General features: G+C 41.9%; 8 protein-coding genes across 17 annotated transcripts in view; 7 read left to right on the top strand and 1 right to left on the bottom strand.

The window, feature by feature from the left end:
- Window positions 1–8034: 8034 nt before the first annotated feature.
- epha2b (eph receptor A2 b) lies at window positions 8035–30630 on the top strand. 2 transcript variants are annotated; one of them, XM_026153822.1, is made up of 17 exons: window positions 8035–8291; window positions 8955–9034; window positions 10521–11169; window positions 21624–21779; window positions 22138–22482; window positions 22665–22792; window positions 23078–23249; window positions 23326–23422; window positions 24140–24195; window positions 24315–24440; window positions 25160–25345; window positions 25458–25519; window positions 25683–25892; window positions 26000–26149; window positions 26274–26467; window positions 27342–27497; window positions 28866–30630. In XM_026153822.1, the coding sequence occupies exons 1-17, from the start codon at window positions 8126–8128 to the stop codon at window positions 28972–28974; spliced, it is 3042 nt and encodes a 1013-aa protein (XP_026009607.1). In that variant the 5' UTR covers window positions 8035–8125; the 3' UTR covers window positions 28975–30630. The 2 variants fall into 2 exon arrangements, with proteins under 2 accessions (XP_026009607.1, XP_026009606.1); XM_026153821.1 differs by having other exon boundaries at window positions 25160–25357.
- Window positions 30631–42492: 11862 nt separating this feature from the next.
- On the top strand, window positions 42493–60775 carry fam131c (family with sequence similarity 131 member C). 5 transcript variants are annotated; one of them, XM_026155314.1, is made up of 7 exons: window positions 42493–42858; window positions 43786–44033; window positions 45531–45592; window positions 47212–47296; window positions 57577–57822; window positions 58114–58203; window positions 60223–60775. In XM_026155314.1, exons 2-7 carry the CDS (start codon window positions 44003–44005, stop codon window positions 60492–60494), a joined length of 786 nt encoding a protein of 261 aa, XP_026011099.1. In that variant the 5' UTR covers window positions 42493–42858; window positions 43786–44002; the 3' UTR covers window positions 60495–60775. The 5 variants fall into 5 exon arrangements, with proteins under 5 accessions (XP_026011099.1, XP_026011098.1, XP_026011097.1 ...); XM_026155313.1 differs by having other exon boundaries at window positions 42495–42664; window positions 43942–44033; window positions 60220–60775; XM_026155312.1 differs by having other exon boundaries at window positions 42495–42858; window positions 43942–44033; window positions 60220–60775.
- Window positions 60776–63886: 3111 nt separating this feature from the next.
- Window positions 63887–87476, bottom strand: clcnk (chloride channel K). 3 transcript variants are annotated; one of them, XM_026154235.1, is made up of 20 exons: window positions 87415–87476; window positions 83352–83507; window positions 81347–81478; window positions 81105–81233; window positions 79440–79579; window positions 79241–79318; window positions 77374–77449; window positions 76723–76848; window positions 74632–74716; window positions 74233–74334; window positions 73934–74018; window positions 72347–72499; window positions 71692–71761; window positions 71431–71541; window positions 70927–71143; window positions 67048–67178; window positions 66577–66647; window positions 65885–65965; window positions 64244–64330; window positions 63887–64005 (listed from the first exon to the last, which is right to left on the bottom strand). In XM_026154235.1, exons 1-20 carry the CDS (start codon window positions 87467–87469, stop codon window positions 63967–63969), a joined length of 2124 nt encoding a protein of 707 aa, XP_026010020.1. In that variant the 5' UTR covers window positions 87470–87476; the 3' UTR covers window positions 63887–63966. The 3 variants fall into 3 exon arrangements, with proteins under 3 accessions (XP_026010020.1, XP_026010021.1, XP_026010022.1); XM_026154236.1 differs by lacking the exon at window positions 87415–87476 and adding an exon at window positions 83602–83992; XM_026154237.1 differs by lacking the exons at window positions 83352–83507; window positions 87415–87476 and adding an exon at window positions 82822–83330.
- Window positions 87477–94860: 7384 nt separating this feature from the next.
- On the top strand, window positions 94861–98570 carry hspb7 (heat shock protein family, member 7 (cardiovascular)). The gene is made up of 3 exons (XM_026155222.1): window positions 94861–95255; window positions 97545–97669; window positions 97782–98570. The coding sequence occupies exons 1-3, from the start codon at window positions 95090–95092 to the stop codon at window positions 97959–97961; spliced, it is 471 nt and encodes a 156-aa protein (XP_026011007.1). The 5' UTR covers window positions 94861–95089; the 3' UTR covers window positions 97962–98570.
- Window positions 98571–99176: 606 nt separating this feature from the next.
- On the top strand, window positions 99177–109247 carry zbtb17 (zinc finger and BTB domain containing 17). The gene is made up of 15 exons (XM_026154575.1): window positions 99177–99375; window positions 100800–101022; window positions 101114–101293; window positions 101737–102069; window positions 102361–102450; window positions 103012–103295; window positions 103496–103638; window positions 103736–104036; window positions 104625–104712; window positions 105241–105357; window positions 105463–105583; window positions 105940–106070; window positions 106227–106490; window positions 106590–106679; window positions 108078–109247. Exons 2-15 carry the CDS (start codon window positions 100815–100817, stop codon window positions 108494–108496), a joined length of 2769 nt encoding a protein of 922 aa, XP_026010360.1. The 5' UTR covers window positions 99177–99375; window positions 100800–100814; the 3' UTR covers window positions 108497–109247.
- Window positions 109248–109539: 292 nt separating this feature from the next.
- Window positions 109540–114128, top strand: ddost (dolichyl-diphosphooligosaccharide--protein glycosyltransferase subunit (non-catalytic)). The gene is made up of 11 exons (XM_026155029.1): window positions 109540–109818; window positions 110457–110567; window positions 110655–110741; window positions 110839–110942; window positions 111022–111116; window positions 111293–111386; window positions 112087–112235; window positions 112506–112653; window positions 112745–112865; window positions 113021–113127; window positions 113353–114128. Exons 1-11 carry the CDS (start codon window positions 109584–109586, stop codon window positions 113500–113502), a joined length of 1401 nt encoding a protein of 466 aa, XP_026010814.1. The 5' UTR covers window positions 109540–109583; the 3' UTR covers window positions 113503–114128.
- A 359-nt stretch (window positions 114129–114487) lies between these two features.
- On the top strand, window positions 114488–130379 carry plekhm2 (pleckstrin homology domain containing, family M (with RUN domain) member 2). Of its 2 annotated transcripts, XM_026153978.1 has the most exons (20): window positions 114488–115100; window positions 116795–116901; window positions 117739–117848; window positions 117937–118036; window positions 118176–118263; window positions 118358–118532; window positions 119285–119344; window positions 124457–124730; window positions 124812–125597; window positions 125681–125750; window positions 126099–126189; window positions 126713–126777; window positions 127114–127202; window positions 127561–127693; window positions 128108–128298; window positions 128580–128645; window positions 128769–128928; window positions 129111–129290; window positions 129880–129996; window positions 130116–130379. In XM_026153978.1, the coding sequence occupies exons 1-20, from the start codon at window positions 115041–115043 to the stop codon at window positions 130251–130253; spliced, it is 3060 nt and encodes a 1019-aa protein (XP_026009763.1). In that variant the 5' UTR covers window positions 114488–115040; the 3' UTR covers window positions 130254–130379. The 2 variants fall into 2 exon arrangements, with proteins under 2 accessions (XP_026009763.1, XP_026009765.1); XM_026153980.1 differs by lacking the exon at window positions 119285–119344.
- Window positions 130380–135562: 5183 nt separating this feature from the next.
- Window positions 135563–141054, top strand: part of ano11 (anoctamin 11) — a 29768-nt gene continuing 24276 nt past the window's right edge. For both annotated transcript variants that reach the window (XM_026153843.1, XM_026153844.1), the window contains exons 1-11: window positions 135563–135986; window positions 136444–136570; window positions 136669–136862; window positions 136975–137082; window positions 137391–137527; window positions 137600–137657; window positions 137742–137852; window positions 137932–138097; window positions 138952–139042; window positions 140538–140634; window positions 140718–140861. In XM_026153843.1, the coding sequence (XP_026009628.1) occupies window positions 135855–135986; window positions 136444–136570; window positions 136669–136862; window positions 136975–137082; window positions 137391–137527; window positions 137600–137657; window positions 137742–137852; window positions 137932–138097; window positions 138952–139042; window positions 140538–140634; window positions 140718–140861 (1365 nt within the window). In that variant the 5' untranslated portion in view covers window positions 135563–135854. The remainder of the gene's footprint in view (window positions 135987–136443; window positions 136571–136668; window positions 136863–136974; window positions 137083–137390; window positions 137528–137599; window positions 137658–137741; window positions 137853–137931; window positions 138098–138951; window positions 139043–140537; window positions 140635–140717; window positions 140862–141054) is intronic.

The following is a 141054-nucleotide window of genomic DNA, read 5'->3' as shown; positions in this document are numbered from 1 at the left end:
GAACCAGTCGAATCATCGGCTAATTCCTGGGTGAAAGAATGAGATTATGTTACAAATTAGTCTCCTTCATAGCGGTGGCATGCACAGACATATTACTGTAGCTCAAACTACTCAGAAATATATAAGCAAATAAAACAATCATACATAAAACAGGGGCTGCGAGAGAGTTTGGGGAATGGCTGTAGCAATGTATTTCACATAGGGGACGTTGTGAAGATAGCAATATGAGATGAGTTGCACTGTTTGTGCATGTTTCCTAATATGAGGACTGTTTTCAAAATGAAGTTGGTTTGTTAAAAAGTTCAAATGAAATGCTTTGTTCTTTGAAAGCACAATATGTTAGAAAAGACACAGAAAATAAAGGTATCGATCCACTAACTTTACACAGTGACAAAACTGATCAAGACTAATTTGCTGCACAAACACTGTTACTTCCTGGTAAAACCAGTGATGATCAGATAACAAGCTTCTCATGAATTACACAAACACTTATCAAGTGGCTCTGCGCTGGCTCTTAAGAAAACCACATTCACAAAATATCTTTAAGATCAGAACATATTCACAAGCAAAGCAAAGGCTTTACGTCATCAACTAAAAACACTAACACGTGTGTGTTAGTGTTTTTTTAATGCTCTGTATGATGGCAGAGCATTAAAAACTTTTTTTCAGTGCTGAAAAAAAAGTATGTTGTTTTCAGGATTTACTCTTAGATGTTTGATTAATAATAGTTGCTGGTTTAAAACACATTAGCCTTCTGCTGCCTTATCAGCAAAGAAATGGTAACATACTCAGGCCATCATTAATACTAGTCTAATGTATGAACAACTTGTTGAGTTGCCATGTTTGGCCATTTTCAAGGATTCGTAAAAATAAAAAAAATCCAAAGTTCAGATTTACGTTGCCATTTTTATTCAAATTTTCATGTTGCTCACCTGTTTGCAACTTTGTGACCACTCTTTAGAAATGGACACTTCAGTTAGCTAAGATCTACTACAGCCACTATTAAAATCCTTCTGTCAGTTTCAGTCAAAACAAGAAACCTCTGCATGACTGTATTTTTTCTCCCATTCGTACGGTGGCCCTGAGAGATCAAATGCACTGCAGCTCAAAAGCACACAAAACACAACAGAAGTTGGAAAAAACACCACAAAAGTTCACAAGAAATTCAAATAAATGAATGAATTCTCAAAAACACAATGGAAGAGACAATAAAGTAAGCTAACAGTAAACAGCTAACAGCAAACATGTATCTGCACCATTACATGAAGCTAACAGACTTTACCTTACAGCCTTTCCTTCCCTGCAACACCTACGAATCCTCTGTTTCTCTTAAGTGTGTTTCAGTGCAAATCCTTTGCATGCTTTTGTTTCTGACACTTCCGCAGCTCTTCTGTCACATTATCATCTCCCCAAAAACACTTCTGTTGTGTTTTGTGAGATTTTTTTTTAATAGCTCCATAATGTTTTCTTTTGCAGCATTTTTCTACTGGCTGATGTTTTCTTAAGTTGCTGTGCATTTGACCTCTGAGAGCCACCATACATTTGCACCCATTTTGCCTTTTATTTCAACCAATGGTAAAGGGTACGTGACCCGGACCAAACATGCATGGATAAACACATTTCCACACACTTCCAATCACTTCCTGCCTCTTTTCATTCCATCTGATATCACTTATACCTACTTACCCAGTAGGTTCATCTGGAACCAGATCAACAGATGCATTTCAATGGAGGCTCTCAGCAGCCCAGGGGCCTCTTGTCAGAGCCCACGGGACATCCCTCCTTCCCTGACCCTCCAGGAATCCCCCTCAACTATTCTAAGCACTGTCTCCTTTTGCTCTTTCCTCTGTGCCTCCTTAAACGTCCACAAAGGCCTTCAGGTTAGCAGTCACTCGATATGGCAGCAGGAAGGAGGCGCCTGAAGGAGCAGGTCATTCTACTTGGGTGAGCAAATGGGAACATCTGCCACTTCATTTTGGTCCGTGTCTCTAATAAAAAAACACAGGAGGCGTCGTCTGAGAAAATGAGCATGTTCCAGCTCAGGGCATCGGAATGCTGAGTTAATGTTGTGATAAGGAGTTCAATGAATTATATGGTATAACTATTCTGCCGTTCCACCCGCAGGCTAGGCCAATATTTTCCAAGGACAGTTAGCTGGAATGGGTAGAACGGGAGGGAGAAGAAGTTTGTCAGGATAGCTGTTTGAATGATTCATGACTTGATTCACAGGTTATGTAAGCTGCTAAACCAGGGAGATGATACTGTAAATTAAATAAGTTTTGAATTTGAATGAAAAGGACATGGAAAAGTTTTATGTAAATAATGCTCTAATAAAGTCTTTAGTTAATGCTTAATCTGACAAATTCCTTCAAAGATAATGACTAACAGAAACATTTGTATGTAAATACATTAGCATTTCAGTGTGAACAAAAACCACTTCCAGACTTTAATGAGCTTTTGTAAGGCCTGAGTTCTCTTTACTTAAAGTTACTTGAAGGAAGATTTGGTAAAATCGTTGAATAATTGTGATTTTGTTATCATGTCGGTTTATTTTCTCACACGTTAGAGTTCAAGCTTTACATTTAAACTCGGGTACTGTGGTCAAGAAAAACATTTAATAAATAAATGGATCAACTTCAGTCATAAATCACATTCAACAGCCCACTGTGGACAAAAACTGTAGGGGACCTTGTTGGAGATGGAGTATATTTTGTCTTGGGATACAAGAATTTCAAGTCTTTCAAGTCATAAAAGCCTGCTGCAATTGCATATTTTGTCATTTCCCTTGGATGACTCAGTGGTCTGATGCTGGGTTCATGCCATGTATTTGGAGAACTGTGTGGTTTGATTCCATGTCGGCTTGAGAACATTCCTGCATTATTTCAAGACTGATACCCCGGTTCCTGGCTGTGTATCACACCATATAAAGATAAATTACGCTCAAATAATTGTGTTTCACATTTGAGGTATAGTCATCTAAAAAAATAAAATAGTTTTCACACGGCTCTATGAAGTCTGTTAAAAACTAAGTACGTCCTTGGTGCTTTCACAGGAATTTAGAGCACCAGGTGTTGCTAATCAAATGCACTCGACTAACTGACTATAGAAGAGTGTGACCACCTCTAGAAAAGCAGAGAATTCAGGTGTGTGTTTACACAATGCAACAATCTTCACAGGAGTGGACGTCCCAGCAAATTCACCCCTAGGTCAGAGAAACTGGAAAAATAAATAAATAAATTTTAAAAATCCAAAATATTTAAGCTCATCCCAGTGGGAAAAAATGACTGAAAAAGCATGGCTTGTGTGGAAGGGCAGCATAGTTTCCAAACATGCATCCTTTGAAAGAACTTTTTCCTTTGGACAGACAAGTAGAGATATTTGGTTATAACGCACAGCGACTTGTTTGACAAAGAAACTCTAACACCCTGTATCAACTCTCAGGCATGGTGGTGGAGGAGTAATGATTTAGATGTTGTTTGGACACCTTGCAGGCATTTAATCAACCATGAACTCCCGAGGCCTGACCAACAACTAAAGCTTGTACCAAACTGGGTCATGCAACAGGACAACTATCAAAGCATAGGAACAAATCTACAACCAGATGAATGAAAAAAAATTATTTTACAAATCAAGGAGTTACAGTGACCCAGTCAAAATGCAGGTTTAAACCCAACTAAAAGGTGTGTCCAAAAGCTATCGAATCATCCGGTATACTTGGTTTTTTAGAGGACTGTAGATGCCAGCCTAGATGTAAGCCAGTTATAAAACTGTGCTGCTCCTTTAATATCAGAGTTGACATCAATGCAGTGACTTTGCAGCTATTTTTGTACTGAACTTTATTTTTTGCAAAGCAAGCAATTAGAGTCTTGTCATTATGGTCTCTATGATGTGAATTCAGTACAAGAGGAAGATGCTACTGGATGCACTGTGGCACTGTAATAATGTGTGTGTGTTTAAAATTAACCCATACTAAAGAGCAGTATCGGGATGCCTGGCTTTGACTTCTTTATTTTGAAGGAATCTCTTGTAAGTTCCTCCACCTTTAAGAAACTCAGCAGAGGGCCCCTTTAATCAGCAACATTCAATCTGAGTAGTTTTAGCACATGACTAGCAAACATACACAAACCCAAAATAGAAAACAAAATGGGAAAAGTAGACGATAAAAGCAATCACAGACTAAACTCTGAAAGAACCGGAGATTAATCTGAGCATCAGCTGTCCCTGAACGTTTCCCCGCAGCAGTGGCCTCTTTAGCTGTTTGAAATACAAATGACCACAGTGAAACCAGCCACACATGGGTGGTTTACATTACACATCAACACATATCGGTCACACATGCCCCCGGGCCTCCCAGCTTCTCACCTCAATACACGCATCAAGTGGACATTACCACCAACATTTACCCATTACTGCATACTCACATTTGTATATGTAATATATACAGCTCTTACAGATGTCTGCCTTGTATGTTGATGTGTAAAAATCCAGCTGCCATGTGTTTGGCATTTACAGTGACTGATGACAGCTATTAGTGCTGAGTGCTTTCGGGTTGTTGCGCATTGTTTGGGGTTGTATAGCTAAAAATTGGTAGTGATCATTGTCTTTCCTTAACATCCAAACTATCCACGCAAAGCCCAGGTACAAACGGCTTGACGTTTCTTCTTCGCTCGTTTTTTCTTTCCCACTGTCGCCAAGTGCTTGCTCATAACGAGTCGTCTAATAGTTGGGGTTTGCTGTGTTATTGTACGTTCTTTGCCTTACACAATAAAGCACCTTGAGGTGATTCGGTTCCATTTGATGCTTTATAAATACAATTGAATAAAATCAAAAGTAGCCATAAATGTGACAAGTTACATGGAACTATTTCTCAAGCCAGCTCCTGAATATAGAGAAAACCAAAGGGATCGGGTGCTGAGGCTGAGGTGGGTGGGGGAGGGCACTATTTGGAGGAGATGGAAGTTCTGGGCTGTGCAGCTTATAAGACAAACAGACGAGCCAATGTCGTGTTTTCACATACGCTGTTTCCCTGTATGTGTGTATATGGAAACAATGCCCCTGCTGTTTGCCCCCCACCACCTCTGTCACTGCTGCTGTAGTTGCTCTACACCTGTGCTTGGCAGAGCTCCCAGCATTTCCACCCCCTCCAGGAACAGACGTTACCTCAATCTAATCTACCCGCCACCCCCGCCTCCACAGACCTCAACCGCACACCCCAAATCCACTTTAGTTCTCAGTTTACACCCTGCACTAACTTTAAGCGCTGCAGTACAAAGAACAATACATATTCAAGAGCTGCACCATGGTCAGATAGTGCACATGTGGCCCCTTTGGGATGTCTTATCATTTCAAGATGGAAAAGAGGACAAAATCAAAGGTTTCTTTTAGCTACTTGCATCCCATCATGAGCCTCAAACCATAACCTCCCCCGTGCTCGCAGCTTGAGGATGAGGCGTGAGCAAGGGGTGCGTGAAGGCAGCTGTGGAGGAGAGCAGCCGGGCAAGTGGCACGTTTTTTAGGGGGTTCATAAGCTCACGAGAGCCATGGTGTTCTTGTGGTTTTGGAGTGGGGGAGCTTTGTGAAACCGGAGTCCCCTGAAGGCATAAAGAGGAGGGTGAGGGGAGGGTGATTGGGACACAGCCTTGACCAGCAGAAGCCCACCTCTTTTCCCGCAGTGTCAGCGTCACAGGTGTGTGAACAACAATGCATGTGTGTGTTTGTAGGAGGCCCATGTCTAATCAATGACACACTGTATTGTAATCGTCTATTGTGGGGACACAACTGGCGCGCAAATGTAAACACAATTAGGAATAAACTCTTGGGAATCAGGTACAGCCCTCGGGCTGGACTGGGATATGCAAGATGGAGTGGGAAGCAAGATGTAAAGCGCGGCAGCGACTTATCGTTTCTATAGCCGGTTCTCAACATTTTGTCACAGAAACAGTGCGCAACAAACAATGAAAGCAGGTCAGATAAAGCTCAACAGTGAATTCCACTCTGCAGCAGTTGCTAGGTAAAGGACTTTTCCTAATTCCCCATATTCATACTGGACTCCCTCACTCCCACTCCCACATACCCTCCTGAGACTGAAAACAAAGATTAAACCTTTTTTTTCCTTCATAACTTGACCACTGTCTATCTCCAGGGTTGGCAGGGTGCTGCATTTTTGGGATATTTCCCATAAATTATGATGGGTATCAGTAGGCCAGCTGTACTTTTGAATTCTGGTATTCTGAGTTGCTATTATGCTGATATGAATACATCTCTCTCCGCCTGTCACAATGATTCTGCTGCTGTATGTGGCAATGCACAGAACAAAGGTCGCCAAGTAAAGCGGCTCCCACTCCTCCTTGCGCCCATTCAGTGTGGCAAATAATTCTAAATCAATATTTCCATGCAAATGGTGCCATGCAGGCTGCTTGATAGCCAGGTAGGTAAAACTATAACCAACCCAATGATGCCTTCAAGTGGCCCCGGTAAAATGAGCTTCTTTTCCATGAAAACTGGATGGCTGATGGTTCATAATTTACTACAAGGCAAACAGAGCATGAAGAATTCTTTGGTCTACAAATGAGGAGATTTAAAGTTTAAAGTGTTTGTGTGTGTGTGTGTGTGTGTGTGTGTGTGTGTGTGTGTGTGTGTGTGTGTGTGTGTGTGTGTGTGTGTGTGTGTGTTTTAACAGAGCAAAAAAGTTTCAACACAGCATTTCTTAACACTACCTAAAGAATTGTTGATGCTCACAAAGCAGGAGATGAATATACAAAGTAGTCAAAGCTTTCCAGAGTGTCAAGAACTGGAGAACAAAAGTATAATTTAGAAATTTAAAGAGAGCCACACAGCAAAGAACAAGCCTGGCTGAGGTAGGAAGGGAAAGATTTCAAAAACTAGTGAGATGTTTCTCAAGACCAGCAACTAAAGAACAGCTGCAGAGACACGAGTGAATGACTTTGCCAAGTCAGGCAAAGTAATACTCTCAAAGAAGATGATCACTAGAACCCTGCACAGGAATGGACTTTGAGGTTGTAGACCAAGAAGAACTGAAGTATGACTGAAGTATGCTGAGGTCTATTAGGATTATGTATACTGGAAGTGCCTCGTTTGTTGAGATGAGATGAAACTAGAGCTCTTGGGCCACAGAGATGCTGTTCATGCTTGGAGAAAGAAGGAAGAGGTGTACAACACCACCCTCACAGTGAAACACGGTGGTGGGAGTATTATGTTGTGGGGATGCGTCAGTGCATCTGGAACTGGGAATCTTGGTCATGACTGGTAAGGACTGGTCAGGAATCTTGGTGAAGACTCACTGAGATTTTGAATTTAAAAGAAAACCTCCAGCAGGCAGCAGCAATCCTGGGTCTGGGTCATCACTTTGTTTTCACTTACAAAACATACATCGCTCCTTGTGAAAAACTACATCCAGAAGACCAAAGTAAACGTTGCTGACTGGCCTGCACAAAGCCCTGACTCGAATCCCTTTGGAAATCTGTGAGATGAACTGAAGATCAAGATCCGTGCCTGAAGACCATCAAATCTGGAGAAGCTTGAGAGATTCGTCAAAGAACAAGGAGCTGGAATTGCTCAGCAGACATGTGTTTTTTTTTTTTTTTTTTTTTTTTAAAAAAAGCTGACTATTAGCATCTATTTTGACCCTGATAGGTTTGAGGAGTTTTGTGATTTATTTTTTTGTGTGTGTGCAAAGTAAAATAATGTAACTTTCAATAATGCAAACCTGGATGCTCTGTTTTTTTTTAACAGCATTAGGAAATCTTAAAAAAATTATTACTAATGTAATTTTCATTGGAGGGTAATAGTTCTGTCCTCTAACCCTCCTCTCTCCCAGAGGCTAACAGTGCTTTGCCCTTTTAGTGCAATTTGAGGTTGATTGCACACAGAAATATTTCAGGTTTTCTCTGGAAACTTGCACCAGGCTGTACTAACTGTGATAAGCTCTTCGAGATGTTCGTGATGGTTTGTTTGTAATTATGAAATGTCCAACAGTCCCTAAGTGCCTCACCACCCCACTGCCATTCACTCCCACCTCTGGAAACGCTAAACACACCATGCACGCACACTCACACAAACACACATTCCATCGGGCGGAGTCCGTGACGTGTCGTGCTGTTTGTGAATGAGCTGCAGCGAGCTGTGCTCACCTCTCAGAGTCCCAGCCAAGCCCAGCAGCGGAGAGAGGAAGGAAAAGTTTTTCCAAATGGATTTCTTTGGTGGAATCAAACGTTATTTGTTTTCATACGTACTTCTCAGTGGCATATTTATTACAATACAAACTAAAGAAGGTGAGTGACTTTTTTTTTTTAAGCAAATCATTTAAAAACCTGGTTGCATTAAATCTGTCTGTGAGATTTTGCTTAAGGAAAGCACGCGTGCCATGCGGGACACCAACTTAAAAGTTGTTGTTTTAACAACCAGGAAATATTCTTCAAGCTTTATGACAGTCCTGCACTGCTCTGTCTCTTTCTTTATTTCAATGTTTTATTTGGATAAAAAAAAGAACTTCGCGGAGTTTGGTTTGATTATTAACCATCAGCAATGCTGAGACTTCGTGTGCGCTGCAGTAAACCACGTCGCACCAGCAGGTGAAATCTGCCACAATTTGAGTGATTTTTTCCCCCCCTCCCACTCCTCTATATTAAAAGAGGAATAATAGATTTCAACACGCTGACTCGAGTATATCAAAGTTTGCTGGCATGTGGCAAATGAAACGTCTAATATTCATGCAGCAAGCTGCCGCTCTTATTTAACTAAAATCTGATCGCTTCTTTAGTCTAAGAGCAAAACTCCAACTTATTCATGGCTTCTTATTTACAGATATCTCTTCTGAGGAATCAAAAGTCTAATATTTTTACTTATTTCAAACCAAACAAAATGTTTTCTGGATAAATATATATTTTAAAATAGGTGCATTCTCACTTACTGAAATTGTTCTCGTGTCTCCACAGAAATGCTTTTGGACATGAGGGCGTCAGGAGATGAACTGGGCTGGCTGACTTGGCCCTTAGATCAGGGAGAGAAGACCGGGGTGAGTAAAGCTCTGCTTCTGGTTTCTCCTCCAGCTCCCACGTTTCCTGTTGGAATTTGCCTTAAAGACAAATCAGCGTGGAGAAAATGCACGGAAAGGCTCCAGCTGAATGTAGACCCTCCAATTTGATGACATTTGACTATTTGACTCCTGTGGTTAGATGTGGAGCGGCTGCTGTGTGTGTATGTTTAGTTTTTTTTTTTTTTTTTAATGAAAATCAGTTAACCTTATATGCGATAGAGTAGCAGGATCCTATCAGGAACTGCATCCAAGCATGTCTGGACTATACCAAAAGCTTAGGCAGACAGAATAGCTGCTAGCGCTCAACTGGGAATACTTGCGGCTTCTTGTGGTTTGAAGGCTTCAGCTCCAGAATTGTATGTCAGAGAGCAATTAACTTTTAAAGTTTGCAGCATGTGGTGCCTCTCTATTTTTTATTTTTTATTTTTTATTTTTTTTGGAGAGGATGGGTTTAGGATGGAGGGGAAAACGTAAACGTCTACATTTAGTGCAGTGCCCGGCACATTATTACACCAGTGTACTAGAAACATATAATGCCTTCCGATTGGGCTGCAGTTTCACAGTAATTGACCAGTCAGGCTCATGCAAATTCACAGCAAATGGCTTCATTTCATGTACTGATGAGTCAAAGGTATGTGCAAGCGTGTTTGTGATGGCTCACCCAAATTTCTTGAAGAGAAAAAAGAAGAAGAAAAGAAATAAAACCTTTACATAAGTTTCACTTTTTCATTAATCAGCCTCAGGTGTTTTAAGGGCCCCTTGTAAAAATTGTGAAAAATGTTCACCAGCTGTTTTATAGATGTGTGGGTTCTGCTGCTGCACATTTAGTTTATATGCACAGTCACACAATCGGCCAGCTAAGCACATTTTTTTTATTTTTTAATTAATAGGACAGGGGCTACATGCAGAGACTAAACCACAGCCTCTGTCTCCGTGGGGCCAGTTGTTTCTCAGGAGCCAAGGTTTTGTTAAAACTTGCTGTGACTTTTTTTTCCACCAGAAATATTTGTGGCACCATTTAATATGCAAGCAGCAAAGCTATTTGGGGAACATGCCAACAAGTAGCCAGAGGGGGGAGGAAAAAAAAAAGAAAGAATTGGAAATAATTTGGTATCTTTGCAATGTCAGAAATGCTCATGCTCATCAGCCCCTGAGGTTTGCTGTATTGTTATGCTGCTCGTAAAGTGCAGTTTTCCATGTCCCAGAAATGTGTTATTGCTGTGAAGCTGTAAAAATATTCACAGGGAGTAATTAGCAATTTGTGGAGCATGGCTTCCCTGACACACACTCATACCGTTCATACAGTAGTACAATAGCTGAACCCTTATGAGGAGTGCAATAGAGCCTTTTTCCTTTGCTGTCTTGGTAGTTTTGGTTTGCACATGCTTATGGGCTGCCCAGGGCTCGGTGTTCGTACCTCTTAACCTTTTTCGCTTGTTTGTGTGTGTGTGCTCTTATTCTTTAGTGGGAGGTTGTCCAGAGGACTCTAAATGGCTCTCAGTTCTACACGTACTCCATCTGCAACGTGGAGGAGCGTGAGCAGGACAACTGGCTGCGCACCACCTTCATCCAGCGGCATCCATTGGCCTCGCGGGTTTTTGTGGAACTTAAGTTTATCGTACGCGACTGCAACTCTTTCGACGGAGCCTCGTTAGTATGCAAGGAAACCTTCAACCTCTATACGTCTGAATCGGATGCAGATGTGGGCACCACCTTCCGCAAGAGCCAGTTTAAGAAGGTGGCCACCATAGCTCCGGATGAGATCACCGGCAAAAATGAAATGCACATCAACACAGAGACGCGAGTGGTGGACGGGCTGTCTCGAAAAGGTTTCTACTTGGCCTTTCAAGACATCGGAGCCTGCATCGCTCTTCTCTCCGTCAGGGTCTTCTACAAAACCTGCCCGGGCACCGTACAGAATCTCGCCACGTTCCCTGAGACGGTGGCCGGAGGTGAGAACCAGCCACTTACGAAAGTGAGCGGGGTATGCGTGGATAACGCAGCCAGTGAGGAGTCACCTCGCATCTACTGCACCGAGGAAGGGAAGTGGGCGGTGCAGGTCGGACAGTGCCAGTGCAAACCGGGCTACGAAGAGGTTAAAGACGCATGTCAAGGTGAGCACATGCGATTGAGTCTCTGGAATTCTCAAAGTCTTTCTGTCTACAGGCGCTTCGTCTGGGTGTAAACCAGGATTTGCTTCCCAGGAGAGTGTGCTTTTTAAAGCACCCATCCAGCATTAGTCACTATTTACCTTTATTTTAATTGCCACGGGGTGTAAAACAGGCCTGGATGGCAGAGTGTGGATCTTCATGATGGGTATTATTATTGTAACTCAGTGGAATTCTGCCTTTGGCTAACATGGTTCTTTTTTTGCAATGGAAGGAATGTTGAGGCCTACTTGTACATGCCCTGGCATTATCCCTGACCTTGAACTGATACCTGTAAAATTAGGAAAAGTGTTTTTGGGTTTCACTATGACTAACATGTGCAGTTCTAAGGAAAGAGTCATGTGAAGCACTTTAAAGCCTTTGTGATATGGAGGCTTAAGTTGGGAGAAGAGGTTTCGAGTCAGGTTGTACTTGACGTATTCATTTTTCATCGCTGGTGAATCTCATTTGGTAACAAAAAATATTTGAAAACATATCTTTTAAATAAAGAAACCTTTGGGTTGGAGTCACGCTCAGCTTTCAAATCACATATTTTAAAGTCTTGCTCAAGCACATGGCCCTTTCATGGTTCAGGGCTTACAGCATGTTGCATCAGGTTGATTTCCTGCCACCTCATTATCACCTGCTCTTGTTATCTTTTGAGTGTGATATGTCGTCCAGTGATACATCTGTCCCTTTGCCTTTGTAGTTGTGGTGCAGTTGTGCCTAAAGTCCTGCAAAAGAAGGGTTTTATTATTGCGGTGAGGGCTGTCAGAGTGACTGAAAGTGATCAAAGAAGCTGGGAGGCTACTGTACTGTGATGGATTAGCATCTTTAAAGATGGTTTGGGGAGGGGGGGGGGAGTGGGAGGCGGCAGGAGGAAGCTTTTTGAGCCTCACTCACTTTGTTCATATAGAGCGTCACAGAGTGCTGAAGCCCTCCTCTTATGTGTGAACGGGCAAGTTGGCTGCATGTCGCCCTGTCTGCATCCATGTCTTGATCCTCCTCCCTCTGTTGTCACAGATTTACTGAGCTTCCACTGTGGGGTGTGTGTGTGTGTCTGACTTGAGCAGTGTATATGAACATATTGCACAGCCCGGCATGCAAGGACCTGTTCAGATCCGTTTCCATAACTGAACACCTGAAGACTCGGGAGCCTCATTCTCTGCTGCTCGTGACACTTGCTCGTACCCACCCACATGCCTGACCTGAATCACTCGTATACGGGTATGAATACCTCTAATAGACATCTGAAAGACATTTTGGGGGGCAGCGGTTGTAAATCCACCTGTGGCTCTGTAACAGATCTACTTTCCCATTTAGTTCCCCCACCAGTGGCAAAGAGCTGTTTTAAAAGCGATTACGTTTTCTGTCAGTAGATCATTTTTAGCTGCAGGAAAGTGGCAGGTAAGATGATTAGGGAGGAGAAGCAGGAAGGAATGAGCGAGAGAGAGGGGTCATGCAAAAGCGAGAAGCTGTGTTTAGAGGAGGGGGCGTGATTTTTTTTTTTTTTTTTTTTTTTTTTTTTAAATGGAGAGAGGAGAGGAATGTAAAGGTAGGAGAACAATGGAGTGCTGTGTTTCCCACTGCATGGCCGGTGGAGCACACCTCCACCTCCTCTCCCTCGTGGTTGATACATTCCTGATCGGTTTGCTGAGGAGGAGCCTTCCAGCATTACTCCAGACCTGTGGAATTCCCAGGAGGGGGAAGAGCAGCTCCGGGTCGAGCCCTCACATAAAGATGACTAAACAAAGAACCCCCCCCCCTCCCCTCCCCCCCAAGGGGGAAAAAAACTACCAGGATGAAGTTAAATGAGAGGCCTAAGATGCATGAGGGCAGTTGCAGATGAAGGTGGAAATGAATCACAGAGCTGCAGTGTGGGCCAAGATGAATGGTTCAGAGAGCTTAAAGTGGAATATCCTACCGACGCACAGTTAATCATTCTCCCCGCTTCTTTCCTGTGTGGAGCGCTGTTACGGGAGAAACCACAAAACTTCAATTGTGGCGCTTTTTCGTACTTGGGTTGAAAGTTTCCATGTTCGGCGATGTGTTCACTCACTTTTATGACTCCTCGCTCTTCCCGTGGGACCTATTAAATAGAAACCTGTGACTTCATCTGGTTTTTGTCTCCCGTCTCTTCATCACAGCTCCTCACTGTGGTACTTTTTTGGCTTGGAGATCACTCTCTGTCAAACTGTACCGCAGGGATCTTTTTCCCCCTTTTCTTTTCTCTCCCCCCCCCCCCCCCTTTTTTTTAAACCTCTGAGTTTTTGTTGTTGTTGTTTTTTCTTTTTTCTATTTGGTGTGTGGCGCTGTTCTCTTGGTGGCCGTCGATGCTCATCGTAACGACAGAACCGAGCAAACAGACCCTGAAGATAAAACGCATCGCTTCCTGCACTGCACTGAGTGTTTAGAGCAGTTATTGTAAACGTTTTTATGAACTGGTTGTAAATCATATGAGTCAGCAAGGCTGACAAGACGGGTTTTTTTGGGGGGGTGGTTTTTAAAATTGGGACACTTTTAGATACTTTACAAGTGTATATTTTGTAAAAAAAAAAAAAAAAAAAAATCTTTTTACATTTTTTTTAAATTAATCTTTTTATTTAATACTTAAAAATTTTCAAAAAAATTGTATTTAAAAACCCACTTAATCTAAACTGTAAATAGAGCACCGAGGAAGCTTTCTTTGATTGTTTCCCTTCACCATCTGCTATGGATCAGGATGCTGTGGAAATAAACTTTGCTTTTTTTTTATTCTGTGGGGGGGAAAAAAATCACAACTTTCTTTCAATTACCTGGTCAGTCTTTTAAACCTCAACACTTTCCCCTTGTGACTCACTTTTGACACTGACAGTTTTCCTCTGCAGCCGATCACGCCCTTCCTTACCCACAGTCCTCCCTGGCACAATGCAATGGCATACCCGTTGCACCTCCTCAAAGGATCACAGCTGGTCCTCTGGTTTTTGTGTCTAAGTGCCCTGGTCCACACCTCCTCGGTCGCTCTAAAGCCTCAACAAATAAGGCCTAATCCCATATTATGGTTTACAGAAGACGCTATAGAAAAAGACACGCAGTGTGGAATATTTGGACTGCTGAGGGCACTTTCGGTGGAACAACTGTTTCCCCGAGTTCCAGTAAAGTTCCGACTCCTCTCTCCACAAAGGTTCCAGTAAACCATTTTCTCCCCCCTCCTGATGTCTGTGTCCGTGTTTCCGAGCTCGTCCTCAGCTGATGTAACAAACAGTTGGTGACTGTTGTAATTGTGACTGCATGCTGTGGTGAGTGATTTGTATGGGTAGTAATTGACTTGGGTGTGTTTAGTCTTTTTAAGCAGAGTAACTACTGGTTCTGCTTGCTTTTTTGCCTTTGTGCAATCTCTCTTTTTGCCGTCCTCTGCCCCCTCTCTCCCAAAATCCTCCCTGTCCCTGAAGAGTCTTTCTATTTTAGCCTCAATTTTCCGCCCTCTCATCTCGTATTTATTTAATAGTTTCTTATCTCAGCGGATTATTTGCATCGTCATTTTATCGCAATTTACTCCCGAAACGCGCTCTGTTGCAGAAGCTGCCCCAAGTACAATAAACTTACAGACAAACAAAAAGTCTTTCCTCCACGTCTTGTGTTCATGTCTCCTGTGAAATCACTGAGTGGCTGTTATTACTGGCCGGGGTTCAGGTCATGAATATGACACCAATAGAGTTTAAACATCCCGTTTCACACGGCTATGATGGGACTATTTAGACTGTGTACAATTCTCATCTCAGCCCTTGATAAATACATTTCTCCGCAAGTGGCTCGTAAAGATAAATAGAAGCTAAATTAGAACAAGTCTGCCAATGGGAGAGTTTTTAGTGGACGGGGAGAGGAAAAAACAACTGGCTTCATGTAATGGTTAAGCCATAAACATTTGATGGAAGTAAATTATTTAAAAACAAAATACTTGATCTAGCATTTGCAATCTAAAATGTCAGAGATCGACACTTCAGTAGATGTAAATCTTTTAATCTGGTTGCGCTGAGAGCCAGCTGGTTCCTCATGGTGACTGCAGACTTATTAAAACAAAGGTGTTGTGCAATTTCACTCAATCTGATGGTGACTGTGCAAAGACGTGAACACGGCACCACTCCTCAAGATGACAGGGATTTCATTTAGCTGGCTTAAAGTGGATTTTACACAATGGAATCATCTCACTCCTGCAGGATAATCCCCACACTGAAATTTTCTGCTCTACCAAACTCCTTTAACCTTTGATCCCTGTGGCTGATCTCCAAAATAGGGGAAAAAAGGGGGAAAATTGCTTAAGTCACAAACTCGTTGGACAATGCTGTTCATTTAGATGCACAGTCTAGATATAACCTTGGCTATAAACCCACTGTGATTACACTGATTTACTTTGGATTTCTCAGATCTTACGCCAAGCTAACGTCTGCCTAGCGGGCTGAACTTGAGTGAGCTGGTTAGGTAATGGGGGTGGGGGTGGACTTTCAAGTGGTGTCATGCACAGTCTTGTTGGGCCACGCTTTTAGTGAGCAGAACACTGGCAGTTAATTCAAACAAGATGACAGAAAATGTAGCACAAGTTTTTAATGTGGACTGCAGCTAATCATACTACTGTGGTTTAAAAAGTGTGACTGGTGTTGCGGTCGAGCCGTGGGGCACTTCATGATTTTATTTAAAAAAAAAAAAAAAAAAATCTGTGGTGAATACCTAACCCTACAGTGGCCCTGAGAGGTCAAACCAATTGCAACTCAAGAAAACACCAGCAAATAGAAAAACACAATGGAAGTTAAATAAAACTCAACAGTGTTTTTGCGGAGACATTAACGTGACAGAACAGTTGCGTCTAACCTTGTGAGGGCGAAAAAGTTGCAGGTAATGCATGTTTTAATTCATATAATGCCGTAGATGCATGTTTGCTATTAGCCATTTCCTGTTAGCTTACTTCCACAGCTGTTCCATCACATTATTTTCTCCCCCTAAAATTTGGGAGTTTTTCTGCACAGCCTTTTTTCTATTTCCGTTGAGTTTTATTCAACTTCCGTTGTATTTTGTGTACTTTGTGCAGCTTTTTTTTTTTTTTTCTTGGTTGGTCTTTTCTTAATTTGCAGTGTGTTTGAACTCTCAAGGCCAGCATACAGTACTAACCACTTAAAACACTTGCTGAAAATTCAGTGAGTTCTAATGATTTTAATTGTAGGCAGACCTCCTGCCTCCGAAACATTTAGAAGATGTGCACTGTAACAATATGGCAGCCACATTAAGGTTTAGCTAGGCGAAAAATGCAGTTGTAGTCACTTGAGCTGCAGAATTAAAGACCAAAGTCTCTCACATTGTCCAAGTTAAATGAAGGAGTTAGTAGGCAGTGGACCAAACAACTGTGAGGCACATGAGGGGGAAGCCCACTTTTTGAAACCTAAAAAATGTATAGCTTTGCATCTACAGTGTAATTAGCACAAATGGTTTCCATGCGTATTTTATTATTTATAATTAAATAATTATATGAACATTGAGGCACTGAGAACAGTGCTAGTTTTTGGATGTTCAGCAATCCTCATGTCATGGAAAACCAAAACAATGAGTGAAAAACGGGGGGGAAAAGGTTCTTTTGAACTAACGGGAAGTGTTTACTTTTCGTGTTCGTCATGACAAACAAGTGTTTTTGATTTACACGTAGTGCTGTGAATGTATTTTTAAAAAATTGATTAGTGCAGCTTTAATCGGAGTCCTCAACATTCTGACCAACACAACCAGTTTGTTTTTGCAGTCGCCTTATTTTCCAAATGTCCCTTGGCCCAAACAACTGACCCTTAGCAATTTTTAGCTTTTTAGTGTGCGTGTTGGTTGTGGTGGGGAAGTTGGGACATATTTCCTCTTGGTGACATTCCTGAGCCTGCAGGCTGTGTGTGTGTGTGTGTGTGTGTGTGTGTGTGTATGTGAAGCGCATTGTATTGTACTGCTGGTGTGTGAGGTCAGCACTTTCCTTCCCCCATGTCAGTCAGTCACCCCCACCTCCCCCAAGCACAACACACCACCCACCCGCCCTTCACTGCTAACAGGACGAGCCCACAGCGGAAACCGGAGGTCACCTAATCCCTTGGTGACTCCCCAACCCGTTGGCTCAGGGCTTTCCATTGTCGGTCGATGCCGAGCGGCCTTGCTCAGCCGCTTTCCATTTCGTTGTCCTCCCTGATAACCTTTATTGTTTATTGGTGCATTTCGGTCTCATTTTGGCCACTTCCCCTAGCCAGGAAGCAGACAGTGATCAGCATCCAGCGTGTTACCTGTTGGCTTGTTGTGGTGTAGTAAAACGGGTGTCGCGTTTGCCACGTGGTCATCTGGCTCTACCAAGCAGCTTTGCGGAAAACCACTGGAAGCTGTCTCTGTTGGCTCACCTCAACCAGTACTGGTTTCTTCGATGCATCTGCAAAACCTTAGAAACGCTGAGCACATTTCGTGTCTGCTTGACTCGACCTTTTTCTCCCAGTTTTCCTCCTCCTGTCAGTGAATCTGGGTGGACAAAGGGAGTGAGAGGCGAAAGCAGATCGGGGAATTTATTGTGTTTGTTAGCAACCCCAGATGAAAGCCTGAGAGCAATTGTAAAACAGATGTAATGCCCTTACAGCTGCTCCATTGGTCAGCTAATCCCTTTGACTAATGCTTCTCTACCCACCCACCCCCAACATGCACACATGCACACTCTGCTCTCAGCCCTTACACCTTTACTGCCTTCTGCTGTTCTCCCCTCCTTTACCTCAGTGACCCCCCCACCCCAGCTCATATTACCAGTTCACCTCCTTCAACACAGACCCCCATTGTTCCACTACCTCCGAGTACCCCAAAATGCTAATGGCGTGTTGTCACCCTACATACAAACAAAATGACATGACATATTGCAATTACAGGTTTGTCCCAAGGTGGAGAAAACCAGGGGGATGGGGAGTGTAATAAGAAGACAAGGGTACAGGCAAATGCCTTTAGTTATACTCGGGGAGCCATTCTGATTAAGATCTAGACATTGCATTTCTTGGTTGGTATTATTTTTGCAAGATGTTTTTTCTTTTCTGTTCACTGGCTGTAGTTCTGAATTTATCCTTTCTGTCTCCCTCCTCCTCACTGCGAGCATGTGTTTGTTTTACTTGGCCACTGACTCCCTGTAAGCCATGCACAGTTTAACTCACAATTGCCCTGAGGCAGACATGACCTTACTGCCTTTAAAAAGCCCTGCACTGGCTTCAATTGTTGGGGGACCAGGGGGGTTTCCCCTTACCATGTGCTGCCCGAGTCCTGAGGGCCGATTCCTGTTGTTGAGCCACCATGTTACCCATTCATCCATCTTTCCGACCGTGCATTCATCATTTCGGCGCCTCCATCCATCTTAACTTCAGCTGACAAGCCTTATGGGGTGGCCATCGGAGGCTCCCACTCCAGAGCCACTCAGGCTCCCAGCAATGTAGCGGGCCCCTGCACTCACTCTCAATAAACAAACACAGAGCCACTCGAGGCACACGGGGCCTCTCAAATGACAAACAGTTCCTTTCTTTGTAGCTACAGGGAGGGGAAAAATGGCCAGTCTAACTTTGTGAAATGTTTCAACTCTGAAGAAGCTGGCTGAGAGACATTTGTATACACGATCATTCATCTAAGGAGCCCCCCCTCTCTTTGTGGGTTTAGTGCCTCTGTTCGTGTTGGGTCAACACATTCTGGCTTCCTTTTGGGTTATTATTCTGTCTCAGGTCTCTGGTAGCCACAGCGGCAGTTCTTCTCCTGGTCACGCTCCCCTTATGCTTCCATGCTTTGATTGGCTGCTTTAGGAAGGAAGTCTGCGTCAGTCTCACACTTCCTGTTTCCTGTTGTGTCCAGCAACAATCCAAAGCCCCTCTCTCCACCTTCTCCGTGGAACAAGGAAGTTGTCTTTCACCGGACTTTTCTCCTTTGTCGAGGAATCCTCTCATCAAATACCTCAGCAGAGAATCATCTACTTTCATTTACCGTCAGTGACTCAAATGTTCATGATACACAAACTCCTTGACCTTTTTTTGTTACAGCGGAGACCTGGGCTGAAAATGAATCTGCTCTCAAGGCGCTCTGGTACAGGCCTCCTGTTGGGTGGTGTGCGCTGGAATGCATCTTGATTATAGAGGGGACTCGCAGAGTAAGGCCATCATCTCCGCAGGCCTGACCACGATGCATTGCAGCCGGCACTGTAGCGCCAAAAAGAGGCTAGTCCTCCTCTTTTCAGTTGCCATGTGGCATTCCGGCTATTCCCATCTGCAGCGCTTGGTTGTTTGTATGTTTTCTTTTTTTTTCTTCTTTCAGCACTTGAATGGCATGGCATTCTCTTTGCCTGTTGGTCAGCGGTGAATAGCAATGTTAATGGGTTAGCTGGGAGGCTTTTTAGAGGCGACCGGGAGGAGAGAAAGGAGAGGAGGAAGGAATTTGGGGATTACGAGGAGGAGAGGTAGGGGTATGAATTGGGGTTTGAGGCAGCAGCTGTTCCCCCTTCTCAATGAGCGAGTTCACCCTTCCCCGTCTCCTTTCTTTCTCCCCTCTTTTCTTCAGTCCTCAGCAGGATACAGTATTTCTTCTGTCCCCTTCACACCACCTCTCTCCTGCCTCTCCTGTCCTCTTGCCTCGTCTGCGTTAATGAGTAGCAGTAGCTGTTGGTGAAACAGCTGGCTGAGACAGAAACGAGGCGCTGTCTTGAGGGAGGATTGAGTAACGCGTAAGCCTGTTGGCCAAACTTAAAAAACAAAACAAAACAAAATACCTCAAGCTGAGCTTTTTCTGTCTTCTAATCCTTATATAACACACACACCCGTTCACAGCAGCGCAGCTCCCAACCCGCAAAGATCGAGGAAAAAAACAAGCGAAGCTGGAGTGAAATGTACGGTTTATTGAGGAAATCCCCTTGATATATCTTAAACAGAGCCACAGCCATGTGCTGTCTGTGTGTGTGTGTGTGGGCACTTGTAGGTTGCAGATAAACTTTGACTCAATTCGACCTCAGTGAAAGAATTCTGCGTGAATCTGATTTTTATCGTCATCCTCGGCTCTCCTTTATAAGTCGCCCCTGTTGGAACACGTACATTTTGCCTTTGATTTGAATGTTTTGTTGCTTTTCCTCTGTCAGCGGCGTTAACCACAGTCTTTGAATATCATGAAAGGTTCTTACATTGTCTGATCTCTATTTCTAGCACCTCTTTTGAATTTTTTTTTTATCACTTGAACCTTTACAAGTGAGAAAATGTAAAGGTCTGTCATTACTCATTAGCTATTTACTCCAGAAATACAACTTGGAACAAAGGCAGAGATGTCTTATTTTGTGTTTCTGTGTGTGTGCGTGTGTGTGTGTGTGTGTGTGTGTGTGTGTGCGCGTGTGTGTGTGTGTAGTTGAACTGACTTAGAGGGATGTGAACAGGTGACAGGCAGTAGACATAATCCCTGTTCTGATGTCAGCTTGTCCCATGTGTCCAAGGCTGTGCTTTGCATACATGTATGTGTTTTCTGTGCATGTGTTCGGTGCACACATGAATGCGTGTGTGGATGAATGTGCAACGGCGTGAGGACACGAGCGGCAGCAGGCGTTGGAATGCTCTCGCGGAGTTAATGGGGAGCCATCTCGTTTTCACTCCCCTTTATGGCACGCTCTCTCTGAGATTTCACACCACATTAAGTTCGTATTTCACCGCGGCTACGCACAGCTGGACCCCTACCTGCGTCTCTTTATTCAGAGTTGGACGTGTGAAATCGGGTGTCATCTTATCTGAGCGATACAGTTTCAAAGATCTGCATGTGGTTCTGTAAAAGGAAAAAAAAATAGAGATGATGGATTGTCAGGCGCACGCGGATGCAGTTTTGGGCTGATTCTTGGTGTTTTTAATGAAAGCTGTTGCTTCCATTCCTCTCTCCCGTTGCAGCACTGAAAACCTAAGTATCGTCAAATGTGGCATAACTGGTTGTGCTTTGAGAGACGGTGAGAAGCCAACAGTGGAGTGAGGGAGGAGGCGTTAGTAGTTGAAGAAGTAAAGGGCAGGAGTGCAGGCTGGGTTGGGCTCATCTGAGTATTTTAATAAGTAGAGCCAGCACCATGCAAACTCTTGCACATGTTTTCCCTACAAAATATCTTTCACTTGGAGGTGGCTGAGGCTGAGGAGGTAGAACAGGCCATCTGCTAATTGGAAGGTTTGATCAATCCCTGTCTGCAACCAGCCAATTACTGAGCCCTGTATAAATGTGACTTTTAGTCTTGACATGTCAACTTAGCCTGATTGTGTTGCACATGAGGTCAAAAGTTCACAGCATTGCTGCTCTATTGACGGGTGTAGAAAGGTCTGGAGAAACTAGCTTTGCATTGTCATTTGGGATGCTGCCTGAAGTCATTTGTTGTTCTGCTGCTTATGCAAATGTCGTCTTTGTCTCTGCAGAATGTCGGCCTGGCTCTTTCAAAGCGGAGGCATCGAGTGACGCGTGCGAGCCATGTCCTGCCAACACCGATACGCTGGAACATGGTGCTGTGCTTTGTCCCTGCAAGGATGGCTTCTTCCGGGCCCCAACCGACCCCACTACTGGACCCTGCTCAGGTGAGACCCGTGGAAGGAAAAAAAGAAACATTTGAAATGAGGATGTGTTTGCTACTCAGCCAGTGCAACCAGTGCCATTTCCACACGTGACCTTTCCAGTGTGTAATCAAAACAGACATTTTAAAAGTGACTGTGAATCCTTCAGGATGTGCAGGGGTGTGTTTATGGTTTTGAACTGGCAGCATGACTTTCAGCTGACACCGGACATGTTTAAAAGTTATTTTTATCAAACTTCTAAAAAAAAAAGAAGTATATTTCCAGTCATAGCTGAAAAAAAAAATCCCACACATCTGGCATCGTGTGCTTCTCTTCTTCGTTGCTCTTAATGCTGCGTGCATTTCAAACCTGTGCTCACCAGGCCCCCCCTCTGCACCACGAGATCTTTCGGCTGTCCGTCAGCCCTCCGTGGGAAGACTCATCCTCTCCTGGACCCCCCCTGAAGACACCGGAGGTCGTAATGACATCACCTACAGCGTGGAATGCCAGCGCTGCGATGGGGTTGTGTGTCAGCCCTGTGGGGAGAGAGTTCGCTATGAGCCGGGGAGCACGAAGCTGACTGAGGCCAGGGTGTCAGTGAGCGAGCTGGAAGCTCACCTCAACTACACCTTCATCGTGCAGGCGCACAGCGGCGTGTCGCAGTTGGCTAGTGAGGCTCAGCGGCCAGCATCCAGGAGCAATGTCACTATATTTCTGCACTACACAGGTGAGCACAGCTGATATGAAGCAGCAGTGTGGGGCTATCTGTGAGGTAGCGACAACTCCACAGGTTGAAAGATGAACTGTCGGATTTCAGCTCTAAAGTCTATTATTTTATCTATTGTTTCTTATATCCTCTCAGCTTTTCACATCACAAAAAACCCCTAATATTCTCTACCCTCTCCTTAGATCCCCCCCAAATTACCACAATGCGACTGGTGGGACGGACCTCCACCAGCCTGGCTCTTTCCTGGGATGTATCCCCTCGACCACGTGCCCAGCTTCACGTCCGGTATAAACTAACTTACCACAAGAAGGTGAGCATCTTTTGTTTTTCTCACCAGGAATGCCCTGAAATCAAACTTTGTCTTATGTATCATTTTGGTTTTGTGTCAGTGTATGTGTGTTTCGCATGTTGTTTAAATAACAGATCCACTGGATCTATTTTGAATATTCATAATTATATCACGAGGCATAAATTTTCAAAATCAGACATCGCCGTTTTGGCCATAAGCTTAAGCCACTAATATAAATGGCTGCAGGATCACGTCTTCTGCAGTAACACTGGCTGCTTAGATCACATTTCTTCCTCTGCCTCCCAGGATGACAACCTTGATAAGACTACCTACACCGTGCTCACGCTCGACAAGAACTCTGCGCAAATCAAAGATCTGGCCCCGGGTACGGCCTACCTGTTCATTGTGCAGGCCCTCGGCAGCGATGACAACTCCGAAGGCTCCAGAATGGAGGAGCATTTCGAGACCTTGACTGAAGGTACTTAGCAGAATCCCTCTACAAGTTTCACTAGTTTCATGCAGATGTGTGCGTCTAACCTTGTTTTCTCTTCCAGGAAGCCCGTCTCAGAACTACACTGTCTTATTAGTGGCGGCAGTTGGGGTGGCGATGATGCTGATCGTAGTGTTCGCGTTCCTTTTCTTCCACAGACGGTCAGTAAACGTCCCGCTCTGCTTCCCTTCCCTCCACTCTCTGTCTGCTAACCGGTCAGAATAAGTCCTCCTCCACCAGCTTCCTCCCTCATTCTTCTGCTTTTCCTTTTTGAGGGGCCTCCAAATGGCCCCCGCATTCATCTCTCCTCACCTCTCACTTTTTCCCTTCCTTTAGCCAGCTTTCTCTTTCTATTTATCTGGATTTGTGTCCCAGCATTCACTGGCGAGGAATTTGCGTTGAATGTGCCTTGTCATTGCTCAATGGTGATATTCTAGTGAGTGTTGGGGGGGTAGTGGGGGGGCCCTTGAAAGGAAATTTGCCCAGAGTGGTACATTGTTGGTGATAAGAGGGGCTTGGTTCTTTCTGCACCAGGCCACGGGTACTTTGTCAAAGGTGACCTGGGTCTCTGCTGTAGCAGATTGTACTGTAGCCCGCCTGTCTACCTCCCTCCCTCCCCTCCTGCTCGTCTGTCTTTCAGTCTTTAAATCAGCTTTGCAAACACAGCCTATCGACAGCCGCTATCAAAGGGCCACTTCTTTCTGAATGGATGCATTGCAGCAGTGAAAGCCTTAGAGCAAAAGAAAAATTGCTACAAAGGTTGCCATGTGCTCTTGATGTTAAAGGAAGGAAATAATAAAGAGATAAAGTAGGGCATTAATTTGCAGATGGATTTTTAAAAATTTATTTATTCCTTTTTTTGTTTGTTTTGTTTTTAGAAAAAGGAACTCTCACACCAGGCAAGGACCAGAGGACACGTACTTCTCCACCCCAGGTAAAATTAAATAAAATTCTCCCACCTTTCTGTCTCATTTCAGTGAATTGACTTGATTTATTTGTCGACCTACAATAACAGTGTTTGTTGTTGTTGTTGTCTCTTCCTTTGGTTGACAGAACAATTGAAGCCTCTGAAAACCTACGTGGATCCACACACATACGAGGACCCCAACGTGGCCGTCCTCAAGTTTGCCACCGAAATCCACCCCAGCCACATAACCAAACAGAAAGTCATCGGAGCTGGTGAGTGACAGCCCTGCTGAGACAGTCTGTTGTGGGTCTTAGCTCTGAGACGTTGAAAGATTTTTCAAATCCCCCAAATTCGCTGTTTACATTGTGCATTTTCCACAGCTTAGCAGGGTGACTGACGGTGGTTACTTCAGTGAGATTAACATCCGTCAGGCTCGCACAACAAGTTGAGACATTTTATTGTCTTGGCTGTGGCACCTTTTTTGTCGTGGCTCAAGTTGACAGCACACTTACACAAAAAAGGAACTGTTGCAAGAACGGTGTTTTGGAACGATATCAGAGCACCTTCCTGAGCGCTGTCGGCTTTTTTTTTTTTTTTCTTTCCATTTTCTGCCCCACATGATGATACGTTTACTCAACTGCGACAAACTTTTACCCTGTAAGCAAACGGTCTTTTCCAACACCCGCTTCCCACGACCGCGTGCCCCCCACCCGTTCTCCTCTCGTGACAGCTGATTCCCATGCCCACCCCCCACCACCACTCTGAACTACAGGCTAATAAAACGACAACAGAGAATCAGGCTCTGAGAACACACCTCTATGAGAGAGCCCCGGGCAAAACAGCCGCACAGACTTCCTCATTTTCAATCTGTAGCACAGCCAAACCCCTGTGGGTAAACTCTTGAGATGTATCAGATGCATGTTCCAATATTGGGCATCTAGTTTTCAACTCAAGTGTCTGAGTGATGGTGTTTTTTCTTTTTTTGTTGCAGGGGAGTTTGGTGAGGTGTACCGCGGTATTCTGAAAGCGCCGGGGAGGAAAGAGGTGGCAGTGGCTATCAAGACACTGAAGCCTGGCTACACCGAGAAACAGAGGCAGGACTTTCTGAGCGAGGCCTCCATCATGGGCCAGTTCTCCCACCAGAACATCATTCGCCTAGAGGGAGTGGTTACCAAATGTAAGGGTTTCTGTGAGTTTGGCCGCTTCTTTTCTAAGTTTTATATGTTTCAGTTGTTTTGGTGCAATGGAAAGATGTGTAATTTATTATTCTTGGTGGCTTCTTTGTGCAGTTAAACACGCCATGATCGTAACTGAATACATGGAGAATGGAGCTCTGGATAGGTACCTTAGGGTAAGTCCACAACATACAGTTTTTACTAATGCAACTATCTCTGTGAGTATAGCCACAAAGAAGCTGTTAAAAACACAAGAACGAGCTCTGAAGTTCAGAGTTTGATCCTTTTTCTTTTTTGTTTTTTAAGTTATTATAATAACTGTTTTGTTTCTTACACCAGGACCATGATGGTGAGATTTCTTCCTTCCAGCTGGTGGGCATGCTGCGTGGCATCGCTGCAGGCATGAAGTACCTCTCTGACATGAGCTACGTCCACCGAGACCTGGCTGCCCGCAACATCCTCGTCAACAACAACATGGAGTGCAAAGTGTCTGACTTCGGCCTGTCCCGGGTGCTGGAGGACGATCCTGAGGGGACGTACACCACAAGTGTGAGTAGATGTGGGCCTTCCTGAGAGCTTTTCTCCAGCCAGAATCATCTTACCACGTTTTAAAGATCTGTTTCTTACCGTTTTTTAACATTTTTTTTCTCACATAGGGAGGTAAAATTCCGATTCGCTGGACAGCTCCAGAGGCAATAGCATACAGGAAGTTCACCTCTGCTAGTGACGTGTGGAGTTTTGGCATAGTCATGTGGGAAGTTATGGCTTTTGGAGAAAGACCTTACTGGGACATGAGCAACCACGAGGTATGTGCCAGACAAGCAAACTTCATAGAATTAAAAAAAAAAAGACCACAAAGTTTGAAGAACCCTGTCATTTTAAAGAGAAAAAACAAACAAAAAAAGGGCTAATGAGATCAACTGTTTCCAGGTGATGAAGGCCATCAATGAAGCTTTCAGGCTCCCGGCACCTATGGACTGTCCCTCAGCCGTTTATCAGTTGATGCTGCAGTGCTGGCTCCAGGATCGCGCCAAGAGGCCACGTTTCGGAGACATAGTGAGCCTGCTGGACAAGCTGCTGCGCAGCCCAGAGTCCCTGAAGACCATTGCAGACTTTGACCCACGGTAAGATTTATTTAAACACTAGGCAGAAGGCTTATAGTGCATATTTTTCTAGTGCTGACTCTACAGTGGCTGCCACTATCAGCAACCAGTTCTTGGAAAGAGCCCTTTAACCAAAACATTTGGCAATACAATAATAATATAAATTACTTTTTTTCCCTCCTTCTGTCTCATTTATGTAAACGTCCTTTGAGCTCTTTCAGCTTCCCTTCTGCTAGATGTTAGGACGGAGCCATGCGATGTGCATTGAAGACTATGCACATCATTATTAACAAGTCTGTCAGGGAAATGACTCAGTTTATTTAATAAATCAAGGCTTTTTTTTTTTTTTTAAACAGTTTGACTGACGTCTGACTGGACTTTTGTCACAGGAGTTTTAAAACGTGACTAATCTGACTCGACGCTCAGCTCAGAGTTGGCCGTCTGACTTCAGACTCAACCTTTCCTAGCTTCAAAGGAGAGCTTTAGGCAGCAGCTCAACCATTAAGTTTAATTTTACAAAATTGCAGGATGTTTAGGGTCAACTGGGGCAGTGGCAGTGTTAAGATGTTATACTTAAAAACATCAGGACACACTGACACCTTTGCTGCTGGGCTAATGGAAGAATTATGCGTGCTAAAGATTTTTTTTGTTGTTTTTCGTTCTTTTGTTTTTGATGTTTTTTGTGTGTGAGAATACATACTTTCACCTTTGTGAAAACGCATTAGAGCCAGAAACGGTGAGAAAGGACAAAGGATGCCACGCTATCTTTCGCCCCAACTCCTCCGACTGGTTTTTATCAATGGTTTCCTGCACAGTAATTGCAGTTCAGTCATCAGCCTTTGTTGTGGGGAAAGCCTGCTGATTATTATCATTTGGATCCATTTTACTTTACCAGCGTATCCATCCGCTTGCCAAGCACCAGCGGCTCAGATGGCTCTCCCTTCAGGTCGGTGTCTGAATGGCTGGAGTCCATCAAGATGAGCCAGTACAGCGAGAACTTCACCTGCGCCGGGATTGTCACCATGGAACAAGTCCTGCAGATGAAAACTGAGTAAGTGTGACATGATATTAAAGTAGCAGTTATCTTATTTGCTCACAGGTTTTAAGATTGTAGATCCAAAAGTTGCACACTTGTTTTTCCTCCCAGCCCCTGACGGACTTCTCTCGGGCAGTTCATGTATCTGTTTTCCCAAAGATGTTAAGTTTTAACAGCCAGCAAAATAGTTTGCACTCAATATAATCGCCAGCCTCGGTTACAACTTAAGAAATGTTTGAGATGGAAAATTTAATCGATGGAAGGAGAAGAAGTGGGGCTCATTTGTGGTTGGCTGACGGTGGTGGCTTGTGGTTACTGCAGTTCTTATTTTTCTTGCCCTCCTCCATCCTTTCTCTCCTCCCTCCCTGCACCCAATCACACCCGCTGCCCTGGACGGCACTTTTACTCGAGCCCCTAACAAACCGCCAGTTTTGCCCGTTTAGATCGAAGGCCTTTTGTGGCTTCTTCAACATTAAAGTAGGGGAAAGAGGGGGGGGGGGGGGAGGGAATAGGCTGTAGAGGAGCAGCAACTAGAGGAGATTACTGAATTGAAATGGATGTGATTTCTGGAGAGATTGAAGAGGTGCGCTCAGAAAGTACTCCCTGAACTCATCACAAGATGGTTGAGGCAATTAGATCTTCCCTGACTCCCCCGATTACAAAAGGGGTAATTTAATGAGATGAACTCAACGTTTCGGGAAGAAAGGCTTAGTGAAGCATATAGTATAAGGTTGCTTTAGCTCTATAACGAGGGCCAGAGCATTTTCTAACCACATGACCAACCAAAAATAAACCCCTCCACACCCCATTCTGCCACAACGTATATATGTAGGTCTTGATCTTGGGAAGATGGGCAGACTGTGAAGCAGAGACAAACCCTTTTGAAGTATTTGTCATACAGTATGGTGTGATTTCATGGCCCCATGTTTCCATCTCGGGGCATCTGGTAGCACTCTTGGAAAACCAGCAGTTATTTACAACGCGCCCTCTGCTTGCCAGACAACTGATTCATCGTCAGCAGAGAGAATCCTTGTTAAGTAATTAAGGCTGTAATTAAGGCTTTGACTTTAGGCTGCTGCTTTGCAGGGCTTTTGCAGGTTCGTGTCGTGCGCTCGTCGAGCCCCCTGTGATGTCCTTTTTATTTTTCTTATGAAAGATCAATCAAAGCCTTGGCAGACTGCACACTTGGAAAGCATCCCACGTAGGCATGAATCGGTTCAGCTCCGGGCTGGCATTTCATCACATCGAATGAGTCAGTGATTACTTCAAGGCTCGAGAGGCAGGAAGGATGTGCGTGAAAAGTGTTGGAATGTGGCCAGACTGTAAATCCATGTGGCGCTTCTCTTATATATCCTCCTCGTTGTGTGTGTGTGTCCTTTGCAGGGATATTAAGAACATTGGAGTGAGGCTGCCTGGACATTTGAAAAGAATTGCCTACAGCATCTTGGGCTTAAAGGACCAGACCAGCACACTGAGCGTGTTTGCAGTGTGATCCTTATAATGAAGGGAATTCAAATCAGGCACTGCAGCCGGCAGCCCTTTGAACTCTAAACGGAGCTGGAGCACTACTGCGGGGATGGCTTGGGATCATCAGAATCAAGAGGACTGTGCCATCCTTTCAGGCTGACTGAATAAGACAAGCTTACTGTACATTTTTTCTGATTTCTTATCTACAGGGAATGGAGCAAATACACACCGACAAATATATCAAGTAGACTGTGTATATTTGAATATCTATTTTTTTTACTATCCATAATTTCTGTACAGATGCAATTTTATCTTTCTTTTCTCTTTCTTTTCTTTTTTTCCATCTACGGTTCATAAAACGGTCTACTCCTTGGAATGCTTTACACAAATCGTACCCTGAGCTTGTTGTATCCAGTACCAAACAAACAAGCGAAGGAACAGTCAAGGTGTGATCAGCCTTTTTGTTGTGACTGTGGTCGGCAGTGATGTCACAAAATCTTCCTTTAATTGGCACCTTGCTCCATTTCCTGTTAGGCCGGCCGGTGAGGACGGAGCGCCGCAGTGGCTGAAATGAGCTTGAGCTGGCCCAGAGTTAAAGAGATGGTGTTGCCTGGGTGCATAAACACAGATGGACCTTGTGTTTTTACTGGCCGCCTCCTGGCTGTGTGCAGAAATTAAGCTATAATCTTATAAGTGATGTTTATATGAGAAGAAAAAGAGAGGACATATGTGAGGTACTCTATGTGTACAGAATCCCCCCCCTCTCTTAGTTTATAGGAACGAAAACCTACAATGAAGCACTTGGATCGAAGAATCAAGAATTGCAGTAGTTTGCAATTCCACTCAAAAGTTTCTATTGGAATGCAGCACGTTTGTTTGTAGTGTGCCGGCAAACGAAGAGGGGGAAAAAGAAAAAAAACATACCCTGGGGAAAAAAATGGTGAGGATTAAATAATGAGTGGTTGTGGTTGAGACAATTTCACACTAAATAATAGTTTGGTTTGCAATTTCAATGTCTCCTTTAGTTTTGTAAAAGCTTTACAGACATTCGTTCATATTCTTGTTGGTTTGGGTAACACGTCGACTGGATGAAGCTCTATGAATAGACAGTTGCTTGATTTCCGACATTTAAAGACTTTATCTTTTTGTTAAAGTGCCTCTTTCTAGGAGTTTAGCGAGAGTTTGCTTCCGTCTATATAAAAGAAGCGGCTCTATAACGTAGTGGATAGTGGACAGTGTGCCCCAGTGCTTTAATTGATGACTGCAATGCATTGTGTTACTGATGTACACCTTCCTTTACTTGAATTTTTAATGTATTTTCAAAGTGTATCTATGATTCTGTTGTAGCAGTTAGACACCCATCTTTGGAAAAGGGATTTTTTTTTATTACTGTGTTTTATTGATTGCAGTTACATTTTGTATAGTTTTCATGATTTCGCTATTTACCAACTACCAAACAGATTATTTTTCTAAGTTCATCACTTTCCAAAGCAGCATCTCCTACTTCTTTTGCTTTCTTCCTTCATCAAAGAGCAATTTCCTCCCTTTGTGCCTGTTGTTTTATACTGTATTTAATAGTGTATTTATTTTGAACTTGTATTTATTTATCCTGATAAACATTGAGCTGGGTTTATAATTGGAGCTTGCTCTCTTATTGTCAGTAATTTAAAAAAAAAAAAAAAAAAAAAAAAAAAAGGAAAAAAAAAAGCTGTAATGTCCCTTTTTTTTCATTCCTGGTTTCTTTTTACTGCCTTTGTTGCATTTGCGGAGCAATAAAGTCTCGAGTTTGGCAAAGCCCGTTGCATGATGGACATTAAAACAAGCAGAAGAATGTGTCTTTTAAAAGACGCCATGTTTTTACACCCACCTGGGTATGCTGATGCTATTGGGTGTTTTTAATTCTAGAGTTGGAAACTATAAAAAAAGTCCTCAACGAACTCTTTGGAAACAGATTACAAGGCTGCTCCTGAAAATGTTTTACAGGAGTTATATGATCTAATCAACATTAAAAAAAAAATCTCACATTTAACTCTGATTCCTGCATTTATTAAAAACTTATTTTAATGGCATTTAATTACTTCTTGGGAAATGATCTGATGTGTAGTGCTGTGAAATTTTACAGTAATGAGAAAAGGAAAGTTTTCACTGGACTCTCTGCAGTCCTGTGAAAAACTAAGAACACCCTTACTGCTTCCATACGAATTATGAGGGTAGGTAAAAGCCAGGTGTAACAAGTCGATGAGCTGATCATCAGCGAACACGGCATGGAGGAGTCCTGATCTCGGCTTGTTTTGAAGCCACAGGACATGACCAACTTGCAGTCATTGAGTCAACCATGAATTCCGCTGTGTATCAAAGTACTCTAGAGTCTGATATGAGGCCATCTGTGATGGCTAAAGCTTGGATTGAACTGGGTCAGGACGACGATCAGAACAGACTGACAGGAAAAAAACAAAAGTCCAGGTTTTGCAATTGTCTAAATTGCTGCAGTGGGAAAGGAGGTTATGAGAGCTGTGCTGAGAAAAATGCCCACAAAGAGGCTAAAGTCATATATAAAATGATCACATCAAGATATCGCTGCTCAATGTGGTTCTACAAGCTACTGAATCCTGGTGTGTGTATATGAGAACAAGGAAGGCAAATCTTACATCCTTATAGTATAGTCATGCATAAAAACCAGAATCAGTTTTAGCACCACAGAAAGTCTATCAATCATTTTTTAAGCATGAGATACGAGACAAAAGTGCACAATTTCCCTCTGTTAGTTGTAGTGGAAGGTCGTTTCAGTTGATTACATGTTGGCCTTTTCCCATAATGTGGTCATTAAATTATCATTTTTACGTCACTACACTGAACTCGGTGACTGATAAAGGGGGAAAAAAACAAGACGTTCCAAGTTTAGCAAAACTAATCTTAAAAAAAAGAACAAAAAACCCATAAAAACACCTGTTGAAAGGTCAGATTGTAGTTTCCACATTCTTGCAAATTCATGTGATGACAGATTACTATCATCTTCCAAATAAACTGATTCAGACAATCTGATTTAGCGGCTGGCAGGGTTGCAATCTCTGCGTCTGTCCGACTCCTCCTGGTTCTTGTCCCGTCCCGACAGCGTAACAAAGACTGTCGGGCTGGCGAAAAACAGGCTTAAAACAAAATGTGCTTACCAGAGAAGCTGAAAGGGTGACTATTAAGAGTGTCTTGTAATACAACAGAACACAGAAACAGCACCTACCTATCACTGAAAGCAGCCACGCTTTTAATTGTCTTAATTTTAAGCCTTAATACAATATAAATGGGGGAGTAATAAGAAGTTTAAGCCATGACAAAGGACATTTGCTGTTCTTTTGTTTTTATCTAACCAGCCTAAGTGTCCAGTTTAGGAGCTGCGGTTCTGCATTGTTTTCATTGTTCAATGCACCACAGGTTGCTGCTTGGTTCTTCCACACCTGTGATACTGCCTCTCTTGCTCTAGTGTCTGCACCATTATCTAAACTAACCAAAAAACTATGCAAAAAAAGTCCCAGCATGATTTCTAATACTGTAATTTTCACCTCTGCCCTGAAAATAAGAACGCACTAACTACAGATCAGCTATTTCTAAGGCTGTGGGACAGGATTTTATAAAATAAAGTCATGTATGTTAACATCTGAGCTTTTCTTTTAGTCATCAGAATGAATAAGGCATTTCTTCCAGCAGGAATGTGGGTTTGCATAAATGTAACTGATCAGCGCAGTGCACTGAGCCAGGTTCAGTTTTTTTTTTCTTTTGCTGGTCCGTTCATGTAAACGATAGGGTTATAATTTCTCCTTTTTTCTTTTTCCTTATTTATTTTTTACACGGGACCGTCTCAGGCCTCAGAGTCTGCTGTGCGTCAGTCCACATTTGAACCGTGAATGACGACCGGCCCAGCAAACTTATAAATAAAATCACTGGATCACTGAAAAAGACATCAAGGCCGTTTTATATTTGGAGCTCCTTTCTATGTGACCTTCATGGGAAATAGAAATATTGGTGTTGAAACAGGAGAATGTTGTATCAGTTTCTTTTACATTCACACACCTGCTGAGGACAGAAATTACCAATAAAATGTAACCGTGCACAAGCCCAAGAATCCAGCAAGTCTAGACATGCCCCATACTTTTCACTTCACCTTGACTGATCCACTGCGCCTTATCTGACTCACTCTAACCTTGCCGCCCACATTTTGAAAATTTATCAGCTTTGATTTACTGATGTAAAGAGGGGGGGGGGACTTAAATGCACTCTTCAGATAAGAGCCACACACTACAAGGAGGAATGTCAATATTTAGATATTGAATTAATCTGCAGGTCAGTGAAGTAGCAAGAAAAAGACCCTACAGGGCCGGAGCATGGGAACTTGGATCTGCCGCTAAGTCCCTCACGAGTCTTTGTCCTTGACTTCCAGCTGGCTGCGTGTTCTTGCCTCTGTTAAACCAATAGGACGCCTAGAAATAGTCTTGGCTTTATGTGGCGACTGTAAACTGAGAAAGTATTCCACTATTTTCCGTCCATGGCTTTAGTGTTTCACAGCGAGGTGGATTTTTTTCCCCTCTCTCTCTCTGTCTCTCTCCCTTCCAGCCGCTATGGAAAAAGAAGAGCAGAGCCACACAGTTTAACTGCTGATTGTACTGTTTGGATTTATGCAAATCCACCAAGTTGAGTTCGGTTTACGTCCCTGTCGTCGGCTGTAATTCGATTATCCTCGCTCGCCGAGGGTTGAATGTGTGGAAGTTTGCGTCTTGTCATTAGGACTGTAAATGACAGGGATGCATGGAGAGACAGACAAAGAGCAGGAGGTGGGACAGAGAGGCCTGGTGGTGAGAGTGGGGGTGGAAAGGGTTAGCTGCAGATTTGAGCCATACCAGAGCTTTACTGCAGGCCACAATAGCATGTGTGGTGATTATGTTGAAGGCTTGGCGTCCAGGGCCCGAGCCTCCCCCTGAGGACTGTTGTGCGTGGGGGCCGTGGCTTTCGCTTTCAGAGTTTTTCCCTCCTTCTTGTGGCTTGTTAGATGTCTTTGTTCTCGGGGCGAAGGTCAATTTAAAAAGAAATAAAAAGAAGTAAGGAAGGCGGAAAACATTACCCAGGCACTTTTTCATGTATGACCTCTTCCTATACCGCCGCCCTTCCTTTACTTTTTGTTGCTGTTGTTTGTTTGTGTTGTTTTTCTGGCAACTCTCAGTGTCACGCGTGGATCTGAAAACCGGCAACGCTCAGGAATTTACATCCCTGCTAATTTTAGCATCGGGTTCCTGACCAGAAAACACACGCTCCAATTTCTGTCTATATTGGTCTTCCTGCGTCTTTCCGCTGCTGTTCCTCTCAGCAGCACTCCAGGCTTTTGCAGATTATTCTGCTAAGCTAACTCTCCTCCGAGCCCCTCAATTTTCCCATTTTCACCGCATTCTCAACTAGAACATCTTACATGTCCTGATCCAACATTGCTCTTTGAACACTGCCAAAGCTCCTCTCCAGGTTTAATCCACGTGAAAACAAACTAAGCTGCTGGAATTAAACGATTTAATGAACTTGTTTAATAGGATAGTAGCTGAGGAGCAAATAATTATTACCGGCATCAAGCGTTTCCCAAACCGCACTGCTGGGATCTGTTTGATGTTAGCGCAGGGGACATGAGGGGGCGAGTGGAGAACAGTAACACATGCTGCTGCCGCTGGCCTCGTCTTTCCACAGGCTCCTTGTATATTTTGAAACGACGACCCTAAAGTCACTGCACATTTGCGATAATCACTGTGCTGATGTCATTCACTTAGAGTGAGCGTGCACACACACACACACACACACACACACACACACACACACACACACACACACACACACAAAGAAGGGCCATGAACACATTAGTGCTCTGCAATACTGCAAATTTGTAAATGCCGGGCTAATATTGGCGACACCGATACTTTCAGCCTATGAAGAGAGCTTAAGCAGAGGAGAGCAGTGTGTTATGACTTATGACAGAAATCATCATCAGTTTGCAATCTTGGAACACATTTTAATGACCATTAAATCTATAAACTAAATCATAAAATCTAAATGTTTTACTTTCCATAGCTAGTTAGTACAACAAAACCCACTTTTCAGCTTTTTATATATTCCCTAAAGCACTTTGGGTCAACTTCTGCTGAAAGCTATAGTTAAAATGAAACGTGTTCATAGTGCATGTTAGATATATATTTTTTCACTTTAAAAAAAAGAGAAAAACTTATTTAACACAATTCAGTTTGCCATATACTGAACTTAGAGGACAGAATCCAAGTATCGATCCTACTGAACGAGTATCGATCTGATACCAATACCAACGCTGGTATCAATACTCTCTTAAAGAGAGCTCTTTGGCCCACCTCTGGTACACATCATGATGCTGCTTTTCTGGCTGCTGCAGTATACAAGAAGGTTTTGTAATTAACACAGTAAATAAAACCAAAAGCTAGACAGTAAATAAGGCGACAACGTCCCATTAATACAGGAAAAACTTTCTTTGTATAGGTGCAGACATGGTTTCAAATTTTAAGATGAGTTTTTGTCACTGTCTAACTACACATGTGACAGATTTAAACATGTGCTTTCATTCAAAACAGATGTCAACTGTGAGAATGGATTAAGGCAGTCCAGTTTCTGGTTAAAGGCTCTCGGCGTGCATTAAAGGAGAAAAGTCATTTGACTGAATCACTGCACAGTACAATGCCAGCAAAATCAACAGAGACCAAATACGTGCAGTTGTGCATGTGAAATACATTGTCTTATGGCTGAGTCTAATTTTTACTTACAAGGTAATACATTTTACAAAAACATGTCTGAAATGTGATCTACAGGATCCTGAATGGTTCTTTTCATAGACTAGATTAGAGTTTACGCTTCGCTGGTAGTGCTTTATGATTCTGGAGCCAGAAAAATCCAGATTTGATTAAAGAGAAGTAAACATGGGCAGACCAGTCGAATGGGTTGAGTGGCGACTGCTCTGATAGGCTGAGACACCTGTCGCGTAAGGAGACATGCGCCTAAAACAGCCAAGTGAACTGCCGGCCAAGTATGTTGACACAGGGAATTTGACTCGGGCGGTCCGTGGTTCTTAGCATACACAGAGCTAAAAACAAATACGGGAAGGTCCAAATACAGCCAGACACAGATAATGGGATGCAGCATAAACATGTAGCCATTACATACAAGAATTTAGGTATGAAAATAATATTAAACAGCTGGAAACAAACACTCCATTTCTACAGGTCACATACTTGCTGTGTGCTATAAACAGTGGTCAGCTGTGCTATAAGTTTCTTAATAGAACAATAATTCCCAAGATCAGCCCCAGACATCAACAGTGAATCTATCTAAATATTCTCACAGTCGACTAATCGTTAGCTGAGCGTTTCCTCATTATTCTAACATGGGAAGATTTACTGCTTTTTCATAACATACAAACTAAAACAAGAATTTTTTTAACGGCTGAACAAATGTGCAAGTAATTTTGACAGGAATCTTTTTTTTTTTTAGTTTAATTCAATATAATTTTATTTACATAGCATCAAATCACAACAACAGCTGCCCCAAGGCGCTTTATAAAACCCCAACAATCAGACGACCCCCTGTGAGCAAGCGCTTGGCGATGGTCGGAGGGAAAAATTCCCCTTTAACAGGAAGAAATCTCCAGCAGAATCAGGCTCGGGGAAGGCCTGATTATTCGAGACCTTATGTGTGAGGAGAAGGATTTTAAATTGAATTCTGAATTTAACAGGAAGCCAGTGAAGAGAAGCCAGGATGCTCTCTCTTTGTAGTCTCTCACTGCAGCGTTTTGGATCAACCGAAGGCTTTTCAGGGAGTTTTTGGAACAACCTGATTATAATTTTGAAGATATTGCACAAATATTTCACATCAAACAGTTTATTGATTAACTGAAAAACATCACAACCCCCCTCATGCCTCCAGCGCTGACCTGTTGGTTTCTTTGCTTTCTGTCTCTTGTCTTTCTCTTGCTCTGCGTACCTTTGGTTGTCTGGACTTCTGGCGGCGTGACTATACTCACCAGTACCTGCCAGGTCCTTTACCGGCACACATGGCTGGCATCAACTAATTACCAGCCTGCTGTATATCAAAACTGGCTCTTCCACCCACACGGTGTCACATTATCTGCTGTAGTGTAGTGGAACTCATTTCCTCCCAGGCTCCTCTCTTTGGGTTTTAAGTTTCTTTTGATATTCACTTCTTGTGTGTCTGCTCACTGTCTCGCACCTACACAACTTCAGCTACAGGCCTCTTCCAGCACCTCAGGAAATCACCTGCATCCTCTATGTCATAATGAAGCTTTTTAAATCTCCCTCTAGGTGTTGCATCCACCATTAGAGTCAGTCAGTTCCTGTTTCAACCATTAGAGAAAATAGGTCCTTTTCAGTTTTATCATGTGTTGCTATTTGTAACTCCAGAAATGTGCATTTACTCAGTCAGTCTCCCCAGTGATAGTAAACAAGAGAAATGTTGTATACCAATTCTTTTAACTCGCTTATGAGGAAAATCTCTTAAAGAGAGCACCTACAGGGCATTTGTGGTACTGCAACCTAACTCTTTTTTGAATATATACGTGGTTGTTCATATACAGATGTTTTCTAACACATCATTAAGGTTAACTTTTACCTTTTAACTGTATGGGTGGCATATGTTTTATATGTCCATATGTGTCTCAGATTACATCTCATTAAGATTTTTTTTAACTTAGTAGAAGATTTCAACCAATAAAGTCCCACAGAGAAAAGGAAAAAAGCTCAAAGTGCTGTGTCATTGTTCTGTTTCTCTTAACCAGCAGGACGTGTCTCCCTCTGCAGCTTTATGGCTCTTTTCTTCTGCACAGCTATTCTTTGTCTCAGTGCCCCCCTCTCTTAATTTCCGCCTGTCTGCATATGTTTTGGAGGCCATTAATCGTCCCCGGCACAACATGCACCCCAGCAGATAATTACAGTCATTAAACCAATTAGGGAGCACATGGAGGGGAAGGTTTAGTCAGCCCTGAGGCCTCCCACTCCTGTTCTTCTCTACAGGACAGCCGAGGTGGTCCGCTGAAAGTCTGGCAAAGCCTTAAATAAAGAAGGGGGTGAACTACTTCATCCCAGCTCTGGATTAATGAAATTTCCTGTTGATGTAGCCTTGAGAGACCTCGCTAACTTCGCTGCAGGCCAAGTAACCAGAGCCATTAGCCAGCAAAAGCCGTCTGAATTTTCCCATCTTTTTTGGAGGGCGTAGCAGCCGTTTAGGTCGGTGCGTTTTCACGGAGCCAAGAGGGTTATTTTGGTGATTCTGTGGCAAAACACAAAAAGAGATCAGAAGTGGCAGGAAAGGGAGGGAAGAGTGGTCAATCTGCAGACAGTGGTTTTCAGTATGCTCAGTCTATCATGTGATTGTAGAGCTAATATTATGGTTTCAATGCCCTGCACAGTGGGAGTTCTGGCAGAACAAGGCCGTAACACACAATAAATTAAACTGTGATTTCTTAGTTATTCAGAAAGATGGGAGTGAGACTTTTAGTTACTGGCTACATGTGCAGGCAAGCCACAGAAAGTCCCTCACGCTCGCTCTAAGTCACCATGTTGGATGACAGATTGTCCTCCCTTGTATCAGAGAGGTATTTCCCAGCATTCATGTTATGCTTGGCACATGTTTTTTTTTCCAACCTCTGAAGAGAAAAGAAAAGAAAAAGCAAAAAAACTGGGAGCGCTTTAAGTTTTGTCTGTCCTTATGAATGAGATAGAAGAGTAAAAGGCAGATCTTGTAATGAATCCAAAATAAGCAAAGAAAAAAAAAATCCTTCAGGTCTGAATAAGGCTGGGCTAAGCTATACTGATGGTGTGAACTTTATTTGCAGGCCTGAAAAATGAAACTTAAAGAAAGAGAGACGTTACCGGCTCAGTTGTAGAGACAAGCAGTTATTATCTGTGCAGAAAGCATGGGGAAAGTAGCTACCTTGACATTTTCCACTATTAGAAAAATACACAAGATGCTTCTAAATTTCAAGAAGAGGGTAATTTGTCCAACCATGCATTGTCTTAACCACTTGACCAATTCAGGGTTGAGGAGGGGGCTTGCTGTTATAGGACAAGAGGTAAGATACACTCTGAGTAGTTTAGCAGTCTGTTGAGGTTTTATATATACTTTTCCACCATTTTGGGCATGTAACAATCCTGGTAACAATGTAGGATCAAGTGAATAAGGCTCAGGTCACGCAAGCCTAGACCCGGTCCACAACCATCTGGCAAACATGACAAACATGAAAAACTGGCAACTGTGGCAATCTGGCAGGCTTTTGGCACATCATCTTCTTTGTAACCAGTTGTACGCAGTGAGATCTGGAAACTTTCAGGAATCACTGCCAATCACTTGAGTAATACAGATGTTTCCCTAGCAACCAGTGTAGCACATCCAATATGGAGAACTCGGGAGCAACATGGCACGATGTAACATGAGATGCCTCATAAAAAAGGATGTGTTAAATAAGTGCAGCAGTGTGAAAAGGCTAACTAGCTATTACCCAAGTCCAGTCTTAGATTCTGCATTTTAAAGCTTCACTGTTCGTGTTTTGAAGTCAAATTCTACATTACTACGAAAGGGTAGCGGGCTTACTTCTCAGCTAATACTAGCTAGCTTGGTTAGCAAGCTGCATATCATATTGGTGCAATGCTAAAAAGCTTGGTACCAGACTAACAAAGCAATAGAATTTCACTCATCAAAACTGAAGCCAAAGTTCTTGGATGGTCTGTGTCACACAGCAAGCCAAAATCTTAGTCAAATAATACACAGTGAAAAAGATCCAGTTATATTACTCAAAGTAATGGAGGTGAGGGCTGTCATGCTCCAGAGTTGGTGTGAGGACAGACGAGAAGAAGAGGATATAAAGAACAAAGGATGCCTAATATATAGAGCAACCAGGCAGGAGGAGATGAGAAAGACCACAGAGAAGATTCATGTTTATAGTGAAGTAAGATATTGGTTTGACAGAAGAAGATGCTGTGGATAGGGTGAGATGGAGACAGATGATCTGCTGTGGTCACATCTTAAGGGAGCAGTAAAAGAAGAAGTGTTGAGTTGTATGTGTTGTGAAGACAGTGTATAATCGACTAAGACTGAATGAAACCGGTTTGCTCTCTGTCCTGTCAGGTTATGGTCTGCAGGTCTCATGATCCTTTATATTCAAATTTTGACGTGTGAGCTTATCCTATATTAAATGACATGATTTGTGTTTTTAAAAAACTTTTTTTTAGATACCAGACTGAATTTTAACATCATAATTTGCACAAAGTAAGACATAACTATAATAATGGGTATATTTTGCTTTAAGCTAACATTAACTTTAGTACAGATTTTCATCTTTCACTTGCTTTAATGTTTCTCCATTTTATTTATGTCTATTGTGCTCGCCAAAGAAGTCTTTGTCAAAGATTGTCAGGCCTGATGTTATTGTTGGCTGCACATTTAAACCTCATTGAGGTCACATGTTTGCTTCTCGTTCTTCTTGAAATGCTGAATTTTCTCTGGGCTCCCACTGACTCTCACTGAAGGACTGCTGTAATATTCAAAAGTGGATCTAAAAAACAGAAAAAGCATGGCGGGTGGACAGCTTTTTAAAGGATTAAAAAGTAATCGTCCAAGAAAGGCTTTTTAATTCATTCCCTTTTTTAATCCTTGGAAATTCCCACATTGACACAGACTGCAGCAAACAGAGGTTGAATTTCCCCAGAAGCCGAATGACTACTTGCTTTGCAATAAGAGCAACAAAGTAATCACACTTGTATTCAATCAAAACTTGGCTGCATGAAGTAAAAAAACAACTTTCATGTTGAGTACACTGTGCATCATCTGAATCATCCAGTACTGAAAGGCATCCAACTTTCTCTCTGCCGCGAGGGATGACAGAAATGACTGTTGCTGAATGATTGTGGCTTCCCACTGAGGAGAATCGCATACGCGTATGTGGATGTTGGACATTCCTCCTTCTCTTTCTGCTCTCTCCTCGACTACTAAGCAAAAACCCACATTCCCCTCAAAGCCTACTCGAGATTGGTTTCGTTTGATGGACAGAGATTCAGTCACACCAAAGGACCATAAAGAGGCCGGTTTTATTGGCGCTGTCTAACAACTGCACACGGTGACAAAAAAAGGTTTGCACAGCAGCCGGCACTGAGACGTGTTGAGGCGTGGTAAAGAGCTGATGTGAATATGTAACAGCAAAGGAACTGACTTTTCTTCAACATGCAAGGTGAGAAGTGGGATCTGACCCTTGGGGCTTTAGTGAACACTTCCACCTGCTGGTCTGAATTATTCATGAAACACTTCCCTAAGCTCTTCCTGTCTAACATCCAAGCTCTGGCTGCTTTAACCACTCACCTTGTTTGGTTTAACAATACATTTACAAACAACTGAAACACAAATGTCATGAAAGGTGGTAACACAGCCTTCCAAGTTTCTCATGCACTTTTGCCTTTTTGCCACAAGGTGTCAGGCTGCTCCTAACCTTGACCCCATTCCTTTCACCAAGCGTTTCATGATGGGATGGAAGGACATGGGGGAGTCTGGGACTACAGCAGAGATTATTAAGAATGTTCCAGAGCAGGTTCAGAATTATTTAAAGTAATAATAAGATTCCTTGAGCTTCTCAAAGGGTTTCTGGAGGGATTTCAGAGCCCCAAAGTGTATTAAAAGGGTCAGTGAACATATTACAGCCCTCCTTGAGACTGGTCCTGTGGCCCTGAAAGAGGTTTGAGGGGCTCTGGAAGGGTTCCTGCAGCTGGAATAGGCTAAATTTGAAGTAGTGAGTTTTTCATTTTCTTAAGGTTTCTTTTAGGGGGAGCTGAATGGATCAGTGAGGGGTCTCTTTTTCTTGAAGGTGTGTGGTTTCTTCACTATGTTTAAGGAGGAATTTTCTTCACTGTGTTCACTGGTTGTTAGCAGAAGGTCTCAGAGGTCCTTAGATTTTTGGAGGAACATCTGTCATTTCTAGATGAGATGTTAGGGTTCATTAAGTTCTCCTGAAGCACAATTTTCTGGAAAAACGTCAGTGAAGGTCAACAGTTTTTATCAGGGTTTCATTTAATGAAAGCAACTCATTGATTATATTATTCTGTGAAGCTACTCATCAGCTCATACTTATCTCTGTGTCAAATTAGCCAGAAAGAACTTCTCTTTTCCAAACATCGAGTTTCACCCCATCTTCTTTCTCCAATGTGCAATTTCAAGGCTCACTTATATTTTCAGTTAGTTATTTATTGTATGGTTGAGAGGTAGGGTCTCTGGGAATGTATATGAAGGAATACCCTGTGGAGTTTCGGCTTAGTGGAAATCTGCCCTTGGGGAAAATACAAAGAGCACTGTTTCTTTTAAAGGGAACGTAAACGCAGCACGATTTTCTTGAATGTTTGAGGTCAGCGTCTGCTGTTTCTCTAACTTTATCAGCGCAGTCCTCCCATGTTCATCAGATAATGTTTCTTTGCATCCTTTCCCCGTCCAATTACAGCAAAACGCTTCAAAAGTACGGAGCAACGTGGTTGCCACGGCAACAGGATTTTCCCCACGTTGCCGCGGGTGATGTCAGCAAAGCCCCGGTTACTACTGTGCCAGCAGGCACCGGGCTCTGAGACCAACTTGCGAAACACACAAGGACAAGAAGAGTCGAGAAAGAAAGAAAAAAATCGTTCCAGGTGAAATGAGCCACTGTGTTTAAATGCTGTGTTTAAGCAAGGGCAAGAAAATCTGAACATTCAGCTCAGGCTGGCAAGTTCAGAGAGAAGATCGTCTCAAAGGCATCTCAATAACGCCACAAAAATGCGTTTAAAGGAAGATTTGGCTTCAATATCATCCATAAAAGTTTCATATCCCCGGAGAAATTAATCAGGTGAGACAGAATTTGCAAAGGAAAACATATAAATTATATATCTATATATAAAGATATATATAGATATATAATTTATGTGCAGTGTGCGCTGTTGGTCTGCTGTCCTTCTGTGAACTGATGCGCTTTCCCCCTCGTCCCTCGTATAAGGTCCAACTATTTCTTTGTCATCTGTCAGGGTTCTCTCCTCTGAACTTGTGTGAGTGCTTCTGATGTGTGTTTGGTGTCTTCTTGTTTTTGTGTTGCTTTGTTTGTTTTTCTTCTGTCGTTTTCCTTCTTTTCGTTTTTAAGACCACCCTGTACGTGTTTTCCTCCCCGTTTTGCATTCGGAAAAGTCGGGCTGGTTGCTTCTTTAGTGCTGTTGTCTTAAATACGATGTCATATGCACATAATGTAATAAGAGATTGTCTGCCCTTCGTGGTCAAAAGATAGAAATGGAAATGACTGCGTAAAAATGAGTGAGATCCACCAGAATCTGCACTTAAACATTTTGCACTTTCTGCATGAAACATAGTATGTATCTATCTATCTATCTATCTATCTATCTATCTATCTATCTATCTATCTATCTATCTATCTATCTATCTATCTATCTATCTATCTATCTATCTATCTATCTATCTATCTATCTATCTATCTATCTATCTATCTATCTATCTATTATTTGTCCCACAACATACTTACATACCTCCATCAATAAGCCCTCTTGTCACAGTGTGAAGTCAAATATATACAGTAGCATGAAGACTGGGAGGGGAATAGAAGAAAGAGTGGGGAGGGGATTCAAATCGTCACCAAACAGACATTCATGCTTTCTCCCCCCTTTTCCTCTCTCTCTGTCTCTTTTTCTTTGTGTCCCCCCTCCCCACACTTCGTGTCTGTTGCTCTCTCTCTCTCTCTCTCTCACCTCCCTTCTCCTGTATGGAGCAGTGCCTCAGCCTACAGCTCACCAGGCATTCACTCTTACTTACCCCCCAACTCACACACACACCACCACCACAGTTTCTCACTTCCCTCTGCTCCTCTGCTTACTGATACTTCTGCTTCCACTGCTGCCTTCCTTGCTCCCTTCCCTCTTCTCTGTAGCTCGCTCCTCATCCTCAATCCACCATGGTGAACAGATAACCGCCCCTGCCGTCCCGAGACCATGGGTGCCTGCCTCTGCAAAGGTCACAAAGGTCAGTGCCCGACTCCACCTGCTTGCTCTTCCTCATCTGTGTGTATGTCTGAGGGTTTAATCAGCCTTGAAGATAATGTGACAGCATTCACAGGCTGTTTCAGAAAGTTGCATTATGCCTTTCAGGAATAACTATGCACGTGAGGACATGGAAAATCATGGAAAATGTTTGATTTCTGATTTTGGCAGATATTCCTGAAGTTCTAACAGCAGAAAGACCACCTGAATCACATTTTGAGGCATGTTTACAATGCACTCCATCATACGAATCCAGAAACTTATTTTAAGCTGATGTCTTATCTATCCTCGAGCGAATCTGTTGAGGCTGCTTTAGAATAAAGACTCTGGGAGAAGAGGCTGATGACGAGGCTTGTGTGGATCAGTGAAGGACAATTGTAGCTGTAGGATGTCAGAGCTTCGTCAGAAGCCGATTCCAAGTTGTCGTGACTTGAAGATGTGACTTGGGTTGCAATTTATTTTCTCTCCTACTGTGTTTGCTCACTGTCTCTGCTTCTGGGGGAAATAAGTTAGTGTTCCAACGCTGCCTAGATGAAATAACAATACCTCAGCTGAATGCAGGGCCTCTTCCAGGGAGAACATAGGTAGTAATTTATGCTGTCAAAAATAAAGGTTCACTAGCATCGAAGACAGATGTGAGGTGTCTGTGATACCTCAGAACAGCAGTCTACTTAATATTTTCCCTTTATATTTTACATGACAAAATATTAACATCATACTGCAGTCTTATATATTATTTTCAGCTGGAGCGCCGAGTGCTGTTTGAAAATATTTTGTGAGACAAAGGTGACAGAGTGAGCAGCGCTTTCAAGCTGGGAGGAAAGAGAGAAGGCAGCTGTGAGGATCCAGACAAACAGATAAGAGAGCAGTGGAGGTGTGTGTTGTGTGTACGTGCACAGGTATGTGTGTATGGGAGTGAATCAGTGTGGGATTTAACCCCACAAGGACAGTGTATTGGATCAGGAATCGCAATGGGGTTTCTTGACCTGCTGATAGGATCCGATGAGGCCAGAGAGCAGATACAGCCCTGTGCACCAGTGTGTGTGTGCATGTGTAAAAGTGTGCTGGCAAGTAAATGGAAGGGCATCACTAGTCACCTCTTGCTGTAGCGTTTCCATAGCAATACCCAATTGTATTGAAGGCACCTCCCGTGGGAAAACCCCTAATGTGTGAGCGTGTGTGTGCGTCTGACATTTCTAATAATGTTAATTCGCCATCGCACGGGCCTGCACTTCATTTCCTCCTGTCATTCATACGAACCTCATCACCATCAATTAGAAAGCAAACAGTGTGAGCTGGGGCCGAGCTAAATATGCAGAGAGGCTTTGGTTAAATGACTCTAACAGGATTCAGTCGTCTCCATCTCATCATTTATATATGAGGCTCACTTGACCCCTGGAAGCACATCGACACACACAAAGGAAGCTTAGACATGTACGCTCCAAGTGTAACACCAGGGTTTGTCTGTCACTCCCTACAGAGATCAGCATTCCTGTATCAACACTGCACCACCCCGAGGAGGGTCAGTCATCCCCTGCCAAGGTAAGTGGAAGCCCCCCACCCCACCATCAACTTGTCAATACGCCCTTTTAGATTTTTAATGGTAGCTTTAATGGCTGTCATTACTAGCTAAAACCTTTTTAAAACCAACAACACAGATCATAGTTTAGCTAATTATGTCCCTATGATATCATCATTAGCTGGACCAGCTCAATTTATGATGACATCTAATATGCTGGCAGCTCTTTCTATACCCGTTACACAAATGTTACAACATTTACAAATTCTCAATTATTATAAAACATTTTTGTCCTGCTGTCTCTCCATTTTTGTAACCCTTTAATATTTTTATGTATGTTTTAAGGAATAATCTTCGCGTTAGCGATGTCACAGTTAGCATTTTGTAAAAAATGTATAAAACAACACATGTATTAAAACCTTCAAGTGAAATTGAGTTTAAAGGAATCTATATTAACTTTTTAATTACTGTTATGGAAATCTGAAATAAATCAATTTACAAGCAAACATGTTGGTTTTGTGAGGTTTTGATTTGCCTCTACAAAGGGAACAACAGTGGCGTATTTCTCAAAAACCACGAGTTACAGCTCATACACTAAACACTGCAACTACAGTAACTTACCCTAAACCTTTATTTCACGTGTTAAAAGTGTTGTTGAAAGCCTACCCAGTCAAACTGGTCAAATATTCAGTCATGGTAATTCCTCGATTTCTAATTTCTTCTACAATGGTAAAACAAAATGCGTGCTGCTCCAGGCAGGTTATTTTCTGAGGATAAATGACTGCTATTGTCTATCAAGGTGAAAACTGGGGACCCTGATTTGAAGAGACGAAGATTTCACTTGCTTTTGTAAAACAAAAGAGCATCTACATTTGGATGTAATGGGGAAAAATAGATTGGACCTCCAGCAGTAACATTAAGCTATCAACTCGCGTAGATTGTACAAAACTGAAATTGAACACATCCCAAAAACATGCAGCCTGTCTGTACCAAAGGAAAAAAAATCATATTGTAGAAAACTGAAATATTTTTTTCGAATGCTGACAAACGATAGGAAATCAGTAAATCGCCTTTCTGTGATGCACAAAATGTGAATGCCATTTATTGTTATACATGAAAAACCGTAATATCTGTACAAGTGGATTTGAACTGGTTTCCAGCAGTCTGGAGTGGAACCTTTATCTATGCTCTAATGTGAACAGTTTACACCATCAGCTTACTCTCAGTTCAAAAATACTAAAACCGAGAGAACACTGTTTGAAAAGTACCTCCCAAGTCTGTATTGATTGCAGCTTCTTGGGTGTAAACAGCAGACACGCTTATAATACCTTTTGTCTGCAACTTATTCAGGCTGAGTGTGATTACTGAGGGACTGTTATTGTCATTATCACCATTTTGCCAGGAAGAAAAAAAGTGGGAATAGTGTGGGTTGAGGCTCAACGTGACTGGATGCGGTTGCTAGAAGAGGGTGTATGCAAATGTTCTGTTGCATGCATATGTTTGCATCTACTGTTTTTTTGCAGTTCCCTGCCCCTGAATTAGGTCAGATGTCATAAATGTATTGATGGCAACCTAAAAGGAAGCTCAGTCCTGAGAAGTAATGAATATAAATCCCTTTTTTTTATGCTATTATACTGTGCAGGATGACCAGAATCCCTCCAATGGCAGCGTATCAGATAAAACCAGTCGCTATGACATTGCAGAGCTGGCCACATCCTCTTTACTGGGTGAGACACACACACACACACACACACACACACACACACACACACACACACACACACACACACACACACACACACACACACACACGTGTTTAGTTCATGCTGTGTTTAATTCCTGCGTGCTTCATCACGAGTCACTGTGCTTGTAACTACGGGAGATTAAAATGTCATTTCCGTCTTTCCTTACTCCCTCACACACAGTAATGCCAAGCAGCACACATATTTCCTTCATCCATGTGTATTTTTTCCTTCTCCACCTTTAACTCTGGCTTCCTGCTCCTCGTCTTCTTCCTCCTTTCCCCATCCTGTGTCTGTCTGCCTCATCTTGACTGCTTCCCCCGCTCAATGGGGGGTTCATTATCTCGGTTAATGTGTTATGCCTTGCTGAACTTTTCCGAGTGAACGCTTCTTTATTACAGTGACAGAATAATTACGGAGGCCATGAAAAACCTCATGAATGCAATAGACAAATACAGACATTCAGGAAGACGGCTGAGATGCTGGCACCTGCTTTGAGAGGCTCCGTGATATAAAAAAAAAGAATCAAAAGGCTTTTTAACATTTACTCAATCTTAATCAGTCTTCAGTCATCACTTAAATTGGCACTGTAAGTTCTGTGGACGTGGAGCTGACATCCTAACTGCTTAAATGAGATCACACTGTGCTAACGCAAATATTATTGTAACACTGTAATTGCATTTTGAATAATATTGAGCAGCCGTTGCTGCTTTTATTCTCCTTGTATGATGCTGTTTGATGAATGCGTCAGGCTGACGTGATTGTATTAAGAGCCAATGGTGCTAAAGCGCTGTTAGTAACTCTGGGAAGCTAAAGTCTTCATCAGATTGCAAAGCTGCAATAATATTGGACTGAAAAGGAAATGATGTTTTGTTATTCTTAGAAACCCCGTGTTACTAAACATGCAGTGTTTTTCTACACGTATGTTTACGCTGGTCTTTAAAATGAAATAGGCTTCGCACTATCAGAGTATGAAGGTGCTCAGTGAATTTAGTGTCATTTGAAAGGTAGTCATAATCACAACTAAACTTCAGTTTATATAATGCTGCTGATTCTTTCATCGTGGTATACAGCAGTTCTGCAGGCTATAACAGTAAATGCTGCTGCCACCTCCTAGCAGAAGCTCTTGCTTGACTGCTGTGGCTGGGTAAAGTCAATTGTAAACACCAATCTGCTTGTCCTGTCATTACTTTAGATTTAATTAAAACCATAAAACTAGAAGCATATTCTTGCTAGCTTTGTGCAGTCACAGTTCATTAATGATACTGTAAAGGCCCGATCTCCTTTATCTGGACGTCTGTACAGCTAAAAGGATCTGCTCAGCAGATCTAGTGGGAGTGTGCAAAGTTAAAATAAAAAAAGATCAGAGAAGTAAGGAGGCACAATCCATGACAATGACTTAAAATCAGCGGGAAAAATGGGGCCGATAAAAGGAAATCAATATGGTTGATCTGTTAAGACCCAAACATTTTAGCCCAGCTGCAGACTGAGCAACAACTCACTGACAGGTGAATAAAGACTGTTACAACAGTCAAGTCACGAAATGAAGGCATGAATAGCCTTTTTCAAAGTCTGTCGAGCAGAGAAATAGCCTCACCTTTTAAGTACCCAGAAGCTAAAAGAGCCTAGCTTTAACAACAGCATTTATCTATTTATCAAAAGGAAAAGAGCTGCCGCCGGTCATTCTCAGGTTCTTCACAGAGGTTTTGTTTGTTTGTTTTTTAAATAGATTTTTAAAGGTCTGAGTCCAGTGGGTGTCAGGTGCTCCAAAAAATCACTTCTGTTCATTTAAAGTAAGAAAAGTTAATGCAATCCATGTTTTGACACAGACCAGACAGTCTAGTAGGGTCTTCAGAAGAGCCACGGTTTTGCATTTTAAGCAGATAATTCTGTGAATTATCTGCATAAGAGTAAAATGAAATATCATGTTTGTTTGTTTTTGGATTAAACTCAAGCAGAGCATATACAATGAAAACAGAAAGTGGACCAAAAATGGATCCCTGAGGGACCCCACCTTAAAAGTGAAGCTGGTGAGGATGGCGCATCCCCCACCCTAACTAGAACAATTCTGTCAGCTGAGTAAGATTTTTAATAATTACAGAGCAATACTTTTATTTCTGACAGTGCTCAAACTGAGCAGTTAGAATATCATGCATATTGTAGATAAGGGTACTAATCTCTAAAAGGTCATTTAAAATTTTAAGAAATGCACAGACTAAAATACTTCTGTAACTCAGCTTCAATCTAATAGGAAGCTTTTAGCTTTTCGGTCTGAAGCTGATAACAGCTTTCTCCAGCACTTTAGTCAAAGTGAACTCATTAAATCACATCTCAAAAGAAGCAGCCCATTAGCAGACATTTTAGTCTTTCTGTGTGCAATTTGAAGAACATACAAAAATTTTGAACATGCCATTTCTTTTTAATAAATATTACATTTAGTAATGGCTGTCTCTACTTACAGCAATGAAAACAAGGCAAACTGCTCTGAAGGCTATTTTAGACCAGATCAGTGCAAGTGAAAATAAATGGGACAAATTTGCATGCCATCAAACCAACTCTTCTAAATGAGAAAAAGTAAACAAAGAGCACATTTGCCTACAGTTATAGATCAAAATTAATGCCCTAGGTTTTCTTGATTTCAGTTAACAAGTTTAACAAATTAAAAACTTATGAAGACTCTAGTTTAAGTTCAGTTAATGCAGATTTTTAACACAGCACTTCAACTTCGTGTTTTAAAATCTCTATTACAGTGGCTACATACAAATGTAATTGTTCATCTTGAAGCGAGCTGAATGTTCCCGGCAGTTTATTTAATACAAAGCTACAGCTTAATATACAGAATTGATGGTGGCTTTGAAGGAACATTCAGGAGCTCCCCTAAATATTGCACTTAATTTGCTGCTCCTTCCTCAGTGGCCCACCCTGGCAAGACTGTGCTATATTGGTAATAATGTAGTAAGGCTGCAGAAAAGGTAATGCTAACCCATGAACAGTGCATAGAGACATGGAGACAACATAGAGACAGGCAACAGGTCACACTCCTACATGAAATAAAACTGGAAGTTCTGTTGTTGGTGTGCCACCCCAATATTTTTAGTGGCCCCCATATGGCCATGGTATGAAAAAAGTCTGGAGGCGCCCCTGCTTGTCAGGATAGATAAGTGTGAACATGGACGTCTGTCCATTCACAGTGGCCAAATTTACATCCCTTAAGACTATAACCATGGTAAATACACAGAGCACCCCTTTGCCTGTATTTAGAGCCTTACAGAGCTGTTAGCAGGTTCATTTAATGGTAACAATGAATACTTAAATACAATGCAAAACCCACACTACAGCTCCAGATTTTAAAACCACAGTTTATTCATCTGTCTGTGTTTGCTCATAAACAAAGCACACCAGGAAGTCGTGCTTCACACAACGCAGTATATGTTTTTTGTTTTTATTTGATAAAATCACTTACTCCAGACTTATTGGTTGTTTAAGTAGTACCACTATCTTGATTGCATTAAATGAGACATTGAATCATTTATTACAGTCCCCAAGGAATTTCAGATTATTATTGATATGCTTGTTGCCTCTGACATGCTGAACATGGCTAAATGTTTCATTTATCATCTCATTTCCTGTCTTATTTTAGCAGTGACTCATTTTTAACAGCAAAGTGACTCTTACATATTTTCTGTCAGTTTCATTTTTATGACTGCTTGCTTTGTTTCCACAATCACCTCTACTGAAGCTGCCCTTGTTGTGCAATAATATATGTGTTTAAGGACAATTTATAGAGTTAAAAAAAAAACTCAAGCAAAAAAGCATTGGTTGAAAATGTTGGTTTGCATGAACCATTCAATATTTTAAAAGGAATGCCAGCTCTACACCAATTTAAAGCTTGTGTATGTGTGTATCAAATGACTTTGAATGTGGGATCAAAAACAGAGCAAAAAGCATAGTTAGCAAACGGATTTGAGCAGCCATTCGGCTACGGTAAATGATAAAGGGGAGACATTAGTGGAGAAAATAGCTGGCGACAAGCAAACCAGTCGTGGAAATGGCTGAAAGCAGACTCTTAAAAGCTATGTGGGGTTTTTTAAATCATAAAAGCATCCCGGTCCTATCCTTTGTTAGGTAGGTACTTTCAGCTGCCCCCTTATTTCCCATGAGGTCACCACAGCAGATGGATTGGTATATTTGATTTGACACATATTACACCAGATGCCCTTCCTCACACAACCCTGCCATTTATCCAGACTTGGAACTTAGGACACTAGGAACACATTAACTTGTGACCCCCTAAGGGTCGACATGCGGGTTCTCAAACAAGGGATGTTTTGCATATTAGACCTATGTGTTAACTACTGCAACATGGAGCCACTGGACCGTAGCCTTTAGTTCGTGTACCACAGACCTCTTAACAATCTGGGTTTGTTTTGACTTTGAAATAGCTCACACAGTCACTATATTCAAATCCAGTAATGGCATAATTCCTCTGAAGTTGTGAAGATAAATCTAATACATCAAATGTGTCTCTAAGGGTCTCCTTTGAATTCAGTCCTTGAACTCTTATTTGATTGATCTGATTGGCTGATCTTACGTAGAAGCAACCAAGCAAATGTAAAACTTGACATGCTAATCCTCTCTTAGCTATGTGCTTAGCTATCAAACTGTTTCAACTACCCAGCTCATATATCAGCTTGTTTGTTTGTTTCATTTACGATGAGCTTCTCCTTTTAGCTGTTCCCTTCTTTCTACAGCAGTTCATCTCAGCCTATCCCTAGGATCCACCTCTCTCACATTAATATCCTCCTTCTCTACATCCATGAATCTTCTCTGTGGTATTCCTCTTTTCCTCCTGTCTGGAAGCTCCATATCCAATATCCTCTGTCCAGCATATCCACCATCCATCCTCTGTACCTCTGAGCCTGCTAGCCCTTCACCTCAGCTACGTTTTTGGTCTCTACCAGGTCTTGAGGGAATTTTTTTTCTCTTTAATTGCCGACTGCCTAGCTAAAGGCTAATCACCATTTAACCAAGCCTCTGCATGCCCTCCTTCAGTACATCAGTACATCCACGACTGGTCTCTGTCTGCATTTAAAAACTATAAATCAACTGATTCAGTTCTTATATATCCCAGTTCACTCCGTTAGCATAAATGTCAATCATACAGTATAACCTTATTGTTCTTACAGCTTTACAGAATGGCATAAAATAATGAGAAAAAATCATTTCCTGTTTAAAGAAATATAAATGAATTTTTTGTGTCTGCTGTTATTGTCAGGATCCATATGGCTCCAGTAATCCTAACAGGCAAGCTGGGTATAGGGTGAGATGCTAAACTAAAGGCAAAGAAGGACAATATCACTGTCTTTTGTGCTCCACTCACAACTGCTTAATAGGCTCATTGCTTTCAACGCCCAGCAATAATTGAGGCTGACTCAGACAAGCATATGTTTCAGAAGTTTTCAAAAAGACTTCTGTGATAAGGAGAATTATCTGAAACAATAAAAGCGAGGATGACAAAAATAACATCTTGAAAAAGCCCTTTCAGTTAACTGTGCGAACTCATGAAAATGTTTTACTTCTCTTCACACAGAGACAATGCAAATGTGACATTTCGTAGTTTTTTTTTGTCTTTTTTTTTTTTCAGAAACATAATAACAGGCCTCTATAGAGGCATGCAGCAGCACAGTCAGTAGCTCCAAACAGCACACTGTGCATCAGCCTCCCATGGACCTGGCGGTCCCTTAAACACTGTTTCTTGTCTGCACTGTACCTACAGATTAACAGCGAAAATCATGCCTGGCTTACTTCTGCCCACTGCGTTCTGGGAACAAATAGGCTGAGCTATGTCAGCCTATTATGATTTAGTCCGTTTCATAACGCAGTGTTGACAGTTAGTGCAAAATACCCCGTTTGGAAAACAGATGGGATTTTATTGCTGTGTGCACATAACATAAATGGATGCAAATATAGCTTTTCCCACATCAACAGTCAGCCAGAAAAGAGCCGCAAAAAAGAGTCGTCACTGTGTGAACGCAGCATGAGACGGAAGTGGGTGTCACAGTGTACAACAAAACGCTGAGAAGTAGGTGTTGAGCTCAGAAGGGAAAGAAGAAAAAGTGATACCAATGTTTTTTTTTTCTCAGCTTGAACCCAGATGTCCAGCACATTTGGATCCCTTATCTTATTTACACCATTTCTCAATCCTCAAAGTCACCTTTTGATTTCTAATCCTTGGTTTTCCTCTAAGCTTCTGTAGTCTTAACATTTTATTTCTGCTTTTTCCATAAATTCATCTCTTTTTTTGACCTTTACCTTTTCAACCTTTCCTTTGTTTGTCCTTTGTCAATTTGACTTTAACTCGTCCTTTCCGAAGACCTTTCAACTTTTGTCTCCTTTGATTAAATTAAACGATGGATCCTTTGAGGTTTTGCCCGGTGATTCCGCAGTTTATGAATAACACATTAGCGTAGAGATACGGGAACACGGAGACTTGATATTGCTTGACAAGACTCCATTCAGGGCAATATTCAAAGACCCGAGGGAAATGCACCTGATTTGTGGGATCCTTCTGGTTAAGCTAACAATTATGATGTCTATCTAACTACAAAGGAGTCCAAACAGACTGAAATGATCTAATAAAATGATCTAATAAAATGATAAATGTCACACAGTTTGTGTTTCAGTGGTTTTCTATCTAAGTGAGACTCATACAATATTGTTAAAGTGCTGAGAGTTATAAACAAGAACTGCCTGAGGCATGCAATGCTCTCATTTCTGTTCTGTCCAGTTTCGTTTCTGTTAGGTGAGGCTGTGTGCAGACAGGAATAGGAGCCAAGGTGCAGACTCCGGAGACAGTCGTGAACTCAAAAAGGCTTTAATTAGGTACTCAAAAATATAACATAACTAAAAAAAAAAAACCTCAAAACAAACTTAAACTGGAGGAATGCCAGAACACACAGCTAGGAAAACGGTAGATCGCGACACAGACACAGAGAAACACTGGGCTTAAATACACAGAGGGAGCAATCAAGGAATGGGTAACAGGAGGGAAACACAGCTGGGGCAAATCAGGCCTAACGAGACAAGGGGAAGCAAAACCAGACACATTAACATCAGACATGGACTTTCAAAGTAAAACAGGAAACACATAACACAGACTGAACAAAGACACAGACTCGCACGCACTGCAACAGAGGGAACAGAGACGTGGGACCAGCGCAGACACAGACACTGACTGGACATGGGGATATAGCCACTAAGGACACACAGAGACGCGAACTAGACAAGGGGATACAGCTGACAGGGGAGACAGAGCAGCTAGAGAAGACAGAGACATAAACTATAAGACAGAACTCAAAGAAACCAAAGACTAGAAAGTATAAATAATATAATAAACTCAAAACCCCTGGGTCAACGACCCAGGCATCCTAACAGTACCCCCCCCCCCTTAAGGGCTGGCTTCCAGACAGCCCAAACCAAAGCATCAAAACAAAAAAAAACCAAAAAAAAAAAAAACCAACCCAACCAGGGGGGGCGGCGGGGGAAACAGGATGGAGGGCTCGAAACAAACCAAACAAGGAGCCAGAAACAAAAAAAACAAAAACAAAAAAACAAACAAACAACGGAGCCTGGAAAGCAACAGAACAAAACACAGGAACAAAGTCCAAAACAACAGCACCAAGGCCCAGGCATAGTCCAAAAGCAAACAAACAAAAGAGCTCACGAAAGGCGCAGAGGCGCAGAGGCCCAGGCAATAGTCTCAAAAAAAGTTCAGGGGGCCGGCCCGGAGGCTAACGGCACAACAGTCCAAACCCGGGCAGGTCAGGGGGGCGGACCGGAGGCTGATGGTCCAAGAGCCCAGAAAACAGGTCAGGAGGCCGGCCGGGCGGGAGGCACCGACGGCGACGTAGTTCAGGGGGCCGTCCATGACGGCAATGACGTTCAGTCATCGGCCGGACAGGACGAGCAGGACGAGCAGGCCGAGCAGGACGTGCAGGCCGGACAAGATGTGCAGGAACAGACAGCATGGAGACCTCAGGAGCGAACGAAGCTGAACACTCGGAGGCCGGACCAGGCGGAGCTGCAGACTCGGGGGCCGGACCAGGCGGAGCTGCAGACTCGGGGGCCGGACCAGGCGGAGCTGCAGATGCAGGACCAGACGGAACTGCAGACTCGGAGGCCGGACCAGGCGGTGGAGCCGGTGGTGGCTGAACGGCCTCGCCAGAACCATCAGCAGACACTGGGACGTGCTGGCTGGGTCCTCCCGGACCCCCAGCTGACAAGGCAAGAGGCTGAACGGGCCCCTCGGACCCTCCAGGGGAAACAGGTGGCTGAACGGGCCCCCCCCTCGGACCCTCCAGCGGGGACGGGTGGCTGAACGGGCCCCCCCCCTCGGACCCTCCAGCGGGGACGGGTGGCTGAACGGGCCCCCCCCTCGGACCCTCCAGCGGGGACGGGAGGCTGAACGGGCCCCTCGGATCCTCCAGCGGAGACAGGAGGCTGAACGGGCCCCTCGGACCCTCCAGCAGGAAGAGACGGCTGAAGCGGTTCCTCGGACCCTCCAGCAGAGAGACGGCTGAAGGGGCCACTCGGACCCTCCAGCAGGAAGAGACGGCTGAACGGGCCCCTCGGACCCTCCAGCGGAGACAGACGGCTGAAGCGGTTCCTCGGACCCTCCAGCGGAGACAGACGGCTGAAGCGGTTCCTCGGACCCTCCAGCGGAGACAGACGGCTGAGCAGCTAAGTGACCCCGTGGCTGAGCAGCTGATGCAAAAAATATAGCCCCAGAATAAATAGTCCCATGGCCCGAAGAAAAAGAAAAAGTGTCCCTTTTGCTCACCACAGCCGGTTGTTTTGACATCCCGGGGTCCAGCTGTGGGGTGACACGCCGGTGGTGCGGCCGCCGCTTCCTCCTCGGTGATGGCTCCAATGGGCCGGGCAACTCCAAGTCCGGCGGGCTGGGCAGCACATCTTTCTCCGAGTTGGGTAGGTGAGCGGTAGCAACAGGGGGATGCAGATCAAGCTCATTAAGGAAAAACTCCTGTATGAGTGGGTGAAGTGAGTCCAAAAGCCAGGGGAGACCAGAAACCAGTCGCTGTAGCCGGTTCGCTACAGCACGCTGAAATTCCTCCCCAGAATGATTCAGCCACAGGTCACATAATTTATCCACTGAATAAATTATATCCTCCCTGAGCTCTTCAGACGGGGCGAGTGCTGCTGGGTCCATGTACTGGTCGCGATCTTCTGTTAGGTGAGGCTGTGTGCAGACAGGAATAGGACCCAAGGTGCAGACTCCGGAGACAGTCGTGAACTCAAAAAGGCTTTAATTAGGTACTCAAAAATATAACATAACTTAAAAAAAAAACCTCAAAACAAACTTAAACTGGAGGAATGACAGAACACACAGCTAGGAAAACAGTAGATCGCAACACGGACACAGAGAAACACTGGGCTTAAATACACAGAGGGAGCAATCAAGGAATGGGTAACAGGAGGGAAACACAGCTGGGGCAAATCAGGCCTAATGAGACAAGGGGACGCAAAACCAGACACATTAACATCAGACATGGACTTTCAAAGTAAAACAGGAAACACATAACACAGACTGAACAAAGACACAGACTCGCACGCACTGCAACAGAGGGAACAGAGACGTGGGACCAGGGCAGACACAGACACTGACTGGACATGGGGATATAGTCACTAAGGACACACAGAGACGCGAACTAGACAAGGGGATACAGCTGACAGGGGAGACAGAGCAGCTAGAGAAGACAGAGACATAAACTATAAGACAGAACTCAAAGAAACCAAAGACTAGAAAGTATAAATGATATAATAAACTCAAAACCCCTGGGTCAACGACCCAGGCATCCTAACAGTTTCAGTGGCTCGCTACATAAGAAGGCAGCAGTAGAAGTTCTTCTTTTCATGGTTCATGTTATGCAAATCAAGAATAAATGCTCACCCTCAAGCCTGAATTATGCAAAGCTGTAGAATTTCATGTCAAACAACAACCATCTCATTATAGTTCACCTTTCTCTTGCCCTCTATTAGATTTCACATGCTTCGTTTCTCGCTGTTTTCATCTCTTTCCTACTCTACATCATTTTCATGGAGCTATTTCATCTTTACATTGCCTTCCCCTCAATTACTTTCTCTTATTCCTTCGTTACCACACTTACTGCATGCTCCATCTTTTCACCCCGGACAACCAAAATCTAATCTTGAGCTTCATCCCTTCTTGTCCTCCTTCCATTATTTAGGTCTGGTGGCCACAATAAAGGAACACATCACCAAGCCGACGGCAATGGCCCAGGGGCGAGTTGCGCACCTGATTGAATGGAAGGGTTGGGGTGGATGCGGTGAAGCCAGGGGAGGCGGAGGTGGATGGAGCGGGGCCTGGGGTAGAGGAGGCGGCGCCTGGGGGGGCATGGAGGCCGAGCTGCAGGAAGACGAACAGCTTTATTCCCAAATGACGGACGAGTTCAAAGAAGCTCGCTTCGCTGCAGGTGAGGCAGACGGATGAGTTTCATAGGAGGAAAAACAAGATGTTTTCTGTGGAGATAAAACGATGCTGTGATCCCTCCCAACATTGTTTTTGTGTGATTGGTTTGTGCCGAGGGAGCATCTACAAAAATCAATAACCTTTAGAACGTCTGATGACGGTGACTCAAACCTCGGGCACTTATTGAATTTCCCTCTTTTCTTTTTTTTTTGTCTTGTGGTGCTTTAAGAAAAACAACTGATCGACTTCTGAGAAGCGCAGCACGAAATGTGTTTGTTTGGCTTGTGTCTCGCAGGTGTTGCGGAGCAGTTTGCCCTGGCTGAGGCAGCCATGAACGTGTGGTCCATGAGCGACAACACAGAGCAGCCGTCCACCAGCTTACAAGGTTGGTGTCTCCTTTATCGGCATTTCATTTTTGTTTTTCATGCTGCGAACGTGGCCGATCCATTGTGTCTGAATACAAATGAACCAAATGCATTCATTTCTTTTATAACGGTCTCCGTCTGGGTTTGATTAATTATTATCCCAAAGTCATAATTTTACCTTCAAGTCGTTGCTTTAATGTTGACAATGGATTTTATTTGCAGACAGACATAAAAGATAAAAGAATGAATTTGTCTTTCACAACATACCTGATTTATAGCTGCATAGTGATGTAAGCTGCTCTGTTGTCTTCTTTATTTTGTTACTGCTGCTTTGGCATGGAGATTAATCTGTCCTCTATTAAATAAGAGCCATGAAAGAATCCAACTGACTGACAGTTACTTTACTTGACATCAAACGTCATCAGTGTGTCAGGATTTATTTTGTCTAGTAGTGGTAGAGATCTCAGAGGAACTGTTTATGCATGGTATTGGTTTTGTTGATATCTCACGTGTTGTTGTTCAGCCGAGGTTGTATTTATGTAGTTTGGATTATTTTTTGTGATGTTCTTACACATAAAACCTTAGAACAAAAAGAGGACGTGCTTTCTGTTTAGCATGACTCTTTGTCTTTTTTCTGTTAGCTGTTTTGTAAGGAAATAAAAAAAAAACTTACTGCCTAAAATTCCAACTTAAAGGAAACTTCACCAACTGAAACGTCTCCTAATTGTCACAGTATGGAGTCATGCTTTGTTCCAGTTAGTTTCTGGTTACATTTTGGTGATTTCTAGGTCTTAGGTTTCAAAGATTCAAGATTCAAAGTGTTTATTGTCATGTGTACAGAAGAAAGAGCATTTCTCTGTGCAATGAAATTCTTCCTTTGCTGTCCATACACAAATGCCAAATTAGGTAGGGTCGAAGGAACGAGATAAATAAGGATAAGAATAAGACAAGGTATTAAGATAAATAAGGTTAAAAAAATAGTGAAAGATAAATCAGTACAAAATAAGTAATTGAAGACAAGTGAGGTATGGAGTTGTTAATGTAAAAGGATGTACAAAGGAGCTTAATGTGAACGATGAACTTAGTGTGCAAATTGTTCTGATGTGCAAATTGCGGTTGAGGTAGTTTAGCTGTTCAGGAGTCTGACAGCAGTGGGGAAGAAGGAGTTGTTGAGTCGAGGTGTTCTGGATTTCACACTTCTAAACAGTCCGTGCGAACAGTCCGTGTTGAGGGGTGTGTGGGGTCTCTAAGGATGGAGGCAGCTCTCCTCTGGACTCTGTGATGGTAGATGCTCTGCAGAGAGGGCAGCGGGGTCCTGGTGATCTTCTCTGCAGTTCTTGGCCGACATCTCAAATTTCCTCAGCCTTTCCTTAGGTTTGTTCCCGTGCCTCTCACGTTTAGAGTGTAATGATTCAGTGTAGGTTTGGTTCTGTCTTCATGTTCATTCATCTGTTTCCCGGTCACATCTTTTGCTCCCTCTCTTCCTTATGTTCCGTTAATCTGCGTCTCAGTGTGAGTCTCTGGTTTCCTGTTTTATGGTGATAGTTCTGTGTGAGTGTATTTTGTTTTGCTTCCTCCCTGACTCGTCATGTCTGATTAGGTTCAGCTGTGTCTTCCTTCTGTTGTGTATTCTCTGGTTACCCTTTGTGTATATAGTGTGTGTCTTCTGCTTTGTTCCCCGTCAGTTTGTCTGTTAACTTTCCCATATCTCCCCGTGTTCCAAGTTCCTCATGTCTCAGGTATTCATGTGTTCCTGGTGTTCCTGGTTTTCGTGTATTTGGTTTTCCCACTTTAGGATTTTGTGATTAGTTTCTCATTCATCTGGTTTTTCATGTCTGGTTCCTGTTCTGTTTTTCAGCTTCAATAAAAGTTATGTCTTTTGTTATAATCCAGTTCAATTTCCACATTCCATGTAAAGACCTTCTTAAACAATCACAGCAACCTGTGATGACTCACTTGTTTGTGAAATCCAGATACTTTTTTTCCTTTTGTTTTTACAAAGCTACCATCTGACTGATACTGATACCCCTCCACAGCAGCACAGAGCCACTACCTGTCTCAGTTCCTGCTTGATGGTGGAAGCGTTGGCGTCCCTCAGCATCTGTACAGCATTCACACCCAGGTGTATGGCAACAACACTGCAGTCAACCTGATCCCCCCTCCACCACCACCAATCAGCTCCGCTTCCCTGATGTCCAACGCCCAGGACAGAGATCATCCTATTCAGGACAGAAGCACTGTGATTGCAGAAGCCGCTGTCCGCCACGTAGACAGCAGCTCCTTATCCGAGGACGATGTTTTTTACAACTAGGCTGTAAAAAAAGAAGTCTTGATGGCAATCTCTAAAATGAGCCTCGGTGTAAGGAGTCTCAACCACCAGCATCGAGCGAGAGGAGAAGTAAAGGCAGACATTTAAGAGGCGACTCTGTAAATGGCTTTTCTGAAAAGGTTCAGAAGACTCCGGATAGTATTTTCTTGAGAGCTAAGGCATATAGTTTTGTGAATGTACATAGTTCAACTGTGACATTAAAAAAAACATTTTTTATTCCATGTACATGAAGTAGTTATATAGAGCTGAACAGTCAAATGAAATATGCTGTAAATACCTTGTTATAAAGTATGTTTTAATATATGTGATGAACAAGGCTGTCTTGTTTGTGTCGTGGTCTCTTTTCTTCTAACAGGTGAACTGAAGGAAAAGGTTTCGCTTATAAATTAAGGATTTCTCGTGTGAATAGAGAGGTGACGTAAGCACACATCCAATTATCCGAGTTTCAGCCGTGATTAGCCATAATTCACACTTTCCTGTCTGCGAGCTGAGAGCAGATGCAGGGAGCGGTGAGAGACGAGGAGAGCGTAGAAAAAACCGAGTGAGAAGAACACAGAATATACTGTGCAGCCGGTGTGTGTTTGAGAGGGAGAGAAGGGAGAGGAGAAAGGTGGTGTTGCTGTTTCCTGTCATGATGTTCTTTTAGCACAAGCTTACACAAAGTGAAGCTTTGCCGCGCGGCGTGCTGTGGCTATTCTGTTACCTCAGTGGCTGTGCACGGCTAGTGTGATCGCATCCATCAACAAAGTCTTTAAGGAGTTTATTTATTACTGCAGTGCAGCAGCATCTAAAGTTAAATGTGACGCAGCTGAATGAAAGGTCACAAGTGTATGTTAGCAAGAGAAAAGTAAACAGAGGCTGTTTTTCAAAAGAGGGCCTCGGTCTAACAGTAGGACAAGGATAAAAAAAATAAGTCCGAGATGGCAGCGTCCTGCAAAAGAAGAAGAGCGACTCCTCTGGGAGCTTATGTTTGACCACTGTGGCTGCTTTCGTTCATCGCAATCAGATTACCCATGTGCTAACTTGAAATGAATGGACAGCAAAATTGTTGGCTTGGGTTGATGATTTGGAATTGAATGCATGAGCAACTGAAAGGCTTCCAAGGGGGTTTTGGAAGTGGAGCCACTCAGACTCAGATCACAACAGAATTTAATGCACCAGTGGCCTGCAATTACCACTTGCGGCCACAGAGGCTCCTGAAAGCCAAAAAGTAATTTATTGCTTCAAAGAATTTCTTAAAGGATGACTCCAGTTTATTCATGTTTGCCGCTGGAGCTTGTTATTTTCTGCCCTTGTTCTCAACAATTACTTACATAGTTATTACACTGTCAGCATAACTGAAGAATGCCAGTGTCTTTTCCTTGTGGTAACTCTAGGAAGGATGTCCAAGTCACAAACTGTTACATTCAACACATAGCAGCTATAATTTTAAATTCAGGGGGCCTTCAGTGGGCAACAAGTTTATAAGATTCAGTCAAAATGTGTGAATAGGTTCGTGAAATTTAGGCACCTTACCTTGTTTGAATTTGGTGGATTTCCAGTTTCCTGTTTGTTGATCACTCCCTTGAAGTCTAGTTATGACCACCTCCACTGTGCACTCAACAATTTCTCCTCAGACCTCAAATTTGTGCAGAGGAAAAGTGAAGTTATGTTTCAAATTGACCTGAATTTCACACGGAGGTGGTGATGAGAGAGCAGAGCAATTTTCTGCAGTTTTAGTGGAAAAGTCACTGTTCACAAGCCCAAGGGCTTCGTGTTAGGCTGTCAGTGCAGAGTTGTAATATAACAGCCCAAAGAGGCTGAGGGAAAAAATTCAGCAGGAACGATCTGAACCTTGAGGTGTGGCAGCGTAATACATGGCACATGCGCAATGAAAGGGTCTTTTGGTCACATGAGCATAGAGGTCTGGCTCACATAAGTACAGATGTTCAGAACAGGACTTCTACTGAAAGGTTTAAAAATAGCAGCCATGTTGAAAACAGCCCAGGGGCTTACAGGAAGACCTTGAACCAAATTTAAATCAGGACAAGCTTTTTGATTTTACAACCCCAAGTCTGAAACTTCTGAACTTTCAAAATTATCTCTCATAGATACAAGTCACAGGAGAAATCATAGGTCAGTGTACCAAAGTAGTGCTGTGTGATACTGAAATGTTGGTATCGATTACTAATACCAACACCAATATCACTACTTTGAACTTATAAATGCAGCTTATGAGTTGAAGCATCGATTTGCAAATTCTGAACACATTTTAACAAATTAACACAATAAAACACAGCTTTCAGCTTTTCATCAGAATCCAAAATGGTAAATGGCCTGTATTTGTATAGTGGTTTACTTAGTCCCTAAGGACCCCAAAGCGCTTTACACGCTCAGTCATCCAGCCATTCACACACACGTGATGACAAGCTACATTGTAGCCACAGCCAGCCTGGGGCGCACTGACAGAGGCTGCCGGACACTGGAACCACCAGTAGGCAACGGGTGAAGTGTCTTGCCCAAGGACACAACGACCGAGACTGTCCAAGCCGGGGCTCGAACCGGCAACCTTCCGATTACAGGACGAACTGCCAACTCTTGAGCCACGACTTTATTTATCCCCAAGGGGCAATTATGTATTTTGAAACTTTTTTTGGAGATCTGAAATGTAAATGTGCCCATCTGGAAAGCACTTTGGATTAGCTTCTGTTGTTTAAATGTGCTGTGGGCTGTAAATAAAACAGACGTGACTGTCAAAGGTTCAGACATTTTTCATAGTGCATGTTTTGTTTAACACAATTCATTGGGCTACACACTGAACTTGGAGGATAGAAACAAAGTATCTTATCATATATTGGATTGATCCGCCCAGTTCTTTACCAAAGATACACTACACTGATCCCTTAAAAAATGCCATAAGCAAAAAATAAAAACAAAAACATTTGGGTGTATTTTCAAGGAAGCCTCATCTTGCAAAAAGACACCCCCCCCTCCAACCCCCCTCCCCAAAGGGAAAAAAAAAACATGGCTGCCCCTGGGTTATTATTTAAGATGCATGGTCACATAACTTTCAGTTGCGCCCCACAGGACCTAATATATACTGAACAGAGACTGACTGTTATTACTTGTATACATTTTAAAACTGTTTTTCTTCTTATTAGCACTGGTTAATATTCTTTGTGCTTACAATTTTACTGTGAGACAAAGTGCAAAGCAGTAAATGAGACTGTGTGCTATCTGCTTAATGGACGAGATCCTTCTAATTACAAAAATAAAAATGAAAGATAATAGGCTCTGATAAATGTTTTTCACAGGAGTTTGCAGGTGATAACAGTATAGTTTGGTGTGCAAATATTGTTAGAGAAATTACATCATTATTAAACACGTTGAGCTAATCAGGCAGAGACGGATACATGTTTATTTAAAATACATTTTGATAGGATGTGCTGACGTGATGATGTCGCTGTGATGTCGCTCAGATTTCTTTGGCCAAGTCCTCTAATATCCTCTTCATCTGGAGGAGAAAAGGGAGAAGGAGGAAGAGATGGAGGTAAGGAACAAATGAGACTGCTTTGAATCCATAAGTAGCTATTTTCTCCCAGCGCCCTGCATAATTTTAACAAATCCATACAAGGACGTGGTCTCGTTTGCACAAAGTAAAGCTCATTTGAGGAACATGGGAATGTGACAAAAACGTGCATGTTGAAGGTAACATCTGTGCATGGGTGAAAGTACACAAAAACACTCCCTACCTCTGGCCACGTGATAAGCCCGACCAGCTTTCCTTCGTCTGCAACAAACAAGGTTTGGGATCCGAGTAAACTCAGTATACTGTGGGCCTGAGAACACGCAGAGGAAAAAAGGGTTAATGGAAGCAATTTCTCAGATGAGATCATAAATATTCATCTGATGTCCTGGAAACTGCAGGGTTTTTGTTGTTGTCGCTGTTTTGTTTCTTCCCCGCTGTTTTGTCAGATACGTTGCAAAGAAGACTTTTTTTTTTAATTATATGCCCTGTGGATGAGACTGTCTTTATCTTCACATATTTAAGTAACTGAGTGTTTAGAGTGTTTTTCAGCCATCTGTTGAATCTAATTTTAATTTGCTCTCATTTGGCTTCATTTTTTGTCTCTTCCAATTTAACGAGAGAAATATCTTGCTCTTTATGTGCTAGGGTAATGTAATCCAATAGTATCTGTCCACTATCATTTGTTAAGCAGTGTAGTGGGGGTTATTATTTCTGAGAACAGCTGCCTTCTTATTTAAAAAAAAAAAAAAGTCTAGCAAGTCCCCCAAAATAATTGCATATTGTTGATCAGAAACACAAGGATTTGGGTTCGCTGTGTGCAATTCAAACATTTACTTCACTCTAATTGGCTACAAAGCTTTTTGTTTGAGTGTGCAGCGAGAGAGGGAGAGAGAGAGAGCACCAGTTAACAGGGCTTTTAACTGTTGGCACTTGGTTGCTGGTTGTTTGATTGGTTTGTTTGCTGTGGGTATAAAAATATTTTGCAGGAAAAAAGATGGTGACAGCAACAAGGAGCAGGCAATGCCAGAAGGTGGAGGAAGTGTAGTCTCCTGTTGCTGTAGCAGCCGATGAGTCAGTGAAGCACACGTGCCACAGCCTCTGCTACAACTTAAGGTTTTGTGAGGAAGGGAAGAGGATGCTTTTGCAACCCAGCAAGATAAACCCTCTGCGCAAGCTGCAAGTTCACCTGCCAGAGACAAACCTGAGCTCACAAAAGAGATTCATGATCTCATGAGTTTTGCTCCTTGCTTGAATAAAAGTGTTGTGCATTAAAAAAAAAGGTTTATTGTATTTATATTTGTGATCTAATCATCAAAAAAGTGAGATTTTCTGGCATTCTGACTGCATTCTTTTTAGGAGAACAACAGCAGAGAGAACAGGTGGAGAGAGATGAAGAGTGTGGCAGATGGTTGAGGCACTCTAAGAGCTAGTGGAGAGGATCAGATAGACAGAGATAAAGAGTTAACACAGTTCAGTTTATCCATTCAGAAAATTTGCTCATTACTTAAGAGAAGCAGGAGATGTGAGACCAGATAGGTCCATTTTCAGAGACAGACTGCATCAGTGTTTTACTCATATCTAAATATTTCAAAACTAAGCTAGCTCCAGTTGCTTTTATTTTCAATTTCAGTCTGTGCATAAATGGAATAAAACAGTGAATAAAACAGCTCATTAGTTATTAGCTTTTTCCAACTGATTATGCTATGCTCTGCTAACTGCCTCCCGGTTTGTGCTTTGGAAAGTGTGCATCATCCTCCAGTTCTCAGAAAGTGATAAACAGGATTTCTTGCAATTGTTGGGCCAACTGTTGCTTTAAATCAATGACTGGTAACGCTGCCAGTTCCATTTAACAAAGAGCCCCTACCTCCTGAACAGTGTTGTGAGGTGATATCACGATGGAGGTTTGGTAAATGCAGCATCCTTCATCCAGATGTTTCTCCGGACTCTGCACACACACATGGTTTTCAATTGCTCATAAACATGAATCAGTAATTTGGAGTAAAATGCAACTGAAATATACAAAATCAAATGTTTATTTATTCAAATTATAATTGGTTAAGAAAAATATTCATGGTATAAACTCAAGTCAAGTAAATGCCTTGATTGGTTTTATATTGTACTTGCATAACAACACTAGAAACTAGAAAATTTTAATGTAAGTTTGTAATTACAATACAGTCAACATTTTGGGCAGACATTGTTTTGGAGTTTCACAGCTAAGCACGACCTGGAATTAATACCAGTAGGTTCCATTTTCTTGAAAAACTGATTTCCTACTTTTAACAGTTTATTGTAATCCTCTAAAAAAATAAAATAAAATAAAGTATTTTTCTGTGAATAGAAAATCCTTTAAAGTGGATGTGAGTTGTCATGAAATGAACTCTTCCATCAGTTCGCAGTCCTGCCAGCACATCCTACTTCAATCATCTTTTTTTTCCAGCTGTTTCACATTCAGTCAATGTCAAATGGATTGCACGGACACGCTCTTCTTTTTAAACGGCTGCTTTTAAAAAAAAAAACCTCAGTGAACTCTCTGTCTCCATTCAGCCTTTTCACCTCAGTCTTCCAGCGACGCAGGAACGTCAGCAGCTCTGATCGCAGGACAAACCCCAGCAAAATCTGTGACTCTTCAATAAAACAGAGGAGAGAAAAATCAATTTTCTTTGCCACAGTCGGTGCTGCAGTTTAAAGTGCGCGCAGCTCTCTAGCGGCTTTGAGTCATCTGTTCCAAACACAAAAATTTATCCGTGCAACTGCTGCCGAAAGGCTCAGCTGCCCAATTGATTATTTTCTCATAATTGTCACCTTCTCGGGGAAGCACTTTTATGAAGCTGTACTGCTGCAGCCTTTAAGATGGCTACAACTTTTCATCATTTTATTTTACTTTCAGTTGATCTTTGTGATGTCATACCTGTGCGTGCGCTTTAGACCAGCATGTATGTAAAATTTAAAAGCAATAAAATGAAGAAGAGATAATATAGGCAGACTATTGGAGTGAATTATGATCAAATACATTTGTCCGCTCACCGTAGGAGTCTACCACAGGGATTTGCATTTCAGTGCTGGTTCTGACAGCTTGCTCAGCCTCCACTGGCCCAGCTGCTTTCTGAAGCAGCACCGATTTCACCGCAACCTGTCCGACTGGTGTGGATGGAAGCCTGCAAGAGAGATGAATCGTGTCACACCTGGAGAAAAAGCAGCAGTGCTTAAATTAAATGATCAATTCTGAAATTGCATAATAGCGGCTGCCAAATGATAAACAGGAACGCATAAAGGAGAACTGCAATGCTCTGCTTTTACTGATGAATTTGGATCACTTCCACCCCTCATACTCAGGAAGCATGTTGTATAAGAGCTGGTTGGAAGTCAGACAGTACAGCTGCTGCTGTCAGGGCAGTGATATAGAAGACCTTTTGTTATTCCAACAACACTTCATCTGACAGACATAGGCTGATCCATGCGTGGTCTGAACTTACCAAAGTGGTGTCATGATATCTGTTAGTCCTGTGTGATACTGTCGATTTCGGTATCGATCTGATTATTAGTTAACACGACAAAATACACTTTTCAGCCTTTATTTATTTTGAAACTGGGTTTCTGGCACTTTGGGTCAACTTCTGCTGTTTAAACGTGCTATAGGTTATAAATAAAATATATCTGAAAGTGTGACAGCATTAAGCATGAGAAAGCATTAGCCCTCTCAAGGCAGGCGTTGCCAATTTGCAACACTTAAAAACTAACAACCTGATTACGCCACATACATATTTTATGAGTTTTTTTTTACTCAGAAGTACCACTGCAGGACTTGGTTGTGCATTAGCAACTAAAAACTTAATTTGAGCCTGAGGGTTAAGGGTTATATCCTGTGTGGGTGGCAAACAGATGATGATCCAAGTATAGACACATAAATCTCTGTTAAATCTGAGTTCATTTGGATTTTCATTCTAATTACAGTTCTAAGCAGATATATGATTACTGACATTCATAGCCTCTGTGCCCAGTTTCCAGATATTGTCAGTGTGGGTTGTCATGATGAGTTTCTGTTGTGTTTTTTGTGGCTGACTTGGTTAAAAGATTAAATTCATTGTTGTGAGTGTTTTGATTCTGATGGTCGCCTGTGCTCCTGGGAATCGCCTGGTAATCAGTTGTAGGCGAGACAGGTTTGTTGATTGTTGATTGGTTAAAACGTTTTGATGCATTCTCAATCATCCAGGAAAGTAAATCTCCAAAAATTGATTCTGTTCATCTGGACGTAGCGTTTTGTGGGAGAAACGTTTCGTCACTCATCCAAGTGACTTCTTCAGTCTCAGCTGACTGCAGGTTTCCCCAAATCTTATAAACATCCAGAACACCCTGGATTTCGTTGAGAAGGTGAGAGATGTCATTATTGAGACAGATGAAACCATGGTCTCGTACGACGTTACATCTCTCTTCACTTCCATCCCAGTCACGGAAGCGTTGGAGGTAGTCCGTAAGAGATTACAGGATGACCCCAACCTCAGCAACAGGACCACTCTCAGCATCAACCAAGTGTGTTTGCTTTTGGAACTGTGTCTTCATTCCACCTACTTCACATACAAGGGTCAGTTCTACAGGCAGAAACATGGGTGTGCCATGTGCTCCCCAGTTTCACCCATCGTGGCCAATTTGTACATGGAAGAAGTGGAAAAGAGGGCTTTGCTATCCTACCCTGGAACACCACCAAGCCATTGGTTCAGATATGTGGATGACACCTGGGTGAAAATTAAATCTTAGGATGTACTACATTTCACGGATTACATTAACTCGGTGGACCGACACATCAAATTCACCAGGGAGGATATGAAAAGTGGCAGGTTAGCCTTCTTAGACTGCGAGATTTCCATCAGTAATGGGAGACATCTAAAAGCTGACATTTACCGTAAACCTACACATACGGATCAGTATCTAAGGTTTGACTCTCATCATCCACTGGAGCACAAACTGGGTGTCATCAGGACGCTACAACACAGAGCGTACACCATCCCCACTGACACAGCGGCCAGAGAGGCAGAAGAACAGCACATCAAGAAGGCCCTGAGTAAATGTGGTTATCCCAGCTGGACGTTTGTCAAAGCTGGGAAGGCACCTAAAGAAAGCTCCAGCCGATCCAGGAGAGAAGGACAACCGCTGCCCAAGCGAAAACCTGTAGTGATCCCATATGTGTCAGGAGTATCGGAGTAGTTGAGACGCATTTTTTTCTAAACACCGGGTCTCTGTGGCTTTTAAACCCCAAAACACGCTGCGCCAAAAATTGGTCCACCCCAAGGATCGGGTCCCCCGACACAAACAGAGTAACATAGTGTACGCCTTTAAGTGCCAGGAGGAGCGCCAGGATTTATACATCGGGGAAACCAAACAACCTCTGGCGAAGCGGATGGCACAACACAGAAGAGCTACCTCGTCAGGCCAGGACTCTGCAGTCTATTTACACCTACAGGCCAGTGGACACTCTTTCAAGGATGAGGATGTACACATCCTGGACAGGGAGGAACGCTGGTTTGAGCGCGGAGTCAAGGAGGCCATTTTCATGAAAAGGGAAAGACCATCTCTGAATCGAGGAGGGGGCCTAAGGGTACATCTTTCGCCATCTTACAATGCTGTGATTGCAGCCATTCCCCAACTATACTGCTGTGAAAAATGAAAGGAACTCTTTCAAAACACATCAAAAAGTCGTGCTGGATGCACTGATATGGACTGGATAATGTGCTTGGAATGAAAGTAAGGAAATTAAAATACAACCTACAGGGGACTGAATTCAAAGACATACCTAAAATCAAAGTGCAAAAATGTTGCAGCAGGCTGGCCCATTTTGCACAAATTTCATTGCAGAAACTAAAAATGGTGCTCAGTAGTTTATATGACCCCCACATGCTTGTATGCAAGCCCGACAATGTTGGCGTGTGCTCCTAATAAGACAATGTCTGGTGTCCTGGGGGATCTTCTCCCAGATCTTGTGCCAGTCCAGATTGCCTGTACTGTAGAGGTTTGAGCATCCCTCCATGAACATGATTCCCCAGACGATCGCTGATTTACCGCCAATCCGGTCATGCCGAATGAGGTTAATGGCAGCATAATTTCTCCAGATCCTTTCACGTGTGCTCAGGGTGAACCTGCTGTCATCTGTGAAAAGCACAGGATGCCAGTGGTGGACCTGCCAATTCTGGTATTCTATGGCAGTGATCATCCTGTTCTGTCAAAGGAGCAGACATCAGTCCTGCTAATGGTTTAAGGACCTTCTACGGTCCTGTCAGCTCTCCTAGGGTAACTGCCTGTCTCCTGGAACTCAATAACACCAAAGCAGCTAAAACTGATGAACAACCTGACCCGATCAATATCCCAGACGTTCAACTAACTTGATGCTGTACTCTGATTAAAAAGTCTTCCCATAATTTTTTAAGCAGTTTATATACAGCCATACATAAAAGTGTTAGTTGTATGATTATTTACACTTTGGTTGGCTTCCTTATAGTTTTATAGTTTCAGTCATGGACTGAAGTTTTGTTGAAACTTTTGATACTCGGCATAACTTCAGAGTCGGAGGATCCAAACATCAACTGATGAAATATTTCACTGTGAAACACTGTTTGAAAAACAAGCTTTGAACAGCAATGAGAAAACCTAAAATTAACTAAAACAAACTTTATATTTTATTAATATAAACTTTGTATTCAGTTTTTTTCACATTTTCACACATTTCCCCATTTCTGGCTAGAATTCAGTAATAGTGTACATTTTCATGCCTTATATATTGATATGACTTTCTTACTAATATAATGTTATTACACACACTGCTCAGCTAGATGCAAAAAACCCACAATCAGCACCAAAGTTTACAGGTTTGCAGGTTTACTACAGATTGTCAGACGGCCTTTTGTGTTTACTTACTGAGGACTTGCCTTCTTCAGAGAGGGAAGGTGTGGGAGCCTCTTGCTGATGGACAAGGCATCATAGAAAGATGGGCGTTGTCCAGAGCGTGATAGGGCGTTGGCCAGCAGAGTCGCCAGGAGGATGGGTACAGCATGCGTGAACTGACCAGTCAACTCTATAGCCACGAGAACTGGGGACAAAGTGTGTGTGACAGCGCCAGAGAAGGCCGCTGCACCTAAAGCAGACCAACCATACGATGCACTTTGAATTGTTGCTTTGTTAAATTTAATGCCACATTTCAGCAAATTTACTTAAAAACTTAAAAAGTTGAAAGGCATGATGATGATAGAAATTAACTTATTAGCTAAAACTGGGTTCAAATTGTAGCTCTAGGAAAATGTTTAGCAAAATTTGAAGTAAACTGATTAATGCAGGCAAAATTGTCCCTTTCAGACATTCAGGCAAAAGTCAATGCGAGTGTAAAATATTAGCACCAAACTACAGCTGGTCAGGTTTTTCTACCAGCAAGTGCGTAGCCTCCTGGGTTTACAGAAGCCCACTGCTGGCCTGGAGTCACTCCAGTGGAAGACAAATAAGCGGCTCCTTCCCCAATCAAACGCCCAATAGCTGCCCCTGGAAAAGAGAAACCAAAACGACCAATAAGAAAGGGTTTCTTACTTAGTAGCTTTGCCATGTTAGGAAAAAGACAGCATTTCACTCCTGCAGATGGGGGATGCAGTGAGACGGACTTGTTATATTGAAATTGAAAGTTGAAACACTCACCATAGATGAACACTGGCATGAAGTATCCAGCTGGCAGAGGCAGGGTGCAGGCGAGGACCAACATCCACATCTCAGACACAACACACAAAGACACAGAGCATCCAGAGGAGTCACATCAGGCTGTGTTTGCACTGCTCTCATTTATGCACAAATGATTCCATTATGTGCATTTGCGTTTCACATTTAAATGTAGAAATGAGAGAACTGCTCATTGGTTCCTGCTAAAGTGACTATCAGAAGCTGTTCTCAGTGTAGAAATTTTCTTTTAAACTCATTTTCTTTTTTGTGCGTTTCCAAGGTGTTCTGTCTGCTTCAAACAAAAATGAGAAGAAGAGATGTGTGGACACATAATGGGACTGATTAAAACCAGTAACTGGGCTATTACTTTAATAGCTGTTAAAGGTCAAAAACCCATTCTTTCCACCCGCAGTGCTGGTATGACTGAGCATCAAGCATCACAAGACATTTCATCCTCAAAGGTTAAACAGCCTTTAGTTTGCCTATTCTATTGTGAAAATGTCAATTACTGTATTCCAATTATGGGTCGCTGTGACCCAGCAGAGAGGAACAAGAGGAGTCGCAGCCGAGTTTGGTGCCTTCTTAGGATTCCTAGACAGATAAAAAGATGATTTCATTGACCTTTGCATTCCTGTACCTTCATGAGCAGAAAGAAAACTAAAGAGAAGTAGACAGAAGTCCCTGATGAGCTCCACTCCAACAAAGGCTGCAGCTGCTCGGAGGTGTTGTGGGATTGTGAGGTCCACTGCCTGCTATCCAGGAAAGAAGTGAGGAGCTCCTTCATGGTGTACTGATTAAAAGATTAGTGATATTAGTATTACTACCTCACATTATGAAACAAAAACAGACTGATGCTAACATTGGTCCTCATTTACAAAGAGTGCGTTTGCACTGGAGCTGGGCGGATTGATCCAGATATCAACAGCAACGCCGGTGTTGGTATCGGATCGATACTTTGTTTCTATCCTTTAAGTTCAACATGTAGGAATTGTGTTAAATTATTTTCTAAGAAATAAAAAATATAACTCAATCAGGCATTATGAAAAATATCTGAACTTTTTCGTGTTGACTGTCACATCGATTTTACTTATAAACTATAGCACATTTAAACAGCAAAAGCTGACCCAAAGCACTTTATAAAAAGGCACATTTGCATTCCGGGTCTTAAAAACCTCAGTTTCAAAATACACGAAAAGCTGAAGTACGAGTTTTGTTGTCTTCTCTAATTACAGCCACAGATTTAGTGGCTGTTAAAATCAGAAAATGCAAATTCACGATGATTCATCTCATAACTCATTACACGCTGCTCTTCCCTACATAAGCTGCCATTAAGTTAAAAGTATCGATATCAGTGTTCGTATCGGGAATTCTGGCCCTGTATTTGGTATTGGATGGATACCAAAATTTGCACACAAATCTGCATGAAAACTGTGTGTACCAATATTTTTTAACATTATTTTTTTGACCTTTATTAGATAGCACAGTGGACAGCAGGCAGCAAAGGTGGCAGAGAGTGGGGAAAAACAAAGGGCCTCATGTTCGAGCTGAACCAGGGCTGCTGCCTAAACTGGTAGTTTTTCATGGAATAATTAAGCAGTGGCTCATCAATGCACATGACCGACATTTTCAGATGCACTACCTCTGCTAAGAGCATTTCTATGCTGATATTCATTCTGATGTGATGGTGATATTCAACAACGGCATCAATTAGCGTCTTTGCTAGCTTAATGGGATTATTATGATTTGAAAAAAAAAAAAAAACAGCAATCAGAGTCAATCAGAGCTTTTTAAATGGAATTAGGAAACAAGAAAGTTTCTTCTTTATGTTAGAACTGGGAAATTATTCAAGAAGCTTTGCGCCAAAAATCTCAGTTATGAGTTACTGAGATAGAATTAGATATTGTGAGCTGACACCCTGACAGAAATAAAAGTGAAATAAGCCTCTGTGGTGAGTGTAATAATGTCTAAGGAAGAGCAAAGTAATGACAAACACAAACAAAGTGTTTGAGCTTGTAATGGAGTTAAACAAGTGTTGGAGTGAGCGGTGAAATTGTTGCAGACTATAATTGTGGATTAATAGTTACAATTTATAGGAGGATGAGAGCAACGCAGCATACACGGGAGTGACTCAGAATAAAGTGCATTATAATGAAGGAACATTCAGACGAAAGCAACAGCGTGACTCACTGCAGTGTTTATGTCTTTAAATGCTGCTGATGCCCACCTTAGAAGCCATGTAATGACCAGCAAAATGGGGAAACGTCAGTGATGCCAGGAAGAAGACAACCATGCCTGAGTACAGAGCCTTCCTGCAAAATACAGGCATTTGGTTCATTCCATTAGCTTTTAAAATTGTCTGTCTGACTTCTAAATAACCTGAAATGTTTTCCTATCTACTCTAGTCCATGCTTTCAGGGGTTTAAAGTGTGTTACTCGACAAATATTTGCTTCTATCTGGAAAAAAAGGCAAATAAGTTGTCAACCAGATTTTACAGCACAATTCAGGTTGCAAAGAGCTCTCACTCTGTCGTCAGCATCTTGGCGAAAACTGGGTTTGTTTTAGTGAAACGCAGGATCCACCTGTGGCAGAAGAGGTAGCAGCAGCTCACAGCCCCACACAGCAGCCTGTTTTCAGACAGTGACACAAACCACAGTGAGAGATGAGAGGCTAATTTTAATCCAGGCAGCAACAGACTATCGGAAGTCATTACACTTGGAGAAGTCATGGGAAGGAGAAGGAGGAGGAGGAAATGGTTGAGATGAGACTAAAAAAATTTGAATGCTAATTGGTACAGCAGGAAAAACAGCTGGTTTTCATTGTGACTGATATGAATACGAATGCCAGAAGTCAGGGATTATCTGTCAGACAGAGAATAAAAGAGGACCTGTTTGATTATGCAGATACTGTCAAAATAAACCTACCCCAAGAAAGCAAACAGCAGAATTTCCAGCGGGTAGAAAGGTAAAGCATCGGGGAAATTAGTTCTGAACAAGGCCTGGAGAGTCTCTGTGGACATAAAACAAATTGCATCACTTCAATCTTCCCCACAGCCTTTCAAATTTAATAATCCCTCACATTACTGAACTCAAAATGTATTGGATTTTACAGTCTGCCAGCTTAAATGCTTCCAATAACTTTGCCAAAGTTGATGTTTGACACGGCGAGTTATTATATAGCTGTCAACATTACTGACAACAGAAAGAAATAAAATCAGAATTTAAAAAAAGAAAATATTTCATTTATTAAGGATTTACTTCAACATGAGACATCTTCATGATAAATACCATGAGAGAGATGGAGAGTCTGTTTATGTCAGACAGTCTGGCACATGGGTTTCTGAGAGATCCATGTGTCAACATGATCAATAGGCAACTGAAAAAGCTGCAGTGACATACATCTTCTGCCCACTGGTGGATTATTGGTGCACTGCAGGCAGTAAAGGAGCTGCTGTCATGTAGACAAAGCAACAGGCCACACAGTCTCTTCTTTGAATTCAGGTGTTTTCAGCCCAGTTACCACAGGCTCAGAAAAATCAAGCACCTATCCACGCAGTCTGCTTTTACAAACACTGGTAAGAGAACAAGTCGTTCTGCAGAGCTCACTGAATTCCAACGCTCCTCCAAAGTGGATGCTGGATGCTTAAGTGGAAGTGAATGCTGATCAATGTAAAAGGAAAACATGCTAAAAAAGCAGAAAGTAAAGCCAGACAATGCAAATAACCAGGAGCCACTAGGAGTGATTTTACAGAAAATTCTGGGAGTGGATAGACTTTGTGGTCGACCTGGCAAAGGTCAAGGGGTGACTGAGACAATAACTATAAAAGGACATGAGCCTAGAGGGAAACGGGTGGGAAAAGCAGTGGGGACAAATCAGGGATGACAAGGGAAGTAGAACCTTTAGCAAGGCACAGGGGACAAACATCTATGAAAATAAAACAGGAAGTGGCAAGACGAGCAACACCAAACACAGAGATTGAGACGGGCAGGATGAACTGAAACAATAACTTAATATAAACAAAACCAGGAAAACCGAGGGAAAACATAAAGCAACTGTAAACGGTAAGTATTAAAATAACCAAAACTAAGAGATCCTTAACTTAGAAAAACTGGGACAGCAACCCAGGACCATGACATGATCAGCTGTCAATGGTACTACTGCACAGTGGAAACCAGCGTCACCAAGTACTAAAGGCACACAGTGTAAAAAAAAAAAAGAAGTGTCCAACGCTCTGCTGACTCAGTAACTGCAGACTTCCAGATCTTCTCTGACATTAACATCAGCATAAAAACTGTGCGGTTGGAGCTTCATGTCCTGTGTTTCTACAGCTGAGCGCTCATGTAGGTGTAGCGTGTAGGTGGCCCAGTATAATCTAGGACACATGTTTAAAATGTCATTATTTTCCTACGCAGTTGTTGGTGTTAAGTGGTCCAGCTTTTAAAAAGGAAATAGCACAGTGTCCTTGTAAGTCTGACTTCAGTAAAATCTCAGCTCTTCAGTCATTATCATCATATTATCTTGGCCTTGTTGCTGTGAGGAGCTGTTACTGTGGCCTGATTATTGAGCTGTTAGCTGCTGGAAAGCAAGTTTATTACCCTAACCCTTCCCTGCAGGAATTTGGTGTTTGGATCCAGTTTGAATCAACACGCTGTCTGGCTGTCTGGTGGAAGGCTGTGGATAATTAATAGATTTGGACCCTCTGAACCACTTACTCGACGTACTGCTGAACATTTTTCTCTGACATCTGTTTCAGCTCCACTGCCCCAAGCACTGATACAGAAAAACAAGGCGCGCATTCATATTAAGCTTCTCATTTTAGAATATTTCGATTTTGATTGAGTGAACTGTGTTCTTCTTTCTTTTTTTGGCCAATGCAACACAATAATTTTCCATATTTGGAGGGAATTCCTTCTTCTTCTTCTAGGCTTTATTTGGCTTTTTTTTCTGTGACTCTAAAGTAAACCCTCTACTTCTAGACTATTAAAGGAGCAAGTGGTGTTTAGTGCATCCATCACCTCCATCTCCACCCCACACTGCTAAAAGTCGGAAGGTCAACGCCCCACAGGCTGCTGAGAAGAAGCATGGGCAGTAATGCCTCAGGGCGAAGTGAGAGCTCATCACCTCCACAGAGAACAACACACCTGCAGGGGAAGAGGAGCAAAGACACAAAGGAATAAGGTGCAGATGACATTTTGCATGCGACGGCAGTAGCCCTTTCTACTTTAAACAGTACAATCTTTGGAAGGCTGTAATAAATAGTGTTGTCTGCATCTATGCCAACAGAAATAGGGGTATATTTCAGGTGTTAACAGACCCCCTGCTGTTTTATGTAAATTGTGACATTTTGAGCTTATCCTTCAAGCACAAACCTTTGGCAATGAACCTCCAGCAAGGATGCAAAAGAGAAATGGAGGTAAGAAGATCAAAATATTAGGCGGAGAGGTGATCAAAGGAGGAAGAGGTGAGGGAGGAACATATACAAACACGATGGGGGACCAAATAGGGCTGAGGGAGGATAAAAGGGAACAGCAACTTTGTGAAGCATGCAAAAGGGAAATCAAAGGCAGAAAAGAGCATTACCTGAGTAACTGTGCGAAAAACAGATTTGCTGTGAGCAGATACATAAAAAGTAAAAAAAAAAAAAAAGCTCAACCTGGCTTTCTCACCGCCAATGGGAGCTCCGAAGCAGCTGGCTACCCCGACCCCGGCAGATACAACCAACATTTGTCCAGCTGCTTTTTCCTACAAGAAACACATGCTGTAGTGTGTGTGCTGTCTCTTTTTTCAGACTTTTATGCTTTAAAGAACGTAGCAGGATTTCCTTTATTGTTTTCCAGAGAAGCATTTCACACCCCGTCTGAGCCCATCTGAGGTCCCTTGCTATGATTCAAATAACATGGCCTCCAAACAGTGGAAGAATCAAACACAAAGCTCTTAACATTTAGACATCACTCAGGCCTTAACAAGCATGTAGAGCCTATGTTCTCTTATTGTGTTTCCTGTAAAGATGACTCTGTCTTTACTGGAATTATTTCAGTCCTTCGATGTGATTCATTTTTTCTGACGTGTCAAAAGCTGCAGTTCCTCAAACGGCCACTCGTGGCTGGCTCCAAAAATGAGTCGTCCTCCATAGACCATCATGTTAAAACGCACAAATTTAAAGTATAAACCAAAAATGCTTGCAACCTGAAACAAGAAGCAATTTTAGTTTTTATCGCTAATTTTCTCATTTAGGACAACTGCATGAGGGTTGAAGTTTGCATGATTTGCTTATGGCAGCTTTGGCTGAAAGGTGGAAGATGACACTGCCCACTTACAGCTAGAGCAGCGGTCCCCAACCCCCGGGCCTCGGACCTGTACCGGTCCGTGAGTCGTTTGGTACCGGGCCGCGAGAGTTGAGGCTCAGGTGTGAAATGTATGGTTTTCAGAGTTTTTATCGGTTTTCAGCGTTATTTTGTTATCGTTTTTATCGTTAACTCGGTTTTCCTGGGTCTTTTCACGTGTGTTATGAATAAATCTTCTTTTTTTTCGGTACCGGTACTAGTTTTATTTTGTTGTATTTATCCGCGACACCTTAAAGGCCGGTCCGTGAAAATATTGTTGGGCATAAACCGGTCAGTGGCACAAAAAAGGTTGGGGACCGCTGAGCTAGAGCATTTTGGAAAGGCTTCACCTCAGCACTGATCTGGACCTCTCAAAAACATTTGCGTCCTTTTGAGCATTTTTAATGGAATTATCTGACAAATAATGGGCTGCTGTGCGATTAATATTTCTAGACTGTCCAGGAAGACTGTAGACAAGTTCTAGTATTATATTTATGCATCACTTACTTTTATTTCACTTAGCACTTATTTCAGCACTTTCATTATCAGGTATCTGTTACAGCAGTTAGGCTTTGATCTTAACCCAAGGATTAAATGTGTTGCAATGAGGTAAGCAGAAAGAGATGAAGATGACAAATAGATTCTGAGTCAGAATTATTTGTCCAAACAGATTAGGGGTCCTATTTACAGCAAAATGATGACATCCAGTGTTCACACTCCTTTTGTTTTTTACTAACTTCTAAATCTCTTTTAGCCACTAAATGGATTTATATACCACCTTTCCACTTGTGCTGAGCACTCAACTTTCTGTCTCACTCAACTGTGTCATTCACCCGATCAAACATTTATTTAGGCCTAAGCTCACGTACTGCTTTGGAGACAAGTAAAAGTTCTGTATTTTGTGCAAAGACACTTGGATTGGTGGACTGGAGGGGTCAGGGATTAATCCAATGACCTTGTGATTGGTAGATTACCTACTCTAACACCTGAGCTTCAGCTGTGCCACTAAATCATCTCTGGCTTTGTTTGCCTGGTGTTTGGTACCTGATGTGCAATATAAGGGGTTTATCAAAGCTTTTCTCTTTTTTTTTAACTGAAAGGTTTCTGGGCTTAAATATCAAAAAAGTTGAATTAAAATGTGCTTTATTTCTAACATACACAGACTGTTTTAATGTACAGCATCCTTTTTAGTTACTTCTCTGTGCTTTACCTTCTTATCACGTTGTATGAGAGTGCAGAGATTGCTCAGGTAACCTCCCACCATGGTGGAAAGATGCACAAATGGACCCTGATGTTTCGAGGTAAATATACAGAACCGTCACAACAAATCAGAAAACACACCATTAGCAAAATGATTACATTACTGCTGCGCATTCTGAGTAACAAAAAGACATGCTGAGTCATCTTACCACTTTGCCCAGGAAAACAGTGCTGCCAGCAGCCAGTGTACAGATGAGGCCCAAGAACTTGGAAAACAAATTAGTGAGAGACAAATAATGCGGCATTTCAAATCCCGCCAACATGGTTCTCACCTCTGGTATCCCTGAGCCTGAGAAGATAAACAATTGGGAGTACAAGATTGAGTTTGAGGTACAAAAGCAATCACAAAGGCAAAAAAGACTATTATAGGTGAATACGCAAGAATGATTTTTGAATGATTAAATAGAGGGGAACGTCAAGGCAAGGATTTCTTTGGGACTTAAAAAGACCATCAACACAAAACAGGCAAGCTGAAGATGAACTGTGTTTCAGTATTTGATTGTAAAGGCTATATCTGCACAGGGGGATTTTGGTTGCATAAATCAAACCAATTTCTCCTTTTTTATGGTTCAGCTGAGATGTCTCCTTGTTTGCTTTGTTTGCAAGTAAGAGACCAGAGGGACCGCTGGGCTACAGTACAGAGCTGCACTGCGAACAGTGGACAGATAGAACACATAGTCCCTTAGATATGCTTTATCCTACATCCTTCATACAAGATTTCTGAGACTGCTAATATCATAGTTGACTTCTTCATATCTCATTTGACTGTTTTTCAATACCATTTATTTTAGATAGACAGAAAGACGTTTTCAAGAGAAAAAAAGTGGGTGATGAAAAATGAATATTCACGTTCATTTGTGCTCATTTATCTTTTTTCTAAGACTATAATGAAGATAAAAAGGTTGAATGTCCTTTCATGTTACGGTGTGGCCGCACAAAATCACCTTGGATAATTAGCCTTTCTAATCTTATGCCGTGTTGTAGCCAAACACTACATAACTTCCACGGTAATGATCACTTGTAAGTGAATGAATGGCAAAAGCTTGCTACTGCAATACTCATCAGCTCACACACATCCACATTTAGTAGAGACTCAGTGTTTGCTTAGCTGTCACATCTAAAAAAAACTGGTGCTTTAAAGCATGGGCTCACAATTTTTCCAAGTCTGTCTTACAACAATAATCAGGTTTGCATGTAAATATATGGAGAGTTTTTCGTGCTGTAGTAGTTCCTGTTGTTCACAATAATAATCACTTTCTATTGACTTTTAACCCTGTAACAAGTGTTTGAGACCTCTATATCATTAGTGTTATTGTTTTGTATGTTTATGTTAAAGTTGAATTAAAAGTATAAATAAATAGCATAAATAATATAAATACATTCGAGTCTGAATCTAGAGGCATTATGAGGCGTTGATGATATGAGTTGTAAAGAAAAATCAAGTCTTTTTAGTTATAAACATCATCTTTGGACAAATAGTTTTGCTTTTTTCTTTCAGTTTTGACATGGACACCTTTGTTTTAGGTAAGCTTGTTGATTAAAAATGTTCTCACAGAACTAAATTGCATACTGAAGAACGTTTCAAGGAAGGGGTGTTTTCTGCTAGAGCTTTGTTTGTAGTGTGTGGTGACTATCCCCCAAGCCACAATCTAACTAAGATAGATTTGAGACCTAAAATAAAAACTAATTCCCTCTTTCTTCACCTGTGGACTTGGACGGTTGCAATGCCATGCTCTCAGAATACAGAGAAAAGCAGCACAGCCTGTGAAAAAACACCTGAACTAATCATGTTTCCTGCTTGTTGCTCAACAGACCTGTGGAGAAAGGACAGATGTTGTGGGAGAATGATGATGCAATGGCACAAATACATGCTGGGTAAAGAGTCCAGCAGAGAAACTGCAGCAAAACATTTCCTTCCAGCATCGTATAAAGCCACTGGTGAGCTGCAAGAGACACGAGAGAGAAGCACTGATTATTTGTGTGCTTTGCTTACTTAGCTTGTGTGTGTGTGTGTGTGTGTGTGTGTGTGTGTGTGTGTGTGTGTGTGTGTATCCACCTCGCAGCAGCTTCGCTACACTGAGGTCCATGAGGAAACTGAGGATGGCAGTCAAAATACCCAGAGCAGCGTAGCCATACCATTCAATCCCACACACTGTTCCCAGACAACACCTCAGCTTCAACAGCAGCTCTAAGGAAACAAAAAGGTTTAGCATGTCAGAGCAACAGCGTTGTGCTGAGATGTTACAGAGGTGGTAAAGTTAAAAGGTAAAGTTCACAATTACTTGGAAAGCTGTGGAGCATTAAAGTTTTACATTTTTCATCAGATTGGATTCAGTTCAGTTTCGATTCAGCAGTTTCCAGAGCAGGTTTGAATCTTTTAGGTTAGTTTGCATTGTTTGATTCCAGCCTTCTAGTTGTTGCCTTTGAATTAGATTGTACAAAACAATCTGAAAATATAAACACTTGGGTCACAGTCGTATGAGCACCCCAACGTATTGAACATAAATGATCATATTAAAAATAGGCCAAAACTAAGGATATTTTTTGTCTTCATCTTGTTTTGTTCTACTTTTGTTTGTCCACTTGGAGTTAACCTCTTAAATGGTAAATGGCCTGTATTTGTATAGCGCTTTAAGCTCCAACGCCCCCTGATACGGGGGCAAAAGGCAGGAGATCAGGTAGGCTTGGGGCTTAAGAGGTTAATAATAATAATAATAAGGTATACTTTATTGATCCACGTGGGGAAATTCCTCTCTGCATTTAACCCATTCCCTCAGTGGTGTATCCTGGGGTAATCAGTTGTTTTGGGTCTCACAACATCACAGACCCTCGCTCAGGTGAGCCACCCGATGGTGATCAGGCCTTGACTTGCATACCAGTAGCTACCAACGGATCAGCCCTCTTAATCCACAGCCACCTTGTGGCTTTCTCTGCCGCTTCACTCACAGCCTGGATGGCATTCTTTTTGGCTGCCCCAGCCACACCCAGCCAGCAGAGGACTTTGCAGTGATCATCCTGCAAAGCCCCTGGATCGCAGGAACGCCAACGATACCGACCATTGCCCGGGCCTTCGGGCAGCTGCTGACGTGTTCTAGGGTGCCTCTTCCAGAACACAGGGGACAGATTTCCCCCACACTTGTGTATTCAACTATGGAGCTGTGCACAATCCTTATTTTTTTCCATTTGTGCAAGGCTTGAGTCAGATAACTTAACTTGAAACAACACCTACAGAATCGTATAAGCTAATATTGAAGTAAGCACCCATCAGAACAAACACTAATATGTTCAAACATGCTGTACTTGAGTAGAACTACAGACACTAGTGCTAAAAAACACTCCAGAAAAAGCTGAAGTACTGATTTAACCTCTTTACTCAAATAAAAGTGAAAAAGTACAGGATCTGAAATGTACTCAAAGTATAAAGTAGCTCTTTGGAGGATGTTTCTACCACATATATTTGTGTAAAGGTAACAGGAATATTTTAGCACTAGTATTTGTACTTCTACTGCAGTAAAGAATGTTTTTACTTACTTCAGTATTAGCACGAGTGGTTCTGTAGTTGTTGTTTCAAGTTAAGTGACCTGACCCAAGCCTTGCATGAATCTAAAAAACAAGGATTGTGCGCAGCTCTGTGGTTGGATACACAAGTAATAATGAAATCAAATGACAGTTTAATATAACTGAAATAACAGAAGTATAAAAATATAATATGAAAGTTAAATCACCAGATGTATAGTATGAAATATAACAGCAAACGATTATACTTGGGTATGAGAACTGAATATTAATAAGATATCAAATCAGTAATTAGGTTTCAGTGTTGCACCCTGTCCTTAGAGCAGAAAATACATATTTAAAAGATGTGATAATATCTTATCAATAAACTCTGTTATTGAGTTCAAGATTCTGATCAATGTATGACTTTTCAGATTGAGGTCAAACCAAACTGGAGCTCCAGCGTAAAACTACATACTTGATTAAGATTGCACATGGCTGCTCTCAGATAGATTGATTGCATCAGTATTGATCAGATTATAACGATTTTCCAACGTCACTCTGACCTTTGACAACAGCACGGTGCCGTCTGCATGGTTTCCATGGATCCGAAAGGAGCGGGCTCTTATTATGGGATGTGTCCGATTGATTTTCTTGCTCCCAGTTGTTGTTCTCGCCATCCGCTTTACTCCTTCGAGGCTCATCCGGGCTCTTCATTTTGCCTTGAAGTGTTTGCATTGCAGTGTGACTAATGCAATTACAAATAAGCTGCTTGAATGAAGATAAAATACTTACATGTAAGACAAGCAGACTTACCTTCAAGCCCCAACTGAAGTAGTATGATGTGTTACAGACAAACGTCTGTGTGTAGTACGTACAAACTGGTAGCTGGTTGTCAACTGACCTCTGTTAATGTGTTATTATTAAGGTGATGGGGCAGTCACGGCTGAAAGGGTAGCTAATATTAACTCTTTGGGGGAACATGGGTATGTGCCCTTCATTTGTCTGGACGTGCATGATATTCAGCTTTTAGGTAAAACAAAATATGCTTAAAATACATGTTCCACTGTGTAATTTATGAATTATCTGATAACTTTAGCTATTAAAATCTGATAAATTTAACTGGCTAAACTAAAAATTGCGATTTGTTATATATATTAGATATTCAGTGTCTATTTTCCAAGGTCATAGAGGACTTAAAATTGTAAAATGAATGATTTTCTTTTTTTTGTCTTTTTCAAATAACTTAATGGTCCGACTTTTAAGAACAAAAACAGAATATTATATTATATTATATTATATTATATTATATTATATTATATTATATTATATTATATTATATTATATTAGATTAGATTAGATTAGATTAGATTAGATTAGATTAGATTAGATGGAAATGCATTCATTTAAATATAAACTTGAAGGTAGGTCAGTTGAAAATCAGTTTTAATCTGAGCTTTTGTTACTGCAATAACTTTACAACTGCAAGAATTGCAATTAAAAAAAAACTATGACCTTGCTTAGAAGAGTGATTGTCTTTAAAGGCCCCGAGAACCAGAAAAAAACATTTTGCACAAAACTGTCATTGTGAATTCTCTTAATGTCCCAAACTTTGCAGGAAATGCAGGTTTAGCTTCAACAGGTTGAAGGTCAAGGTAATCATTGTTCAGTCCTGGAATACACATACACATGTGTGCGCACACACACACACACACACTTTAAATCAGCCCTAAGTTAATGGCTATCAGTTATACATCCAATTTATTCTTTCATCCGTTTTGTTTTAAAAAACTGAAGTAAAGTATGCATTCTCTCTGTCTCTCTCTCACACACACACACACACAATTACTCAGTATAAAACTTGTTTCCATGGGAACAACACGCTGAGGTTCCTAGAGAGCCAGACCGAGAGACGCTACTTTACTCTTGTGAACAATGACTGCTGCTGACTTGAGAAGTTTTCCTCGCTGTCAAATAAGTAAATAAACCAATCAATTTATTCCTTACAGTTTCTGAATCCTGAAGCTGAAAATGAATGCACTTGCAAATATACACAAAGCTTTATTTGAGAGTAAAGTCACAAATTAAATGACCTCCATTTATTTTCTTTGTGAGGCTGAGGAGAGCTGCTTCTCTGTGATAAACTGAGGTTGAAAATGTTTTGCTTACAGCAATCTCGACAAATGACTTCTGCCTACATAGCTATGCTTTCATGGAAATACGATAGGTTAATGAATGAAAACATGTTATGACCTTCAAGCACAGCCGCAGTCTGTTACAGTGGGATCTGTCTGCAACATTAACAACCAGCAGCTGAAACCGGCAAAATCATACGTGCTGTGTGTGTGTGTGTCGCAGGTGACACGGTGTCACTAGTTAGTGAGAATGTCATGCCTGATCATTGTGTTTTGTCTATCCACACTCACTCTGACCCACATACTGAATATATAAAAGTGGTGATCATCCTGCATGACTCGACTGTACTAATTTACTGTTAATTCAGCTGTAAGCCTCAGACTAAACAACTGGTCTAAAACTAAGAAACACTCAAGTAAAATTTAAAAACAGTTTAAAAAAACCCATCCCTGTTCCAAAATGCCATGTGATTCATAAAGAGTGGACATCATGCCTTTGATCCTTTGAAGTTTTTTCCTTAAGTAGGGGTCAGGAGCAGCAATTTTTAGTCAGTTTGTTCGCAGCCTTCAAACGTTCGACCAGAGATATATTTGGAAGTATTTGTAAACCTTTTCAGAGTCACTGTGCACAGGCGCCAACATGTATCCACGAAAATGCCCACAAAGAAAAAAAGATTATGCCGCCTCTCCTTTGAGGTCTGGCCGGCCAATCGCTCCAGGAAAAACAACCATGGATAGTGTCTTATCAGCCCGAAGGACATTACAGGAGAACTCCGACCTACATGCAAAAATTTAACAAATTGAAGAAGAGAAGCTTCAACTGGAAGAGAAGTGCAAACAAATGGAAGCACGAAATCAAGAGCTGGAAAAACAACAGCAACGCCAGCCTTACACAAAAATTATTAATGAGGCCTGGGAAGGAAAGTTTGGTCAAGCACGAGAGAAGATTTTGTTCCTGATGAAGGAAAACAAGAAAAAGAGTGCTGAATTAAAAGAAACGTCTGCCCAGCTTCAACACAAGAATGCTACTATTGAGGAGATGCAAAGGGATCTCGAAAACATGGAGCAAAAGAATCAGGTGCTCCGAGGAACGCTTGATGAAGCTATGGAAGAAATTGTACAAATCCTCGGACAGAAAAAGGAAGAGGTCACACAAATGCAGGACCAACTTGAAGGCATAAAGGAAAAATACAAAGTGCTGAAAGTCAGGCTGGATGAAACAGTGCAAAAATAAAGAGCTTCTTCAAGAGAAAGAGCAACAGGAAAAAGAAAAAAAACGTATTCTCCAGGACTTGGAGAGAAGAAATCTACAACTGAACAAATTAATACAATGAAGGACAGAACACCTGAACTGGAAGGAGAAGTATTGGAAAAACGACGTTCAAAGATGCAGCGTAGGATCAATGAAATGGCGAAAAAACACTCAGAGGTCATTAATGAGATGTTGTTGAACTCAGACAACTTGAAGTGTGAAAACGCTGAAATGCTTGCACAAAAGCAGCAACAAGAGAAAATAAATGAAGACCTGCAGCGTAAGCTTCAAGAAATCACAAGAAGAAATGAGCAGTAAAAGAAACGGAGCAAAGATGCCAGAAACTTGAGAAGGAAATTGAAGAAACAAACGATCAGTTGAGAACCCTCATCCTGGAGAAAAAAGAGCTCATGGAAAAGTACCTGAAAAAGAAGAAAAGGCGCTGCTGCTTATTCATGTAGCCTCGTCGTCCTCCACCTCTGTTCCATCTTAATTTTCACCACTCCTCTCCCCCTTCTCCCTTTCTCTCCTAACACCTCTTCCCTCTCTCCTTCATCTTTTTTCTTTTTCCACCCTAACCCCCCAACCAGTCCCGGCAGTTGACTGCCCCTTCTGAGCCTGGTTCTGCCGGAAGTTTCTCCCCGTTTAAAGGCAGTTTTTCTTCCCCACTGTCGCCTAGTGCTTGCTCAGAGGGGATTGTTGGGGCCCTTTTTTTTCTTTTTATTACCGTTTTCCTTTATTTACTGATTTGTTTTTGGGTTTTTTTACTTTTCTTTTACGTTGTTTCTTTATTTACTTGTTTAACTTTTTTTTCCAACTATGTAATAAAATTATAAACCAATTGAATTTATCCTTTGAGTATTTTATGGTCATGCCTTGTCTTTTATGTCCATCCTCTACACTGACAGTATTCTGTTTATGCTGTCTTTTTTCCACACAGGATAAAGTTGGTGTGAAGGTTTCAATCTGTGAATGAATCTAAGCACCATCACCTTAACTCTGTTACCCTTTATGTAACTGAACTCTGACCGTGAGCACCACAGCCACTGCGTACCAGTCACACGCACTTTAAATCCATCACAGTAAACCAGTTATTTTATCTCAGTTTGTTTTGCAGCACATTTCACAACATGAAAAAGCATAATGTCAAATGTACAGACTCAAAATCTGATTTAAAAACATGAGGACTGACCTGTAAGCTTTACATTTACAGTTTATCACATACCACTGAGCAGTTCTTACCTGTAATTCTAACCACTCTTCTTCCTTTTCTTCCGTCTTTCTTATCTTTTTCCATCTCTGAGTGTAGTTAGCTCTCTTTCTCTCCCTGTGAAATACAGCAGCTGGACCGTTAGCTAGCAACACACTGTGCGACAAAATGCATGAAAGCCTGTGTGTTTGTGGACATTTGTTGAGCTAATAGAAATGTTGCATTTGAAACGACTTACAACTTAAAAAATATGACTCGCTTAATGCTCGCTCATCTTGTGTAGGGCTAAATAGATGCTGACGGAGTGCAACCGTCCTGCAACTGTTCCGATGTTGTGCAAAATAAAATGAATAAATAAAAATGCCGGCCCACTTTAACCCCTGGCTATGGCACACCATTTGCCTCTTTCATCTATTTTCATGCGACATCCCCTGGTGTTTAATAGGGGGACAGGACTGACTCGAATGTGTTAAACCAAAAATAAACATGTTTTGAAAATGTAAGGAGGAAAAAGTACTGGTATTTGTTTAAAATCAAAAGTTGACAGATACATAAATTCCTAAGTAAAGTGGAGATACCTGAAAATTCTATTTAAGTACAGTAAAAATTTCTACTTCCTTACTTCTCACTTCTGCTGCCTATCAAGCCCGCTTGTCGTTTTTTGAGCTTGCGCTACAATCACCTAGAGGTGGGACCGAGTCATTGTTTTGTAAGTCTCAAGTAAGTCTCAAGTCTTTATCTTCAAGTCACAAGTCAAGCCTCAAGTAAAGTCAGGCAAGTCAGAGTCAATGTAAATAAAAGACCATGTGTTCTTTTTTAAATCTGTATTTATCTCAACACTTGACAAAACAAGTGAACTTACAAGACATGCACAAACTAATTCTGAAATTGCACCTCTATAACATACAGCTCTATTAAACTTTGCTGCAAGAATATTCTTCCTCTAAACTACAAATTCACAGAATAAACATTCAGTGAAAAATGCAAAAGAAGAACTTCCTGTTCAAACAAAAAGTGCTGAGATTTCCTTCTGTATATAACAATGAACCATTGCAGTAAATTTAGTGCAGTGTGATTAGCTTGTCCACTCTCTCTCTCCTCTAGTCACTGTGTGAACACGTGTGTTTGTATGTGTCCATGTGTCAGTGACAGAGGAAACAAAACAAAACAAAAGACCCAGATATATGTGTATATTAGGGGTGCAACGATACTCGTATCGATATTGAACCGTTCGATACAATGCTTTCGGTTCGGTACGCATATGTATCGAACAATACAAAATTTGTAATTTATTTTATCAACTTTCCTTCTGATGATGCTGTCTGTGTTGAGCGCTCAGTGAATCTGCGTAGGCTGCACTGTCGAGCGCAGATCCACTGAGCGTTCAACACAGACAGCATCGTCAGAAGGAAGAGCGCAGGGCAAGCTAGTGAGACAGAAGTTAAGCTCTCCTTGCAACATGGCAAATTGAACCTCCCGCACCCTCATTCAGATCTGGCGTTTGGAATTATTTTGGTTTTCATGTGACGTATGACCCTGAAGGTAAGCGAGTCATGGACTAAAGTAAAACAGTATGTTGGATGTGCCACGCAATGCTCAATTACATGGGTGGGAACTAGTGTGTTAGCGCAGTTAGCTCTTAACGTGTTGGCCGTCTAGCCCCACGCAGGGGTAGCTCGTTAACGGAGATTTGCCGTGTTGTGGCGTTAACGTCATTTCAACGAGATTAACGCTGACAGCACTAGTGGGAACACAATGAATATGACTGCACATTTACGCCGACATCATCCTAGTGCAAAGACAAATGGAAGCAGACAAAAACAACAATCATGCATGCTACAAACTTTACCCGAGTCATTTAGACAGCCGTTAGCACATGATTCTCCTTATGGGGACCTGATATGTTTAATATTGTGGCGAGCTCAGACAACGAGGAGACGGAGGTATCGTTTGGTCTTGCTTCCCGTGAGCTAGCCAGGGAGCACAGCCGTTTATTGACATCTGCAGAAGAACACTGCCGCTAGCTAACTGCTCAGCGCAGCAACCGCACAGCAACAACAACACACAGAGCGCCCTCTGACCCCGGAAGGACACACCTTCTCAGCGAGAAGGCGTCACCCGTCACTATGGCAACATAAACAAAACATAACTGTACAAACAGAACCCCGAACAGCCCTGACCCGCTACATAGCCCCCACCTAAGGGGTCAGTCGTCCCCGACGACCCCATTACCCCACACAAAGTCCTGCAAATGTCCAGGTGCCTTCTTTTGGCGCACCGGCCAGGGTCACTCGGGTCAGAACATGGGGTGCCACCATCATCCCACTTCTGACACCAATGTGGCGAGCTCAGACAACGAGGAGACGGAGGTGTCGTTTGGTCTTGCTTCCCGTGAGCTAGCCAGGGAGCACAGCCGTTTATTGACATCTGCAGAAGAACACTGCCGCTAGCTAACTGCTCAGCGCGGCAACCGCACAGCAACAACAACAACAACACACAAGGCGCCCTCTGACCCCGGAAGGACACACCGTCGCAGCGAGAGGGCGTCACCCGTCACTATGGCAACATAAACAAAACATAACTGTATAAACAGAAGCCCGAACAGCCCTGCTGAGAATATATGCTGCTGAGAATATAGCCCAGAAGAAGCGTATAGTATAGCTTTTATTTTGGAAAGAGCCATTTCTCTGTAATAAACTCTCTTTTCCAAAGATGAGTGATTCCTCAATCAGATACAGGTGTTACCGCGCCAGAGCCGCGGCCCCGAACCGTAGTAAGGAAACCTCTGGCAGTTACTTGAAGGTTCTGTAACTGACTCGTAGCCGGCAACAGCTTACTATACAGGTCAACTCCGCTAGCAAAAAGATCGAAGGAGGCGTAGGAAACTGCTTCACCGAACTTTATTTCTTCTCTAAGGCACGAACACAGCGTACAGTGGGCTGAAACAGTTTACTCACAGCGAGCATCGCCGACACAACTCTGGCTGTCGAGGGAGTTATTATATTCCTTTTATTTATTTTCTTTTCGTCTCTTCTGTAGCTAACCGTTACTTTTTCCCCTTCTCCGCTCTCTCTCTTCACACACACACACCAGGCAGTCCCGCTACACACATCCCGAATACATTTCCCATCAGGCTTCATCCTTAAAGGGCCATGCCTGTAACACAGGGCTTGCAAAATCGCTAGCCCGACGTCCCGGGGCTAGCGATTTTTCCAGTCGTACTACCAAAATCGATCTCTGCCCTGCCCGTCGGGCTATTGTAGGAAGGAAAAATATATGTCAATGCTTTTGCATTCTTTCGGAAATGTAGCTGGGTAATTATGTCATTGGCATCGGTGAGCCACTGTCAATATGTGACATATTGAAATCGCGTTTGAATTTGCGCTTGTTTTTTGCTTTCAGTTTGCAAATGTCCAGGTGCCTTCCTTTGGCGCACCGGCCGGTCACGACCGGCGGGGGAAAAGTCACTCGGGTCAGAACATGGGGTGCCACCATCATCCCACTTCTGACACCAATGTGGCGAGCTCAGACAACGAGGAGACGGAGGTGTCGTTTGGTCTTGCTTCCCGTGAGCTAGCCAGGGAGCACAGCCGTTTATTGACATCTGCAGAAGAACACTGCCGCTAGCTAACTGCTCAGCGCGGCAACCGCACAGCAACAACAACAACAACAACAACACACAAGGCGCCCTCTGACGCCGGAAGGACACACCGCCGCAGCGAGAGGGCGTCACCCGTCACTATGGCAACATAAACAAAACATAACTGTATAAACAGAAGCCCGAACAGCCCTGACCCGCTACAATATGCTGCTGAGAATATAGCCCAGAAGAAGCGTATAGTATAGCTTTTATTTTGGAAAGAGCTATTTCTCTGTAATAAACTCTCTTTTCCAAAGATGAGTGATTCCTCAATCAGATACAGGGCTTGCAAAATCGCTAGAGAGTGACAGCACTGATTGGTGAGTGATGATAATTTGTGCACCAATTCCTCTGACATTGTCTTATCAATCGTTAGCTTACTATGCAAACATGACAAGTGAAATCTCCCGCAGCAAGCTTAAACATATGAGAGGTTGATCGCGCAGAGAATCGCTGACCGTTATGTGTGTGTGTGTAAAAGCAGCAGGATATATATTTTAGTTCTGCTGAGCCAAATAAGACAGGTCAGGGTGAAGAAGTGACAGCCAAAGAAAAGCTTACCACAAAACGGAAAAGTTATGACAAATCAGACTATAAGGCAAAAAGAAAGTGCAGCTTTATGTTTTCATGGACAAAAGAATTTCTGTGGCTGCAATATGACGAGCTATATAACCGGGGCTGCACATAAGTGGTCCGCAGGTGCGCATTCGCTGTCAAAAAAAAAAAAAAAGAACGCGCACAAGATATGAAGTTGCAATGCGTGTTTGCATACATAAGATTTTCTGGAGGAGGACAGACATTTGTTTAAAACTCTTAAAGATGTCGAAGAAGCTCCTTTAAGCAATTACTGTGATGTTCCTCCACCTCCAAAGAAATGTCAGAAGGAGTCCGAACCACAAAAGAAGCACGTATTCTCGGAAAAGTGGTTGCAGGAGGTGAGCTGGCTTCAAACAAATGATGAACGCACAGAGATGTGGTGCGGAATGTGCCGTGAAAATCCCACTCTAGCGGACAAAAACAGTGCTTTGCAACTTCTTATCTGGTGCGCGTCTTTTATTTTGACAGCGAATGCGCACATGCGGACCACTTATGTGCACCCGTGTAAATAACATAATGTTCTGCCAGGTGTGTTGTTGGTTTTCTCTCGATTTCTGAGTCGACAAGCGCCTTTGTTACTGGGACCAGTCATTTTAAGAAAGGCCCCCATTAGAACCCATGAGAAATCCAAGAAATGCATTATTGCTCAGTCTGCAATATCTTTCCCAGAACAAACACCAATTGCAAATAACATACTCAAAATAAACCTGAAAAATCTGTTTAGAACAGCGTACTATGTTGCAAAGAGTGAACTACCACTGGCAAAATTTAGCAGTCTTTGCAAAATTCAAAAAGCAAATGGCCTAGATCTTGGTTCCACTTGTCTCTTACCCGTGACTTCAGTGGAAATTTCAAATTCAGGATCTGACACAGACTGATTCATGTCCTACACAGTTCTTACAAGTTCATAGAAATTTCTGTTCAATTAGAACCAAGTATTTGAGTTGATGATTGTAATTTTTATACAATGTTGTAATTTGTTTTTCAACAATTTTTTGATTAATGTTTTGTTTCCTTTACAATATTATACTTTAATGTATAATATTGTAAAGGAAACAAAACATCAATCAAAAAATTGCTCTCTTTTTTATTCGGGCTACTTACATTTATTTTGGGCTACTAAAAACTGAAGAGTCCCTGCCCGAAGGGCTACCAGGGATTTTGAAATTTTGAGAGCCCTGAGATATATTTATTTTTTTAATTACTTTTGTTTCAGCAACATTAAATTTAAAAACTGTCATTCGTGTAAAGTCCAAGTCAAGTCACAAGTCTTATAACATTTTTTTAAGCCAAGTCTAAAGTCATACAATTAATGACTGGAGTCCAAGTCATGTGACTTGAGTCCTCACCTCTGCAATCACCTGATTTCAGTTTGCGTGTCAGAGGAGGAAAATAGCGCTGCAGTCTAGAGCCTGGACAGTTATTTTTTTAGTGCACAACAGGAAAAGATAAATGGTAAAGTGAAAGACTGCATCGAGGACAGGAAAAATTGCATCATGCTGCTAACACAACACGGTTTCAAGCATCTGCCCAGACAGCATGCTAACGCCAAGCTAGCCAAGAACCCACTGTGGTCAGATTTGTATTCCACTAAGAGACTGATCTTCGAGACATGTCTTCTCATTAGGGATTTGTCTTGGTGTGTGGGATGTTGCCTGGGGTTGATAGTGTTAAATAGTGATTATATGTGTTTCAGCTATTTTACAGAGTAACATGAATTTAATGTAATGTTACTCTGTGGAGTAAATAAGTCATATACTGCATTACGACCAGGGTAATATGTGAAATAATGACTTTTTTGAGTAAAGACTCTGATCACAACAAAGAGGGAAAATACCACAACAAACATGCGCAAACATTTGACCAACAGCATTAATGTAATTTCTGCATTGCTGCTTAAAGATACTGGTGACTCTGAAAACATACCCAATGAGAACTTAATCTATAAGTGATATTGCTAATGGAATAGGAATCGCTAAATTCTTATCAATTCCCATCCCTACAACCAGCAGCTTTAATCTCCATTAGAAGTTTGAAACACTGATTCATATCTGATTCTGAAATAAAGTAACAATATTACTGCTGTTACTAGGTAGGGAGAAGGCTCTGTTAGGGAGGTGCTGAGTTGCTGGGCTGGATTTAGACCTTCAGCAGGGGTCTGTACTGATAAGACTGGAAGAAAATAACACAGTGTGACGTCATTTTCAATACAGGGTAACGTTTCAAAAACAAAGATCACCTTGCATGGTGGATTGCCTGGGAATTTTCTGTAAAGATTGACTGTGATGGTCGTTATTAGATGTTAAGGACTGAGGTTGTGATCTCTGATTTGCCTATAATGTGTCTTACATACAAACCTCCTTTCGACTGGAATAATGAATCACAAGTCAACAAGGCAACCTCAGAGAGCACATAAATGGATTTTAATGGATTAGCTGTCAGCAGCACTAACTAGAAAAAAGGAGCAGAGAGTGTTTACTAATCATGATGGGCTGTGCTCTCCGTGCAGATATTAATAGCCACAAAGCAATGTCACTACCGAGGCCCCTGCCCCCATCCGTGGCTTTGTTTTCAGGCACATTCTTTCCATCTTTGCTTTTCTCCTAACCTACACTCTGAAAATAGAGGTGAGGCGCTTTTTTCACTTTTAGATTGACTTTGCTCGCTTCTCTCAGCACAACACAAGACAGCAGCTGCGTTTTCTGGCACATGATTAGGAGACTGAATTAAATAAACTCATGACACCGTGAAGGATTTCAGTCGAGAACGGGCCCTTGTGAGAGCACAAACATCTCTATAGTGAGATGAAACCATGCCGCGCTACTCCATACGCTGGCATTAAACGGCAGAAACGCGTGCGGATCTAATTTCAGGTCAAAAGACGTGGCCCTGAATATTATGAAAACAGAAGAAATAGACAGATGGGAGTGATGGAGAGCAGGGGGAATTAAAGCGAGGGCCGGAAAGCTATTTCAGGGATGACGTGTGATGGAGTGACAACTGTTGCCCCCCTCCCCTTTATCCCTTGTCAGCCCCTGCTCTTTTTCTGCCTCTCTCTATCAAATCCCACTCTGCCTCCCTCTCTTAACCTTAGGCCCTTCAGTGCCCAGAACTTTTCCAACCACAGACCCATCTCTCCATCAGCTCTCTGAGTCTTATGATAAATTTAGAACAGTGTTCCCAATGAGCTGTGGCCTGTGTGACACGTGCCACCTCCCAACCACTGCATGGGACCGTATAGTATATAAGGGCCGTGGGTAAAGGGCTGCAAGAGATTGGGGGAAAAGGTTGATACTGCCTTACACAAACCAGAAAAAAAGAATAAATAGACAGACAGAAAAAGAAAGACAGTAAAGGTAGATAGAAGACCTGTGTGTGCAACTATAGCCGCAAGAAGAATCAACTCTCTCCGCCTCCCTCTTCTCTCCTTTTCACTCCTCCTCTGCCTTACCCAGCACTTACAGCCATCCATGAGTGTAACCAACTCCTCTGCCTATCGATCGGAGCGTAGTTTCCACCAGACTTCATCCTCAACTACGTCCTCTGGTAACCCATACATGGAGAAGAGCCGGGGACTATTTGCTGAGGACTTTGGCTCGTTCATGAGGCCTGGGAGCGACTCCTTGGGTTTTTCCAGTAAGTTGGAAGCAAATTTAAGGTCTCTGGCATTCGTTTTGTAAACAAAAGAGGTAAAAAATTAATAGTAAAAGAGAGCGGAAGGAACAGCTTTGACGGCAAAGATGATTTATGCCCGCTTGAATGCGATTTGTGTACAGTGGTGTGTTTTTGTTCAAGGAGTGATACTGATAACATATCTTCAGAGGAAGACTATGGTGTGGCTGATCTGTGTGTGGACAGATGTTTCTTTAAGGGAAACTGTAGCCAAGGTGCTGAAAGAATAAACAGAACGGACTCCATTTTTGGACATGTATTTACTCTTTTTTTAAAAGATTTATTAGGAATTTACATATGTGTTTAAAACGGAGGGTTGAGGAGATTTTTTTCTTCACACAGCCTGGTTCATCTACAGGCTCAGTATCTCAGTGTCCACTTGGTGTGAAGTGCTCCGTATCACTTTGCTGCTGGTCCACGCAGACGCGTGTATGTGTGAAATCTGATCTTTAAATGGTCCATGTGCTCCTATGTGTCAGGGGCAGAGCAGCATTGTTTTGGAGCCATGGTTGGTGCTGTAATAGGTGCAGCAGATAAGATGTGAGGTGGGCGCTGCTGAGAAGAAAGCAACGCAATCACACACACACATGCAAGCACACACAGAGTACGTGCAAACCTGGGAATGCTGGACTAACTGCCAACAGTGTGACATCACACACTGAGTATCTGGGATGACGCCTGCATGAGAAATGACCAGATGGTTTCCCAGTGACCAGTGCGCACACACACACACACACACACCACAGTGAGGTGAGGTCACATAATTAAGCTAACCTATACGTGAAGTCAGAGCTAATATCACTCACACACACTCGTTTCCAGTCTGCTGCCGTGTGTGTGAGGTCATGCACCACGCAGGCTTTCAGTGAGCTCAGACTCCACAGGGACAGAGAATAAATCACGCTTTTTTCCTGGACCGACTCACCTATCAGTCCTAGGATATTTAACCGGGACTACAGCTGTGCCTCTTGACAGTTCTTAAAGTCACACCGGGCACGGATTGAATGATTATGCCATGTGGAAGATTCACAGGAGTGACAAAGCCACAAGCCATATGTCGGCTGTCGGTTTTCTTGCCTCCAAACTGTTCTCAGAAAACTTTAGTCAGCTGGAAACAAAAAAAAACAAAAATCAACTTCTGGTTAACTCATCACGCTGCTTATTGAACAACCGAGGAGAGAAAGTCATTAACTCAGCAGCTAAAAAGTCAGATATGTTCTCCAAAGAGGTGGTGCAGACCCAAACAGAGCAAAAATGGAAGTGAATATAGAATATGGATGAATGTGGACAGATTAATGATCTGTTTCTTCATGTCTGCTGACTGCCCATAATGTGAGCCAAATTTCAAAACACAGTTAATTTTTACCCCAATTTTTACACCTCGTCAACTAATCACCATTATTACTCATCATATTTTTTGAGCTTGTATATGAATATGAACAACAAGAGCTTAAAAAAAAGGTTTGGGAATTACAAAAGAAACATACAACAAGGGAGTGTAACTGATTTCTATTCGACTCCTCAAAGCACTTCACACAACACCCATCATTCACAAAAGCACTTTCGTCAAAGTGCTTTCTATCGAACAGACAACTTGAGGTTTTAGTATGTTGCCCAAGGGTACTTCAGCATGCAGAGGCCAAGAGTTGGACCACAAACCTACAGCCAACCCAAGCTTATAACACTTGGTATTCCTAATCAGTCTCCCATCCAAGTACTAACCAGGCCCAACCCTGCTTAGCTTTCAAGTTCAGACGAGGGCATGCTCAGTTTGGTAAGCATGCAGCACAGATTCTAGCTCAGATTCATTTAACCATGGAAAACAGATGATCCTCTGAACTGTAATAATTAAGGTGCTTGTGCATCTTTTGTCTCTATTCAATCCATTAAATCGACAATAAAATCCATGTTTGCCCAGAATGTGTGGAATAGAAGGTGTGTCATGCTGTTGAAGCAAAAGCAGAGATTCTGATCATGTCTAAAAATGGATTTTGGTGAATACACACAACTGCAGATCCCTCACTCAAATGAGTGTGTGTAGCCCATCCTTAATGAAGCACCACCTGCAGGTACTCCAGTGATGAACAGCACACGGTTCTCAGACTGGTGGGTTTATTCACACAGGAAGTATTGAAGATGAAAATCTGTGAACGTTAACTGTGCGAGATATATGTACTTTGCACAGTTAATTGTAGCTTCCCGATTCATCATTTGTGCTCTAACATCCTTTCATCGTCTTGGCCGTGGGTTTAGGTGGAGCTGGAAATATCAAGACTCTTGACGATTCGTACCAGTTCACAGTTGACGTGCGAGATTTCTCCCCTGAAGACATCATCGTCACCACATCCAACAACCAGATAGAAGTCCGTGCGGAAAAGGTGGGTGGGAGGTGTTGAAACAAAAGGGGTTAATGTGAGCCAAATAAACCCTAACCAAGCATCCATCTCCACAAAACATCGCATGAATCTCTAAAGCTTTCTGTTTTGGCAGTTGGCCCAGGACGGTTCAGTGATGAACACTTTCACCCACAAGTGCCAGCTACCCGAGGACGTGGATCCCACCTCAGTGACATCATCATTGGGCACCGAGGGGACCCTCACGGTCCGGGCACGGCGAAATCCAGCCAAGCATGAGCTCGTACAGACCTTCCGCACCGAGATCAAAATCTAGAGACGGTCCGATCCGTCACTTCCTGTGATTTCATACCATTTCCTGTGCTTCTTATCCTCACTGTCATCATTCAGTTTTACTTCAAACACTCAGAGAGCTGACACTGTGCTCTGTGTGACACAATGCCACTCGGTTGCTGCTCATTTATGTGTGTGAGTTAGCTCATCCCGCACATACACAACGGGACATACACATTAATTTAAGGAGACACAAGGGCTTGGAGCACCATTTTGCACAAAGATGTAGACACACAACCCATCAGTTAACTTCTCCCCTACCCCTCCCAGTGTTATTCTAAAACTTACCGGTCACTTCTAAAGATGATAAGTTATTGTATAATATTATTTGTGTGAATAAAATGATACTGCTTTGACAATAAGCCATCCTGCTCTGTAGAATGCTTTTTATGAACTTCTGATTTTACAAATTATTGACAGGAAATACGAGTTGGCAGTTTAAGAGATTTATTTGTTTATTTACTCGTATTGTTTCAGTTTTGACAGAACTGGAGAAATTTTCTGTGGAGACTTATCACCATCCTTGGTATGACTTGCCTTAAACCACTGTTTTGTTAACCATCTTTGGAATAAAAATCTGCGTAAACCTTGAGCACCACAAGGCAAACTACTCTTGAAATCAATATGAAACGGATTTCGCATTCAGTAGGTGCACAGAGGTGTATATACAAAGGTGCTTCTATTCAGTCTTTTGTGCGTGGGAGCATTATGAACCATCCTGTCCTCCTTTCAGGAGAATAGGGTTTCAAAGGAGGTATTCTCCAATATAATTTGGAAGTCATTGTTGTTTATAATTTCCTCCACTGTACGTGAGCTATGCAGTGGCTTTTTCCTTAGAAATATACAGGAGCATTACTTTTATCCTTGTATTAATATACTTTTTGTATCGCAGAAAATTAATTTCTCCTTGTTCTTTCAGTTTTCCGATGATTTAAGACAAGGACCTCTTCTGATTGTATAAAATAAAGCCTAAAGATATAGCTCATTTTAGCACGCAGGGATTCAGTTTGAAATTTGTGATTATTAAGTTAGACTTAGAGCGCTTATTTACACACTACACGTGCCTGTAATGACAAACTATTCTATTACAAATCCATTTTAGCTCCACTGTGTTATGAAGGTATCAGCTTTGCACATTATGTAACTTGGGTGTATCGCGACACCGCGTGGCCTCTGTCGGCAAAACATTGGTTCCCACTGCGCGTGCTCCAGCGATACATCCGGCCGGTCCCTATCAATCGATCAGAGAGAGGAAGATGGCGTTGGATGGAGTGAGCGGGGTATGATCGATCACCGAAAAACTCGATTGGGTTCGTTTTTCCCAACTGAGCCAAAAACTCCGTAAGACCGCTTGGACCAGCAGTTTCAAGCCCGAGTGAAGACGAGATAACAAGGAGGTAAATCGGAAGTTGGTTTCTGTTAAAATGGCGCTTCTTAAAAAACCGAAAAGAACAGGCTAGCTGTGGAAACAACAAGAGGGGAGGCCGGACTCGCAGCTCCGCCATCTTGTTCCCTCACCACACGCATGTAGGCATGCTAAATTAATCCCTGATAACAAAGCTGCAAGGATTGAGGAATTGCAATCGATATATTGCACCGTCAAACCACGCTGTCAAAACTTGTGGAGAAACTGACGTTCAAGTTAAAAAAAAGAAAAAGAAGAGAGAATTAAAAATAGCTGCACAGCCAGCGGGACACGAGATTACGCTTCATCCTTGCGTCAATGTCGTATCTCGCGGTTTAGTTGGCCTTTAGCATCTTTCGCGTTGCATTTCGGATTTAAGCTAGCAGTCATTTTGAGTGGTTGATTTTCAAAACGCCGTTTTTGTCCTTAAAAACACACACACGCAACATGTTTGTGAAGTTTGGTTCATAGGTTGCGTCCCATGGGACAGTTGTGAGTCTGGAGGAGATGTCATTATCTAACATAACAACTGAAACAAAGTACTTAGACATTACCAGTGGCAGCGTTGCTATAATTATTATAGTTTTATTACTGTTATTATTAATAATAATTTAGTTTTTATTGGTTTCAGTTTTCATTTTGCTATTGGTTATTACTTATGCCAAATGCCAGAGCCAAAATTTTACCTCATCAACCAGTTTGTGCCAAAATTCTAACAGATTAACACATACCATATTTATTTATGTTTCCTCTGTTATTTTCCAAATTCCAAAAATAGTTTTAGTTAGTTTACCCCTTTTCATGGTCTAGGTTTTATTTTTATTTATCTAACTAGAATATTTTTCAAAGCTAGTTTTAGCTTTTGTTTAGTTTTAGTTAACAATGATAGCCGTGGTTATAGTCCAAAGGAAGACACAAATTAGTGTGAGGAATACAATTGCTGTTATTAAAACTGCTTGTGAAACAACACATACACAGTTAAAAAACTGATTTAGCTTGTTGGACGCTAACTTTAATACATCTCTGTGCTGATACATTGTAAAAGGGGTAATTGTGAAATTAAAATGAACACAATTTTCCAGTTTTAAATAAGGATAATAAATAATGTAATGGTGTAATGTGACATATAGTCTAGACACAGAATTTATACTTCATTATAGCTCATTATATCTTATTTCTGTTGACTTATATTAATTTGTAATGTATAGGTTTAGTTTTAAGGCTGATACATCTATTTTTCTGAAAGCAATCATCCCCTAATATTGACTGACCGCAGTCAGTCAATAATAAAACTACTATGCTGTCGGAGGATGCATAATTATATCAGAGGTGAAGAATGCAGACACAGATTTAACCTGACCATCACAGCCTTTTCAAGCTTCCTCGTGCTCCACATTTCATCCGTTTTATCCACAGAGCTTGTCCTTCAGGATGATGGAGTTCCCGTGGCACAGTGGGAAAGTTCTGGAGCAGCTTAACCGGCAGCGCAAGCAGGGCCTGCTGTGTGACTGCACCTTTGTCGTGGACGGTGTGGACTTCAAGGCCCACAAGGCTGTGCTGGCTGCCTGCAGCGTGTACTTCCGCACCCTCTTTCTGGACCAGAAGGATGTGGTACATCTGGACATTAGCAATGCAGCAGGTCGGTCCCCGTCAGGTTATGTGCTCTACCCTATCTCTGCCTCGTCTCTGCTGTCTAACTGGATGTGTTGTTTTGATGAATGTCGTTTCAGGCTTGGGTCAGGTCCTGGATTTTATGTACACTGCAAAGCTGACTTTAAATCTGCAGAATGTAGAAGACGTGCTGTCGGTAGCTCACTTTTTACAGATGCAAGAAATCGTGAATGCGTGTTCTGCGTACCAGTCGTTGTCAAATCCAGCCCCGTCCGTCATAACACTGGATTTTGCTGTTGGTGAGTCAGGTCCTCGGTGAATACTCGTGTCTGTACCCTTTTTTTCTTTATTTCAGATAAATTGTCATTGCCCTCAGCTAATCCGTCCATGCCTTGATTCTTCAAATGAATCATCAGGTTGCTTTGTATTAAATTTGTCAACCAATTTTACCGTCACTTTTCATAGCATGATGACAAACGTGTATTTCTGCTGTGTCCATGTTTGGCAGTAGTCCTAACAGATGCTGTTCTACATTAAAAAAGATAAATGAAAAGTAATTAATACATATTTACCCGATTGTTGTTTTGTTGAGCTCATAACATGGTTCTTTATCTGTTCTTATTGGCATTCAGTTTGTTGAAAATGGAACACAGTCGTCATTGATTCTGCATTCTAATGTGTGAAATGTTGCTCCTGATAATTTCAATTTGATTTGATTTTAATTCTGTCTTTAACACACCAGATGAAAAAACAGGTGAAGGAGAGCAGAAAGAGGAAACTGACAGTCAGCTGTCAGATTTGGCATCACAAGCCGAGGAGTGCCCTCGTAGCATTCCCACAGAGGATAAAGAGACCATTCAAAGTCAGGACATTTTAGAGGAAGAGCTTTCTGCCAAAACACAGAAGCCTGTTTCTCAGCCGAAACCCACTAGAACCCACACAGGCCGCGGACGACCCCCAAAAACGTCCCACCTTCTGACTCAAAAGAAGACGTCTGTCAAGAACAAGGAAGAAAGTGGTGCATTAGACGCACCCGCCTTCCAGGACGACACCGCTGATGCCGACTACATACTGAGTAAATACATATTCATAGAAAGTCTTTTCAGTTATTTAATTATGATGTATGCTAGCATGTTTAAAGTTTGAAAGGATCCACATGATGCTAGTAGCTTTTTATTTGATGGCATTTGATATCTTGATATATTATTTTATCCATTATTAATGTTTTTAAGAAACGATAGGTTATATAAATAAATACATACATAAATGTTTAAAATCAAGAGTTAAATTCAATGGAAAGAACACAAATGATTGTGATGGCTTAACAAAGAAGTGTTTTCGTTTTTTATTTTATTGTTTTTATTAGAATCACCGTTAAAATCTGCTGGCAGTTCGCCTTATATGAGCTCCCGCGGGAGGAGAATCAGAAAACCACCTCGACGAAACTTCCCACCTGGTGAGCGCTCTGTCCTGAAGGAACTTATGCAATGCCCCTTTCGTTTAAGCTTCCCACTGGACAAACTCTGTGCAGAGGCAGGAAAAGCGAAGTCATTTAAAAACACCTCTAGATTCAGGTTGATTAGTGCTCGAATGATTATCCGAGTGCTGTTTTCCGCATTTTCACATTCCGTTTAAAATGCCAGAAATGTGATTAAAAACATGTATATTTCTTCAGCACCTTTCAAACACGCAGTCATTTCACATTAATCTAATAGGATTTAGAGCATTTGCTTTGTATTAGAATAAACACATTTCTTTAAAGGTTGCAGCAAACCTGCTTCTTGTATTTGTTTCATTGCTGATGGTGCTAGTTGTTGCCCCAGTTGTAGCTGGTATGTCTGGAAGACGCAGTGGGGAACATTAACGTAAGAGTGACCTCTGTCTGATGTAAAGAATGTCACCACTTTAACAGACCGATGAAGCCAGTAATCCCATATCTCAAAAAGTCATTGCTATTCCCCGTCAAAGCTGTAGACAGTTTGTCATTTTCAGAGCTTTTCTGCTCTTGTTCTCCCAGACAATGACTCAGAGGATGAAGCCCCATCACAGGCAAAAACTGATAATAAGGTGGCAGAGCCAGCAGGGGTGGCTGAAGGGCAGGAAGAACACTCTTTGGAGACCGGCGATGTGGAGGCTGATGATATTGATGATAACGAGGATGGAGAGGAGGATGACGAGATAAGTCAGCAAATGGAAGGAGACAGCCCAAGCAGCGAGAGAGATGGAAGACAAGCTCAGTCAGCGTGCATGAGCAGCCGATCTGAATCAAAGCCTTACAGCTCCGTGACACACAAATGTGAGGTGAGGGATTTGTGGGACGGCCTAAGTTGCGCTGTGCCTGCTTTTCCTGCTCTGGTCTGCAGGCTCTGAAGATATAAATGTCAATGCTGGGAGCTTTCATGAAAAGCTGGGCATCATAGATGCTTTTATGCAAATGTTGGTCACATTTGCATGCATATCTTTGCATTAAAAGGCTTCACGATATATTTTCCTCTTTTTAGGACTGCGGGAAGAAATTCACCCACACGGGCAATTTCAAGAGGCACATGCGTATTCACACTGGAGAGAAGCCCTTCTGCTGCCGGGACTGCAACAAGGCTTTCTCTGACCCCGCAGCTTGTAAAGCCCATGAGAAAACACACAGGTGGATGGCTTTTCCTTTTCCTTTTCATATTCATTTAGTGTATCTTTGCATACTTCTGCAGAGGGCTTAATTAAAGTGAGCTGTCGTTGACTCCTAGCCCCCTGAAGCCGTACTGCTGCTCTACTTGCGGAAAGAGCTACCGTCAGATCAGTCTGCTCAACCTGCATCGCAAACGTCACACAGGGGAAGCGCGGTACAGCTGTGAAGTTTGTGGCAAGCTTTTCACCACTTCGGGCAATCTGAAGCGCCACCAGCTGGTGCACAGCGGCGAGAAGCCATACCACTGCGACTACTGCGAGAAGGCTTTCTCTGACCCCACGGCCAAGATGCGACATCTGGAGACACATGACACAGAGAAGGGCAACAAGTGTCCACACTGCGACAAACGCTTCAACCAGGTACCCTTGGAAAGGTTTGGCTTTTCTGTGGACAAATATAAACACGATGAATGAATAACATGATTCCAGGCAACACTATTTTTAATTGAAAAATCTTAGCTGGATAGTAATATTCACTGTTTGTATATGTATATATATATAACTCTGCCTCAAACCCCTTGGGAATGATATGTGTGTGTTCCTCAAACTAGGGTCCTCTTCCTGAGGCCCGTGAGTCTTATGAGTCTGGACAGAAGCCTCTGATGATGTGCCTGAAATGTGCTGGTACCACTCTTACAGTTTGGGGGTTACCACTTAGACCACTTTGGACTTTACCTTCCACACCCGCTTTTGCAGCTGGATGTGGGTGAGGGAAGGGAGATAGGAGAAAAACAACACGACTCTCTTTAGAGCAACAGGTCAGGGTACAAATCCTCTGCAGGGCATGGATACAGTAAGGTTCCCCAGGCTAGATCCCTAGTTCTATCCAAACCTGCGCCAGAGAGACTTAACTAAAGTCATACTGGCTTGGCTGTCACCCCGGTTGAGCGCGCATATACTTAAGTGTCATTTAAGGAACATTTTTGTTGTTTTGTGTTTCCTCGTTAGGTTGGGAATCTAAAAGCTCATTTAAAAATCCACATTACAGACGGGCCTCTCAAGTGCAAAGAATGTGGCAAGCAGTTTACCACTTCAGGTAAAAAAAGAAGTAATAACAATGTTGCTTTTTTTCTCCCTGCATTTTTATTGTCACAGTGAATAAAACGCTCTCTGTTTCTTCATGAATACAAATTCTACCTGTCATATTGATCTTGAGAGAAATTAAGGACCAAAAAAATATCAAAACATACACCATTGATTTGTTATTTTATTTATTTATTTATTTTTGTACTTACTAACAGAAACCTACTTTGCTCCTTTCCGTTAGTAGGTAGTGTTAGTCAGTGTTATTCAGTTTGAAAATGGTTTGGGATATACAAAAAACCCATTAAACTGCATGCAAGTACAACAAATGTTATATTTAGAGATTCAGTAATAATTATAATATCACTAATAATATTAAAATAATGATAAATACTATTAAAATAAAGTGTGATATCCAATAGTTAGACCATACATGAACAAAATTATTTAATTGCTTTTAGTTGGTGTGTTACTACGTAGAATTGTTTTTCTTCTTTGAGCCATTTGGTCTAATCTGTGTGTACTAATACCTGCTTTTTAGGGAATCTGAAGAGGCACCTGCGGGTTCACAGCGGGGAGAAACCGTACGTCTGCGGGCACTGCCAGAGAGCTTTCAGTGATCCTGGAGCTCTGCAGCGGCATGAGCGCATCCATACAGGTACTCTGGGGATTCTGGGGAACTTATTTTCATTCTTCCATCTGAATCCCTGTGTGAATATTATCTACTTCCCACGATAGTGAAACAGTTATTTATATGTTGCAGGAGAGAAGCCCTGTGTCTGTATTATCTGTGGTAAAGCTTTCACTCAGGCCAGCTCCCTCATCGCTCATGTCCGCCAGCACACGGGAGAGAAGCCCTACGTCTGCGATCGCTGTGGTAAAAGGTCAGCACGGCACAGTGCTGCAATGATAGGCTCAGGTTTCAAACTCACTTGTAGCTGAGGTATAGAAACTGGCATTATTTAACAGGGATGTTTGAGAGGGGAATATTAAGTGTAGTTTAGAGGTTTTGACCTGTGTAGGCGGTAATGAGAATTGAAGATAATATAGATTTGTGGTCATTCTCAAAGGTCAAGTAACAGTGACCTGTTATAGTTCATTCAAATGATAGTGAGAGTACTGAGATTGACCAAATTAGAGATTAAAATACTGTTTAAAAGATTATTTTCTTATGAACAAAATGAATAAATGTGTCAGTAAAGTAGATGAGAGGAAATATCATATATATGTTTTTGTGCAGGTTTGTGCAGTCTAGTCAACTGGCCAATCACATTCGCCATCACGACAACGTCCGCCCGCACAAGTGTCAGATGTGCAACAAGGCATTTGTTAATGTGGGAGACCTGTCGAAGCACATCATCATTCACACAGGTGAAGAACAAATTTGTTACAAGGCTTTTTTTTGGGAGAGTGAGGGTTCACCTGTTGAGCAGCTAAGTCTCTGTTTCCCACCACATTTGTATCCATCCAGCAGAACTCTGATCTTTCACCGTCAATTGACTACTTATCTTTGTTTTGTTGTCTCAGGAGAGAAGCCGTTCCTGTGCGATAAATGTGGTCGGGGGTTCAATCGCGTGGACAATCTGCGCTCTCACGTCAAGACTGTGCACCAAGGCAAGGCCGGCATGAAGCGGCTGGTGGTGTCAGAGGGAAGCTCAGACGAGTTGGGTGATGGAGGAGCGGGGCCATGCACCTCTGACAGCGAGATCAACATCGTCACCGTCACCACGGAGGACATTGTCACACTGGCGACAGAGGCCCTGGCGGCCAGTTCTGTAGCTCAGCTGACAGGTCAGACTACATCTTCAAGGCTAGAATGTAATCAACAACACAGATGTTTGTAGATGGCTGTGAGGCACAGACGGTGACAATGTTTGTGTCTGTTAACAGTAGTTCCAGTGGCTGCTTCGGTTTCTGCAGATGAGACCGAAGCTCTGAAAGCTGAAATCACAAAGGCCGTGGAGAAAGTGCAAGAAGCAGGTAAGACCTGGCATTATAAAAACATGTAATGTTATGAATAGGGATGGGTACCGGTGTCATGGCACCGGTTCTGACATAAACGGTAGTAACCAGACCGAAAAGCAGCGCACATTTCGGTGCTTTATTTCGGTGCTTTTTTTTCCTGAGCTTTGATACACTTCTAGCCAATAATTTTACGTTTCCGAGGATAGTAGGCGGGTCCAGGTACGTGCGTTCTTTTAGAGCAGAGCTACAGATTAAAAATGCCCAAGGCGAAGCGGTCAAAAGTCTGGCTGTACTTCACAGCAAAATATGCAAACTCAGCAGCCTGCAACAAGTGCTTTAAGCTGATACTGTGATACTGTCAAAGGAGGTAACACCTCAAATCCGATGAAACACCTGGCGACGCATAGCGGGTTTTTTTAAAAGCCCAGAAATGCGCCGTATGATAGCTTGCTGCGAGACCTCACACCGAGCACATCTACTGTGCGTGGGTTGCCTGTTATCGGACCCGGAGTTAGCAACATCCCCCAAAAACACGAAGAATAGAGTCCTGGCCCCTAGCCCTGTCAGTGTAGCAGAAATGATGATGGATGATGACGGCAGCAGCAGCAGCTGTTCTTCTCTGCGTGAGTAGCTTAATGTTGTTCGTGTGTAATTTACGTTGAGTAGGCTAACCACGTTATTACATTAATGCATGTAAGGTGAACTAGCAAACATCATCATAGCTACATGCGGCTGTCCTCTTGTTTGATGGCAGATACTCCCTTCACCCTGGCCAAAAAGGCCTAAAATGACCAAAGAAAAAGTGGAAAACAGTTAAACATGAGAGGTTTTGGACAAAGTTTGTGTTTTTTCCCATTGATTAAGCACTGCTTCCAGCCAAGAGTGATACCATATATGCCCCATAGCTGCAGAAAAGGCTAACATTGTTATCTTTTTACAAAAAACCAGCTGAACATGAGAGGTTTTTGGACCAATTTTGTGTTCTCCAGTCTTTAAGCACCAGTTTGAGCACCGTTTGAGCACCGGCACCGTTTCAAAAGTACCGATTTGGCACCGGTATCGGATAAAACCTAAACAATACCCATCCCTAGTTATGAATGACAACAAAATATCAGACATGGTTTGGGGGAGTAGCAGTATGGAGTGTTACGCTTATAAGCTGAAGTCCATTTATTGACCCTGAAAACAATAATCAGTAAAAGAAGCTGAATATGTACGTATGAGTATGTGAGACAGATTTTGAAGTACACAGCTACTTGCATAACCATCTAAATGGTCTCAATGACAAGTATTATTACAGTACTGTAAACAGTACCGTAAACTTCATCAGAAGCCAGTTCCTTTTTCTTACACAGAACAGGACACAGATTGAAAAATGGTTCGTTTGTTCATGAAACCTTCTTCTCTTCTCAGATCCCAACACGCAGATTTTGTATGCTTGTGATTCGTGTGGCGATAAATTCTTGGATGCCAGCTCCTTAGCTCAGCACGTACGCATCCACACAGCTCAAGCCCTGGTCATGTTTCAGGCAGATTCCGACTTCTACCAGTACACCGCAGCCACCACTGCCGAGGGGGATTCCACTGCAACATGGCAACCCACACCCGAACAGGTCATCCACGAAGGAGAGCTAATCTTCCGTGCTCAGGTTGGAGAGGGAGAAACAGAGGACGGGATGATTGGAGAGGCGCAAGAACAAGAAGAATCAGAACAGGAAGTTCAGGAGAAGGTGGAGAATGGACAGGTGGAGACCACCACTGAGATCAAAACATATGAAAAAGATGTAGAGGAGGACAAGGAGCAGGAGATGGAGTGTGAGAGGCAGTCGTAGTGGGGCAGATTTGTTTAAAGTGTGTGTCATTTTGCTTGTAAATGAAATGAGATTTATACTGTATAAGGAGAAGTAAGAAATGAAGTGTGTTTATGAGTTTTGTTAAATATGAACTGGATTCATAACAGACACTGTTCCTGAAAAAAAATTCTTTCCAGATTTGTGATCAGTAATCATGTCCTGTTTTCAGCAAACAAGGTGAGATCTAGTAGTTTTTGTAAACGTTGAGAGGCGGTTATGCTACTTTGTGTAGTTTATTTTTAGACTTCAGTGTAGGACTGTGCTTCGTCCATTATATAAAACATTTTAAAGTCTGTCTTACCCAGTATAACTTAAAGAAAAGAATTCTATGTGATATTTTTCCCATTTTTATGATGAAATAATAATATAATCATTTTCTTTAAACATCCAAAATATTTTTCTTGTACTTAAAGTATTTTCATGCAGAGAATGTTACTCAAAGGCTATCTACATGAACATATATGAGTACTAAACTAAAGTAAAGGACACTTGATGCCTTTTTACAGAAGCAAGGTGTTGTAAATCTTGTGTTTGGATAATATTTGTATATTTGTCATGTTACCTCTGAAAAGATTAGACTTGTGTACAGTGACGACAAACTGACAAATGTCACAAGACATTTTTGTGTCACTATTGATTTTTGTGTCATTAATTTGTCTGCAGAATGGATAAAACCCCTAATACTACTTTTACTGGAAGATGCCATCAGCTCAATAAAGAATTGCCACTGCTTGTGTTGTGCTCTTGTTTTTACTAAAAATAAATAAAAAGAATAACAAAGGCTTATGTGCCTTGCTTATTATTTAAAAACAGAAATAACTTAAATGACAGCTGAAAGGCATAATCCTTTAAGTCGTTTAAACGCCGTTTTTGTTGTAAATATTCAGTAAAAATGTGCATATTTATATTTCGATGCCTGGACTTACCTGTTTGCCAGGCTTACAATGAAGCTCTCACGCTATTGGTTGACTGGCAGTCAGAGCGACGCGTTCCGCTCTGTGATTGGCTGCCTCTTAGGGTCAGAGTTTAGTCAACTGCTAACGCTGACGTCGACTTCTGCAGCAAAATGGCGGCGCTGACAGCAGTCATGCAGACGAACCGGTCCGGTTCTTTATCATCGTCCAAAAAACGAACCGGAACGGTGTTAATGAGGCGGTTCAAGCTTTTGGACCATAGCGTCCTTTTATTGCTGTCGTTAGCCTCCGTGCTGCATTGTGCTTTGGCTGACGGTAAGACGTTGGTGCTGCTGGACAACCTCAACATCAAAGACACCCATTCAATCTTCTTCCGCAGTCTGGCAGGTCAGTATGATAATACTATTTTTTTGCAGCTTTACTTACTCTGCTATGCAGTCGTATATATGCCTCGTTTACCGGGCATCAGCAAGTTTTTGGCAGCTAACAAAAAGCCGCTGCTAGACCAGAAATTGATGCACGATAGCAAGAATGCTAACATTAGCTTAGCTGTAATGTGTTCGCGGTCCTAACGTAATTTGAGCCTCTTACAACTCAGTGTAATATAATAATATAGATGAAGATGTGCTCGATGCTGTTGTTGTTAAAATTATTTAAATAATACTATGCATTTCCGTGCATATTTGCATTTCCGCTCCTCTGCTCTTCTGGTTTGCTGGTAGGTACAGTAGTGGGAGAAATCCACTTTCCTGATTAGGCAACAGTCTTCAAAAGAGGAGTTTATACAGTTTGGGTTATTACTGTTTTAAGAAGACATGTAAAACAAAACGTTTTGTCTGAAGATACAACTTTTTGTAATACTCGGGGATATTGCATGCTTTTGTTAGAGATAACATCAGAGCTTGCACACCTTTGCTGTATCCTGTTGTAGTAAACATGTCCTAATTTTCAAAAACCACTGTGTTAAAACTTTAGCCTTAGTACAGCATTGTTACTGTTAATTATAATGCATCTGTCTTCTTCAGACCGTGGATTTGACCTCACCTTCAAGACCGCTGATGATCCCTCCCTGTCGCTGATCAAATATGGCCAGTTCCTGTATGACCACTTAATTATCTTCTCACCATCAGTTGAAGGTGAGTTTCGCAGCGTTAAAACAAAAAATAAATAAATTGTGGCAGGTGATTTCTTCCTGAAGGTAAACACTTTTTTGTCATCCGCAGACTTTGGTGGAAATATAAATGTGGAGACTATTACATCCTTCATTGACGGTGGGGGCAATGTCCTGGTTGCTGCAAGTTCAGACATCGGTCAGTTGATTTATAACAGTGTTTGTTCAAGTCGTATATTATTTGAAATGTTTAAGTATGATCATTCAAGTATTTTTGTTTTGTTCTTGTTTCACAGGCGACCCTCTGAGGGAGCTGGGCAGTGAGTGTGGCATTGAGTTTGACGAGGAAAAGACTGCCGTCATTGATCATCACAACTATGATGTGTCTGATCCTGGAGAGGTAAATGGCTTGGCCTTTACACAGCTGCCATTTTATGTTTTGTTATGTTGTTGTAATTTGTGATCTTTTGTAACTCCAGCATACCCTGATTGTCGCTGACCCAGAGAACCTGCTGAAAGCTCCCACTATTGTCGGCAAACCCACCAAGAAACCTGTTTTATTCAAGGGTGTCGGGTAAGCACAGTGATTTTCACGCTGATGTGTAATAAATGATAAATTCATCCTTTTAGCTGGAGCAGAGACTTGTGTCAGAAGATGTAACAGATAGTGTTGTTAGATTTTTAGTCATTGTAAAAGATTAACTCCCATGCTCAGTGGAAAATATATTGAATGTGGCTCACTTCTTCCAGCATGGTGGCAGACCCAGACAACCCTCTTGTCCTGGACATCCTTACTGGGTCCTCCACCTCCTACTCCTTTTTCCCTGACAGACCCATCTCACAGGTAATACTGTTGACATGTCATGATAATGTCAGGTAATGAATTATGATTTATTCAGGACAAACTGTCCCGGGCATGATAAGTAGCCCTTTAAAATTAAAATTGTGTAGTAATGCTTTTGGAAGAAAAAGACAAGCTTATTGTGCACTACCTCATTTTCTCCGCGATGTATAACGTGGTCAAAGTTTCAGAACAAAGGGTGGAGCTAAAACTGCTTTGTTCAGGCAGAATGAACCACAGGGCAGCACCAAGCCCAGTATGAGATGATTAAGGATTATTTTCAACTATTTTTAACGCAAAATTACGCTGGTAGAGTCCAATAATAAACAAGTTGAGTTGAGATCCTTGTATAACTATTATTAGCCTGAATGGATATTCAGTTCACTTCAATTTGATTTTATTTATAGAGAGAATCAAATCACAACAACAGTCACCTCAAGGCATTTTATATTGTATTGTGAAGAGGAAAGCTCCAACAATCAGAAGACCTGCTATGAGCAAACACTTGATAGTGAGAAGAAAAACTTCTCGGTATCACCCCTTTTAACAGGACCAAACCTCATGCACAACCACGCTCAGGGAGGGGCAGCTATTGGCCATGACCGTTTGGGGACAGGAGGTACTAAGTTAATTTTACTTTTTTAATGTTGTTGTTGTTTTGTGTTTTTTTTTTTTTTTTTTTTTTTTTTTTTAAATGCTGTAGTACCCCCACGCTGTTGGCAAGAACACCCTGCTGATCGCTGGGCTCCAGGCTCGAAACAATGCCAGAGTGGTGTTTAGTGGCTCCTTGGACTTCTTCAGCGATGCCTTCTTCAACTCTGCAGTGCAGAAAGCCACACCAGGTTCACAGAGGTACTCCTGTCAGTGATGGCCTGGCTTGTTTTTCTTCCATGTGAATGTTACAAGTTCAAACACATTTACTGCAGATTTCTGCAAGTTTAGATGCTTAGAATGTGTTCCACTGAGTTTGCAGTTTAGTGCGTTTGACCTCCTAAAGCTAATCTGTAGGTGGAAAACAGCCTTAAAATGTAAGATTGTAATAACTAGTCACTGATATTAGATTTGGTTACAATATAGTTGGTTACAGATGTCAGTGTTCCCTGTCCTTGTGGGCTTTTTCAGGCACGAGCGGACAGGGAACATGGAGCTGGCCGAGGCTCTGTCTCGCTGGGTGTTCAAGGAGGCTGGAGTCCTCAGAGTGGGAGCTGTTACCCATCATCGCGTGGGGGAGACCGACGCCCCCACAGCATACACCATCACCGACCTCGTGGTGGGTCTTGTTGTCTGTTTGTTATCATCACCGTGAAGATATTTGTTTTTAATGCAGTGTCGCTCAATCACTGTAAACCCTTTTCATGCAGGAATACAGCATTGTCATTGAGATGTTGTCCGAGGGCCGTTGGATCCCATTCGACGGAGATGATATCCAGCTTGAGTTTGTGAGGATCGATCCCTTCGTCCGGACTTATCTCAAGAAAAATGGTATGGTATTGTATTATAGAATATATTTACATTCATTTACGTCTTGTTTACAACCTACATGTATTGTTTTTATAATGTTTGGCAGGATTGACTTCATATTCTCGTCATATTTACAAACTGCATTTATGATAAATGTTCCATTGTTGTTCAACTAGGAGGTAAATACAGTGTCCAGTTCAAGCTGCCTGATGTGTATGGAGTCTTCCAGTTCAAAGTGGACTATAACCGACTAGGATATACACATCTCTACTCCTCCACTCAGGCAAGTTCATCAGAAGTTCCCTCCTAAAGACTGAGTCATGTTGAGTTTATTTACTATAAGATAAATGTATAGAAATGGTAAATATGGAAAGTATTGCTCAATTAATCATCCTGGTTACTACCTCTGTTCTTTTATCAATCATTTGTTGTAATAGTAACATAGTAACCTATTAGTTGATGTGCTGTATGGCTTGCTAACTAATCCAGTTGTGTTTCTCCACCGTAGGTATCGGTGCGTCCTCTGCAGCACACCCAGTATGAGCGCTTCATCCCCTCAGCCTACCCATACTATGCCAGTGTCTTCTCCATGATGGCTGGACTCTTTGTCTTCAGCGTAGTTTTCCTCCACATGAAAGAGAAGGAGAAGTCTGACTAATACAGAATGCCAGTGGGGAAGAGAAAATAAGACTGGAAGTGAACTTGTGGTGTGAAGAGTGGAAATGAATGTCGTGATGGCTTGAGTCTTCATGCAGGGACTTGGACTGTTTCTGTTCTGTTATTGGGGAACTCACTTTGTCGGGGTCTGAGGGCCAAAAGAGGCCCTGACTGTAATGCAGTGGTTGTGGGAGGTTTTTTTACACTTTGGAATCACTCAGTGGCCCTTGTCTGTTCAGAAGTCAGTCAGCGTTTGTTTAAAGTTGCTTTACAATTGATTAAATATTTCAAGTCAAACATTTGCTTAGAAATGGGGAAGAAATTTACAATAAAATTTGACCTGCATTGTTTTATTTTTCAGCCAGAAAAGTTTATTGTGGTAACTACATGCACTGATTATGGCAACAACTCATTTGTTTGTTTTTTTTGATAAGATTAATGTGTTTCCAAATAAGTTGGAGTCATCTTAATAAAATATTGACATTCCACTCAATAGAAATGCCTGTTGTCTCTGTAACTTAACACGCAATAACGGTGTTCATTGAAATGTTACGAGTGGTTTGGTCCACTGAATGTGGAGCTGCTATGATTTGTGCTTAAGGCAAAATAAATGTTTAATGACACTCATTTTAATGTGCAGATACTTAACAAGAAGCGAAATGTGGGGAAAAGTAAAAATGAACAACTATCAAAACTCTAGATATTAAACAAACCTTAATCTTGATATGTGCACATTTTTAAAAAAGAGCCAGGGTGCTTTAGCATTTACCAAGATGAACAAGGTCTGAAGAAGAGCTGGAAACGCTGGGGAAAAAAAGTTTATGACTAAGTTAAAACAGTGGAGTCTTGTGCCGAATTCATCACTTCATTCAGATTAATTCAATCACACACTAATTTACATTGATATTGGGTTTTGGCACAATTCTGAGCATAAAATCTTTAAATTTGCGAAAATTTAAGGTCCTTCAGTCTGCGATTAACAAACCGGATGACGTCATTGACGTAACTCACTGACGGCGTGAGTTCAGTTGTCACTCAGAAGACGATAGCATGAAAGTAACCTTAGCATGCGTTACATTGATTAATTAACTACGGAAATAAGCACAAAGAGGTGACTTAAAGTAGGCGTAGTTCACAAGTGGCAGTCAAAGTAATAAAACGCAGAGTGTGAGAAAAATCAGTTCTACTAACAGTAAAATGTGGGTTAACTTTAAAACTTGTTAGCTATCGCAAGCCCCTAGAAAAAAAAAAGTCGAGTGGCTAAAGCTAATGCACAGCCATAGGGTAACTGCACTAGGTTAACCGGGCTGTTCAGTGACTGAGGTTACACCGCTTCGCTGTTTTTTTTGGCGTTAGCACTATAGTCCCGAGCTAGTGTCGGTCGCTAACACTGACATTAGTCCTATATTGCTAGTTTGGAAACCAGTTGTGTTGGTGGGCAGGATAATGTTAGCAAGCTACTGCAGGCGGCGTTAGCTTTAGCAAAACAAGTGCTTTGAGTCAGCTGACTGCCTGCTGAAAGCTGCCAACAGACCAGTGATGGATCAACTGAAAGTAAAGGATCGTATATTGGAAAATATCTCATTTTCTGTTAAGAAGGTAAGCGCTGCTGGGGTTGGTTACCGCTAAAATACTGCCAGACATTTTCGCGTTAAGATTTTTCACACGTTTGAATCACTATAGCTAACATTAGGTCATCTTTTGTCTGCTAAAGAGGGCAACTTTCAAGTCAGGAGGACACAGGAGGGCCTTGCCCCTACTGATAAAGAGAAAATAGCGCAGTAGATGTTTCATATAATGTTTTATGGCTCCAGCTCTCAGTTAAGTAGAAGTTTGTGTCTTTTTTGGCTATGGTAACAAAAGTGACACCAAGCCCCTGTGTTTGTTTACTGCGGCATCTGTTATAAACATACCTGCAACCATAAATCCGACACATTTGTAGCAAAAGAGGTCAGTGGATCTTTGCTCTTGATTTTAAATGTAAGTAATGGGCCATTTTGGAAGTCATGTGCAGATCTGCTAGGTGTTGTGGAACATTTCCTATAACCTGACAGACAGCATTGCACCGTCTTCCTTCTTCTCTCCCAGTTAGCTTTTGCATTCGTTTTCAAAAACCACGTTTTTCTATTTAATGATTTATTTTTTGTCATTTTATTTATTGTTTTATATCGTTTTATATTATTACTGTTATTTATATATTTAATCTTCTTCCCCTTGACATTTTCATTTATCTGTGTTGTATTTTCCAGTCCAAATCACCAGTCCCATAATCGGGTGTTTGAATTAGAAAAATTCCATATTTGTTTATTCCATCAAGCAAATATTTGTGTTTCACCAGGTTTTACCCTGTAATTTACCATGTTCATATGTTTTATTGGACTGACACCTAAAGGACTGTAACAGTGCTTGTAAGCAGATATTCCTCAAGCTTGTGGGCAAATGTACAGTGTTTACCTCTGACAAACATTAGTCATGTGAATAAAGTCACAGGAAATAAATGATCGTTTTTTTCTTGAGTTGCAATCCTCAAACCCCAAAGCGCACACAGTTTGTTCATGCTTTGGTATTTTAATACATTATATTAGGTTCAGGATTAAGTTCAAGGGGCTTTGCAGGTCAGTCCAGGACAATGAAACAGTGTTGCCTGTCACTATTTGGTCCTCGGTGCCAGCACATGCGATTTGAAGTGAAATAGTCACTACAAGGATAGAAGTGGCACCGCTCATCACTAATCACATTGAAGACCAATCACGTGAACAATGTATGAACTAAAGCCTGTTTAGTACCTCCTGTCCCTATTATAGGTAACAAGAAATACATGCATATCCTATAGCTAGCTGAAGTCTCCAGCCCAGAGTCAAAGATATTTTATGAAGTCTGTGCTGCAGCCAACTTACCTTGACTGTCAATGTAAATCATGAAAGGCGAACTTTCTTGGCAAGTCCTTGACTTGGCTTAAATTCCTTGGTTAACTGTGTGTTGTATTGTATGATTAATTTTCTTGAGACCTTGTCCTAAATGTTATTCATGCAGTGTTGATGGCATCCATAAATATACTTTAACTTCATCATCAATTATATTGCTTTAGTTTCATACAACATCATCTTTGATTTCAAACAGATAGTTTGAAATCAAAGATGCCGTTGTGTGAAACTAAAGCAATACAAATAACAGTGAATGACCAGTTTTACAAATTCAGTCATGGGAAGAGGTCCTTTACATGGTTATTGGTGGCTATTTTATTTGTCTAGAGTGAATGAACAACAAAACAAACCAACGATGTCTCTTCACAGCTGCAGAGTTACTTTGCTGCCTGCGAGGATGAAACTCCAGCTATTCGGAATCACGACCGGGTACTGCAACGGCTCTGTGAACACCTTGACCACGCTCTGCTATATGGGTAAGATGGTCACTAGAAGCAGATTGCACACACTGTACATAAAAGCTACCATGACACCATGATTTGCAAAATTCCCATCAAGCTGAGCATTTTACTTGTTGCCATTTGAGTCCTTTCAAGCTACATGTCAGTGTGTAGACACCCCAAAAGGTTGGTTTCGTCACTCATCCAAATGACTTTTTCAGTCTCAGCTGACTGTAGGTTTCCCCAACCTTAAAAAACAGAACATTTGTACAGTAACTGAGACCAGCCCAATGAATGAACAATGAGCTGTGAGGTCAGTGTCTTGATCATTAATATGCAAATTGTCACAACCGTTGATAAACAACCACCGATCAAAGTCCATTGATCATTGATCAAAGCCCATTTATCATTGATCAAAGGCCATGAGTGTGGAGACAGCTTGTTCGATTTGTCAACAACAAGATGGTCCTGCCCTAAAGCATAGACTTGTACAAAATAAACATCATGTTCTGTTTCCATAAGACCTGAACCTAGAAACTGAGACCATAAACTCTTCCAGAAAATGTTTACTGAGGCCATGAATCAATGGACGAACAGTCCACTTTTGCTATGCGCTCTGACTTTTTGCAGCTGTGTGAGACTCCCCCTGCTGATGAGGGAGAATGCTGTTTAAAATCTCTTCTGCACTGCTTCAGTTTTCAGATCCAGATGTTGAATAGATCTTTTGTATAAAGTCTATGGATTGAAAGAGCAAACATTTGTATCAGTTGTATTTTTTCTGTGTTTTTCTGCAAGAATTATGTCCATCCATGATATCTGTTACAACTTGTGGATGCTTTTGGTTTCAGTTTACATATACACTTTTCACTGCAGGCTGCAAGACATTTCTTCAGGCTACTGGGTGCTGGTCCTTCACTTCACTAGAAGAGAGGCTGTGCGGCAGATAGATGAGCTTCAGCACATAGCAACCAACCTTGGTCGAAGTGAGGCATCTCTCTTAGACCAGCACACACACATGTGGAGTACTTGGAGAGTAAATTATTACTGAACTATTATGTTTGTTGTTTGTAGGTCGTGCATGGCTATACCTGGCACTGAGCGAGAGCTCTTTAGAGAGCTATCTTCGGCTCTTTCAGGAGAACCAAGCACTGCTGCATAAGTATTATTTCAAGTAAGTCATCTAGTCGTTTGATCCCGATGGCTTAAAGGAAATGAAATGTTGCTAATCAGTTATATTGAAACTGAAACATTGTCTTTTGTGAACACGTCTCACAAATTTTTGTTTTTTAAAAAAAATTCTTCACGGGTAGGAACGCACTGGTCTGCAGTCACGACCACCTCACGCTCTTTCTCACACTGGTGTCCGGCCTGGAGTTCATTCGCTTCGATCTGGAGCTGGTTAGCATATACTTGACTACCATATCAATACAAGCTAAATTTCTTAAATGACTGCAGCATAACTATATGTTTTTGTTGGGTCTTGGTGGTTCAGGATGTGCCCTATCTAGATGTGGCCCCCTACATGCCAGAATACTACAAACCACAGAACCTGCTGGACTTTGAGGAAAGACTGCCCAGCTCAGACAGCCTGTCTCTGCACTCCTTCACCTCCCTCACCTCCACCAACCTGGAGTGGGATGATAGTGCCATAGCTCCTTCTAGTGAAGGTAAGGTGTTACTTAATGTGCTAATCCGTAGCTAATTTTTATTTCCTGCTTTTCTTACTTTTCTTCAGATTTGATTATGTGTGTTTTAGAGTAGAGAAACAGACTAACTGGTTTTGCAATCTTTGCAACTTTACACGCTATTAATTCTTTAATAGCCCTTAAAGTCAAGATTGAGTAGTCAGTTTATTTTATTTATTGAATTTTTTTTAATAGCCAATAGAAATATGTAGTGTTAGTTTTAAGTGTTGCTGTGTCTGCAGTGTGTGGAATTAGCTCTCGTGTCATTATATTCTGCTCTTCTGCTGAGAGGACATGCAGGCATGGCAGGCTGTATTTTGGGGTTTATGATGTAATCAGGGTTCACATCAGTGCAATCACACACTCATGTGCTTTTGCTCATACTGTGATGTCAGGCTAATGGCATGTCAAAGCAGAAGTTAGTTTGACCTTGGCCTTTTATTACTCACAGATATCAAAGTGCATTTTATCAGCTGACTTGGCGTGCAGATGCCATTTGTCATTGAATATTGTCATCAGGGTGATTGCAGCACTAAGCATTTCCCATTCACACCCCACAAAGCACCAAGCCAGTTCTCCTTTTTTTTAGTCTAGTTTTCCGCATTCTGATTCTGTTATTTTGTGTTCCACATATCATGTTGTTTTACTGTTTCTGTGACATTGACTAAGTCTCCTCTCACCTGTCTCCACTCCACCTCTCTCTAATGTTGAATGTTATTCCCTCCTTTTTTTAGATTATGATTTTGGTGACATCTTCCCCGTGTTGCAGTCATTGCCAAGTGCAGACTGGGAAGGTGGGACATTGGTCAACCCTCCCTCTCCTGCCCTACCATGCCTCCTTCCTTCCTTTCCTTCCTACTGTCTGGCATGTTTGTGCTTAAAGCATGCTGGATACTCTACCAGTAAAAACTGCTAGCTGGTGTAAAATATTGTATCTCAAGACACAGAAATACACTTAATGGGAAATGGGTAAGAGTGGTTGAGTTTTATGTAGGTGATTTCAGTTGAATTGTAGGCAAATTTCAATCTGAAGTTTTGTGACACATGACTGACTTTTTATGAATGAATGTGATGTACATTTACTCCCATAGCTGGGAATTTAAAATTGCATTGTGTACATTTAATACAAATTTAAAAGCACAGTGCTTTCTTCCATAATTACTAGGGGTACAACAATACACAAAATTCACGGTTCGGTTTGATACTTTGGTGTCACGGTTCGATATTTTTTCGATACAAAAAAATGTTAATGCCTTTTTAATTTGTCATTTATTAAATTTTCACGGCACATTCCGCACCACATCTCTGTGCGTTCATCATTTGTTTGAAGCCAGCTCACCTCCTGCAACTACTTTTCCGAGAATACGTGCTTCTTTTGTGGTTCGGACTCCTTCTGACATTTCTTTGGAGGTGGAGGAACATCACAGTAATTGCTTAAAGGAGCTTCTTCGACATCTTTAAGAGTTCTAAACAAATGTCTGTCCTCCTCCTGAAAATCTTATGTATGCAAACACGCGTTGCAACTTCTTATCTTGTGCCCGTTTTTTATTTTGACAGCGAATGCGCACCTGCGGACCACTTATGTGCAGCCCTGGTTATTTCGCTTGTGACAGCCCTGACCCGCTACATAGCCCCCACCTAAGGGGTCAGTCGTCCCCAACGACCCCATTACCCCACACAAAGTCCTGCAAATGTCCAGGTGCCTTCTTTTGGCGCACTGGCCGGTCACGAGGGGGGGGGGGAAGTCACTCGGGTCAGAACATGGGGCGCCACCATCATCCCACTTCTGACACCAATGTGGCGAGCTCAGACAAGGAGGAGACGGAGGTATCGTTTGGTCTTGCTTCCCGTGAGCTAGCCAGGGAGCACAGCAGCGCAGCAACAGCAACAACAACAACACACAGGGCGCCCTCTGACCCCGGAAGGACACAATCTGTGTGACGTCACCCGTCACTATGGCAACATAAACAAAACATAACTGTACAAACAGAACCCGGAACAGCCCTGACCCGCTACAATATGTATCCTGCTGCTTTTACACACGCACTCACATAACGCTCAGCGATTCTCTGCGCGATCAACCTCTCACATGTTTAAGCTTGCTGCAGGAGATTTCACTTGTAATTATCATCACTCACCAATCAGTGCTGTCGCTCTCTATACACAGTTCGCACGATTGCAAAGTGAAACAAGTGAAAGCAAAAAACAAGCGCAAATTCAAACTCGATTTCAATATGTCACATATTGACAGTGGCTCACCGATGCCAATGACATAATTACCCAGCTACATTTCCGAAAGAATGCAAAAGCATTGACATATATTTTTCCTTCCTACGATAGCCCGACGGGCAGGGCAGAGATAGATTTTGGTAGCCCGACTGGAAAAATCGCTAGCCCCAGGACATCGAGCAGGCGATTTTGCGAGCCCTGTATCTGATTGAGAAATCACTCATCTTTGGAAAAGAGAGTTTATTACAGAGAAATGTCTCTTTCCAAAATAAAAGCTATACTATCCGCTTCTTCTGGGCTACATTCTCAGCAGCATATTAAACATATCAGGTCCCCATAAGGAGAATCATGTGCTAACGGCTGTCTAAATGACTCGGCTAAAGTTAGTAGCATGCTTGTTGTTTTTGTCTGCTTCCGCTTGTCTTTGCACTAGGATGATGTCTGTGTAAATGTGCAGTCATATTTGTTGTGTTCCCACTAGTGCTTTCAGCGTAAATCTCGTTGAAATGATGTTAACGCCACAACACGGCAAATCTCCGTTAACGAGCTACCACGGATCGCCTGTGCATGGGGCTGGACGGCCAACACGTTAATGAGCTAACTGCACTAACACACTAGGTCCCATCCATGTAATTGAGCATTGCGTGGCACATCCAACATACTGTTTTACTTTAGTCCATGACCCGCTTACCTTCAGGGTCATACGTCACATGAAAACCAAAATAGTTCCAAACGCCAGATCTGAATGAGGGTGGGGGAGGTTCAATTTGCCATGTTGCAAGGAGAGCTTAACTTCTGTCTCGCTAGCTTGCCCTGCGCTCAGTGAATCTGCGTTCGACTACTCAGCCTAGGCTGTACTGTCGAGCGCAGATCCACTGAGCGCTCAACACAGACAGCATCGTCAGCAGGAAAGTTGATAAAATAAATTAAAAATTTATTTTGTATTGTTCGATACATATGCGTACCGAACCGAAAGCACTGTATCGAACGGTTCAATATCGATACGAGTATTGTTGCACCCCTAATAATTACAAAAGTGAACCTCATAGAAAAGGTAGCATTTAATAAACACACGCATAGGACATAGGTACTTCCAGCTGAAAGACTTTAGTAAAGCTTTATTAAATAATCATATTAATTCAGTTAGAAGAGAGGCTTATTTTACAGGAAGGTCATCATAAACATTGACTAGTAAGTTTGTTTCACCTGGGAACTCGGTGTTGGGTGGGTTATAAATGAGTACAAAATTATAAGCCCCACTATGAACATTTTTGTTTTTAAAATTATTTTCCGAGTGCTGTTAAACAGGCCAAAGATTTGTTTTAATGCAGCTTTTCCAAACATCCTTGTTTTATTTTAGATGCTTTCATTATTTTACACAGAGAACAAAATTATTTCACAAAAACTACCAGGGTCACAGTTATTAGCTCTCCTGATGCTAAAAGTCAGTTGTGTATCTTTTTTGCTGGATAACAGCCTGCAGGAGTTTGTTTCACGTCTGCTGAGCAATCCCAGTTCATTTTTCTTTTGCGATTCTCTCAAGCTCCTCCAGATTCGATGGTCTTCTGGCATGGATCTCAATCTTCAGTTCATCCCACAGTTTTTGAGGACTCAAGTCAGGCTTTGTACAGGCCAATCAGTAACATTCACTTTGGTTAACTGGAGGTAGTTCATCTCCAGGAGCGACTTATGTTTGGATTAATGGTGTCAGACCCAGTTTTGCTGCGGCCTGCTTGAGGGTTTCTTTGAAAATCTTCACATATCCTTCTTTCTTTAGGATTCCTTTCACCTTGATGAGATTCGCAGTACCAGAAACACTGAAGCATACCTACTTCCTCATACTCCCACCACTGTGTTTCACTGCACATAAGTTTTTCTTGGTCTACAACCTCACAGTCCATTCCTGTGCAAGGTTCTAGTGATCGTCTTCTTTGAGAGTACAATTCCCGACTCGGTCTTTGAAATTGTTCCCTTGCTACCTCAGCCAGGTTTGTTCTGTGCTGTGTCGCTCTCTTTGAATTTCTTGATGATAGTTCTCACTCCAGTTCATAACACTTTAGAAATGCTTTGTATATCCATCTCCTGGTTTGTGAGCGTCAACAATTGTTTTTCTTGAGTCTAACAGATTTTTTTGTGTTTTTTGGCATGATGATTTCTCAAGTGACAGCTCAAACCCTCGCTGAAGTTTTTATACTGTGTAAACTGGAAGATAACCCTCAGCTTTAACTTGATTTTACTTTGACTATCACAAAGTTAAAGTAGTTTGTGCTATGGCTCAGTAAAAAGGTCAGTTTTTCAGGAGGCTAATAATATTGATCCTGGATTTTTTTCCCCCTGAAATAATAATGTTATTGTGTGCAAATTGAACTTATCTATGGTTTCTAAAAAAAACTAGTATGTTTAGAAATGTGTTGAAAAATTCCTTGCTCTGTTTAAAAAAAAAAAAAGGACATTTTTGACATAAGCTTTAAATGTCATAGTTAGACTAATAATTTTGCCCTCATTTGTATTTGCTTCCGTCATGTTGTGCATGTGTTACTTGTTGGGAGAATGGTCCCTGTGCTCACTATGCCTTATTATTTACCACAGCAAGAGATGCTCCTGAAGTAGCTGTAACTCACCTCATTGAGTCTGTCTCCGGTACACTGTGTGTCTGTCTGTCTGGCATACCATTTTGTGTAATGTTGTCCTGTGTCATGCGTTGCACTGGCCTAGGTTCAGCTAAGCTGTAGTGTAAGGTGATGATCGTTCTTGGTCGCAGAGTTCAAATGAGCTTTTACTATATTTTACCACATGTGTATACATTAAGCTCCCGCATGCACACGCAATCTGCAAATGTGAAATTTGTCACAGTTCATTCCACGGACAAAAAATTATTGGTCCGAACATCGTTTGTTTGGAGAAATCTTCAAAGTCGTCTAACTCTTTAAGCTGTAGTCCTATTTGCTGACATCAGGGCTGAGATACTCCAGGTTTCTGTCATGCACAGATGTTCTAGTTCTTAATACCTCAATTCCAGATATCCACCTTTTAGAAAAAGCAGGATGCTGTTGGATAACAAATGCTATTCTCCTTTTGCAGAGCCATCCTAGCTGCCAATGGCTCTCTATATTCTTGACAAAGCATGCTTATTCCATTTTCTGAAGCTTTGATGAGAATATAATTGTCAAATGCAGCTTGTACAAAAACACAACAGTCATTATTAATAACCCTAATGTCAAATACTGATTCCTCTAAATTATTCAGACATATCCATGTATCATCTAACTCTGCCAGCTACAGTGATAAAGCTTGACCTAGGTCTGTGCCTGTGAAAAGAAAACCTCTGCCTGTGTGCCTAACTGAGCTCTTACTTGTTGCATTTTGTGCTTTTTTTGACTCTGCCAAAGGCCTACCAAGAACTCTGCAGTCCCTAACATTTGTTGTGCTACACAGGTGAAGGAATACACGCACTTTTTTGTGGCGCTGTTTTGTTGGTCACTTCTCACATTCTGATAAAAATGCATGAATAGAAAGAATTCTCCTTCACATTACTTCTTTGTAGTATTTGCTACCAAACCAACAGGACGGTGCAAACGAAAAAATTCTGTGTATTTCTACAATGGTGTCAATGTAAATGTAGTAACTGCTGCTGCTTTTGCATGAAATAATTGAATCTCTGTGCCTTTTCATGGTAGAGGGTGACCTGACTGACCAGGCAAGCTGCCCACGATCCAGTGGCTCTGATCCACAGACGGTCATAAGCGACACTGTGGTGCTTTCTACCACTGTGAGGGTGAAGCTACCGCCTGTGTCTCCTCACAGTCCCACATTCAGACACAACCCGTTCAACGAGGACTCTGACACCAATACCTCAGCTGACGTCACACCAGTTCACGTGCCTAGCCGCCACAGTAGCACCACCACAGGGGATGACACGGAGATCAACAGCAATGAGCTTGAGGTTATTAGGTAGGGTAGATACAGCTTCCGTTACTGGCATGCACATATTTCTGGTGTTTTGAACAAGCGCTAACGCCTCTGTTGTTCCAGGATGGCAAAACGAAGGAAACCAACAAAGAAGAGACGTGGAAAGAGCTTTACAGATTCCATCAGCAGCACCCATAACTCCATCTCCTCTGAACAAGTGGAAATGGAAAGTAGCATCACTTCAGTAGATGCTGATTTAGTTAACTGCTCTATAGTGAAGCTGTATGATGAAGGAGAGTTGAGGAGAAGCCGGCTTGGATCAGAGGTTCTGGATGAAGGACGTGATGATGGAACAGGCCTGCGACTCCCAGAGATGGCAGACACCTCCATGGACAGCTTGGGCCAACCGCTGTGTGACGTCATTGACCAGCTCAATGGGACTCTGGATCGAGAGGACACCTGGGAACATCCAGAGGAGGACAAAAATAGCAAATGCTCTTATCGGAGCTCCGAGCCTCCTGCACAGCAGCCCTTTCGTAAGGATTCAGGGGGTAAACCACCTGATCCGGCCCCAGGAGAGACCTCTTGCTCCCCTCTGGCCAAAAGCCCCGGCTTCCTGCCGACCTCTCCTGTTCCTGCAGACGTTTGCTGCTTTACCCCCAACAGTCCAGACTCTGCTCCCACGCGTGGTAGCCACCATGACTCTACAGAGCTTAGCCAGTCACAAACTTTTTCAGGTGGCCTTGAAGATGAAAGAGAAGCAGAAGCGATTGCAGGACAAGAACCCATCATGAAGGAGGAGGAAGACGCACAAACAGACAAAGAGACTTTTAAAGCTGAAGAAACAAAACAAGTATTACAAGAGGAGAAGCTTAGTCCCTCTGAAAGTTCTCATCCTGCAGAGTTTAAGTAAGCAGCTGAACAAAATGAGCTGTTTGTTGTTATACCCTTGTTTAATGTTTGTTTAATAGTGTTCGTCATTCAAATTTCAGGGTGGACAACAATCACTTGCTGCTGCTTATGATTCATGTGTTCAGAGAAAATGAGGAGCAGCTCTTCAAGGTAAAGACTGAGAGAGAGTTTTTTTTATTGTCTTTAAGGGATGGTGGTTTTAGTGTTGTTGCACCTGCTGGTTTTGACATCAGAGAAGTGGATACAGGTTATGTTTCACACTTTACACCAACCCTGTAAACAAAAACCTAAATTGATTCCAATTTCTTCAAAAATCATCATGTAACAGAGTTAAGTAACATTGATAATCAACAAATGTAATGAAGCTGCTGATGAACTGCATCCCTCTAAAAGTCCTGTGTGGATTATGTCATTTATCTAACATCGACATCATGTCGTAGGCTGCTTTACAGCAGACAGTTTCCAACACTTGTCTCAGCTTTTTCTTTGCGTTTTCAGATGGTGAGGATGAGCACAGGTCACATGGAGGGGGACCTGCAGCCTCTTTATCTGCTGCTGACTGACTGTTACATCTACCTGCTTAGAAAGGGTGAAAGTCTTGTCTGTAATAAGGGATGAACGAGTCCAAAACTTAAACTGGGAATTAATAATAATGGCATTTGTTCCCACAATATATATTTAAAGTATATATTTAACAGTTGTGGGAACAGTGGTGTCCAAGTTTCACAATTTCAAGTTTTATTGTCGTTACTCAGTAAAGACACATATTTCCCTGAACATTCAAAATCTTCCTTTACTGTCCACAAAAGATGCCAAAGAGAAAAAATGAACACATAAATAATATAAATAGGATGCACAATCATTTGAAAACAATAGAAAAGATTAGAAATATCAGCAAATGAGAAACACAGAAGAAACAGAAGATTTACATACAAAACTATATAAATAAAATAAAAGAATCTAAGCTGCAATAAGATCTTGACATATTTATATAATTTAGAGTACTACATCAGCTTAATGTGCTGTAGTAGGATAGCAGTGCCTGTATTTGGGCTGCACATAATGTTTACACATGAGATTAACATTTCTGCATGTCTCGTATTCCTCCGCAGGTGCAGCAGAGAAGCCCTACACAGTAGAAGATGCTGTTTCTTATAACGAGCTGGACTACATATCAGTAAGCTCTTAATTACAGAAGTTGCATGTTTCTATTACGCAGCACGCAGTTACCTCATCATATTATATTGGTAAATGGCCTGTATTTGTAAAGCGCTTTTCTAGTCCCTAAGGACCCCAAAGCGCTTTACACATTCAGTCATCCACCCATTCACACACACGTTCACACACTGGTGATGACAAGCTACATTGTAGCCACAGCCAGCCTGGGGCGCACTGAGGCGCCCCAGGGCGGGTTAGGTTTAGGGTACATCGCATACAGACTACATGCTCTGAGTTGTGAAGCCAAACATGACAGTTTTGTTTCTGATGATGTCATGATGTCGTTTTCATTTAGGTGGGCCTCGACCAGCAGACAGTAACTCTGGTTTGCACCAACAGACGAAGAAAATTCCTGTTGGACACAGCTGACACCTCGCTGACAAGGTGCCTCATATTTGTTTTTACCAGTTTAGCTCCACGCAGTGTCTGACATGTACAGTATTTACGTCCGTCTGACATGATTATGTCTTTGCAGCATGCCTGCGCAGTCTCTCCTTTCATATTTGCATGCATGTATGGGCTTACATGTCAGAAATCAAATAATCTGCACTGAAATGAAGACTCTTCTGTGACTTAAGTTAATTTTATGTCCAAAGCAGGAGGCTAAATAAGTATTTCCATCCAACTGTAAGGATGTGAGCCGGAGAGATACTGACTTTATAGAAGCACGAAGGTTACACCACCAAATGGTTGTCAGTCCCGCCTCCTTCTGACCTCAAGTCAATTTCTTCTTGACTTTTAGTTGGTTCCTGACTAGTCTCAAGTCAGCTATGGTAAAAGGATGTCGAGAGCCTCCGTACCCCTCAGTTCTGACAGACGCCACCATGGAAAAACTGGCGCTCACCAAATTTGTCTCCCAGGAGTCTCACTCCGAGGTAAAGTAACTTTAAACACGATGATCACATTCATTTCAATCATTACTGATGTATAAAAAAGAACTTCATGGTCCACCTGTTCAGGTAGGAGTACATATATGTACATATTTCATCCTCTAGAGTACATATTTATACTAAAATAACCACTTTCCTTCAAAACAGCTTAGCATCCCTAACATCAAATATCATAACCCCAGTTTCAGTTGGGGCACTGTGTAAAATGTAAATAAAAACAAAATGCAGTGACTTGCACATCTCATAAACCCATTAATCACAGTAGAAGATCAAAAACATCTTCATGATTGTTTTTCTTCGTAGGGTTGTAGAATAATTGAGAGTCCCTGCTTTATTGCTTTCATATTTCTTGGCAGACTTTAAAAGAGGTGGCTAACTGATCCTTACCTGTGTTCCCAGGTATCTGAAGTGTCTATTAAACTGTATTCACTGGTTCACTGGGAGGATCCTATGGACATGACTTTATCTCCCCAAGGTGGTCCACCAAATCTTGGAGGATTTTCCAGCACAAAAGAAGGGTCTCTGCAGTATCGGTCTGGAACTACATACCTGGGTAAAGAGCAGTGGAAGAACTGCTACCTCGTTCTCAGGTACGAGCAGGTTGTTGTCTCCTTATTTTAATATCAAACATTAACCCTCAAGCATTGTGTGTTATCAGTTTTCTGAGGTCTCTTTCCTTGAAAAAGCAAATAAACCACTGATAAGCATTAACACCACTGACATACTTTTATGAGTACTATGTGCAAAAAGTGTAGATTACATTTACCATACACCTCACTTCCTTCTATTCACTTTAGCAGTCATAGTGAACTGTATGTGTTTAATGTGTCTTTTGTTAAGTTGAATGTAACTATGCTCTCTTGTCATGCAGTAATGGGATTCTGTACCTGTATGCAGAAAGAACAGATGTGACCCCCTTGCTCTCAGTCACCATGGGGTAGGCTTCATATGCAGATTCTTCAAAATCCATGAAGCAAATGTCCAAAGACACTGAAGTTCACTGGTATATTTTTCTCATGTCGTTTGTATTCTCTCACTTCTCTCACTCTCACTTCAAAAGAGGAGAGCACTGTGGAGGCTGCCGTCGCTCAAACAACACAGAACGTCCACATGCTTTCCAAGTCATCCTGACAGAGCGCCCTCCGCTGGTGCTCAGTGCAAACAACGAGCAGGACATGGCTGAATGGATGCAGTTACTCTGCCAGTCTGTGTCTAAAGGGGTGAGAAGAGAAAGATAGTAAACACAGCCTGTTCATTAGTGCTCATGAGGTTCACCCAACCATAAAAAAACTCTTTAAAGAGCAATGGTTATGGTCTATTTTAGATATTAAAAGAGGAAGTGCATTATTTTCCTTCTATGTATCGGCCATATTAAAATGACATACAACCACCTTGCTTCCAGGTCATTCCTCAGGGTGTCTCCCCCACCCCGTGTATCCCATGTTGTCTCGTGGTGACAGACAAGAAGCTGCTGACTTGCCATCAGGACTGCCAGACGAGTTTCTTTCGTTCACTGGGCAGCGCTGACATCTGTGATGTCATCGCTGTCAGCCTGGAGGCAGACATGGCGTACTGTGTTATTGTGAGTGACCATTTCTAAAGCTGGTGTTAGTTTTGCTAACATGGCTTACCAGTGTAATCTCTGTCCTATACTGGAAATTGTACAGCACTGCTGGAACCACTGGAAATTGTATCATAATTTAATGAATGTTGATAAAACTCATGCTTGAGCCGATTACAGCCGTTGCCTTCGAGGTAGTCAAGAACTGTTGCACTGCTGATCTGGTGGAACTAAAGTTTACAGAATGTGCCATCAGATTTCAGTTTGAGGGGTTACCTCATTTTCTCTCAAATGGTAAATAGACTCATTCTTCTACAGCTGTTTTCTTCTCAAGCTCTAAAAACACTTTGTATAACACACATAAATTCATACAAGCAGTTTTTTTTTGCCTGAGTGCTTTCTATGAACATGCTTCAGGGTTCAGTATCTTGTCCAAGGACACTTTTGCATGCAGACTGGAGGAGCCAGGGATCGAACCACCAACCTTGCACTTAGTAGATGACTTACTGTCACGGCTGCCCCATGTACATTGCATAAATTACATTTCACTGCTTTAACACTTTTTTAACACTATAATAAGCATCACTGTTATTCTCCAATTTGTTGGTAGGAGTTTGCAGCTGATCGGGCACAGTTCCTCCCGCCCTGGGTTTTGTACTTCAGCGGCTGTGGAGAAAGAGATCGATTGCTGCAGGCTTTGGACGACGCATGGAAGGCCATTTTTCAGGTAACAACATCGCTTAGTCTGTCAATTGTTGTGTGTTTAAGAAAAAATAGAGCAACTGTGCAGCCAGTGAAGATAACTACTGTCAGGATGTAACCCTCATGCACCCTCTCCGCACACAGGTTGAGCTTCCTCACAGAGACGTTTCTGATCCATTGGTGCAGAAACGCTGCGGCGAGGCACTCGAGCTGATGAAGAGCGCCTGGCAGAGAGCCGACAGTCTGGCTCGAGGCAGAGCCCAGCGTGAACCGTGGTGCTGACAGACACGCACGTGAATATCTATACATTTGCGTGTGTTTGCAGCCACTGAGTCTGATAGTTTGACAGGATGGGGTGTAACAGTTTGTGCCACTGCGTAGTCATAAACTAAAAGACTTATAAACCAACGAGATGTGATGTGGCTTGTGATGAACCTCTGATTCTTAAATGTAATCAGAGAAACTTCCTGTTGTAGAAGCACTGCGTGATGCACATCACATTGCAATGATGCAAGACTGCAGAGTCTTATAGTAGCCTGATAAAACAGCATTATAACTCACTATCTTGGTATTCCTCACACATGGGAGCAGTGTAGACTGAGTCATGCCAAATCAAAGACATTTGCTGTCACATGATTTGACAATTGAGATATAGATAGAAAATGATAATTACATTATTTAGCAGATTGGAGAAGCTTGATGGAGACACAGAACAATTACCAGAAGCTTCTCTGTAACATGAGAGTTTTATGCACGCACATATACAAAGCCATTAATGAAACAGGAAATGGTTGGTTGTTGGTTTAGTAAAAAGTTGACACTCCATAGCCGGAACTTTCTGCACAGCTCACACACCCGTGTTAAGAAAAAGTCACTTGTTGCTTATTAACACTTAGAAAACGTGCTTCTGAACCATAATGGTGGCGTATCATCAGTGCAAACATACAGCACTGCACAGTATCATTGCATATTCACTGACGGTTACATATTTGTTGTGTACGTTTGGGATTAAATTTCGGTTTGTCAGTAAGTAGTTACTCTGAAGTATTGTCACATACACACAGCACATCATCGGGAGAGAATGAGGATATCCGAATACTTAAAGCTTGCACTGTTACATAACATGCTCATGGCTGCAGCATCTGTCCGAGTTCTCACTTTATCAGTTTTAACATTTTCATTCAGATGAAAATAACTTCTTTCAGGAAATACAACAAACTTGCCTTTTCTCCACTCTGCAGAGATGGAGGTTTCCATGCTGACTTGCACTTTTTTTCCCAGTTTTTTAAGCGGTACTGGTTGTGGAATTGCATTAACATGCCATGTTTTATTTTATTTCCTTTTTAGAGAAAATGGGAACAGTTGTTACCAAATTATCCAGTTTGGAGGTTTGTTTTTGTTTTGTAATGGAGGATTTAAGGTTTGGGTGAGGAGTTGTTTAATAACTGAGAGCTAAAGAATGTTGACTTCTCATTTTTATTTTGCACCCGTAGTTTATGCTGTACTGTAAGTTCTGGCCACACATCTAGATTATAACATGCCTGCGTCCTCTGCACTAGTCCCAAAGTAGGACCATGTTTGAGGTTTAAAATCCTTCAAAATTTTACAGTCTAGAGCCTTTTAAATAATAGCCTGTTACATTAGCTAATGGTAAAGCCTTAATCTGGCAAGAATACATAATTACAGGACAAATTTAGAAAAAATAAAAAGCCTCCTTACTTGGCATAGAAATGATTGTCCGGAGACATGAATAATGCATGTTTGTCTTTAGTATTGAGCCTGATTAGAGGGTTAAAGTGCTGCTGCATGTGCCGTGTGACTGCTCTTTCTGGAAGGCTGAGATAAATATGAGGTTTTCTTTGCGATGACAATGTTGCCTTTTTTAGCAGAACTGAATTAAATTGCCAAATTATTAAATTTAAGCATCAGGTTTTTTTTTTTCTTTCAGCAATGCCTTACACTTTATAATTTCACAGGGTCTAAAACAATCAACGTTTTCATTCTGGGTCCTTTGAGAGAAATGTCAATGCTTGTGCTCGATGTAGGTCTGTGGGTCATATACGTCTTACCACTACTTACTGTTGAATATGTATGGAAATGTTACCCAAGCCCTATACACATGTCACTGTGTTGCTCTCATGTCCGCATTGACTTGTATTTTAAGCTCTTCTAAGTGCCCCATGTTCTCTTTCACCTTCTGCTTTTATTTATTCATATATATAATTTTTATTTTATTTTATTTTATAAAGAAATCTAATCTCAGGTGAAAAGGGTACTTCACATCAGAACACTCACCAGTTGCTTCTTCTTTTTTGAGCATTTTATTACTATTATTATTATTAATATTATTTAATTTTTTTCTGCTTTGCAGCAGTCCTTTTTAAATTTTCTGCTTTCCTTTTGGTTCCTCCCTTGTGCTCGGTGCATTAAGAAGTGATTTTGCACACATGGACGGCTGCAGAGTGATGTCAACTGTTGGAAAAGGTTTTCTGGAGAAATCCTTTTATATTTTAATGGGTTCCAAAATAGGGTTGGTTGGCAGTGCAGTTAAATTCGTCTCCCACAGTGGGAAAGAAGCATTGCAATATTTGGACTTACTTGAAATGTTTGTCGGATGATTAATAATGAATGTGTTTAAGAGTTGGAGAATATGAATTGTATATAACGAGAAAGTCAAAGTTAGTCCTTTTAAGCAGTGTTTTTGCAGGTGAGACATTGCTGGCCAATGATGGAAGACATCTTTTAAGTAATGCATTATGCAAAAGCGCCTTTTGATTTTTGTTTACTGCATGTAATATTTTTATTGTGTTTAGCATTTTTATTAAAATGTACATGAAGCACTAATCAAACATAACAGTCTCTGAACTCCCACTTGGAGAAGTGCATGTCCTGAAGGTTTTATACTGTTCATTTAATGTAACGAATGTACAAATAAATCTTTGTGAACTGTAACCGAACCCCGTCTCCTGTGGTGTCATGTCCTCTGCTTTTAGTATGCCTGTTTGTGTTTTTTAACAGCTGCCTTTTTGTCACAGGTCACGCCAGTGAAATATGGTGCAATACAGTGGAGTCATGAGGGCAGTTGTGTTAGCGCAGGAACAGAATATTCACGGGTAAGAGGGCATCTTAGGTCACTATGCTTTTAGGAAGTGTAACACAAAATGTGTTCCCATTGTCTGTGATTGCTTTAGATACATTTCTTGTGTATGTTTGCTCAATTAATAGTTTGTTTTTGTAGTGCCTATGACATGCTGCTTGGTGATTTGTATTACCTCTACAAAGGAGATTATGTTTTGAATGAAGTCTTGAATGAGTTCTGTTGAGACCTAGTAGGGGTGTAGAGTGGGCTCATGTTAGCAATCTATTCAAATTTGGCATACTTCCCCTTCAAAGTCCACTCAATAACTTATTGGTTGAAAATTGACTTAGCAACTATGATTCTTAAAAGTGTGTTGTGTATTGTCAACTTAAAGAAAGTACCATGTAAAGATTTAAAATATCATGTTACATTTGACCTCTGACCTTTTCTTCAAGCCCAGTAGATTGAGCTGATGGTCAAAGTGATAATAATGCTATGTAGAGCTTAAATAGATATTCATTTGTAATTTTCTGTACTTTACACACATTTAAAAAGAACAAATAAAACAAAATGAATAAGTGAATAAGATACAATACTAATCCCTTAAACAGTAAACACTACTTCAGTCACTTCTTCTGTGTTTTAAATCAAAGTGTTCAAATGTTTTCTGACCAAATGTCACACTGAGACAGTGACAGATGAGCTGTTACATATTCATAGTTTGCCATTTCAGTTACTCTAATTTCTCTGACACACCTGCAGAGGTCATACAAACAGTTTGCATCCAAGCCTGATGTCAACCAAAGTGTACAGGGACGTCTATATGGTGTGTGTGTTGCGGGTAGTGAGTAACTTATGACTGAAACACCCAAAGTGCTTTTATGTGAACCCAAGTTATTTACTTTTGGCAGAGCAAATATGGGTTTTAAGTTCGGAGCACCTTGCAAATGCTCAAAGTGTCGATAAACTTAAAGGATGTTTGGTATCAGCTGACTCAGTTTGTAGTGAAAGGAAGACGTTCAAGATAGCATCAGATACAATCCAGAGTACATGTTAACAACTTCCTTTATTGCTGATAATAATTTTATAGTTGCTAGGGCAACCGTTACCACTGGTCTTGTTCAGAGGTATCTTTATTATTTAGTAGTACAGTAATAGTGTGCTTGTGAGGTTACCATGAAAAAGAAAGCTGTGAACTCTTTGTAGTAACACAGTTTCAAAATCATAAATAGGGTTAGAAGTTGAGACTGAAAGACTTGAAACCAAATGTAAACCATTACAAAACAGCATCACTGATAGAAAAGGAGGCTGTGATGGCTTATGGCGAAAAAAGAGGAAAGATGTTGATGTTGGATCGATGTTGGGTAAAATATCAGGGGTTTTGACCTCTAGGGAAATTCACAGGAAAAAGTTTAATATGAAAATGAAGATTATGTGCTGTGCCCTAAAGGTTTGTTGTGGATAGCTAAGGTGAAGCTCCAGAGCAAGGGTCTCGAACTCCAGGCCTCAAGGGCCCGGTGTCCTGCAGGTTTTAGATGTGTCCTTGATCCTACACAGCTGATTTAAATGGCGAAATTACCTCCCCAACATGTCTTGATGTTCTTCAGAGGCCTGTTAATGAACTAATCATTTGATTCAGGTGTGTTAATGCAGGGTGAGATCTAAAACCTGCAGGACACCGGCCTCCGAGGCCTGGAGTTCATGACCACTGCTCTAAAGCGTCTTTCAAACTCGCCAGTGTTGGCTCCGGCATTGCATTAAAATCCACTCAAAGATACTGGTGATGTCATCATTGTTTTTAAAATAGAGTTTCCCTTTGACAGCACGACTCTGGTTACTGTATGTGTTGTGTTATTCCTTCATACATGTCTCACAGGTTCGACTCTGCTCTGACTGCAGCACTGCAAACAGCATGAAAAGCAGGAAGGCTGCTGGAGGTGGTGTGCCAAAAAGTGACTTAGTTTTATATATCCTTTATTTATCTAGCTAAAAAGTCTCATTGGCAATAATTAATTCATTTATTTAGTTCTTCATTTTATATATAACCTCTTCATTCATCCTGTTGACTACAGTATTTCTACCATTATTAGCAAAGTTATTACACATAAAAAACACACAGAAACATCACTTTTTAGCTAAAAAAAAAACCAACCTCCTGGTACATGTGGGGCTTCTGGACTGAGTATAAACCAACAGCATTTTTAAGTGCGCACAGTTTGTTCTGCGCTTTGAGAAGATCACGTGGGGGTGGTGCTTCATCCTCGTGTAATTTATGTTAATTATCTGCAGAATTTCAAACCAGTTCAGTGAAGTATATGAAACAGCTTGCATGGATGAAGGAATACACATTGACTTCAAAGAGAAGAATCCTCTCACAGTGCGTTATGTCCATATAATTATATTATTATAGCACATAAGAGCTTGGACTGCCACTCACTAACTGTTACATTATTTATGAGGTGAAAACGTGCATTTCCCTGCTGAGATGCAGCACAGCACTGTGCGCGGTGTTGCCTGCGTGCTAGATCCATTACGGTATCCACGGCTCTTGCAGTGGAGCAGAGGAGCCTGATGGATGCAGAGATAAAAAGCAGAACGAGGACAAGGGAAGCGTAGATTGCTACAAATGCAGACTTCAGCAGCAGCTTGTTTTTCACTATAGCAAAGACCAGTATCCAGATTTTTTAAGGCTTTTTTTGCATCTCTTACCTTCAGCCTGGCTGAAGTTATCTTTGAATTCCTTCAGTACAGATTTCATGTGAAGGCATAGTGTTTGTTTCAAGTCACAGGAGCTTTTTTTTATCATGTTGAGGAAGAGCTCAGAGCGGCTGAAGGGAGACAGAGAGGTCCTCCTGGATCTGGATACTAGGGCTGAAGCACAAAGCACAGAGAGCTATGGGAGCCTGCAGAATGGGAGCTTTATCCCCCCACGATATGTAAGCTCTGCTTTACTTATTTCCTACAATACTGCAGTGTGATATCTCTTCAGCTCACATAAATCTATAAAATCGCATCACTTTGACACAGCAGTTATTCATTATCCTGTTCCCTTTTGGCCTCACTGATTTCTCAGAGATGTGGCAGTGAGTCTTGAGGGGTTTTACCCTTCATGTAATATAAACATGAACACAAGGTACTGTAAGGACACTGATAATGGGTAATGGTGAGGCATGACTTTACTGCACTGAAAGATTGTTTTCGGCTCATCTTTCTGGTCTTATTACTGCAAAGTGGAGGCATGTACTAGCACAAGAATTAAACCTCTCCTCAAAGCCAATTAAACATTCATACACCGAGCGAAAAGGTTCAAATGCAGAAAAGTGAGCAGAGTTTTCGTCAGCAGCTGTCTCTTTACAGAGTTTCATGATATATTAATGGTGGCTCAACTGTCAGCTTGCAGCTGCAGCTGCTGATGGAGATATGGATGGCGATGATCCCATTTATATGCAGTCTCCTACAAGAAGTAAGCAACCAGTGCCACAGTTGGGGAATTACTTCAGAGACGGGAGAACTAAGATTGGTAGGCTGCTCGCTTTGCATGAGGTTTCATCAGCTCAGTGGTAGGTAGACAAAGTCATTCGTTCGTTTAACCTTTCACTCCTCTGGTCTGGGGTGCAGACTTCGTGCTGGTGTGGGAGATTCGTTCACGGAGGAAGCGGCGAGGGAAAGGGACAAATATGGCTACCAGTGAGGAGAGGGAAGCCGTTCCCGCTGAGGAGAGCAGCAGGTCTGAACGAAGGAAAGCACAACTGGCTCAGTGGAGAGAGAAGTTTGTTCAGAACCTGGAGAGTGTTGGCTTGGTCATGGAAAAGGTGTTGTTGACAAGATTAAAGATTATTTATCTTATTATTAAATTATTAAATCTGTTCATTATTTTTCCTGACTTGTTGATTAACGTCTTCTTTGTTGCCTCTTTACTTGTAGGAGGAAACTGCAAATGAAAAGAAGACCATACACTTTCTCAAAATTAGCGCCCCCTGGGATGTGTTGGTGTGTTATGCTGAGGAGCTTTGCCTTAGAGCTCCACTGCAAGTAAGTACAGCTATTTATTTCTAGGTAGGTTCAATTTAAAGTTATTTGTTACGTGACGTTAAACCCAGTTGATAATAATACTAATTTGGGGAATAAACAAGGACAACTTAATATGAAAGAGCACACTGATGTTTACCAGATAAAGTCTTTACTCTCTCACTTTTCTCTTTAATCATGCGAACATTTTCTGATTATCTCTTAAGACAATGAAAACCTGTCGTAACATTTCACTCAGAACCAAAAACGTGCATCTTATGCTGTTCTACAGTAATAGAAGGAGGTCACCTGTATCTGTGTTTGTGTCCCAGGCACAGCAGCATCTAGACCTCAACACATCTGCTCGGGTACTGAGTAAACTATGCATACCTAACGTAATGACGGAGTCTGTGCCTAACAGGCCTCTGGACTATTACACATGTGCCTTTCGCAAGTCAAAGATGAGCAGGTGGGTTAACTTCTGCAAACAGTTGGATCAGATCACTGCTGCGTGTTTTGCTGAATGTACGCTTTTCTTCAGATTCCTTGGCTGGGAAGATCACGATACATATTTCACAAATACGCAGAGGCACCGTGTTGTAAGTAACACAAGTGTGACAATAGTAGTATACTGAATGTATCGGATGTATATTTGAACTAACAGACTGAGAGTTTTATTTCAGGTCTATGAGATTCTTGCCAGGACAGCATATGGGAAAAGGAAGAAGGCTGAAGTCGGAGTGGACAGACTGTTAAATGAAGGGGCGTACACAGCAGCGTTCCCGCTGCATGAGGTGAGTTATTTTTAGCTGTTCTGTACACTGAAATGTGTCGTTTTCTCTTTCTCATTAGCAGCATGTTTTTTCTCTTTAGGGGCCCTTTCAGCTTCCAAAGCACGAGGTCCGACCTGACGAGCTGAACCAGAGGCAGGTTCTCTACTACTACTGGGCCCGCTGGTGCAAATGGTACAAGTATCAACCACTGGACCATATCAGGGAGTACTTTGGAGAGAAGATTGCACTCTACTTTGCCTGGCTGGGTAAATATATATTCTTATTTCTGTTGTTCAAAAAATTTGGCTCATTTTTTACAGATAAAAAGCCCACTCCTTCCTGAATCCAGGAGGATTACTGAATCCAGACCAGAAGGTATCACAATAACTAGTAATGTTAATTAAATATTTAGATTTTGTCATTATTGCTAAAATGAAAACATTATAAATATCTGTGCAACTGTTAAGGCTTTCTCCCTGTCGACAAGTAATTTGAGTTTAATTAACTGCTCAACATAAGCGTTCTATTGATATCTCAGTAATTTTATTACCTTGAAGCACAAACTAAAGCAGTTTTTGCAGATTATTTGGTTGAAATCAATTTAAATTTAGTAGCTAACTATAATTTTATTACAATTCTGGTCATTTGATTTGAGTCTGATGGGGGCCAAAGATTTCTCTATTTAAAAAAAACCCCGCTGTTCATTTTAATAAATGAGAAATACGTGGAGTCTGTATTACACGCCAGAATCATTTAAAATGATTAGAAATGGATCAAAACTAATACAGGACAATAAGCAGAGTGCTCACATAAATAAACATACTGTATGATACAGCAATCTAAGCTACAGCCTCCTGGCACTGACTCTACAGTGAATTGCATCTATTACTTTTTTCTTCCTTTCTTTTTTCACAAAAAGGTACAAGTGGAAACTCCTTTTTTTAGCAGTGAAATTCTTTTATGAATCTCTGTTAAGAGGAGAGTGTAGTATATGCAAAGGGGCTATACCTGAGCTTGAAACCATTATTGTCAGGATGAAAGTCATCACTGCAGCTGAAATTGAACATCCGTCTTGCATCAGCTGAGAGCTGCAGTCTAATGGAGCTTTTTGTCTCTGCAGGTTTCTACACAGCCTGGCTGCTGCCGGCAGCAGTGGTCGGGACTCTGGTCTTTGTGTCTGGAGTGATGTCCATGGGTACCAACACACCAGCGTGAGTCTGCATCATGTATACATAGCATGTGTTTTATTGTGTAATACAAAATAATTTTAAATGAAATGTCGCATTACAGACATGGCTAGTCACGTGTGACTGCACTCACTTAGATAAGGTATTGTGGCATAGTTGTTGAAGTTTTACACACAGGGGTCAGTTTAAGCAGGCAGTTCAAACACAAGTGAAGCAACCACCGTTTTAATAGACACAAAAACTTGGATCTTGTCTTTAATAATGTATAACATAAAAATCAAACAAATAGGAAACCCTCACACAAAGTTAGTTGCAACTAGTTGCAAACAGTTGCCAAATGTGAAAAAATCCAATGCAGTCATGGGGCAACTATTGATCACCCAGCCCCCTGACCCCCCGATCCCTCAATGGAGTTTCAGATGGTAACCAGACATTATGTTTAATTAAACATTAAACATACTTATGCACTGACATGTATCACTATTGATAGTGATTCAGCTGAATTTAATGCACACCCACATGGCTCATAATAAAAATAAATGGGACTAATCATTGTCAGCCAGCTGCTGGCTGCAGTGGCTTCTTAGAGTCTTATTGTTTCAGTGAAGCTGCTGAAATTGGTGCCGTTGTGCCTGTTCAGAAACGTATAGCAAAAACCTTACTGATGTCCAACATAAGAGCCAAAGTTCAGTGCTGTACTTAATGTACACACATGAGATTAGCATTGATTTCTCCTTAGAAAGAAAGCAAATAAGTGTGTTATAGCTTTTGTTTTAAGGGCTGCCACAGTTTCCTGGAAATTAAACTCCACTTACAGACTCTCTCAAACAAGCACAACTTTAGATTCAAATATTTCAAAGCAGAGCGCACTCTGCATAAAGACTCGCTTCACAGCTAGATCATCTACATGTGGGATGTCTGTGCCAGTTTGTCATATATTATTTATTAAGAGTTGGCTCTCCTTTCTGGTTTTTCTTCTCAGTGTAAGTGTAGCCTAGATTGTGTACAGTAATATTGCCGCTGTAACTACTGTTTACCTTTTTCTGGCTTCATTTCTTAGGGATAAGTCGACATCCTAGGAAAGAGAGTCTGTGGCAGCAAGAAAAAGCAGCCATCTCTAATGGACAATTAGTGCAGAATAATCCTCCTATTAAAAAAAAAAGAGGAGGAAATAGATCTCGCTGTCAGTCCAGGCTTTATTTGTAGCTGATCCCATGTGCAGTCAGGGTTTCAGTAACTCACTCTATAACTGTAATAAAGGAAAGAGCAGTAGCTTTGTTTCCCGGCAGGAGGTTAGGAGAATGCTTTCCACACCGCTCATCTGTTCCCCGGAAGCAGTACGTAATAGGTATATGTGCAGCCTTTACATCCATTAGAGTTAATTCTCCCAATCCCTTAGCTCCCACACTGATCATTATTGGGCCTCACAGTTATGTGAGGCCAAATACGTGTTGCTTTAAAACCTGTAATTAGTGTTATCTCAGGTGTAACTAATCTGTGTCAGTGTGTCTGTCAACAGGGAGGAAATCTGTAACAGTGGAGCTAGCTATACCATGTGTCCACTCTGCAAAACATGTAAGGCCTGGAACATGTCTGAGATCTGCACCTTGACGAAGGTACCAAGCTTTTCGTGGTGAACAAATCGCTGACTCTGCGAAAAAAGACTTGAACCTAATGGTTGTACCTTTCTCTGTTGCAGCTGGGATACTTATTTGACCATCCAGGTACAGTGTTTTTCAGTGTGTTCATGTCATTCTGGGCTGTAACCTTTCTGGAGTACTGGAAGAGAAAAATGGCCACTCTGGCACATCACTGGGACTGTATGGACTTCCATGAAGAGGAGGTATTGGTTGCTTTCAGTATGAGTGTGATCATACTGGTCTTATTCGGTTTAGAGCTCTTAGGTCTGTCATGATTATAGATCCAGTAATACAGTAATGGGCATCATGACTGTTTGCACTTGTTTGCACAGGGATTCTATTTTTTTAATATTTGATTTTAACCTTTATACACGGAAGTTTCAGTTTTGTACAGAG

This window comes from Astatotilapia calliptera, chromosome 20, assembly GCF_900246225.1.
Source record: "Astatotilapia calliptera chromosome 20, fAstCal1.2, whole genome shotgun sequence".
Lineage (NCBI taxonomy): Eukaryota > Metazoa > Chordata > Actinopteri > Cichliformes > Cichlidae > Astatotilapia > Astatotilapia calliptera.
This window is presented reverse-complemented; position numbering and strand designations above follow the sequence as displayed.

What these genes read in the sequence shown, in the direction of transcription:
- epha2b (XM_026153821.1), top strand. Translation starts at nt 8,126, where the DNA reads ATGAGCTGCAGCGAGCTGTGCTCACCTCTCAGAGTCCCAGCCAAGCCC. An exon ending in AACTAACTTACCACAAGAAG is followed by an intron (nt 22,793 to 23,077) that starts GTGAGCATCTTT and finishes TCTGCCTCCCAG; the next exon opens with GATGACAACCTTGATAAGAC. An exon ending in GGGACATGAGCAACCACGAG is followed by an intron (nt 26,150 to 26,273) that starts GTATGTGCCAGA and finishes AACTGTTTCCAG; the next exon opens with GTGATGAAGGCCATCAATGA.
- fam131c (XM_026155313.1), top strand. Translation starts at nt 44,003, where the DNA reads ATGGGTGCCTGCCTCTGCAAAGGTCACAAAG. An exon ending in CCTCTGCAAAGGTCACAAAG is followed by an intron (nt 44,034 to 45,530) that starts GTCAGTGCCCGA and finishes CACTCCCTACAG; the next exon opens with AGATCAGCATTCCTGTATCA. An exon ending in GCCGTCCACCAGCTTACAAG is followed by an intron (nt 58,204 to 60,219) that starts GTTGGTGTCTCC and finishes ACCCCTCCACAG; the next exon opens with CAGCACAGAGCCACTACCTG.
- clcnk (XM_026154235.1), bottom strand. Translation starts at nt 87,469, where the DNA reads ATGGAAAAAGATAAGAAAGACGGAAGAAAAGGAAGAAGAGTGGTTAGA. An exon ending in TTTTCTTTCTGCTCATGAAG is followed by an intron (nt 71,762 to 72,346) that starts GTACAGGAATGC and finishes GTTGTGTCTGAG; the next exon opens with ATGTGGATGTTGGTCCTCGC. An exon ending in CATGCCAGTGTTCATCTATG is followed by an intron (nt 71,542 to 71,691) that starts GTGAGTGTTTCA and finishes TCTCTTTTCCAG; the next exon opens with GGGCAGCTATTGGGCGTTTG.
- hspb7 (XM_026155222.1), top strand. Translation starts at nt 95,090, where the DNA reads ATGAGTGTAACCAACTCCTCTGCCTATCGATCGGAGCGTAGTTTCCAC. An exon ending in CGACTCCTTGGGTTTTTCCA is followed by an intron (nt 95,256 to 97,544) that starts GTAAGTTGGAAG and finishes CCGTGGGTTTAG; the next exon opens with GTGGAGCTGGAAATATCAAG. An exon ending in TAGAAGTCCGTGCGGAAAAG is followed by an intron (nt 97,670 to 97,781) that starts GTGGGTGGGAGG and finishes CTGTTTTGGCAG; the next exon opens with TTGGCCCAGGACGGTTCAGT.
- zbtb17 (XM_026154575.1), top strand. Translation starts at nt 100,815, where the DNA reads ATGATGGAGTTCCCGTGGCACAGTGGGAAAGTTCTGGAGCAGCTTAAC. An exon ending in TTCTGTAGCTCAGCTGACAG is followed by an intron (nt 106,491 to 106,589) that starts GTCAGACTACAT and finishes GTCTGTTAACAG; the next exon opens with TAGTTCCAGTGGCTGCTTCG. An exon ending in GGAGAAAGTGCAAGAAGCAG is followed by an intron (nt 106,680 to 108,077) that starts GTAAGACCTGGC and finishes TTCTCTTCTCAG; the next exon opens with ATCCCAACACGCAGATTTTG.
- ddost (XM_026155029.1), top strand. Translation starts at nt 109,584, where the DNA reads ATGGCGGCGCTGACAGCAGTCATGCAGACGAACCGGTCCGGTTCTTTA. An exon ending in CTTCTTCCGCAGTCTGGCAG is followed by an intron (nt 109,819 to 110,456) that starts GTCAGTATGATA and finishes TGTCTTCTTCAG; the next exon opens with ACCGTGGATTTGACCTCACC. An exon ending in ATGTGTCTGATCCTGGAGAG is followed by an intron (nt 110,943 to 111,021) that starts GTAAATGGCTTG and finishes TTGTAACTCCAG; the next exon opens with CATACCCTGATTGTCGCTGA.
- plekhm2 (XM_026153978.1), top strand. Translation starts at nt 115,041, where the DNA reads ATGGATCAACTGAAAGTAAAGGATCGTATATTGGAAAATATCTCATTT. An exon ending in TTCGCTTCGATCTGGAGCTG is followed by an intron (nt 118,264 to 118,357) that starts GTTAGCATATAC and finishes TTGGTGGTTCAG; the next exon opens with GATGTGCCCTATCTAGATGT. An exon ending in AATGAGCTTGAGGTTATTAG is followed by an intron (nt 124,731 to 124,811) that starts GTAGGGTAGATA and finishes CTGTTGTTCCAG; the next exon opens with GATGGCAAAACGAAGGAAAC.